Genomic DNA, 144,179 nt, shown 5'->3' with positions numbered 1-144,179 from the left:
TCTGAGGTCCTGCCTCCATGCACTTATGCAATTAATCGCTAGACGGGTGTATTTATAAATACTATTATATTAGGGAAATTTTCCCAGACATATTTTTGACCTGGGGGTAGAATTGATTGTGAAATGGAAAGGAAAAATGCTTATGAAATTGTTCTAGTGTGCGATGGCCGAACCTGTTCCTTTTCGTGGAGATCATTTCTCCTGCCTTAAGGAAAATCCCTTCACATGGCCCAGAGGAGGCTGGAGTGCAGAGAAACTGGTAGAGATGCAGTTATACAGTCTACCTGGACCCCACCAACTATCAGCTAAAGAGAATAAATAAATTCAATTGCTGCACATTTGGCAGACTAACATTTTCAGATTAATTAAACAATAAAATATATATTTTTACAACATTACATGTAAAGAGTCAAGTGGAAGTTTTTCTAAAGTTATTTAATGATATTTATATTATGGAAGCAGATTTTTAACATTTTACCTTTTTCCCGTTTTCAGATATAATAAACACGCACAAAACAAAAGTAAACGGCCAGAACACAAAGCTGGAAAACCCACCTGATTGACAAAAATCAACTCAAAATTCTCCCACGCAACAGAACCTCCTTTATTCCTCGCTGGCTCCAAATCTCTCAGTGGAATGATCAGTGGTTCGCTATCTGTCACCATCAAAACACTCCACAAATCCAGTGAATGATTCGCTTCCTTATAAACCATTGAATCAGATACTGAAGCAGTTAGGTTCTAAATGAAGCTTCGGACGTCACCGATCAAGTGACTCTGGCCAAACGAATCAAGCTTCAACACAGTGCTTCTGAAGCACTGTGTTGATTTTTTTGACACACGCACCGGAGCTTCAGCTTCAAGCGGGCCATCACTACCTGAAAGCATTATACAGTACACCAAGTGTCTATTGAGCCTAGTTATAGCTTTGCTCCAAGTGTGCTTTTGAAGGGGGAAAAGCCTCCGATTAACAATCTTGCGACCTCAGTAAAGTGCTATCATCAAAGCACATGGTTTTGGGTAAATTGTCAGTGGGAGCTAACAAATAATTGTTAATAACTTTCAGCTTCAAATATAACAACATTTTAAAATACAAACATACTAGAAACATATATGTGAGGAGTAGTCACACACAAATAAATCACTAGATACTGAGGTACAACCAGCTTGGGTGACTTTGGTATATTGTATTCTTTTGATGTTGCATTTTGAGTTTTGTATTTGCTAACTTAAAGATTTTATTACTAGTTCGTTTAATTGAATTTATATTCTCTGCACTTAGTTTTAGTTATCTGGGTTCTCTTCCTGGTCATAGTTAGTTATATTTTGTTCCTCTTTTTCACTCATCTTGCTTAAGTCTTGTTACGTCAAGTGTCAAGTTTTGATGTTTGAGCAACAAATATTTATCTGTGCCATGTAGTATTTTTGTCTTTAAGAGTTAACACTGCATATGTTACAGCTGTACTTTTCTAACCTGTATGCGTCTGCTACTGTGCATGACATTTAATTTTGAACATAAAATGTGGTATTTTTGCTTGAGAATTCTGGTCGTGGGATGAGTTTCTCTGACAAACCTGCCACGCAATGGATGACTATGTTGTTCCATTTGTCATTCTGATTTCCTAGTAGGTGAAACAACTCATATATTTCAGTATCTTAGTTGTAGTTTTTTAATGCAAAGACCTTTATTCCTCTTTCTTGCATGAAGCAACTATTTTCTAACATTTCACTCTACACTTCCTCATTTATATATATAAAAAAACACAACAGCGGACTTTTTATTCAAAACCACAGGAGTGTCAGATGCTGTAATACTTTTATAAACCCTGTTGATCTTTAACTGTATAGCATTTTTAATTGCACATCTTTCCTGAATGCATTATAAATATATAAAGAAGTTTGTTTGCATATGTATGAAGCTCAATGTCTGAGATGATGTCAAAGCCCTGATCTAGCAGCACATTGCAAGGTGTGAAAAAGAAGTTGAGCTCATCAACCACATGCTAACCGTCAGTGTCATGGTCCCCTAGTCCTCCTAAACTTCCTGCTCCAAGTTTAGTTTTTCTCCCTATCTCTCTCTCTTCTGTGCATGTGTGTCTGTCTGTGGGTGGGACCCACTACAGGTTCCTGCCTCTGGCTGAATGCAGCTGCAGCAATCAGCCACCCACATCATCTCATCAGGAAGCCACTACATAAAGCATTAGCTGAGGCTCCTTCTTTTTTCTGGGTTTTTTTTAAAGCATTATTGTTCTAACAATCTGCCCCTGAGAAAATCTACATTCAGGCTTGAATTTATTTGCTACCTCCTGTTTGAACCCCAGATTTTAAGTAGTCTAAGACATAACAATGATAAGTTGTTCCATTTTTTTTCTTTGAATTTGTTTTTAAATTAAACCGTTGGTGACATTCTGGTGATCTTAAAATCCTACGACAAATCACTTTCCCAAACATTATTATCTGAGCAGTTACAATTTAGTTTCAGAAGCAGGGATCATATATCATGTCAGCTCTGCATACTGTCCACAGTAAAACAGGAAGTGTCAACAGTTAAAAATAAGATATGTCATCAGTGCCCTCATGTAGGGCTAAAAGAGAAGTAGCAGTGAAAGGCTGAACACATAAAACGAGGTTGCAGAAAGCCTCTACTCCCATAATCAGATGAAACATTACTATTTTCTCACATTCTCTGTTTCTCACTTCTGTTTCAGTGTTTCTGTTGTCAGTAGCAGTGACAGACTTTCAGGCTCATTGTGAGGATGGGGCTCACTGTGCTCAGCGTGCTGTCCTTATTCTGTGAGTATAAGTAACTTCCTTTATTTGACCGATAAAGACTGAACTATATTGAGTGCTAAATGTTTGTCCAACTATTGATACTACTGGTAAAATTCTATTCATTAAAAAGGCTTTTATTTGCGACATGTGACCACTGATGATTGAATGATATGTTACAGTGCTGAATATTACCCTCTGCTGTGGAGACGCTCAAGGTAAGTGAACAGCTTTCTTCCTTTTTTATTTTTCTATGGATTGATGTGTGAATAACATTCTTGTTTTTTCTTCATTTTTGCAAATTATATTAAAAATACATTAATAATTGCTTGTAAAGTGAGAAATCTTCCTCTGCATTAAGACAAAATCTGGTCTGAACTTTTTCTGTGTGTTTATGTTCATGTTGGATTTTAGATGCTGAGCTGAGCCTTAAACCAAACGTGTCCCATTTATTTGCTGGAGAGTCTGTAACCTTCTTCTGTGACATGAGAGAGGGAAATGCCACTGACTGGCTTTACAAATTCAACTGGAATGATCAAGAAATGGTCCAATTCAGTAAAAGTAGCTCCTACTCACTTTACCTGACAGCAGAGCTGAGTGGGAATTATCAATGTATTGGTCGCCGCAATGGCTTAAAAGATTTTACAAAACAGAGTAATAACCTGACTCTGTCCATATCAGGTAAGCTACTGTATCATATTTATTAGACTTTCATTCAACAGTAGCACAGCTGTGTTAAATCCAGCATCAGAGTTTCAGTTTATGTTATTCCAAAGTTTCTGTTAAGTATTTTTCTTTTATTCTTGTTGATGTAATGATCTCTGCACAGCAGGGAGTGGACAGTGACATTAAGCAGACATTTCTTGCTAGGTTACAAACTCAGAGTCGACCTGTTAAGGCTGAAAATGTAGCAGGAAGTAAATAGATAAAGTAAGATGTAACTTTCAGCTGAGCGTTGTGAAAACTGGTGAAGATGACACCAAATTAGGAAGCAGTGTGAACTTTGGTGCATTACAGCATAGTGTATGTTATATATAGTATGATGTATGAGAGACGTGAGAAGAACTGGTCACATGAGATGCTGCCTTGATGAATTACTTCAGCCTTTTATTCTACATATTATGAGAAATTGTTAACGTTGAGTTTTTCCCAGAAAAAAAAAAAAGCATAAATAACAAAAACAATGTATTTTAAATCAAACAGCACTCAGACCCACGGCGACTATAACAGCAGACAGGACAACTATTCCAGTGGGGGGCTCGGTGACACTGACCTGCTCTGTTCAGGGCTCTGCTGGCTGGACATATGATTGGTTCAGACAAGTACCAGATTCTCGTGAAGTAGCAATTAATACAAACACTTTGCAGAACTTCATTAGTGTCTCAGACGAAGGCATCTATCGGTGCAGAGGAAGAAGAGGAAACCCAGTTTTCTTCACAAACCTCAGCAAAGTGTATCACATTCAGAAAACATGTGAGTTTGATAACTTTTTGTAAGAAATAAAAGGACAAAGATTTATGATGACCAACCTTTTCTGTATTAATTCATTTTCGGTATGAAAAGTGTCCAACAGGGCCTTTGTGACTCTGCAACAGAACTGGACTCAGATATTCAGCGGTGAGATGATCACCATCAAATGTGAGATCCAAGGAGGAGAAAACACTGAGTGGCAGCATGAATGGAGAACAACAAGCTCAAAAACACCTCCCACACACAGTGAATACAACATCAGCAGTGCTTCATTTTCCTACAACGGGCAATATTGGTGTAAGGGTAGAAGAGACTTGTTCTTCTCTACAGCTTGGAGTGATGCTTTTACACTAAAAGTCTGTAAGTAAAATCACCTTTGAGTTTATTATCTACTCTTATTCATCTGACCAGCTATAGAAAAACATCTCTATTTTACTCTAACAAACAGCAAACAAACCCAGACCCACAATCACTGCTGAGAGAAGAACTATACCAGCTGGAGGCAATGCAACACTCAGCTGCTCTGTGGGGAGCTACAATGAGTGGAAATACTTCTGGTTCAGACGTGCCTCAGTCTTCTCAGAAATTCAGGTGATTAGAAACGACGAACCAGATCAAATGATCACTGTCACACAGGGAGGTATCTACTACTGCAAGGGAGGGAGAGGAAACCCAGTTTTCTTCACAGAGGACAGTGATCCAATCACTATTGAAAAAAGAGGTGAGTTTAAGCGTTTTCATTTGGATTAACATGGGATGCAGAAATATTTAAAACTGGACCAATTAGATTTTTGTTTTTGTAAAGTTTCCAGCAAAGCAGTTGTGTCCCTGGATCCCAGCTGGCCTCTGATATTCAGTGGCGAGAAGATCACTGTTAGATGTCAGATTTCTTTAGGTGGAAGCACTGAGTGGGAGTATGAGTGGAGCAAACCCGACTCAAGCACAGTTATGGCAAATAATGCATACTTAAATCTTAATGCATCTGTGATCAGCAGTGGAAGCTACAGGTGTATGGGTAAAAACAAACAGGAGCTGTATTCTGTGACAGAGTGGAGTGATGTCATCACACTGACAGTCTCTGGTAAGAAAGTTTCATTTTATTATGCCTATATAAGGCACAAGCGTAACATTATATAATAACTACATAGTGTAAGGCATTAATGATCTATTGGTGCATCGTTTATTATTTATAAAAACCTTATGGCATAATAAACATTACAACTAATAATGATGAAATCATTATTCTTCATTAATGGGTCATAGCATGTTTAATGAGCATTTTTGTTGTTTATAAAGTCACTGAGTAAGTGAGGTTAAATCTTTCAACAAGATGAAGACATTAGACTCATGAATATTAAAACCACCAACAATTTAAAGTGATCATAATTCAGGGTTATTTCACCCACAAACTCTGCAAATTCCATTTAAAAATCTTAGTGGTAGATCAGAGTGCACAGCACAGTATAAATGTCGACATTGGAAACTGGATTTGAAAACAGTTGCTAACCCCCACCTCTGCCAGTAGTGCAAAGGGAGCTGAAAACAGACAAGAGAAGGTAGTTGTAAGAATAGGCTGGACTCACCAGCACTAAGACAAGCATCTGTGGGAAACATAAAATCCTGTGAGGTGAAGAATTCATTTAACAGAAAAGCCTTATTTGTTAATGATCTACCATTAATAAAAGTCAAATGAAATATCCTCTCCTCATATTGTAGTGGGGTGGCTTAGTGGGCGAAGATTCCCATAATCTTCATTTGCCTTGGAAGAAGAGTCTCCACTGACAAGTTCAGTAGAGCCGGATAGACAGGTTAGATCCATCGAAGCTCCAGTTATAACAGAGAAGATGGAGAAGACTGAAGGAATACTTTGAAGAACTCATGAATGTAGAAAATGACAGAGAAGATGGAAGGGGAAAAGTTAGGAAGTGCAGAGGATTAGTAGGGAGGAAGTGAGTGCAACTGATAAGCAGATGAAGAGTACAAAGGCAGCTGGTCCTGATGTCACATCAGTGGAGGTATGGAGATGTCCAGAAGAGAGAGCAGTGGGCCTTTTAGTCACATTGTTTAACACAAGCCTGAGGAATGGAGAACTGTATTGGTGCAGATTTTCAAGATCAAGTGTGAAACGTAGAGCTGTAGTAACAGTGATGAAACTGATGAGCCATAACATGAAAATATGGGAAACAGCTGTTGAAGCTAAGTTGAGAAGGGTGGTGATGATTAGTGAGCAAGCAGGATGGAGTGATGGCTAGAAGAGCATTGCAGATGTGATATTTGCTTTGAGAGTGTCGATGAAAAGGGTAGAGAACGTCAGAATTGAATGCAATTCAATTTAATATAAATTTGAACAATACTGGGAGATCAAAGTAATATAGTTATACAATTAAAAAGGACTTTGGGGAATTATCTGCAATATGTACCTCTTAAAAAGTGCAATGTCTTGGGGCACTCTCATATTTATTTCCTGTGAAGTGAGAGTGAACACAATGAGATGTGAAGTGAAGTTCTGACCTTCAGTTCTAAGGTCAGAACTTAGTAACCTTGGGGGATACTCCCACTGGGTTTAAATCTGGGACTCTTCGCCATTTAACCTTAGAACTGAAGAAGCTTCTCGGATGAGAGGTGAAACGTCTTCAAGGAACTTAGAGAAGTCCAGTCGCTTTTCTTTCCAAGCTCCTTAGACCACCTGCTGTTAAATTAGTTTCTTCTACCAAAATAAATAATAACAAAAGACTTTGATATTTGAATATTCCTTATTAAGACCTGAATATTCAATGTGCGGTCCTAATTTTTTCATAACAGTGCATTTGTTACCAACAGATGACTGCAAAAATAAACTGAATTTGATAAAAGCATATAACTGCAAATGTTAATATTTCATATATGTGATGCAAACATACATACTTGGTACAGGCTTAGTGCTACTGAATAAGGCTACGTTCACACTGCAGGCAAAAGCGCATCAAATCCGACTTTTTTGACCCTATGCGACCCATATCCGATCATGGTATGACAGTTTGAACAGCACAAATCCGATATTTTCAAATCCGACCTGGGTTTCTTGCGTATGTGGTACTGAATCCGATACATATCTGATGTTTTAGAAAGCGACTGCTGTTTGAACGGTCATGTCGCATTAAATCCGTCTTTTACGTCACTGACACAAGACAGACGCCAATTATCAGCGCCCGAGACGACACTCCTGGCCATCCCGTGTAGATGTCAGTGAAACTGGTGGGAAGACAACGTTGGAGAAACGTGAACATTTTATTTGTACTGTATAATCTGCAGATTCTGACAGAAATCTGCAGCTATCCTTTGAAGCACCGCTCCTCTAAAACAGCAATAAGGATCATTATTAGGCCATATGTAAATAACAAAAATTATTTTATAACTTAAAGCAAAATTGGGAAACATAAAGTCTGAAACAAGTCTTTATATTAAAGCCATCAGTCAAACAATATTGTTTGGTCTGGGTCTAAACAGAGCGCGTTGTGTGTGACGTCTTCTTTTGCGCATGCGGGCCGCATTGAGGGTTCACCGTAGAGCGCGTTTGCTATCACATTTTATCTTTAGTGTGAACAAGCAGACAAAAAAATCGGATTTGATCAAAAAATCTGAATTGAGCATTAAGACCTGCAGTGTGAACGTAACATAAGATATACTATGTATCGTTTAAGAATTGCTTGTAAAATTGTAATTGTCTCTAAAGCAAAGGGGAAGTAATTGTTTCACTGTAATTTTATTATACTTTTTTTTCTAAATTAAACAGGAAACAGACCAAAGGCCAGCATCAGTGCTGACAGTAGAGTCTTTCTAGAAGGTGATACAGTCACCCTGACTTGCTCTGTGACACCATCTACAGCTGGTTGGAGTTACTACTGGTACAGAGGCAAGAAAACCTCAGAACCACTGACGATGGCAGAAGTTGTTCTCCACTCTGATGGACAAATCGGTGTATCACAGGAAGGAGACTATTGGTGTAGAGGAGGACGAGGCAACCCAGTTTACTACACAGACTACAGTGATGTGATCAGTATTAAAAAAACTGGTGAGTCATGGTGAATTTCCCTTTATTTAATTAATGGAAGATGTTAAAAAGTAGTCATTTATTTTTATTATTATTATTTTTTTATCTGTTTAACAGTTAGAAACAGGCCTGCTGTGACTCTGCATCCAAACTGGCCTGAGGTATGCAGCGGAGAGACAATCACTTTGAAATGTGAGATCCCAGGAAGAGACACTGAGTGGGATTATGAGTGGGCAACAAGCAGCTCACATCAACCTCCAAACCAAAATGAATACAAGATTAACTCTGTTTCTGCATCACACTATGGGCACTACTGGTGTAAGGGCAGAATGAGAAGTGCACAACAGAATTCAACAATGTGGAGTGCATCCTTTGAACTAAAGATAGTTTATGGTGAGTGAATTATAAATGTAATGTGAATTGTATGCTTGCATTTATTAACAGACGATCTGCCCTTAAGGTTCTTGTTCTTGATCTCACTCTGAAAATATATTTTCCCAACAGAACGTCATCCTGTCCTCACTGTGTCTCCATCATGGCTGAGTCCTGGAGCCTCAGTAACTCTGAACTGTGAGGTTGAACATCCGTCTGCAGGATGGAGCTTCTACTGGTATAAACTTATTAAACAGGAGTCAGGCATGTATCACCCCTACCACTATGACCCCTATGACTTTTACTCCAGATACAGACACTGGATTCATGATAATAGAATTAATCGCCTCTACAAGTATGAATTATTACCTGGAAGCATCAGTGGGACTGCACAGGACTCCTACATCATTCATGGACAGACACACACAGCAGGATATGTGTGCAGAGCTGGAAGAGGAGACCCAGAGTATCACACTGATCACAGTCAACCAAAGTTTGTCTGGTCTGCAGGTCAGTATTTTTGCTCCTAATTCAAAAAGGTAAAAATAAGTGTTACTATTGCATTCACAGTCTTCAATCTATTAATCTATCAAGAAAAAAATGACAGTTCTTGTTTTTCCTCTAGATTTAAATTCAGCAGCCTCTCTCACAGTCAGTCCTAACAGAGTGCAGCACTTCATTTATGATTCAGTATCTCTGAATTGTTCTGGAAACTCTTCTCAGTGGAGAGTGATGACATTTACTCAGGACGGCTATCTGAGAGAACTCCAGGAATGTGGAAACTGGGGGATAATGACTGAATCCACATGCAACATAGATCTTCACTGGTTCCTCCGGTACCAAGATGCTGTATCCTGGTGTGAGTCTGAATCAGGACAGTTCAGCAATGGAATCAACATTACTGCACCTTGTAGGTCTTTACATCCCTAATTCTAAAGAGTTTGGATGCTGTGTAAAATATAAATTAAGAAAGAAAACAGTATCTATGTTTAAGCTTTTAAAATGAGAAACTGTATAATTGCATGAAATAAGTCATTTTAAATGTGGTGGCAGCAACGCATCACAAAAAAGGGAGAGGGCCACATTTACCACTGTGTAGCATCTCCACTTATTTTAACAGCAGTCTATAAACATCTGGGGACTGTAGAAACCGGCTGCTGGACCTTTGGGAGAGCAATATTATCCCATAGTTTTCTGATAGAGGCTTATAGCTGCTCAACAATCCTGGGTCTTCTTTGTCATTTTGTGATACACAAATTGTTTTCAAATGGTGAAAGACTGGGACTCCAGGCAGCCCAGTTCAGCTTCTGTACTCTTCAAATATGCAAGGCCTTTCATGAAAGAAGTCATGTTGATGAGAGCATATTTTGCTCTAAAATCTCTATATACTTTTCAACATTAATGGTGCCTTTTCAGATGAGCCACAAAACTCATATTCCATAGTCACTAAAGCACCTTAAACCATCAGAGATCCAAACTTTAGAACTGAGCCCTAATAACAGCGTGGATGGTCCTTCTTTTCTTTAGTCCAGTGGATGTGGCATTTATGTATTTTAAAAAGAATTTCAAATTTGTATTAATGTAAACAAGAAAACAATTTTCTGTGTTATCTTGGTTTCATTCAAATGAGTTTTGGCCAAAACAAGACACTGAATGATGTTCCCACATGGCATCGTCTTTGAATGTTAGACCTGTAGCCTGTATTTCTGAATGGCATAGTAACCTTGAAACACTGACTAATCTGCAACATAGAAGTGCAAACAATCAACAGAATACTGTATGTACCACATTAGTTTATATTGCATTAGAGGAAAAAAAATCTATCCTTGCTGCAAGTCATCTTATTACAATGTGTATACAGCAGAATAGAACATGCATTTATACAATGTTTGACATGTTTCATTATATGGTTCAATATCTACATTTTTGAAATATATTTTCCACATAATTATGACGATACCAAGAGTCATAAGTGGCACCAACAGGATTTAAATTCACAGTACAGCCATTGCACACATTGTGCTAATTTCTGAGTTATTTATTTATTTACAAATAAATCCAACACTGCAGAGGATGAAGCAGAAATGTGAGCCCATGATTATAGGTGTGGTAATAGCTTTGTGTCATGACAGTATTCATAATTATGAGAGGATGTAGCTAAAAATGCATCTGAAATCCAGCTATAGCTTAAATGATCACGCTGTGGTTAAAAGTGTGAGGAAAAATAACACTAATAAAACACAACAAAGAACAGGATTAGAGCTGTTGATGCAACCGTCTTCATTTACCAAACAAGGATGGAAACAGTAGACTGTATGTTGGCAAGTTCTCTCATATTCTAATGGCTTTTACAGATACTGATGTGATCCTGGTGAGCCCTGTCCATCCAGTCAATGAAGGGGACTCTGTTGCTCTTGGCTGCAAGTTGAGGAGAGGAAACTTCAATTCCACTGTTGCATTCTACAAAAATGGGAAACTAATTCAAAATGATGACCGAGAAAAGCTAAATATCCCTGCAGTGTCAAAGTCTGATGAAGGTTTCTACAAGTGTGACTATTCAGGGCATGAGTCACCAGAAAGTTGGATGTCAGTAAAAGGTAAGTGTGAACGATACAGTTGTAGACAGAAAAGAAATACCCTGTTGTCTCTGTTTCAAAAGATTTAAACAAAAGGCTCATAAAATAAAACCAGCCGGCCAGTAGTGACAGTCTACAAAATCGAAGTGTGAAAATGAAGAAGATTAAAAGGTTAAAAGAAGGTTAAAATGGTCCTGCCCACGTAAAGTATGCAAACCCTTATTTTGAACTAAAACTGCATTTTATAGTTTGTCTTTTTAGCCATTTTTATAGCGTTGATTGTTTAACATCCCAGTCATTACTGTGTAACCCTTTACAATATTTTTCATCTCCACAGTTTAAAGAGATGACTTTCTGATTTAACAAAACATTTACAGAAATCTTCAGACACGCCAGAAAATGCCTGTCAGGTTCAAAGTGTCCTTTGCCCATGATGTATCCCATTGATTGGGTTATATCATTATAGATGAAGCTAATTTTTATTCTTTATCATTACAGGATCCAGATCATCACTTTCTGTCTCTCTAATCACGGGGCTGGTTAGTGGTATCTCACTGATTCTTCTGCTGTCCCTGCTGCTCTGTTGTTGGCACAAAAAATCAAAGGGTGAATTTTTTATTTATTTATTTATTTTTATTTCATATATTAACTGCCAGACACTGCCATGGTATGGACAATTATTGTGTTTATTTGTAATACTCACCCATTTAATATGATTATTACTGTCTTCTCCATAGGTGCACTTTGTATCAGGTTGGTAAAACACTTTCTTGTCTTGTCTCCAGTAAATAAACACTATGTAACACATTCATTGTAATTTGAACCTGCTTAAAACCTCAGACCAGCCCAGTCTCAGGAAACCAGTCAGGCTGCTGCTACAGTTCAAACTATGAGCCAGGATGAAAATCAGCAGCAACTGTATTCCTCCCTTCTTCACGGTCAGCCACACACCTGTTACAAAATAAGAGCATTTACAGCTGAACCTTTCTATACTCATGTTCACAGTTATAATATAGCTGTAAGTTTACTGCACACAGAGTGATTATTTTGTCATTGTCTTGATTCTCACTGACCCAAAGGTGACATGAACGTCTATGAGTCATGTAGACCTTCTGAAAACACTGGTACAGTATAAGATATGTCTTTTTTATTTATTTATTAAAGATTAGATTGAAATCGTATTTCTACTGAGAAATAAAAATGTAAAATAGTACAATTGTCCTCATTTTAGGTGGACGGACAGATGACTACAGAAATATCTGTCTTCAGCTCAGAAGTGTCGAACAGAGGAGTGAGTACAAAAAATATGAAAATACAAAACAGATTTTGAATTATAAATGTAAATACATCATGCAGCCAAAAGCATGTGCACTTCTGAAATCATACCTCTAAATATATGTAACATTTAAGTTTCAGTGAATAAAATATCATTTGTATACTGTACCATTTAAATTTTAAAGGCCCTTCAGAGTCATGATACCCACATATATTTTCCGTGTTAATATACAGGAAAGCGTGATGATCCAGAGGAAACTTCTGACTACCATAATGTAGATCCAAACTCAGCTACAGGTACAAATATTAAATGTACCAAATATTTAGTTTCAGGGATGAAATATGTATCACATATGTGTGTTGGGCTACATGTGTGTTAACGTCAAGGGAGCTTTAATTAGATGTCCTAATAATAATAAGAAACTCATTTGTAGCCCTTTTAAAAACACGCCTTCAGTATCAAACCATCAAACATCAAACCTGCTCTTTAGTTAGTTTTACTTTATTCTGTTTTCATTTATTTCATTTTATTTATTTACATTTGAAGGTCCCTAAAGGGAGGCACGGCATCAATAAAACAAGAGGTCAACAGCAACATGAAAAAACAAACAAAAACATAAAAAAAATATTATGTCAGTGATATGGCAGCATATGGCTTCATGCTGAGAAAGAAATATAAGGAAGGTCAGAGGGAGCTTCACTGTGTCTTTGTGGATCTAGAGAAAGGATATGGTGCCAAGCGTGTGGGGTACTGCGTGAGGATGTCAGGAGTAGCAGAAGAGTATGTGAAGGTGGTGCAGGACATGTATGAGGACAGTGAGACAGCAGTGAGGTGTGTGGTTGTATCTTAGCAGTTCAAGCTGGGGGTGAGATTACATCAGGAATCAGCTCTGAGCCCCTTCTTGTTTGCAGTAGTGATGGACAAGATGACAGATGAGGTCATGCAGGAGTCTCTGTGGATTATGGTGTTTGCAGAAAACATTGTGATGTGTAGTGAGAGTAGGGAGTAGGTGGAAGAGAGGCTGGAGACGAGGACGCATGCACCGGAGAGAAGAGGAATGAAATTCAGTAGAAGCAAGACAGAACACATGTGTATGGATAGGAGACAGTTTAACAGTGAAGCTGCAAGGAGTAGAGGTAGTTAAGGTGGATAAGTTCAACTGAGAGCCCCAAAGAGAGTGCAGCAAGGGTGGGTAAAGAGTGGGCAGGGGTGATTTGTGACATATGGACAGCAGCGAGATTGATAGGGAAGGTTTGCAAGACTGCACGACTATTTATTTGTAAATGATCAATTAATAAATTAATTGTTATTGTAACAATTATTATTGTAATTGTATAAATGTTTACAGTATAATTCAGAGTTTGATATCAAACTAAAGGGAAATTACCAAGACACTTCCAACTCTAACAATACTAAGCTCCTAAGAATCATAATTGTACTGGTGACCATGTCACATGATCACCAGTATAAACATGCTCATGAGTATCATGATGAGTAATTCTGTGTGTAAATATATACGAAACATATAAACATGAGGAAGTTTGAATTTTGTAGAAGTGTTTTTATGATGAAAATATTGTATAAAGTATAAGTATAAAGTGTATTAAGTAGTTTTTCATATTGAACCTTATCCCATTTTCTCATTATTGTAATCGTGTTTCTACTAAAATAAAAAATATTAAATTACTTAAATGTTGTTGTAGGAAGCTCCATTTCTTGCACTAGTCGCTCTATCACAGTAACATTTTAAAAATTTCTGTATTTCCAACCATGTTTGGTTTCAGTCTTGGTGACTTAAGTACTTGAGCTTATATTTATACTTTGTGTTTGATTTGACTCATTAGATTACGACACAAGATGTGAAGTATTTTCTCAAGCCAGGTGCTCGGCTGTGTGTTGACTCACACAGGTGGTCCTCTTGGGGTACAACATATCTATCTTCCTCCATCATATCTCCTTGCTGTCTTCCTTTAAAAGTCAGAGTTCCATTTAAAGTTCCTACTTTCTTCTCCAAACTCTTGTCTTTCCTCTCTTGCTGTCCTCAACACACCACCTCTCTCTCCCCTTCCTTTGTCTATGGAAAACAGTAGCACAGTTTCTACTGGCACCTTGTTGTCTTGCAGCACCAGAGGAGGCCCCAACCTATGTAACATGGAAATCACATTATTTATGATGCATGTGTTTGATTTGGCAAATAATTTATACTAGAGCACTTAAACCCCCGCGAGCCATCATTTTAGGGATTCCTACTGTTAAGATTCTGTTAAAACCCGGAGAGCAGTCAAATGGTGGAAGTGGAAGCTAAATTGGCTAGTCATTCATATGTATATTAGGCTGTTAAGTAGGAATTCTGGAGGGAGGGGAGTGGGGGTGGGGGAGTGGAGTGTTTCAGTTTGCCAGCAAACTTGTCAGTCTTTGCTCGATCACAGCGGGTGGACTTGTCATCAAAGCGTAGGTGTTGCATGATGTTTTGGAAGCGATTTCGTGCCATAGTTCCAATTATCTGTGGGTTTCCCAGGTTTGCTGACCAGCAGTCATTTACAGATGGAAGCCTGCAAACCCCCCGCAAGATCACAATTGCAATAAATGCCATTAGTTCAAGGAGGTCCATGAACCAATGAACATGCTCCGTTTGCTGTGCATGTTGAATAGTCCATTCTTGAATGCTACGAAGCATGTCAAGAGTGATGAAACACAGGAAGCTCTGAAGGCGACTCGAGATACTTCTCCTGGCCTTAGCCGTTGGCTCTCCATCTGCAGCGTACGCTTCTATTGGGGTGAAAGGGAGACAGGTCCCCACATATTCTTCACGCCACACTGTGCCATCTTTCGCTGTCTCAGTCCCCAAACAAGGTCTCTTTTTCGGTGGAGAAGCAGTCTCCTCATCTGCAGTGAGAACAAATTCAAATTGTGAGCAAAATGGGAAGGTCAAACAAAATCACAAATGCATGCATAGATACTAATTATAATTCCAGTATCTCCTCCTCTGTATCAGAATAATGTCTGAAATATCTTACTTACTAACTACATCCACTTACTTGTTTGAAATGAAAAAGGAAATAACATGAAATGAAACTAACCGGAAGACTGATCAGACAGCTCTGAGTCCGAATCCGGCTGAACTGCTAGGTCTTCTCCATCCGAGTCACAAGGGTCGACTTCCGTCAGGATCATTTCCAAGGCCTGCTGAGTGGTGAGTCTTCTCTGCATTTTCTTTCCTTGGAGAGGAGGTCCGTACACCAGAGGATTCTTCAGGGCGATGAATTTTCTTTCCTTGGAGAGGAGGTCCGTACACCAGAGGATTCTTCAGGGCGATGAATTTTCTTTCCTTGGAGAGGAGGTCCGTACACCAGAGGATTCTTCAGGGCGATTAATTTTCTTTCCTTGGAGAGGAGGTCTTTTGCAATTTCCAGTGTGTGGGGATTATTTGTCACCAACTGCATCACGTGCTACAACCCTGGTCTACATATCACCATTGATGAACAGCTTTTCCCATCAAAGACTCGGTGCTGTTTCCTGCAGTATATTGCAAGTAAACCTGACAAGTTTGGGATCAAGTTTTGGGTGGCTTGCGACCTAAAATCCAAGTACATTTGCAATGTCTTCCCATATCTTGGCAAGGACCCCAGTCGTCCCACTGGGGAGAGACTTTCTGAAAATGTAGTAATGAGGCTGATGGAACCATTCCTAGACAAGGGCAGAAATGTTACCACGGACAATTTTTTCACATCGCTTTCACTGGCACAAAAACTTCTTAGACGGAAAACCACCATCCTCGGCACAGTCAACAGGATTCGCAGGGAAATTCCTCAATCCACTAGACAGACAGATCGCAATGTATTCACCACTCAGGTATGTTGCAGGTCTTTTGTGGTTCTATGTTTATGTGTTTCATTGTGTGTAAAAGGGCTATGAAAATAACAATTTATCTTATTTCTTAGGTGTTTTCAACCTCTGCTGCCACGCTGACGGCGTATGCGGCCAAACGGAAGAAGACAGTCTATATTCTTAGCAGCATGCACGGCGTGGTTCAGACTGATAACACTACCAAAAGGAAGCCAAACACTGTCACCCTTTATAACAAAACAAAGTGTGGCGTGGATGTGATGGACCAGATGGTTCGGGAGTACACTGTCCGCAAAGGAACACGGCGCTGGCCAGTCGCCGTGTTTTATAACATGATTGACATGGCAGCACTGAATGCACATGTGCTGTATCAAGCATGCACCAGGACGAAGGAAAGACGGGTGGACTTCCTGGTGGAGCTTGCAAGAGAGTTGGCTCACTCTCATGTAGCTGGGAAGAAGGCAAGAAAAGAACAGTTGCTTCGGGCACAACCTTCCACACCTAGCCCTGGAAAAAGAGCCACGTGTCAGGTCAAACACAAATGCAAGAGAAATCAGGCCACTGTGCGATGTGTTCACTGCAAAAGATACACATGTGGTAAATGCAGACTACAGGTACCATGGCAGTGCCAGGATTGTGAGTGATTGCTGACAATGTTGAATTATTTGTAAATATGTGTGCAAATGGTTGGTTTTTTGTACTGTTTTTATCAATAAATGTCAGCAACAAAGGACATACACCCATGTGTATGCTGGTCAGCAAACCTGGGAAACCCACAGATAATTGGAACTATGGCACGAAACCGCTTCCAAAACATCATGCAACACCTACGCTTTGATGACAAGTCCACCCGCTGTGATCGAGCAAAGACTGACAAGTTTGCTGGCAAACTGAAACACTCCACTCCCCCACCCCCACTCCCCTCCCTCCAGAATTCCTACTTAACAGCCTAATATACATATGAATGACTAGCCAATTTAGCTTCCACTTCCACCATTTGACTGCTCCACCATTTGACGGCTCTCCGGGTTTTATAGGTAGAAAGGTAGAAGCCTGGGGATGCTAGTGCTAGACCAGTAGTTCTCAAACTTTTCACACTGAGTACACCCTCATAAAATATATGGCTCTTGAAGTACCACCCTTATGACCAACATTAAAGCACAGTAGTATAGGCCTATTTAACACCATATACAGTTTACATGAGACAAATGTATTTGTTATATGAATATGTTTATTTTAACTGTCATAAACAGGATGGGAAAAGTAATAATAATAAGAAGAACTGTACTACATTAAAACATTCGCAACAGGTGGGATATCCGGTCTTTAAGTAATGACGTATGAGCCCTGCTTCCAGGTCAAAACTAATCTGCATTTATTAAGGCTTTGTGTTTTTAACATGTTTTAATGTTTTGTATCTTGTTCTATTTGATCATTGATCATTGTCGACCTCTCTCGGTTTTCATTACAGCTATTCATTTTAAAGCTGAGTTTTTAAAACCTTACGATGTAACTACAGCCCAGCCCATGCAGCAGTATATGAATGAGTAACCTTGTAATGTGGATGGATTATCTCAGTTGTTCTCCTGACTGAAGTTTTGTCCGTTTATAGCATCCTGCCATGCGATTGCATTTGTCCCTAACCTTCGGGAACCATCACGTTAACTTTCATTGAATGGAAAAATGTTAGCGTTCACCCTCCAGTTTCACTGTTTATATTATGCTAACATAGCTGTGTCGCTAGCCACCACATAGCCCAACTTCAGTAACCCTACAAACACCACTGCTGTTTAGTTTTCCGTCTTCATTTATGTTAAAAGTGATAGCAGAGCTGTATGTTTTAGATTTTGCTGTGGCAGTTAAGCCAAGAGAAGCATTGCCAGGAATTATTGAAACTCAATGTAAAAGCACAAGATGGTGATGTGGTAAAATTTGACACAGATTATGCACAGCTTTATATCAGCTGGGTAAAAAGACACAGATCTGATTAAGGTCATTAAGTCCCCAAAACAACTAACATTAAGATATAATTTAGTTTGTGACACAAGTAATTAAAACCATCTGAAAGCGTCCACAGGAAAACAAAATAAAAAGAAACTAAAAGGACCCAGCCCTGGACACTGAGAACGACCAATGCATCAGCGGGTGAGGTTCTGAGAGAGGTGGTCTAAGATCTGAGCTGACACAGACAAACAGCCACACACAGTCACAAACGTGCATTCCCACCCTCATGCACGCATATGCAAATACTCGCACACACATGGAGACACACAGAAATGAACACAGTACACACACACTCCCCATACATACTCTATACCCTCAAGCCTGTGGAACATCAGAGTCAGATGATAGATATGGACAGGCCAAGTGGAACACAGCTTGGCTGAAGCAAAACTCGGGTGTGGGAGGCACACAGTGCAGGTGGAGCGCTGATGACTTTAACTGAGGATATTGTTGGGCGGTGGATGTAATACTTCGAGGACTTCCTTAGTCCCACTAACATGTCAATGCTGTTTTCATCCCGGTCGCGGAACAGTGGATCAGCTCTTTACCCTATCAAGTTTGCCCAACCAGTCTACGTGTATTTTGTGGACTTGGAGAAGGCATTCGACCATGTTCCTCAGTGTGTTATGTGGGAGGTGCTTTGGGAGTACTGGCCCATTGCTATGAACCATTCGATCATTATACACCCATTGCAAAAGCTTTGCCTGCATAATCAGCAATAAGTCAGACTTGTTTCCATTGGGTGTTGGACTCCGCCAGGGCTGCCCTTTGTCACCGTTTCTGTTCATTATATTTTGTGGACACTTGGGCATGCTAGCCATCTTTGAAATGTTTCCTGTTCATGAATGGCAGTAAATCATTTGGAATCTTAGTACTTATTCCTTTCCTAAGGAATAAACAAGGGTAACTGGGAGCCACACAGCAAAGCTGGGTTCTCTAATGTGTTTCTATCCTTTCTTACACTTTTTCTTCTTCCTTTTCATCTGTTCATCCCACGAAGTCTACAATAAAACATTTAAAATGTGGGTACACAGTGATGTGGGGACAAACTGACTGACAAGTCTAGCTTGACACATTTACATCTCTGTCACTTTGTTGAGCAGCAGTTAAATATGTATAAAGAGATGTGAGTCAGAAAATCACAAGAAGCACAAATATAGTATTTGTACATCAGCTGTGTTTGCAGCTCTGCTCTGCAAATATCAGACTGACAGAGTCTTGTATGTGGTCAGCAAAGCAGCTGTAAAATCTGAATTTATTCCAATTGTTCTCAGTGCAAACAGTTTATAGAAGAGACACATGGTATTTTAATCAAATGGGTTTTGGATTTCAATAAAAGTGTTCTGTATTTGTAGCTCACTGTGCTTCAGTGTGCTTTATAACTAAATAATCATGTCCTGTAGTTTGAACAGCTTCCTGTTCATTTTTTTTTTTTATTTCAGCAGCATTTCCCTTTGAACCTTTTGAACTGGTGGCCCAGTGGTTACTAAGTGATAAAAAACAAAACAAAACAAATCAAAAAATCTTCAGGATTACAACAGTTACAGCTACTTTTATGGGCACAGAGATAAGCTGAGAGAGTGGGCAGGAATTCACCTCGTGTTCACTTCTGGTTAAGGACTCAATTTCTGTTTTGCTTCAGCTAATTTCCTGTGGATGAATTTATGAAAAACTAAAACTGAACTATAAAAGAGTTCATGTTTGTGGGAGACTTTACATCAATGAAGCTCAGCTTAAAATTAAAAGGGAAGTATTTTTAGTTATAGTTTTAACTCTTGCATTAAAAAGTGCAGGATTATGAACAGCTTCTGTGTTTGGTAGTGATTTTGTGTGCTGGTGATTAGAGTGCACCAGCAGTTTATGACTGCGAGGTAGCAGAGGTGGCCTACTGGTTGATCACATCGATGACAGGAGGGAAATAAAAGTATGTTGTCTTGCTTGCTAATATTTTTTATCTCTGCAGTTATACCTCTATGTCAGTTTGAAACCATCTAATATATGTATTTTTTTAGACTTCAAATGTAGAGTTACCTCAATGACCCAACAGCAAACGCTTGTGAGGGTAATTATTTTTTGGTGATAAAGCTTCTACCAAACAAAGCTAGCAGGCAAAGATGAGACACTTTTGTGATGCTAGTAATGGTTTATGACAAAGTGAATTTCACATGTCAGCATACAGTGCATTCAGTCTTTATATGGTATGTGTGCATTTACTTGGCCTTATGGTAGACACTGTGAATAATGGCTTATTTAGATTTCTCTGGTGAATCTTCGTAAAGCCTATGATGTAACCTACATAAGTTTTTGTAGGTTGTAAAACAACCATAAGCATTTATGGTTGTGTGTGGTACATTATGTGTTCCTGTCCTGGTGTTTTATATGTGGCAGCAATCATGATGGAAACAAACAATCTTTATAGGGATCTTTATTTCCCTTTTTTTGTTCATTTGAATCCTAGGATTCTACTACAAACGTGTGTTCTTCCAGTTTTTATGTAACTATTTGGTAGATTTTCCAAGAAACCCCACCTTGCTGAGGTCAGAAGTTGTTATTTCTGTGTAAAAGGAAAGAAGCAGAAAAGTCTTTGTTTCCTTCTCAGCTCTTTGGTATCTGCTGTGCTGCTGCTTCACTCTCTCTCTCTTTACAGAAAGTTGTAGAAGTTTTCAGACGTGTCACTGCTGGATGTGAGGATGGGAGCCACTTTGCTCTGTGAGCTGGGCCTATTCTGTGAGTACATCACTGACTTCTATTGTTTGATTCATACTGATCCATAAACATGTTTTAGTAAGAACAGAGCATCAGTCATTTGTACCATTTCAGGTCATGTGATCAGAGGACTCTCATGTTTTGTTATTAATGTGTTTTGATGGTTGACTCTAATCTGAGTCTGTGTGTGGAGCTGGTTTAGTTTATCTAAGAAAGATTTGTTTTCCCCAAAGCCAATAAAATGTCTTTTTATTGGAAATGGTTTTAGTGGGCGACAGAATCAAATAATGGACATGGACATGAATATTGTAAACTCAAGCTCTTTTAATTTATGGGGAAAAAAAACAAACATTTAAAGTGCATTTCGATTCAAAACAGAGAAACACAAATAATATCCCTGGCCAAACCTGGGCAGACTAAAAAATAAAGTGCTATTTACTTTGAGTACATTTTCAAAATGGTATTGTCTTTAAATAATAATAAATTTCAACATAAAGTGCAGTTTTTCTTCTTAAAAAAATAAGGCATAAACATAAAAGGTTATTAGACCAGCTTCACCTTTAAAACTCTGACTTCTATTAAAAAAAAAAAAAAAAACAGAGTAAATCTGAGTAACCTTAGCCAGCATTATTTTTACATGAGGCTAAAACAGTGTGATCGTCCAACATTTTAGTGCAAAAAATGGACTCCATGCCATCTCTTTCAGCCAGTTACTTTGACAAACTATCTTGTCCAAATTTTCAGAGCTCAGCAGCTCTCTTTTTTGTTGCTATGTGACCTTCAAGTGTAAACAGTCTCTCACATGGGACAGAAGTGGTAGGACTAATCAAATACTTGCTGGCTAGGACAGACAGCTGTGGGTGGGTCCTTGCTTGACTGGACCAGCATGCAGTGGCAGACTGTCTCGCTGATGGTGGATTCCGCTCTGTAGAAACTCAGGGCCCTGTTACACAGTGCTTGCTTATCTGAATCAGAGTCTAAAGACAATGAAGAGAGGAGGAGGAGGTTCTTTGTCTTGGTGGCTCCTTTGTGGTGGCATCTTTACACTGTTCCTGCAGCAGGGCCTGAAGGCTGAGCCAAACCTCTTTTTGTTCTCCCCTTGCAAGACACTTTAAATCCTTAAAGCGTGGAAAAAAAACCAGAAGAGAAAACAAACAAAAAAGAGCAACATAATAAATACAACACCATCACAATAAACTAGCTAACAGTAGATAACAGTAGATACTTAATATTACATGTTATTGTGCAGCACACAAGACTGACAGCGCACAATGTGCTTTGAGGCAGCAGCCAAAAAAGATGTATTTTGTGTCTGTGAACACCCGTGTGTACACCTGTGTATACCAGGAGTGAGCCGGTACATAGATGAGTGCCCAGCCCCAGACACCAAGAACCACCAACGCACCCACGTCTGAGGACATCAGCCACCAGCAGGGAGTGTGGTGAGGGGACATAGGACTCCATACATACTGAGATGTTCCCAGAGAGGTGGAGTCTAAGACCCAACCTGACATATAGACACAGACGTACAGGCACTCACAGACACAAACGTGTATTCCCACCCCCATATACACATAAGCATGCTCTCAATTTTTACAGCCCTATTAAAAAAATATCAGTCTGTACATGCTTCAGATAGCTTTTCTTCAAATTCTTTAATTCTCACTCTCTTTTGCAACTTTGTACTTTTGTGTTACTCGCAGCAACAACTCCACCTCATTGTTCGTCCATTTAAAAACTCGGTGCTTTTCCACGATATTTTGCCGCAACGTTTCAAAGAGCCAGAGAGTAAATAAACGGCAGACAGAACTGAATCGAATTGAATCGTTTTGTGTTTCACGCCAGCGCAGGACTGGAACGTAAGCGTTTTCGGCCGATTCAATGTGGACACACAACTCTGTGAAAACGACTGAAAACAATAGTGTGGACGCGGAGCGTTTTCAGATGAAAACACCGTTTTCAAATCTATCCGGGCTGGTGTGGACGTAGCCTTAAATTTCACCATGTAGTTTGAGTCATCATTGCAGACCTCCATGGTGTGATGCAGGTGTCAGAAAGCACCTGAACATGAGACACATGTCTCACCTCCAAGAAGCTCAGTCACAAACCTGTAGTAGACAGTTCAAGAAAGGAATTATTAATGTTGGAGTCAAATTGTTAAATGTTGTCATTGTGTTACTTAAATTTGTAAGTCTTAGTTTAAGCAGCATGATCAAAGACATTCCTTTGTCTCTGACCACCTCTCCAACCAGTTTGTTGGTGGGGGAGGCTGTAGTGTTTTATTATAAGGACATCTATGTGAGGGTTCTGTTTTCTTGCTTAGTGAACTTCCTGCCTTTATGACCCTTTTGGTAAGCAGGTGGTCACACAAACGCACCCCCAAACACAAGCATACACACTCACACACTCACACACACACACACACACACACACACACACACACACACACACACACACACACACACACACACACACACACACACACACACACACACGTGTGTATATGAAATATATACAAAAATATGTGCATCAGGAAACCAAGCAAGAAACACAAATATAGCATTCATACGGTGGCTCTGTTTGCAGCTTTGCTCTGCTCTCCAAACATCAGACTGACAATGTTTTGTATGTGGTCAGCTCGAACAGGTGTAAATTTTGGATTTGCTTTAATAGTTATGAGTGGAAACAGTTTATAAAAGAGTCAAACAGAGTTTTATTTAAATTTCAGTTTAAAAAAACAAAAAACAAAACATTACTCACATTTCCCAGGAACCAGCCCACTGTGTTGTCACTGACACAGCTTACATCACCATGAAAACAGCAGCACGAGTAATCTGAGAGAGAGGGCAGGACTTCCTCTTGCTTCATGCCCACTTCTGGTTAAGGACACCATTTCTGATTTGCATTAGTGTAATGAAATACTTTAAATGAATCAAGCTCAGCTTTGTCAGTTAAGAAAACCTTAATATTGTATGAATGTGTTTTCTTGGTTGTTTATAAAGTTCTGTGTCTCAGGTGGGCTGGAGCCTATCCCAGCTGATGAGAGGTGAGATACACCCTGGACAGATGACTGTATTTGTTCATAGAAATGTATTAATTGGATATTTGAAGCAATTTAATGATTTTGTGCAGCAGCCTTTAGTGCAACATTAGCATTTTGTGTCTTTTTCTGTATGTTTCTGTATGATGATGCTTCGATGCTGTGATTTGATGCTTCTAATGGTTTATGACAAACAGTATTCGGTGTGTGTGGTGTGTGAAGGTGCAGCCAGAGCTGTGTTCTTGTTGTGTTTTTGGCACGTAAGATAACCTAAAAACTTCACATTTAAAAGTTGTAATAATATTGTGATCTTATTTTGCCTTTTTAGCTGCTCAGTCACGCTGATATTTGTATAATAAAACTTACTGTTTGTCTATTTTTGTTCGGTCTAGTTTTTGTATTACAGGCCTTTTCATAAAGAAAGTACCTGATGTTTCTGCAGCAGCAGGAGAGTATAAAGATGTCACAGCATACAGTGGTCAGATCTTGTTGAGTTGCTATTTCTGTGTAAAAGGAAGGAAGCAGAGAGAATAAGAAGTTAAAAAAAGTCTCTTTGTTTCCTTCTCAGCTCTTTGGTATCTGCTGTGCTGCTGCTTCACTCTCTCTCTCTACAGAAAGTTGTAGAAGTTTTCAGACGTGTCACTGCTGGATGTGAGGATGGGAGCCACTTTGCTCTGTGAGCTGGGCCTGTTCTGTGAGTACATCACTGACTCCTATTGTTTGATTTATACTGATCCATAAACATGTTTTAGTAAGAAGAACAGAGCATCAGTCATTTGTACCATTTCAGGTCATGTGATCAGAGGACTCTCATGTTTTGTTATCAACATGTTTTGATGGTTCATTCTAATCTGAGTCTGTATGTGGAGCTGCTTTAGTTTATCCAAGAAAGGTCTGTTGTCATGGTTTGCTGTGTGGCAGGCAGGATGTTTGACTCGTAAACAGAGGAGTAAACTCAAAATGGCAGATTTAACACTGGAAAACTTCTCATCCAAATACAAAGCAAAACTAGAAACTCAAACACTAGAAAATAAACGAGGAACTGAAAACTAGGAATTGACTTGGAACAGGAAAGAAACACACAGCATTATGCGGGTACGACCTGGCAAAACAGACAGCGAGACACACAGGACTTAAACACACAGGCAGGACAACAAGATGATGGGGAACAGGTGGCAACACAGCCAGGACAAACCAGACTTAACGAGAAAAGGGAAGCAAAGAATTACCTTCATTAAAAGACTCCAGTTTGATATATTTAGTGAAATTTGGGGTAAATGGAAACACTACATCCGGTTAAGGAGACCCGATCTTGTTTGAATCTCTGTAACTATATATGCCACATTTCTGAATCGTTATGTGTTTATATGTATATGTTAGTATGTATGAGACTACAAGTGAACACATATGTAAGTAGGTATGTGTATGTATGCTTAAGAATATGGGTGTGTGAGTGAATATGTGTGTGCGAGTACATACACACTAGAGGGTACACCCGTCTGTTTTTCTTATTTTTATTTATTTTATTTTTTTTTTATTTACGTCTGTTCTTGATTATATGTTTATTTTGGATTATTTGTGTTTATATAGGTTGTTTAATAAAAAGAGAAAGAGAATAACAAAAAAAAAGAAAAGGGAAGCAAAACAGGAAACACACGACAGGCACAGAGGCACGACGTTGACACTGATCAGAGGGAACACAGAGCACAGGGACAGGAGTGACAAACTGCGACATGAGACACGACTGACTGGGGAAATAAACAAGAAGACAGAACTGAACCTACACTAAACATGAGGGGCACAGGAACAAAACCCAAGAACTAGAAATCACAAAACAAACAGCAACTAAAGCCAGAAATACAGATCCACAAACAATAAGACTAGTAATAATAAACCAGGGGGAGGTACCTGGTTGCCTTTGGTTGCGTTTAGTTTAGTTTAGTTATGTTTCACTTAGGTCTTCTGTGTTAGTCTGTCATGTTTCCTGTCTTCTGGTTCATGTTGTCAAACTTGTGTTGTCATGTCTGCTTTCCACTCTGTTTCCTGTTTTATGATGATTGACAACCTACAGAGACATATTTGAGTGTCGCTACTTTGATAATGTCTGAAGTTTCTGTCTTTGTTTTAGTGCTCTGTACGCTTCTCTGCACTGGACACGCTCAAGGTGACAAAACACTTTTCACTTTTTTGTTTTTCTTTTTCATTTATCTTACTTCTGTTTGCATACTACTGTTTCAGTCTTAAGCACTTTACATTTTTCTTTTTATTTATTTATTTATATATCTATCACTATCTTTATAATTTTGTGAATATAAAGTAAGGTTGTGCCTTCAATAGTACATGAAGTGTGTCAGATTGTTAACTGTGTGGTTGTGTTGGATTCTAGATGCTGTGCTAACTATTGAACCCAGCTGGTCCAGTTTTTTCACCGGAGAGTTTGCTACATTCAAATGTGACATGAAAGAAGGAAAAGACACTGACTGGTATTACCAAATCAACGCGGATGGTCGAGAAGTTTTCTCCTACAGGCCAAACAAAGACTCCAAATTAGAAATTACATCTACAGGTTACAGTGGTGAATATCAGTGCATTGGTGACAGGAAGAGCTCACATGATAAAAAGACCAGTAATACTGTCTCTATAACAGTATTAGGTAAGTCTTCAGTGACTGACAGCATAAATGTATGATCCCTGTTCAAATACTCAACTGAACAACATTTAATTAAATTATGTCATTGAAACTTGAACTTTAACCAGGACCAGTGTAAAGTCAGTGCGTCAATACTCACAAGTTGTCATTAACAAAATTAACAAATTGAGTTTTAACAACAGAGTCAATCGTGGATGAAATTAAATTTAACTACATTTCTAAAGGAAAAGAAGAAACATGAAAAGCTTCATGAAGTTTAAAGTGATGATGTTTCTGTTATCTAAACCAACTAGTCAGCATTAGTTTACATTCAGGGCTATAGAATGGACAAACATTTAGACTACGGTTATTTAAAGATCAGCAAATATTAATGTAAATATAAACTGTGTTTTTTTAATGTTCTTATGTTGTTATAATGAAAACACATATTTATTTTTCTTCCTCTTTCATAACAGCAGATAAACCCAGGGCCACACTGACAGCAGGAACAAAAATCACACCAGTAGGGGGCAGTGTGACACTGACCTGCTCTGTGCAGAGCTCTGATGGATGGATATTTGAGTGGTTCAGACAAACCCAAACAACCTCTGAAGTTCAAATCAGAGATCAACAAAACAGAGATATCAGAGTATCTCAAGGAGGAATCTACAGCTGCAGAGGAACAAGAGGAAACCCAGTTTACTACACTGATAGAAGTGATGATGTCACCATTGAGATAACCTGTGAGTTCAGTAATTTAGTTTGAAATATACATTCACTCATGATTATCAGACACACAATTTTAAGTTTTCTGTGTTGATTTCATGTTTATGTTTGTATCTCAACTGTTAATATGTGTAAACAGTTTCCAATAAAGTTGTTGTAAAACAACAACCCAACTGGCCTCAGATATTCAGAGGTGAGACGATCACTCTGACATGTGAGGTGCAGGAAGGAGGTGAAACCACTGAGTGGGAGTATGAATGGAGAGGACCCAGGACACCCACACAGTGGACACACAATAATGATGTGACATTCAGAGTTTCTGAGTCCAGCAGTGGAGACTACATGTGTAAGAGTCGACGCAGAGATGACTCATATTCTTCAACAGAGTGGAGTGAAGCCTTCACATTGTCAGCATCAAGTAAGTCATGTTTGTTGTGTGATCTCTATTTGACAAATGTCATAATGGTTGATAGGTTTGTAGCTTGAACCCATCCGCTGGAACGTTGAAGACAATATAATTACACTGCAAAGCAAGACACAAGTAGGCAAGCTTCTTCATGTTTCTCGTGCACGGGAGAGAACCGGACAGGCACCGTTCCTTCGCTTGACACCAGTTGCTCTCGTCCGTTCTCCCGTACCACTGTTCTTTTATTGAGGTTACATGAATATGCATAAGTTCATTAACATATGACGTCTACATACACACAAAGAGTACCTTGCCTGTGTGTGTGTGTGTGTGTGTGTGTGTGTGTGTGTGTGTGTGTGTGTGTGTGTGTGTGTGTGTGTGGACTGCTGATCAAAGGGTCAAACATCCTTGGTCAGGAAGAGGGTAGCCTCCCCCTCACCCTAGATGGTTCATCCTAGATAACACGGTGAGGAAGTCCTGCAGTTCATCTAAACAAAGAGCACTTAGACTAGAACAGACGCAACTACGTTAATCCTACCATAAAACAATAAGACACGGTATGACCTCTCATGCTCCCAAAGTGCTGTCTAATACACACAAATTTTGCAGACTATCAAGGATCAAAACCTCTACCAATCTACAACTAATTACAAAACTCTAAGCATATATAAGTAAATATTTCTAAGCATAAATGACAATCAACAATACAAATCTAACAATGGTCAGCACAGGATGAATTCAATGGTCTACAAAGCATGTTACATTGTTAGTCAGACAAAGAGCTGCAGCTGATAGTAGCCTCATTGTAGACAGTTTGTCACCACTTTGTGTCATGAACCTTCAGCTGGTATAGAGACGCCAATGCTGACCTGCTGCTCCATCATCTGAGGACAATAATGACAGAAATAAATAGGATCGGAGATGTATTATTTTTCAACTCCTTCAACAAATAACCACAAATCTACAATTTCTATTAAAAAAAACAAGGTCATCTTGGCCTAGCATCTTATGCAAATACTGCAATCTCTTACAGTACAGAAAAAAGTCCACTGTTTAATTCACCATGACAAATACAAGCTCCATGGTGGCTCAGTGGTTAGCACTGGTTTCAAATCCACCATCTGGCCGAGATCTTTTTATGTGGAGTTTGAATGCTCTCCCTGCTTCTGCATGGATTGTCTCCGGGTTCTCCAAGTTCCTCCCACAGGGTACTGCACCACTGTCTGGCATAGGGTCCAATATCTTGTGACCCTGAACTGGATCATCAGAAGAGATGAAAACAAAAACGTAAAGATGAAGAATAATATTTGGAGCTTCAGTGAGAATATTGAGAGCTGCAGATGGAGGAAAATTGAGTAAGGGAAGCTAAAATAATGTTATGGTTGTTATTACCACAAACTTCACTACCTCCAGACAGCTGCAGACAGTGTGTGAATGTGTGTGTGAATGGGTGGATGACTGGATATGTAAAGCGCTTTGGGGTCCTTAGGGACTAATAAAGCGCTATATAAACACAGGCCATTTTACCATTTAGCTGTAACAGGAGACTATTGAGATTACACTAGTTCTGCAAAAAAAAAAAAGTAGGCATTATTCATTATTTTTAGATTGCAGTATTTATGCTTCTCTTTGATTATTTGTTTTGGTTACTGATAGAGCTACAAGAAGTGATTTAATGTTGTCTTTGTTCAGCTGGATTATTGGATTATTGGATTATCGGGCATCCTAGAAAGAGAAATAGTGACTCGATGACGTCTGCAAATGGTCTACAGGGTTTATTTTGTATGAATTTTGAACATATTTCTTATGTGAAACAAGCATTTTAAAACCCACTGCAATTTACTTACTTTTTTCCGAAGAGCTAAAATGTGTAAAAAAAAAAAAAATTTCCCCACTCGCCTCTGTGGGCAGTCCATCCTTCAAGCTCAGGTCCTCTACCAGAGGCCTGGGAGCTTGAGGGTCCTGCGCAGTATCTTAGCTGTTCCTAGGACTGCGCTCTTCTGGACAGAGATCTCTGATGTTGTTCTCGGGATCTGCTGGAGCCACTCGCCTAGCTTGGGGGTCAGTGCACCGAATGGTCCGAATACCTCGGGGACCACTGTTACCTTCACCCTCCACATCTTCTCCAGCTCTTCTTTGTATTTCTCCAGCTTCTCGTGTTCCTTCTTCCTGTTGCCTTTTGGTATCAATACATCTATCACTATGGCCATCTACCTCTGCTTCTCTATCACTACTGTGTCCGGTTGGTTCACTATTTTTTCCTCTGTATTTGGAAGATCTTAGCTCAGTCATTCTCGACCACCCTAGTGGTCGTCTGCAATTTTGACCTCGGGACTTCCAGGCCATACTCTGCACAGATGTTTCTGTATACTATGCCAGCCACGTGGTTGTGGCGTTCCATGTATGCCCCGCCTGCTACCATCTTGCACCGTGCTGTTATGTGCTGGATTGTCTCAGGGGCATTTTTACACAGCCTGCACCTGCAGTCTTGCCTGGTGTGATAGAGCCCAGCCTCTATGGCTCTTGTGCCCAGAGCTTGTTCTTGTACTGCTATGGTTAGTGCTTCCGTGCTGTCTTTCATTCCGGCTTTGTCCAGCCACTGGTAGGATTTCTGGAAGTCAGCCACTTCTTCTATCTGCCAGTGGTACATACCGTGCAGGGGCCTTTGGCCAGCTTATTATCCTGGCAGGTTACCTGATCACAGGCAGGGCTTAGATGATGACAGCCCGGATTATGTTCTTATCGTTCAGCTGATTCCACAGGACTTGCCTGACGCACTGCAGGTACTTGGTGGTTGCAACTTTCCTAGATGCCTCTTCATGGTTCTGTTTTGCCTGTGGGATTCCCAGGTGCTTGTAGCTTTTGATGCGATCCCCACAGTTCTGACTACCTTCCCTCTCTTTGTTATCATCCAACTACACTTCTCCAGTCCGAATGGCATTCCAATGTTGTTGCTGTATATCCTGTTGGTGTAGATCAATGAATCACTCTTGGCATACAGCTTGATGTCATCCATGTAGAGGAAGTGGCTGACAATTGCTACATTCCATAGTCAGTCTCCCGCTGTGTGTCAGTGTTTATTTAATTGTGAGTTCTTGTGCCTTGTTGCCCCTCGTCTTTTATTCCATCGTGTTTATTCATGTTTCCCCAGCCCATCGTGTCTGTACTCTCCTTCATGTTCCCTCGCTCCATCTCGTCTGCCTCTCTTCCACTCCCTCATCATGTTTCTTGTTTTACTGTGAAGGTCCCATATTTTTACGTTCATTCTATTCAGTCTAGCTTCCCCTGTCTCGTTATGATTATTCATTATTATTCATGCTCTCCCACAAGGTAAGAACTGAACTTTAGTTCAGTTCACCTGACACTCGTACCGGTGGCCGCCTCGGGTTTCTCCTCTAGCCTCCCCTTTCTCTCATCCACCTGCTGGCCTCTGTGTGCTCCCACATCCCATGTTCCATTTTGTGAGGTATTGATATTTGTTGCTGTGTTTTTAAGAGGAGTTTTAGGGAGGGATACGGAGGGTATCGGAGAGCAATGCTGATATGCTGCTCCCTCACGTAGTACAATATTGAAATAAATAAACTAGCCATTTGTAATTTCAAACGCCCTGTAACTATGAAAACAATTATGATTTTGCTCAAAAAAGAATAAAAGTCATCCTGCCTTATCATCTCATACAAAATAAATAAAACACACAGAAACACACTGTCTGTTTCACTATGACTTTAAGTGTTTAACACAAAACACATAAATGATGAAGAAAAACATCAAAAATATTGTTCCTGTGTTACTTTGGTTATTACTACCATCCTCAGCACCCCCAATCACCTCCAGACAGCTCAAGCAGGAGGCTTGCATCTTAAGATGATAATACACCCTAAAAAGAGCCAGTTTATTACAGACTGACCGACCAATTTGGTCTGATACTAAATATTACTCTAAGCAGAATCTGAGCTCATTTATATGGGAAGAAAATCAGAATGCAAAGAATGTATGTGTGTGCGCGTGTGTGTGTGGAGATGCAAAAACCTGATGATTAAGTTTGTTTTATTGATGATGTGATTTATGAGATTTTCAATTTGTCAGCTTATGTGCATCTCCTCCTGTGAGGTCTGGCATCTGAACTTTACATTAATAAGAAGTCTTGTGTTTTCTGGTAAATCTGTTGTTATGATCAGTATGTCTGAGAGAAGCATCATCCAGATCACAGGAAAAGAATAATTTATGAACTGACAAAAGTGTGATAGTTAAATGGACTAAGAAAAAATAAACTATATCATATTCACACTGTAATATGTTTTCATAATGGGAAATGTCTTTCAAGCAGATAAACCCCGTCCTGTCCTCACTGTGTCTCCATCATGGCTGAGTCCTAGAGCCTCAGTAACTCTGAACTGTGAGGTTGAACATCCGTCTGCAGGATGGAGCTTCTACTGGTATAAAGCTGTTCCTGATCTATCAGAGAAATCCTCCAGTTATGAGCTGCTACCTGATGGCAGTGGGACTGCACAGGACTCCTACATCATTCATGGACAGACACACACAGCAGGATATGTGTGCAGAGCTGGAAGAGGAGACCCAGAGTATCACACCGATCACAGTCAACCAAAGTTTGTCTGGTCTGCAGGTCAGTTTGTTTCTGTTTATTCCAATGAGCTGAAGTTATGTCATTTCTGACTATGATCAAGCCAGACTGAATTTATTTGTTCCTTGTTTTGTAACTCTTTCCTTCATCAATTACAGTGATAGCAAAAAAGAGAAAATTAATATACAGCAATGTGCAAAAGTTATGAGCCGCTCCTCATTTTCAGTCAGACTTTTTTGTCATTTTTAACTCTCATGTTGCATTCTGGTCAAATTCACAGATTTAAAAGTTGGACAGACACACGCATACATGCGCATATATACACACACATACAGTGGGGCAAAAAAGTATTTAGTCAGCCACCGATTGTGCAAGTTCCCCCACCTAAAATGATGACAGAGGTCAGTAATTTGCACCAGAGGTACACTTCAACTGTGAGAGACAGAATGTGAAAAAAAAAAAATCCATGAATCCACATGGTAGGATTTGTAAAGAATTTATTCGTAAATTAGGGTGGAAAATAAGTATTTGGTCAATAACAAAAATACAACTCAATACTTTGTAACATAACCTTTGTTGGCAATAACAGAGGTCAAACGTTTACTATAGGTCTTTACCAGGTTTGCACACACAGTAGCTGGTATTTTGGCCCATTCCTCCATGCAGATCTTCTCGAGAGCAGTGATGTTTTGGGGCTGTCACTGAGCAACATGGACTTTCAACTCCCGCCACAGATTTTCTATGGGGTTGAGGTCTGGAGACTGGCTAGGCCACTCCAGGACTTTCAAATGCTTCTTACGGAGCCACTCCTTTGTTGCCCGGGCGGTGTGTTTTGGGTCATTGTCATGTTGGAAGACCCAGCCTCGTTTCATCTTCAAAGTTCTCACTGATGGAAGGAGGTTTTGGCTCAAAATCTCACGATACATGGCCCCATTCATTCTGTCCTTAACACGGATCAGTCGTCCTGTCCCCTTGGCAGAAAAACAGCCCCATAGCATGATGTTTCCACCCCCATGCTTCACAGTAGGTATGGTGTTCTTGGGATGCAACTCAGTATTCTTCTTCCTCCAAACACGACGAGTTGAGTTTATACCAGAAAGTTCTACTTTGGTTTCATCTGACCACATGACATTCTCCCAATCCTCTGCTGTATCATCCATGTGCTCTCTGGCAAACTTCAGACGGGCCTGGACATGCACTGGCTTCAGCAGCGGAACACGTCTGGCACTGCGGGATTTGATTCCCTGCCGTTGTAGTGTGTTACTGATGGTGACCTTTGTTACTTTGGTCCCAGCTCTCTGCAGGTCATTCACCAGGTCCCCCCGTGTGGTTCTGGGATCTTTGCTCACCGTTCTCATGATCATTTTGACCCCACGGGATGAGATCTTGCGTGGAGCCCCAGATCGAGGAAGATTATCAGTGGTCTTGTATGTCTTCCATTTTCTGATGATTGCTCCCACAGTTGATTTTTTCACACCAAGCTGCTTGCCTATTGTAGATTCACTCTTCCCAGTCTGGTGCAGGTCTACAATATTTTTCCTTGTCCTTCGAAAGCTCTTTGGTCTTGGCCATGGCGGAGTTTGGAGTCTGACTGTTTGAGGCTGTGGACAGGTGTCTTTTATACAGATGATGAGTTCAAACATGTCACGGAGGAGCAGGGAGGACTCGGCGCAGACTGAAATCTCAGAAAAACAGGTTTATTTACACACTCCAGGTGCACTATATACAGGTGAAGGAGAAGGGGGCCAGGGTTCCCAGGGGTGCAGAGAGGGGTCGGGAAAAGCGTCCAGAGTCCCCAAACCAAGCACGAGAAATCTGCATACAGAGAACAAGAGTTAGCACGGAACTTTCACGGACAGAGCTCAAAACTGGCCGAGGCTAAAGTAGCACTGACGAGCGTTACTCAATAGTCCAGCGGCGAGGTGCTCTCAGTCACTGCCTTAAGTAGCGGGAGCAAACAAGGTGAGGAGCCACAGGTGATTGCCTACAGGTGGTGGAGGCCGGGAGCTCACAATGAGCTCCGCCCAGGCAGCGAGCAGAGAGAGAGGAGAGAGAGAATAGACAAAACATAACATGTAGCCACACAGGGCCAGCCGAGCAGGCACGGGAACCATGACAAAACAGGTGCCATTCATACAGGTAACGAGTGGGGGACAGAAAAGCTTCTTACAGAGGACGTTACAGGTCTGTGAGAGCCAGGGATTTTCCTTGTTTGAGGTGACCAAATACTTATTTTCCACCCTAATTTACGAATAAATTCTTTACAAATCCTACCATGTGAATTCATGGATTTTTTTTTTAACATTCTGTCTCTCACAGTTGAAGTGTACCTCTGGTGCAAATTACTGACCTCTGTCATCATTTTAAGTGGGGGAACTTGCACAATCGGTGGCTGACTAAATACTTTTTTGCCCCACTGTACAAGCACCTTGGGTTCTCTGGTAGCCACTTTGGTAATTGCTGTCCACTAGAGCCTCTCTTCCATGGAAACAACTCCTGTGTTGGCATTTCTCACAGACAGCTGCAACATTGTTTCAACAGCACTGAACTGTTCTTGTAGCTTTGATGTATAATGCTTTTTTGAGGTCTTACTCAAAGGTCACTGTTTGGCAACATCATGGCAGGTTGATATACCCTATGTGAGGCTACTTGATCACCACATTAGTGAGGACAAATGTGGCCAGGAAATTGACAGTGAGGATGGATTAGATAAGGAAGTGTCAGAAGCTGAAGACGGCAGGGAACATAATCTGTGCAATCCAGACCAAGAAATGACTGATCGGGAGGAATCCAGTGATGAAGAGTTTGCTGTCAGATTCAAGTAAAAGAATGGGAACTTATCCCCACCTGAGAATTAAGTTAGTTTTCAGCTGAAAATATCATCAGGATGACCATAGCACCTACAAAATGTATTGTGTCCTGTATTGATGACATCAAATCCTGCTTTGAACTATTCTGGACTGGGTCCATCAAACCCAGTGGTAAACATGACCAACTTGGAGGGGAAACAGATTTACAAAAAGAATTGGAAGGAGGTAACCCAAAAAGAAACCAAAGCATATATGGGTGATGTGTATAGATCCAGAAATGAATTTACCAGCAGTTTCTGGGATGCAGAAACTAGTCAGACAAGGGTCAGATGTACACAAATGAAATATTCCCAGTCACTTTTGACTGGAAACATAACAAATGTTACTTTATGTGACTGTATAAAAATTTTAAACGGTTTCAAAAAATGTCCTTGGTGTGTTTAACCCAAAGTAGACGGTGATAAATAGTACAGTATGTTTCGTCTGATTATTTCTTTCATTCAGAATCATCCAGAAATTCAGGTTTTTTTTTAGAATTTAAGGCATTTAAGCTCAGATTAATAAGACATACAGGCCATAAATAACAAACAGTCCAAAATCTAACAAACGAGTAGTGATAATATATTTATTATTTTAGTTTTTATGATGAGTCTTAATGGAAAATTCACAAACTTGTTTAACATGAAATGTGCACCACAGAATAAATTCTTAAAATAACAAATGAAATAAACATAATGCAAAAACACAAGAAAATTGAGAACGCTGGGTCATAATGACCCAGGACCATGACAAGTTGCCCCCCCATCAATTGTCCTCATTCTTAGATACACATAGTATTCTGGATAAATATCAGTCTAGTTTCTGAGCCTTCCATAGCACAGAGTCTGCTCTACTGAAGGTGTTCAATGATATGCTGGTGACTCTAGAAAAAGTACAGTTTTAATTCTTCTAGGCCTGAGTGCAGAATTTGACATGGTTGACCACACAATCCTATTAAACTGTTTGAAGACATGCGTTGATATTCAAGGTTGTGCTCTAAAATGGTTTGCCTCTTCCTTAGAGAGCAGAGCATACTCCGTGATGCAGGGAAAGAAATACTCTTGCCCTGCTTACACTTGCTTGTGGAATGCCTCAGGGCTCTATTCTGGGCCCTGTCTTATTCTCCCTATACATGCTCCCATTAGGCTCTATTTTTCAGAAACACCAAATTTCCTATCACTCTAATGCAGATGATACACATCTCTCTTTAAAACCAGGCATTGATAGCACATTGCAGAAAGTTTCAGATTGTCTTAGTGACATAAATTGCTGGATGTCTTTGAACTTTCTCAAATTAAACCATGACAAAAGTGACATTAGAATTTTTGGCAAACAAGACTCTGTTAGTCTCATAAGAAATGACTTGGGCCCACGATCAGCTAATCTACATCCCCATGTTAAAAATCTTGTTTTCATTTTTGATTCTACAGTTGTTTGTGGCAGTTTCTTCCAGCTCAGGAGCATTTCTAAACTCAAAACTATCTTGTCATCTAAAGATCTGGAAACCATTATCCATGCCTTCATTTCATCACATCGTGAATAGTGTAACTCTCTTTATTTACGCGTCTGTCAATCAAGCCTGTTCCGCCTGCAACTTGTTCAAAATGCGACCGCAAGGCTCCTGACGGACACCAGAAAGAGAGACAGTATTACTCCGATACTCACAGCTTTACATTGGCTGCCAGTTATATACCAAATTGATTTCAAGGTTTTATTATTTGTTTTTAAAGCCCTCCATGGCTTGGCTCCAGCTTACATTTCAGATCTCCTTAGCCTGCACCTACCCACTCGAACTCTGCGTTCCTCCAGTCAGATGCTTTTATTGATGATGTATGCATGTGTATATGTATACATGTATTTGTGTCCACGTGCGTACCTGTGTGTGTGTTGGTGTGTGTATATACATATATGCATGTTAGATAATAATGGAGATGCACTTGTTTATTCTTCATACAATAAACAATTTGATAGGGTTCCCAACAGAGACCGCTGTGTGTTTTTCAATCCAGATATTCTTTTACGACACTGGTAGTCTGTTTGGCATCATTTTAACTTCTTTAAGTACTATTCCGGAGGACTAGTTAAATAAATTACAAGACATTTTGCCTACGAGAGTTCAGCTTATGTTAAAAAATAAAGGTGGTAATACCAAAGTTTTACTTTATTTATGCACACAATCCTTGTCTTATATATGATACATTCATTTATGTTTGCATGTTTCCATTTCCCGTTTTCCTTACAAACTATTAAGAAATGAGGCATGGCTTAAGGTTTTGAATAGTGTTGTTTGAGATTTATTTATTTGTACACATAACAATGCTGCCATTCTTATCCAGGGTACAATTTTTAGGTTGACCAAAACGAACATCTTGTTAACTTATAACTTATTAGCACATAGTAAAAAAAATATACCAGATAAATTAAAATAATATTTAACATCTCTGAGCTTTGACTCTTCGCTGCATGTTGTTTTCAGATGTTCATTCAGCAGCGTCTCTCACAGTGAGTCCTGACAGAGTGCAACACTTCACCTCTGACTCTGTCTCACTGACCTGTGAGGGAAACTCTGCCAAGTGGAGAGTGGGGAAGTTTTCTGATAATGGCCAACTGAACTCTTCTAACTGGAGCAGAATGACTGGATCTACATACAACATCAACACATCAAAGTCAGATACTGCAGTGTACTGGTGTGAATCTGAATCAGGAGACTTCAGCAATGCAGTCAACATCACTGTACACGGTATGTAAATGATTACCCCAATAACCTGGTGTAAGTCATTGTATGTGGCAAAGAAGACCTAAATATTTTCCTCAATGGTTCAGAAATTTCCCCTCTGTGAATCTCCACTTTATCACAGTGGAGGGGTTTGTGGATTCCAGTGATCCTAGGAGCTATGTTGTCAGGGGCAATTTTGCTTGATGGATTTAGAGAATGCATTTGATCACATCTCTTGGGGTACCCTGCCTGTTGTCACAGCGTATTCAGTCCCTGTACAACAACAGTGAGCCCATAGAAGAGTGGCCAGGGGAAGGAAGTCTGCACTTCTCTGCCTAGACTCCTTCCTACAGAAAACCCCAAAGTTAAAAAATCTGGTACACTAAATTTATATTGCAGACTCACAGGCAGGACACAGGAAACATGCGGATAACACAGTGATTTTTCATTAAAAAAAATGCTGATTATTCTTGGGATTTCCAACATTCAAAATCCGAAGTAAATAAAGAAATGATGCAATCCAAATATCAGAAATAATGTGGAGCACTCATGAAGTACACGGAAAACAGACCTAGGTAACACACACCTCCACGGACGAAACAAGAAAAGATAAAAATAAAAAACTATATACAAGAGATAGTGAGGGGAAATGAAACAAGCAGGGAACCAGACACAACTGAAAACAATCAAGAAATTCCTGAGAATAAGGACAGGAAATAAAACTAGACAAGATAAACAAGATCAAACTGTAACTAAAAAAAAGGAAAGAAGACAACTAGATAGAGAAAGAAGACTAATTTAACACAAGGAGGAGAGAGGAAGGTATGGGAATACTGAAAGACAGAAACACAGACAACACGGAGACCATAAAGTGATCAGTGACTAAAGCTGAGAACATAAAAAAGTAATGATCACCTCTCTCATTGAATTTTGAGTGTTTTAATCAACCTTGTTAAACCTGTGGTGTTCCCCATCAAAAATGACCACCATAGGAAATGAATGGGAATCCACTCACTCGCTCACTCACTGAATGACCCCCTGAATGGCCCAGCGAATGACCACTAAAAGGTCCACTGAAAGATCCACAGGAACTGAGTTTGGTTTTCAAAAATGTCTTTTGTGCTAATTTAAGAGCAGTTAAAACGGACCGAAAAACACTAAAGTAAGGGACGAGAGGTAAACACGACAGGAGGGTTTTAAAAACTCTAACTTTGTGCAATTCAGTTTGTTGTTGTTGTTGTTAAGGCTCTTTCCATCCCTGAAAGTGTGACCAGAACTAATGTGATTTGCCTGTTTTGCAGATTATGATCCTATCCTGGTGAGTCCTGTTTATCCTGTGACTGAAGAAACGTCTGTGAGTCTGAGCTGCAGTTCAAGAGAGAAAATACTTTCCAATGTGATTTTTTATCACAATGACGAAATTATTCAAAATGATACCCGAGGGGAGCTGAAGATCTCTGCAGTGTCAAAGTCTGATGAAGGTTTCTACAAGTGTCAGTACTCAGGAAGAGAGTCAGCACAGAGCTGGATGTCAGTTAAAGGTGAGCAGGATCAAAACACTTTATTTTTCATGACCTACTGTAGGTGGCTTATCCAAAAAACATTTACAGTAGATACCTTGTCTACTGCACTATAATATGATCTTAAAACAGGCATGTATTTTTTTTTTTCAACAATACTGTGGTTAACACAAATGCCTAACATGTATACAATTCCCTGGTTTGAGAGTGATATCAGATATAAATCCCTGAGAATTTAAACAGCAAGTTCAGTTCAGTTTATTGAAGTTAACAGTTCATTCTTCTTATTTGCAGTAGCTGTGTCCAGTTCTTCATTTCTTCTTCTGATGATCACTGGACTCATTTTTGGAGTCATATTTATTTTCCTCCTGTTCCTGTTCAAAAACCTCTACAGAAAGAAAGGTGAGGCTCTTTTCACTCTTTAAAGTGTTTGAATGGGCAACGTTCCTAAACTGGAAACCGTTTGCAAAAATGTATAATACATAACCATGTAAATGCAATATTTTCATTTTAAATTGTTAATAAAGGTTCTGCCGATGAGCAGAGGGTGAGTCAGGATGAAAATCAACAAGTCTACTCCTCTCTTCTTCATGGTTAGTTTTTCATCTAGTTTAAAATATCCTGATGCTTTTCTCTTCTGCAGCTTTAACACTGTTGAATTAAAGAAAACTAAGACAATAATGAAATTTAATCATGTACAGCATTTATAAGTAATAAAACATTTTCTAATTTCAGGGTATGTTTGTGCTTACACTGACAACAAAGCTTATCTCATTGTATTTTAATATAAATGTTACTGACAAGAATACTTGTGTTCACATTAGTATCACAGACATGTGGTGACTCATTTTCTCTGACTTGTAGGTGATCGTTGTGTCTATGAGACAATCAGAGGCTCTGGAAATACTGAAAACGGTACAGTGTCAACTTTAATATATAGTTTGTGAAAGCTATGTGATTATAAAATAACAGTGATTATTGCTAAAAACAACACTAACATTATTATTTTAGTTTGGGCAGAAATTGATTACACCCACAATTTTAATGTAGTGCACAGCTGTTTCAGACTGAGAGTATATTATACAGATGTTCAGTGTTGGTCATTAACGCCCTGAAAGAGAGCATTCACCTAATGTGCTCATTATTGCAATTCTGCTCATTTAAGCTGAAGATATTTGAAATTGTAAATTTATCTTTAATTTATTTGTGCTTTGCTCTTTAGGAAACTGGGTGACCCGTGTGATGTAGGTCCAGAGAGCAGCACGATCCTGAGCTGTTTATATAGCGCTTTAATAGTCCCTAAGGACCCCAAAGCGCTTTACATATCAGTCATCCACCCATTCACACACACATTCACACACTGGTGATGGCAAGCTACATTGTAGCCACAGCCACCCTGGGACGCACTGATTATTACATCATTTATGATTAGCTGTTAATAGCAAGTGGTGGAGGAATTTTTTAAACCATTCCTTCAGGAAAAGAAGTACTCAAATACTATGAAAATATCCCACTGGACTCAAGACTCAAGAAGTTTACTGTCATTTCGTATGGTGTTACCCAGCCTGAAACGAAATACTGTTTCTCACCAGCCTCTACAGTGCAATAAGCAATTGTGGAGATCAGGGAAATATTTTACTGCTACTATTCATAACCATCATTACCATTACATTAATTATCATTTCATCAAAGCATTTATTCAATAGATTACACATGTTCTGAGTTAAGATTATTACACCTATCACAGAGAGCTTCTGTCTGGTAAAAGGTCAGAAGCGTCAACGGGCGGGGTGAGGCTGAGTGCATTTTGAGGTCGAGACACACACACACACACACACACACACACACACACACACACACACACACACACACACACACACACACACACACAAACAGTAGTTAGACTCATGTTTAGGTAAGAGTTCAAATAATAGTTTGCAAAAGCTTGTGACTGCAAAATTGTGTCTGCCTAAGGGACAGTTTGTTCCAGGAGATAAGCAAGAGTTAGAAGATTAATAGGAAGCACCTGGCCTCGAGACGGAGAAGATGTCCTTTTAAATGTGTCAAAAGTCATCAACAGAACATTTGTGGTTTTGAAACTTATGCATGTATTGTATCTGCTTTGATGCATGAGGCGGCGTCCTAAATGATACACTGATGTTATAAAAACAACTGCTTGTGTATTATTGGGCGGAGATTGATGCTGTCTGTGTGCAGTGTTCATCTCCCCATGCGTGTGTTCATTAAAATCATTGTTTGACCGACTCTCCTGGACCAATTGTTGTTTTTTGTGCTCACCCTCAATATTTGAACCCGTAACACAACACAGTTTAAAAAGAATACATTTTAAAAAGAGCAGCAAAAAAGGCATAAATAGCATAAAATCTAAGTTCTAAAACAAACTCCAGTCACATTTGTTCAGGTAGATAGCAGCAGTCCTTTCACAGAAGGAATACTTTCACTACACACACATCAACATTACTGCTTCATATATTTACATTTGAGCTCATTTTAAATACTTCATATTCTATTTCTTTCATCATTATTTTTTTTTAAATATTTGATTATAAAAAATATGAATCAAAAAGCTTAAACAGTGTGTGAGAGGGGCACGCCCATTAAAAGAGAGAGAGAGAGAGAGCTATCCTATGAGCATGAAAAGAAGTGGAGGTTTCAGTGACAGTAACCGACTGTGGGACACAAGATGGCAGTAATGTAAAGGATCACTTTACTGGGACCAAACAGCAAAGCAGGCTTCTTCATCGTATTTCTACCTTTTCTCGTATATCTTCTTCTTCTTATCCCTGCGAAGTGTATAATAAAATAATAATAATAAAATGTCTTAAACACCAATATGAGGACAAGCTATCAAGTGTAGTATCACTCAGTTACATCTCTTTTGCTTTGTTAGGCTGCAGTTTAACATCTATAAAAAATATGTGCATCAGGAAACCTAACAAGAAACACAAATGTGCTTACAATATTCATACAGTGTTTGAAGACTGTCCCATTTTAACATCAGTTCAAGTTAGATTTCTGAAATATTTCCCCCTTTGGAAGAGGCTCACTGTGTGGTTTTATTAAATTATAAATAATCAGTTCCACAAGTACAGTAATGTTGGAAACTTCTCCGCCTTTGACAGACTACAACGTAACAAAACAACAAGTTATTAAAAAACAACAACAACAAACCCCCCCCACTCATTCTGCAATAATGCAGCAGCTACTTGTCAAGAAAGAGAGACAAACAGAGAGAGGGGGCAGGACTTCATTTTTGTTTGAGGACTCTATTTCTATTTGTTTTAGCTCATTCACTTCCTGTGGCTGAATTTGTGACCAAAGCACAATTTCACCTGAATGGAAAGATTTGTATCACCGTGCATTAGTGTAATGCAATAACTTACATTAGTAAAGCTCAGCTTTGTCAGTTGAGATAAAAATTAAATAAAGGTTATGTGTAAATTCAATGAAGAAGCTCTATAATCACACACACCCACATTGTCAAGCTGATTGCGACATCACTGGTCTTGTCCAATCATCTTTCTGCCACCCTTCTTAAGACAAATCAGCCTTCAGTCCACGTACTTTAAATGTCACTGCACATCTATCATTCTCACTTGCAGATGCCTTCATAATGATCGTCTGAATATATGGACAATAAAGAACTGTGGCCTGACCTGACTGTTGAGCAGGCCAGAGAGAGTCGAGCTGTACATAGTTCTATGTACAGCTCGACCTGAAACTGCAATAAATTGTTTCAGAATCCCATTTGGACCTTAAATTTTGCATTTCACTTAGTGAGTCATTCAAAACTACATTGTTAAGTTTAGAAAAGGGAAAGAAAATTCTAATTTAATTCCATATTCCTCCTTTAGTGCTGTGAAATGGTCAGCATATAACTAGCTAAATTTCATCATCTGTAATATAACAGAACCCTGTTATTAGTGTTGGTTTATACAGTACAAGAATTTCCCACCCAATTATGTCTTCATTACTTAGGAATTCTGCTTTCCTGCTGACTTGCTCTAAAATTACACATCTAAAACACAAGATGGTGCCGAGGCTCTTCAACTTCAGTTTTTAGTGGGCAAGAGAATCAAATAATAGACATGGACATGAATATTGTAAACTAAAGCTCGTTTAACTTATGGAAAAAAAGCATTGAAACTACATTTCAATTCAAAACAGAGAAACAAAAATAATATCCCTGGCCAAAATTGGGCAGACTTAAAAATAAAGTGCTATTTTAAGTACTTTAAGTACATTTTCAAATGGTATTGTCTTTAAATAATAACACTAAAAATTTCAGCATAAATGCAGTTTTTCCTTCTTAAAAGAATAAGGCAGTGTTGTGGAAGTTTTCCATTTAATAAAGCCTGCAGACAAGCTAAACCAAGCTTAGTGAGAGAATGCATCATCGCGGGACAGACGATCAGCAGAGTCTGTAAGGCTACGTCCACACTAGCCCCGATAGATTTGAAAACGGCGTTGTCATCTGAAAACGCTCCACGTCCACACTAGCATTTTCAGTTGTTTTCACAGAGTTGTGCGTCCACATTGAAACGGACGAAAACGCTTACGTTCCAGTCCTGGGGATTAAAGAATTTGAAGAAAAGCTATACGGAGCATGAATAAACAGATATTAATCTTTAACAGCGCTGTCAAAATTGAAAGCAATCAAAACAACTGCTGTATAAAGCACTCCGCTATCTTTGTTTAATTGGTCACATGACTGTATCACATGACTAAAATGCATCATCGATTTAGAAAGTCTGCGTTTTGGAGTGTCCACACTGTGACCGGACAGCTCTGTTTTGAAATGTTTGTGTTTTTGAGAGCGTTTCCAGGACAGACAGCTGTGGGTGGGTCCCTTCTCAACTGGCCCACCACTGCAGCGGGCAGTCTGTCTCGCTGATGGCAGTTTCTGCTCTGTACAAACTCAGGGCCGTTTTACACTGGGCTTCCTCATCTGAATCAGAGTCTGAAGACAGAGGAGGAGGCTCTTTGTCTTTGTTGGCTCCTTTGTGGTGGCATCTTTACACTGTTCCTGCAGCAGGGCCTCAAGGCTGGGCCAAACCTCTTCTCGCTCTCGCTCTCTAGTGAAGACTGCCTAAACCAAGACCAAGACAATACCAAGACCAGAGGGTTACAGACCGAGTCAAGACCAAGACAAAGTTGAGACAAGACCAAGACAACAAAGTCTTTAAACCGCAGCCAGATGCTGCTTCGTTTACGGGTGTCGGGCATATTTATGTGTTTTTGCAATGCACTCGCACAGCCCTCCTCACTGCTGTCCACTGTCTCACTCAGAAGAGGATAGACCCATGCTCTACTTGACTGTCGCGTCTCTCACCCTCTCTGTTTTTCACATAATGATATTATCCTATATCCTCATATGTGATTGGCCACAATATGGAGGGATTGGAGCATAGCTGAGCCACTGTGTGAGAGCTGAGCAGCGAAAGGAAATTAAGTGAGGAGCCGGCTCTCGCTCAATGGAAGTCGACTCTGATTCACTACAAAGCACTCTCTAAGCACGGGTCTTAGAGCTAATGCTTTTACGCATGACACATTATTGTATGTTACGTTGTGTGTGTCATGGATACTGTTGACTCCAAATCTCCCGACCACTATGTCGATCTGAGACAGCAAGACCGAGACAGTGAGACCAAAACAAGACCAAAGTCCATCGAGACCAAGACAAGACCAAGACCATGTAAAAGTGGAGTCTCGAGACCAAGACCGGTCTCGAGACATCCAACTCTAATAGCTACATGGTTGGGATAGGTCCTTTGTGAAGGCAGTCTTAGGGTAAGTCCACACTAATACGTTTTCGTTTGAAAGCGCATCTTTTTCTCTCTGTTTTGGCCTCCCGTCAACAGTGAAGGAAAAAAGCAACGTTTTGTAAATGCATACATTTGAAGACGGTGCTTTCGCGTCGCAGTGTGGACAGCAAAAATGGAAACTTTTTGAAAACAATGACACATTTTAGTCATGTGATGCAGTCAAGTGACCAATTAAACTGAGATAGCGGAGGGCATTATACAGCAGTTGTTTTGTTTGCTCTCAATTTTGACAGCCCTATTAAAGATTAATATTGGTTTGTAGATGGTTCAGATAGCTTTTGTTCCTAATCCTTTAATTCTTACTCGCAGCAACAACTCCACCTCCTTCTTAGTCCATTTAAAAAACTCGGTGCTTTTCCTCGACATTTTGCTGCGATGTTTCAAAGAGCCGGAAAGTAAATAAGCAGCAGACAGAAATGAGGCAGGTCGAATCTTCTTGTGTTTCACACATGCGCAGGACTGGAACGTTAGCGTTTTCGGCTGATTCAATGTGGACGCACAACTCTGTGAAAATGACTGAAAAAGATAAAATGGACGCGGAGGGTTTTCAGACGACAATGCCGTTTTCAAATCTATCCGGGCTTGTGTGGATGTAGCCTTAAATTTCACTATGTAGTTTGATCGTTGCAGACCTCCATGGTGTGATGTGGGTGGCAGAAAACAGGTAAAACCACTGAACATGAGACATATGTCTCACATCCAAGAAGCTCAGGCCCAAACCTGTAGTAGTTCAAGAAAGTAATTATTAATCTACACACTAACTGTCAACTATAGAACTTTTTGAAGAAACAGTAAGAATAAGTTAAAAAATAGTTTTATTTGCCTGCATGGCTCCAGGACAGTCACCAGCTTTTGGAGAAGCAGCCTCTTGATTCTTTAGTGGACGAGAAACCATATCCAGTGTTGAAAACTGGTTGTGGATGTGAGGTTTTTAACCCTTTACAGCCGATCGGAGCGGGCACGCTCTGTTTTGCGTAACTATTTTTAAATCCCGGTAGCTCTGAAACCAAGTAAGCTAGCGCAATAATTTTTTTTGCATATGAAACTGGAGGAGTTGTACTTACATCTTATGCCATCAGCTTGTCCTAGGTCACAGTTTCCTTCCACATATATGTAGCCAAGTGAACTAATACTACGCATGGAAAGGGTTTAAAAAGAGGGAATTGTGTTTTTGACTGGTTGCCTGTCTACCGGAGGTCTGTTGTAGGGTTGTCATGGTGATGACTAGACCTCGCGTTTTGGGGGTATACTGTCCCTTTAAGAGCCGCCGTAAGCCAGAGCACGCATGCACTCAAGTTTGTGTCACACTGAGCGCTGTGAGCGGGAGCACTGGAGAGTTAGAGACTGCAAAAGATTCTGTGGCTAGCTACACACGAGGTAAATGTGCTAAAAAGTGTAGCATACTGCAAAATATTGTCACCAGTGTTGTAGTAGACTGTAATTAGCTAAGTTTCTTTAGCAATGACTCCATGTTTGTGACCATTTCTGTACAGTTCTTAACGCGCGACGGGTGCATGTTTAATGGTCACGTGCTGTGAAAGGGACTGAAGAGCGGGTTGGCGTGAGTAGTTACAGTGTCCTAACAGATTTCAAAGTTGTTAAGTTTACTTTTACTCACTTTGCATAACTCTGTATGTTTCTGTTTGATTCAGAGGGGAGATCACTTGCTGTGTGATTCCTGCGTGTGTACTTGTCCTAGCACAGTAGCTGTGTGGAGAAACCGAAGTGAGTTCATGATGTTCTCCCATAGAAATGTATGTTTAAAAGAGAGTTTACAGTGCACTTTATTGCCAGTTGACCTGCGAAGTTGTGGGATGTAAACAATGTGTTTATTTGTTTTGTTTTCTCTTTTTTTGTTGTATTTGTTTCTTGACAGGTCACTACTGTTGTCTATACTGTTTGGATTTAACATGTACATATGATAGTTACTGTTGTCTCAGACCCTGAAAGGCAGTTTAGGCTGAGCCAGTGGAATAGTTAAATTTTGCCGTTTCACTCAAAACTACAGAATTAAAACTGTGCTCCTCCGAGTACAGTCGGAGAATAAAAAAGCCCACAAAAGAGTATTTCCTGTGTCCTGTCTCATTCCCCATGACCGGGCCACATATAGCTTTGCAAAAACTGCATAAAAATCACTTGCAGCAACAAAAACATGATATTCCAGAAACACGCTTCGCCGATCCATCAGCTGTTTGTAACACTTCCTACGTCCATCAGCGCGAACTATCACATGACCGCATGACCTGCCCGAAACCGGAAGTGACGTCATTTTGCGGAAATGTAGTTTTTTACGATCGGGGCCTTATGAGCTTGTGTTTTACTTTGTTATGTGTTTTAAAAAGTTATGTTTGACTTTATGACTTTCTGTGTCGTTTCTGGGATGCTTAAGACTCATATTGCACTGCTGGAAATAGTTTATTTTGATGCACATGCTGTTATTTTGCAAATTTGCACTATAATATTTATTTTCGTTTTTCCTGCAGTATATAAAAATTGGTGTATCTCAAAAATAAAACTATGAAGACACTCAAAATAAATTTCCTGTGGTGGGAAACTAGTTTGTGTAACTTTTTTGTATTTACAGTTTTGAGGGATAAGCCTCTTAAATTTCTCTAACTAGAAATATATGTTAAAAAAACAAAAACGATTTTCAATTTTTTTGTAGTTTATTGCACTTTTTTGCAATTTATGTAATTACTATGCACCTAATGCAGACATATTATTAAAGTTTGGGCTATAATGGTTGTATTGATGTATAGCAACTTGAAATGCTCCCAAAAATGGCTCCACAGCATGTAAAAATATAATATAAGCTCTGGCGAACTTGGTTCTATGGTAGGTCTTGAAGGGTTAAAGTATTTAAAGTGTACAAAATAAAATGTTTTATAAATGTGGCTTGCACTATTAGTGTTTAATAGTCATTAAAACTAGAAAAGTGCTGCATAAACCCCACTCTGTGGTATTTCTTCTGAAACTGAGATGTTATTTGATCCTGAGCTTCTGTCTCTTGGCAGAAAAGGGGAAACACCTGTTAGGTTTTGTATTGTTGATTGTCATTTATGCTTAGAAATATTTAACCATATATGCTTAGAGGTGTATAATCATTTGTAGATTGAAAGAATGTCTCATTCTAGGAGGTCTGTAACAACTCTGTGTAGCATGAAGAGGGGGGTGCGTTCACTCCTCTACAGAGTGTTCTGGCATAGATCACACACCTCCTAGGAGAGGTCGTATCTTCTCTTGCTGATATATGGTTTAGCAAACACACGTATATCTCTTTAAGTATAAGAGCCTTTTGTTCAGATGGACCCGCTAGACTCCTGGCACCAGCTTTGGGGAGTCTTCACAGGGTCACATCTTGACCTCACACAAATCACACGCACTCACGCACACACACGCACACACATACACACACACACACACACACACAGGCAAGGTACTCTTTGTGTGTATGTAGACGTCATATGTTAATGAACCTATGCATATTCATGTAACCTCAATAAAAGAGTAGTGTTACGGGAGAACGGACGAGAGCAACTGGGGTCAAGCGAAGGAACAGCGTTTGTCCGGTTCTCTCCCGTGCACGAGAAACATGAAGAACTTTGCCTACTTTGTGTCTTGCTTGCTGTGTAATTATATTGTCCTCAACGTTCCAGCGAATAGGTTCAAGCTACAAACCTATCAACCCACTGCCCATGAGTTATGCTGTTTGTACTAAATGGGTGTGCTCTGTTATATATATATATATAAAATACATACAATAATATGTGCATCAGGAAACCAAACAAGAAACAAATATAGCATTCATACGGTGGCTCTGTTTGCAGCTTTGCTCTGCTCTCCAAACATCAGACTGACAATGTTTTGTATACAAAACCACATATATGTGGTCAGCTCAAACAGGTGTACATTTTGGATTTGCTTTAATAGTTCTCAGTGGAAACAGTTTATAAAAGAGTCAGACAGTGTTTTATTTTACATTTCAGTTTTGATTTTAAAAACATTACTCACATTCTCCAGGAACCAGCCCACTGTGTTGTCACTGACACAGCTTACATCACCATGAAAACAGCAGCACGAGTAATCTGAGAGAGAGGGCAGGACTTCCTCTTGCTTCATGCCCACTTCTGGTTAAGGACACTATTTCTGTTTTGCATTAGTGTAATGAAATACTTTAAATGAATCAAGCTCAGCTTTGTCAGTTAAGAAAACCTTAATATTGTATGAATCTGTTTTCTTGGTTGTTTATAAAGTTCTGTACATAACATAACCTAAAAACTTCACATTTAAAAGTTATCCTGAAATTGTGATCTTATTTTGCCTTTTTAGCTGCTCAGTCACGCTGATATTTGTATAATAAATCTTACTGTTTGTCTATTTTTGTTCGGTTTAGTTTTTATATTACAGGCCTTTTCATAAAGAAAGTACCTGATGTTTCTGCAGCAGCAGGAGAGTATAAAGATGTCACACCATACAGTGGTCAGATCTTGTTGAGTTGCTATTTCAGTGTAAAAGGAAGGAAGCTGAGAGAATAAGTTAAAAAAAGTCTCTTTGTTTCCTTCACAGCCTTTGGTATCTGCTGTGCTGCTGCTTCACTCTCTCTCTTTACAGAAAGTTGTAGAAGTTTTCAGTCGTGTCACTGCTGGATGTGAGGATGGGAGCCACTTTGCTCTGTGAGCTGGGCCTATTCTGTGAGTACATCACATCTATTACATCTATTGTTTGATTAATACTGATCCATAAACATGTTTTAGTAAGAAGAACAGAGCATCAGTCATTTGTACCATTGCAGGTCATGTGATCAGAAGACTCATGTTTTGTTATAAACATGTTGTTTGATGGTTCACTCTAATCTGAGTCAGTGTGTGGAGCTGGTTTAGTTTATCTAAGATTTATTGTCATGGTTTGCTGTGTGGCAGGCAGGATGTTGGACCCAAGTGTAGGACTCGTAAACAGAGGAGTAAACTCAAAACGATAGCTTTAACGCTGGAAAACTTCTCATCCATGTACAAAGCAAAACTAGAAACTCAAACACTAGAAAATAAACCAGAAACTGAAAACTAGGAATTGACTTGGAACAGGAAAGAAACACACAGCATTATGAGTGTGCGACATGACAAATGACAGAAAGAAACACAGGACTTAACCCTCTGGGGTCCTGGTATAATTGGCTGTTGTTGACTACTTTTGATTTTACTTCTATATTTCACCTTTAAAAGCTGTTTATCTTGCTTCGATTGGTATCATTATTTTCAGCACAACCTTAAATATCTGAAATTTGAGGGTTTTTTTCATTTTGGTATACTATATTAGCACAATTGATCTAAATCCAGACAAAACATTCAAAATCCGAGTAGAAAAAAGTTATATTTTTTACTGTAAAACCCACAAACATGTTTAACGAATCATTTTCATAACTTGAAATGCAAATAGAAATTCTACATTTCTAGAAAATTATGCACAAGTTTTGCAAACAAAGTTCTTTAATACCATTTACCTAAAAATGCAGCCAAGGCCTCAGGCGTTTTTTATATAACCATTTAAATCTATTTACAGAACAATCAGGTGTGCTGCATCAAATAAGAAGGCACACAAATTACTTGTGCCACTTCAAAAAAAATCGTTTATGTTCAGTATGAGACAGAGGAGAACACCACAGGCCTAAACCCTGCAGGTCTGACAGCAGGAGGTGCATCAGTCCAGTTGTCCATGTGGAGACAGCGTTTACACTGGAATCTGCCTTTGGTGACTTTTTTGGAGCAACTGTAACATTCAGCAGTATAAGTGACACACAGGACAATGAGAGGATGGGGAACAGGTGGCAACACAGGCGGGAAAAATCAGACCTAACAACACAAGGGAAGCAATACCAGACACACTGCACACAGGACAGGGGATATCAAAATAAAACAGGAAACATACGACAGGCACAGAGGCACGACGTTGACACTGAACAGAGAGAACACGAAGCACAGGCACAGGAGTGACAAACTGCGACATGAGACACGACTGACTGGGGAACATGAAAATAAACATGAAGAGCACACACATTCTGTAGACATAGATAAATACATGTCTCTTGTTATTTCAATTATATTTGCATGTTTGAAATAAAATTGTCTGTCTGTCTGTAAACATGAGGGGCACAGGAACAAAACCCAAGAACTAGAAATCACAAAACAAACAACAACTAAAGCCAGAACTACAGATCCACAAACAATAAGACTAGTAATAATAAACCAGGGGGAGGTACCTGGTTGCCTTTGGTTGCGTTTAGTTTAGTTTAGTTATGTTTCACTTAGGTCTTCTGTGTTAGTCTGTCATGTTTCCTGTCTTCTGGTTCATGTTGTCAAACTTGTCATGTCTGCTTTCCACTCTGTTTCCTGTTTTATGATGATTGACAACCTACAGAGACATATTTGAGTGTCGCTACTTTGATAATGTCTGAAGTTTCTGTCTTTATTTTAGTGCTCTGCACGCTTCTCTGCACTGGACACGCTCAAGGTGACAAAACACTTTTCACTTTTTTTGTGTTTGTTTTTCATTTATCTTACTTCTGTTTACGTACTACTGTTTCAGTCTTAAGCACTTTACATTTTTCTTTTTATTTATTTATTTATATATCTATCACTATCTTTATAATTTTGTGAATATAAACTAAGGTTGTGGCTTCAATAGTACATGAAGTGTTTCAGATTGTTAACTGTGTGGTTGTGTTGGATTCTAGATGCTGTGCTAACTATTGAACCCAAATCGTCCAGTTTTTTCATCAGAGAGTTTGTTACCTTCAAATGTGACATGAATGAAGGAGAAGACACTGACTGGTTTTACAAAATCAACAAGGATGGTCAAGAAGTTTTCTCCTACAGGACAAACAAAGACTCCAAATTAGAAATTACATCTACAGGTTACAGTGGTGAATATCAGTGCATTGGTGACAGGAAGAGCTCACATGATAAAAAGATCAGTAATACTGTCTCTATAACAGTATTAGGTAAGTCTTCAGTGACCGACAGCATAAATGTATGATCCCTGTTCAAATACTCAACTGAACAACATTTAATTAAATTTGTCATTGAAACTTGAACTTTAACCAGGACCAGTGTAAAGTCAGTGCGTCAATACTCACAAGTTGTCATTAACAAAATTAACAAATTGAGTTTTAACAACAGAGTCAATCGTGGATGAAATTAAATTTAACTACATTTCTAAAGGAAAAGAAGAAACATGAAAAGCTTCATGAAGTTTAAAGTGATGATGTTTCTGTTATCTAAACCAACTAGTCAGCATTAGTTTACATTCAGGGCTATAGAATGGACAAACATTTAGACAGTGGTTCTTTAGAGATCAGAAAATATTAATGTAAATATAAACTGTGTTTTTTTTAATGTTCTTAATGATGTTATAATGAAAAACACATATTTATTTTTCATATCATATCCTCTTTCATAACATCAGATAAACCCAGGGCCACACTGACAGCAGGAACAACAATCATACCAGTAGGGGGCAGTGTGACACTGACCTGCTCTGTGCAGAGCTCTGATGGATCGAAATATGAGTGGTTCAGACGAACCCAAACAACCTCTGAAGTTCAAATCAGAGATCAACAAAACAGAGATATCAGAGTATCTGAAGGAGGAATCTACAGCTGCAGAGGAACAAGAGGAAACCCAGTTTACTACACTGATAGAAGTGATGATGTCACCATTGAGAAAACCTGTGAGTTCAGTATTTCTTTTTAAAAATGTATTTTTTTGATTTCATGTTTCTGTTTGTATCTCAACTGTTAATATGTGTAAACAGTTTCCAATAAAGTTGTTGTAAAACAACAACCCAACTGGCCTCAGATATTCAGAGGTGAGACGATCACTCTGACATGTGAGGTGCAGGAAGGAGGTGAAACCACTGAGTGGGAGTATGAATGGAGAGGACCCAGGACACCCACACAGTGGACACACAATAATGATGTGACATTCAGAGTTTCTGAGTCCAGCAGTGGCCGGCATCACCACTGTTTTATTCAGAAAAAAACCATTGCATGTAGTTTTTATCATAACTCTGGTTTTACGTGGCCTATCAACACAATTTAAAAACTGGTATATAGTTTGAAGTCCGCACGTTCGACCCAAGTTGAAATGGAGACTCTGGGCCCGTCAACCACAGAGGGTTAATCAAAAAGCCTTAAGTTGGCTAGTTATGTAATGGGCTAATGTTTAAAGCTTTGACTTGAGTAAAGTAACTCATATTACTGCTACTGCTAAGTAATGTTAGCAAAGTTCACAGGATATTCCATAAATCTCCATGCCGTAACTAACTGTATAATAGCGCTGCCGTATTGTATCACACTCAGTGCATTTCAATCACTTCTTCAGTGTGATAGCTAGCAAAATAATAATCATAATTTTTAAAAATAGCATGTGTAAGGTACACTTACTGGAAAATGATTTACTAGGACTCACCTATCATGCGACTGGAGAGCGCAAACTACGCCATTGTTGTTTTCCATCAAATACTCATTAAAACAGCAACCTACAGGTATGTTAGCGCACTCATTCCTGACTGTTAGGGGGAGGGGCGGGGTCACATGTTGAAACAGACAGAGGTGCAAGGCAGCACATTTTGCAACTCATTTTATTTTTCTATCTGATAAGAAAACTATTCAATCAGATAGTTATTTGTGGTGAAAGAAATACAGTTACACTTCCAAGCACTTTTAAGCACCACATCTGAAATTCAAACTGTTGAGTCTGTGTTTCCACAGGCCCCACTAGTTTAGAGACTTATTCCTCATGAAGAACGGAAAACAAGACCGTTCTTCATGAACATCTTCAACCAGTCTTTAACTCGCTAACGAGGGAGAGCTTTGGTCAGAACCAGGCAGTGGAGCAATGCTCCTCACCTGTCTCTAGCCCAAATCCTTCAAAGAGCAGCTCTCCTCGCAGCTATTTATTCCCATGACAGTTACAGTTTACACAATACAACACAACACCTCCTACCGTAAAACGGGGAGTTTTACGGTAGGAGGTGGGGAGAAGGTGGGGAAATGGTTCTAAGACAAGGCATTGTGTGTGTGTGTGTGTGTGTGTGTGTGTGTGTGTGTGTGTGTGTGTGTGTGTGTGTGTAAGCACCTGTATGCATGTGTATGCATGTGCAAAAAGAGTTGAAGTGAACAACATGCTTATTAACACCTCTTTTATCATTCTGATTTTAAAAAAATTAAAATAATTGCTCTCATACCATTTCAATTTGGCCTCATTCTTTCCTATGTGTTGTTGGAAACTGGAAATTTAAGAGGTAGTATACAAGATGTAAAATGAAGGCATACAACATCAGGGCAGTGTGATATTGACCTTTGTGTTGGGTTTAATATATATTTTCTTTCTGTCTTTGTCTAAACTCAACAGCAGATCAACCAAAGGCCCAAATAATGTCTGATATGAGAGACATCCCAGTAGGGGGCAGTGTGACCCTGACCTGCTCTGTGAGCGCATCATCATCATCTGGATGGAAATACTACTGGTACAGAGATGAGAAATCCTCTGAAGCCCTGACCACACAAGATGCAGTTTTCCACTCAAATGGACAAATCAGTGTCTCACAGGAAGGACTCTACAGGTGCAGAGGAGGAAGAGGAAACCCAGTTTACTACACAGAGGACAGCCAGTCAGTCAGCATTGGGAAAACAGGTGAGTTTTTTCTGAACATGAATAAACAAACATGACTTTTATAAATCTACAACATATCTGGCTTCAGATATACAGAGCAGAGGCAGTAAGAAGTATATGAAAAATACACAGAGTGGGAAGTATAAATAAAAAACTACAAAACATTGAAGGAAAAGTGTATTGAGGAAGCTAAAAATTTCACTGCATGATAGAGACTACAGGTGTAAAGAAAAACTGAAAAGTGCACAGCAGTTTTCTGCAGACTGGAGTAATTACTTCATTTTGACAGTATTAATTTTGTTCTCTAGACAATATTTAGATGCCAATATGATTCTACATATTGTCTGGCTCCATATCTATACATTACTATACATATCCATATGTATAGTTATTATTGTTAAAAATTTACACTGGGTGCAGAAAAATGCAAGAGCTCTTCTGAATTTAAACATTTTCAAAGTTTTACACCAGCACAGTGTCATGTTTACTGTGTAAATACAACATGATAAAGTAGCAGTATAGTTTGTTTGTTTTTTTTCTCTGCAGAACTGACATTAACTGTATTTGAATTACCAAGAGTGAATCAAAATATTGTGTCGGTTTAAAGAAAATCTTTGCTCTAGTTACTATAGCAACAGGAAACAATATGAATTACATAGACAAAAGGTAGGTTTTACTAGTCTTAGACTTCATGGCTCAGTTGCCATGCAGTAAAAGTAATTGTATATTGCACTGCACTAGCTGGAACCTATCCTGGTCCTTTCTGTTACAGTGCGTTCACACCGAATGCGATAGACGTGACCAAAAAGCGCCAGACACCCCTAGCTGATCTCGTGCACATTCGCACCTCGAAGCGCGTCCAAAGCGAACTGGTCGCACGTGAAGCGGAAATGTGGGAGGAAGTAGTGTCAGACACAGTAGCGGTTTTTGATACGAGCAATACGGGCGGTTGCCCGGGGCGGCATCGTGGTGGGGGCCGGCATCACGGGCATCGGCAAAAAATAAATAAATTTGCTCGTACTCATGCTGCCCTGATGTCATGTTAGCGCATATAGAGATTGACAGACCACGTGACTTTCGCGCATTGCCTTGTGGGTACGAGTGGCAACAAAATCAAAACACTGCATCAAGCGCTAGCATTTCCAGCACCGGTAATTATTAATTCTATGGTTTTAATCCCTACTTGCATTTTATTTGCCCCAAAAACAGTTATGTACAAAATGAGGTCCGTACAAAGACAGACTTGACGAAAAGGCAAAAAAAAAGTACGAGGAAAAAATCAAAGGAGTGAAAGGGTTAGACCCATACGAGCATACAGAGTGGAGTAAGAACGTTAGTGTGCTGCCCAAGTTTCATCACACACATATTTATTATTATATGGTCCAAAGTGTGAGTGCATACACTCACAAAATGTTTGGTAACTTAAGATCCCAGCCCAGGTCCAGTTTACTTTGGTGATTTGGACTATTCCATTTCACAGCTGTTGTTAATTTTTTTTCCTTTATCTCCTGTACAGGCCAACACAATCTATGTGTCGTTTCAGGTTGTAGTATTACACAACATTTTCAGATCTAATAGAAATAAAATATGTGTTTTGTAATTCATTCATTTTATTGTCTTTATTTATAACTGGCATTATTGTTTCATTCTATTATACAGTCTTACAGGAAAGAGGCAAAATTGTAAAAATCCATTATGCTTTATTAGCTGCTTCGGTGAAAAACAAATCAACAATGCAAAAAAAAAAAAACAATATCAAAACAACATACTGGAAAACAGTTATTCATCACTTGATTGCTTCAATACAACACTTGGGCACATATATGCAGGATGTTTCGTGGCTGTTTTGATATCGCTCTCTCTCTTAACCGATCAAATCTCGCTGTGGTAGCAGCTTTAAACTCGGTATGACCCCGGTTGATAGAGGGTGCCCAGTCTGGATCGCATTCCAGCATTTTGTAGGCTGGTTTTCCTACAAAACACTAGTGGTATGCGATACTGCATATTTTGGTATCGATCCGATACCCATTAAATACGGGCCAGTATCGTATTGGTATTGGTAAATATTAATACCAATACCAATACTTTTTAATAAATAAGGTGGATGTGTCATTGAATTGCTTAATCTTAATTAATTTTCATGACCTTAAGTGTTTTTGTGTCTTTATTATTAAATAGCTGAAACCCAGGACATAATTAGGACAAAGTTTATAATTAAATAGAAAATGCTTTTTTAATGTAGCTGGTCTGCGATGCCACTGCAAGTGAGATGGACTCACCTGCACTGCATCTAAAGTCACGCCTCGCCAGCTTAAAATCTGTGCTCTGCTTGTGTTGTTGTTGTTGGTGATGTGTACGGCCGGCAGCGGGAGCGCTGCAGCCGTTGAATGTACTGTTACAGCAACCATTGCATTTTTGTAAGGGTGGAAAACCCTGGGGAAGGACTGGCTCAGGGTGAACCAGAGGTTGGTGCGCCAGCGGGACCTGCCAAGCTGCAGACCGAGGTGCGCGGGGGTACTTCCACGCCCGAGGGTGGCATGCTCTCCTCCAACAGAGGCCAGCACGCAGCGTTGTCCTGCATGCCAGCCGCCTGCCCAGCTGCCTGTGAGCCCCCGCTCACTTCAACGCCTGCTGCGCCGCAGCTGTTTGTTGAGCTAAGTCACTGGCAGTGTTGGTCAAGTTACTTGAAAAAAGTAATCAGTAACTAATTACTGATTACTTCCCCAAAAAAGTAATCCCGTTACTTTACTGATTACTTATTTTCAAAAGTAATTAATTACTTAGTTACTTTTTAAAAACACGATTTACAACCTGAAGAGGTGATAAAGCGATAGATCTTTCAGCCCAATTCTACTTTTTCTGCATAATCCATCATACAAAATGTAATCAAATGGAAGTCTCTTTTTTTTTAACTTGTTTTATCAGTTTTAATCTTTTAACTTTATGCATCAAGCAAAAATTTAATTATATGCAACATTCTCTGACTTGAATAAATTAGTTTAACATTTAAACCTATTTTCTACACATTCCAGCACATAAAATAAAATATTTTTTGTGTTTACACTCACTCTTTCAAATAGATGCAAGTAAAACACAGCAGAAAATAAATAAAGTCAAAGACTCAGCGGTCCTGTTGCTCTATTTTCACCTGTAAAGCAGGACTACAGTAGGCGGAGGTTTACCCTGGTGCAGGTGTGCCACGGTCAGTTGAAGAATCCGCGAGTTTCTCTGTGAGTTTCCCATTACATCGTTGCGCTCTTGGTGCTTCCTTGGAAGTTTAGGGGTTTTTTCCACTGTAAAAAGAAGTTTTCTTCCCACGCACGATGGACGCTAATGTTTTTGTCACTTTTTATGGAATCAAACTCAAAGTAAGGTCAGTACTTCCACGCTTTAAACGCTGCACGCTCATACTCTCTCCCACAATCGATATGTGATCCATTGTTGATCTGCACACAGCTGTTGTCACTAACGGCGCACTCGCTTACGTCACTGTCATGAGACATTCTCGCAAAAATCACGGTTTTAGTAACGCAGTAATGCAGCGTTCCTACGGGAAAGTAACGGTAATCTAATTACCTTTTTTGCAATAGTAATCCCTTACTTTACGCGTTACTTGAAAAAAGTAATCAGATTACAGTAACTGCCCATCTCTGGTCACTGGTCCAGCTCCGGGGCTGCCGCTGGAGGCGCGGGTGGCCCCCAGAACCACCTCGTCACCGGTGCTGGTGGATGTGCAGGCGACCGCCAGAGTGGACACTTCCCCGTGGCTGGGCAGGGGGCTGGGGCGCCAATTCCCCCGCCTGCTCGCCTCAGTCGGGTGAAGGGGGTATGTGGCAGGTTGGGTTCTGTGATGCTGCTGAAGGTGAGATGGACTCACCTGCACAGCATCTACAATCACGCCTCGCCGGCTTAAAACCTGTGCTCTGCTTTTGTTTTGTTTTTTGGTGGTGATGTGCATGACTGGCAGCGGGAGAGTGGCAGCTGTTGAATGTACTGTTACACACAGCAAAATATCCAGTGTTAAATTAACACTGGAGATTTTGCTGTGCAGCAACGATGTAATTATTGCAAGAATAAATGATGCTGCAAAGCATGAAAATGCCATCGGGTCTGCCGTGGTGGTTTAGTTATCAAGTTGTTTTTGTTGGGGTTTTTTAAAAGAAAAATCTTAAATAAAAAGTGCACACAAATAAGTAAATAAGTTAAAAAGGGGGAGAGGGAGCAAAGTGTGCCTGCTCTGCGCTGACACAGGAGCAGCGAGTCTGGCGACCTTGCTGTTTTGTCTTTGCCGAAAGCACAGCATCGCAAACAACAGCAGAACTTAAAGAATCGATCTCACCAGGCTAGTATCGATCCGATACCGATGCCGACTTGTTATCGATACAATCGATATTTGGATCGAGCCGCCCACCACTACAAAACACAAAAAACATTAGCCCGCAAAGCCGCATTGAACAAAGCAGCATAGTGCAACGAATTCAATTCAAATCAATATAAGACTTATTTGTAACCTACAAATAAGTCTTATTGCAAGAATAAATGATGCTGCAAAGCATGAAAATGCCATCGGGTCTGCCGTGGTGGTTTAGTTATCAAGTTGATCGATTCCTACAAATAAGTCTTATTTGTAGGTCAACAATTATGTTATGATAAATTACTTAATAACTACAACAAAAGACTTACCATTGTTGAAATGCTTGGAGCAGACTAACATGTGAGCTGGAGTGTTTTGGAAAATTATATTTGGTCTGCAATCCAGGCCATCTGTTGGCTCTTTGTTACTTCGGAAACGTGACTCGAACAATTTCTCTACCACGACATAATCCGATAAAAACCGATCACTTTACCCGTCGGCTTCCCGTGGCTGTCATGCGACCAGTGTTGTGCCAAAAAGTGATTGTGTCTGTGTATTTTTTATGTGTAATATCTTTACGTATGTTCGTAAATAGACTTCGGTGAACAGGTTTTACAAAGGGGTTATATAGAGAATTTAAAAAATATCTGTTTTTAAAGTATCTTTACAACTCTCTGCTATTGTACTTACATTATAACCAATCCGGTCCTTTATCCCCACTTAAAATATTTTTACAGAACTATTGTAATATTTGCTGCCATTTCTGCTGTCCTCTTGGCCAACTTACTCTTACAAAAGACATTTTTAATGTTAATGAGATTTTTTTAACTGCATAAATAAAGGTTATATAAAAGTCACTGCCAAAAACTGATTGTGGCTTCTACCTTGTTACACGGATGTTGTTTGTGGCTCAAGATGACTTTATGTCATCCATGAGGGATGCATTTGACATATGTTTCACATATTATAGCCCAACAAGTTACTTATAGCAGTTTAAATACGAGGAATCAGTTTTTGGCAGGCAATTACTTTTTGGCAAAACACCGGCTATAGCAGTTAATAATACAACAGCTTCTTGCCATTCTTTGAGTTTCTTTTTATCGCTGTTCGACTGTTTTCATGTAAAAGCTAGTGGTGGGCGGATCGATCCAAATATCGATAGTATTGATCCCAAGTCGGCATCGGTATGGGATTGATACTAGCCTGGTGAGATTGATTCTTTACTTTGAGTTCTGCTTGTTTGCCATGCTGTGCTTTCGGCAAAAACGAAACAACCAGATCGCTGGACTCACCGCTCCTGTGTCAGCGGAGAGCACTTTGCTCCCTCTCCCCCACTTTTATGTTTCGGTGTTGCACTGACACGTCACGTGACTTAGACACTTTGGGGGTTGTTAAGTTATTTACATATTAATTATATATATTTTTTGTTTTTGTTGTTGAGAATTTTAATGGTGATTTTTTTGTATTATAGTTTATCAACAGTATTTGTTTTAATTTGTTTACTGGTTTGCGTGCACTTAAGATAAAAAAAAAAGAGTGCCACCACGGCAGACCCAATGGCATTTTCATGCTTTGCAGCATCATTTATTCTTACAATAATCACACGGTTGCTGTAACAGTACATTCAACTGCTGCAGCTCTCCCGCTGGCAGCCGTACACATCACCACCACCAAACCTGCAGGCTGCATGGTCCTGCGTTTCGGCACGCATGACCATGCAGGACCCCCGCGCACCTCGACCTCCGTCTCCAGCTTGGCAGGTCCCGCTGGCGTGCCAGCCTCCGGCTCACCCTGAGCCGCGCGCTGTCCACCCTTACAGTGATCACCCGGTTGCTGTAACAGTAGCCTACAATCAACGGCTGCAGCCTTCCTGCTGCCAGCTGTACACATCAACACCAAAAACAACAACAGCACAAGCAGCGCACAGGTTTTAAGCCGGCGAGACATCATTGTAGATGCAGTGAAGGTGAGTCCATCTCACCTGCAGCAGCATCGCAGACCACGGCCCGCCACAATAATAAAACATTTTTTTATTTAATTATAAATAAATTATTTCTCCTAATTATGTCCTGGGTTTTAACTAATTAATGATACCAAAGGAAACATCACAAAAAACACTTAAGGTCATGAAAATTAATTGCGATTTAGCAATTCAATGAGGCATCCACCTTATTTATTGAAAGGTATCGTATCGGTATTGGTATCGGCGATACTGGCCCGAATTTACTTGGTATCGGATCGATACGAAAATATGCAGTATCGCACACCACTAGTAAAAGCCTGTGTGCGCTAGTACCGCTTGCCACTTGTACCTATAATCCTTTGCGGTTTTACCCCAAAATGACGTCATATTTTCAATCTCTATTGGGAATGGTACAGGCACCGATTGGTTTTCTATCGCCCATTTGCTGCGAGGCGTCCTCCGTTTGCGAGGTGCGCCTGCTGCTTAGCGGCACAGGGAGGAGAGGGCGAGGCGGCGGGGGATTCTCTGACTGGCTGGAGCAGCATCTAATAACCAACTCGCAAAATAAAACAAAATAAAAACAAACCAACAAAATGATAGAGACTTATAATTTGCACCGATGTTTTTTCTATACACGAAAGGCGAGTGCGAAGGCCCTCGGTGTGCCTGCTGAAGTCAAAGTAAACTTTATTGTCATCTCCACTACATACAGTCCAGTATATAGAGAGACGAGACGACGAGGCAAGCAAACAAACAATAAATATAAGAAGAGTTAAAAAATATATACACACTTTAGGACTCGGGGTAAAGGGATCAATAACAATGTAAAATTTATAATTTACAGTTTGAGGATTTAAAGTCTCACACAACCTGTTGACAGAGGAGGGGCCAGCTGCTTCCAAATAGAGCACATTTCATTCATAATGTTGTAAATCCAAGCCCATTATGTATTCATGATTTGAATCCTGGGTTGTGTGAAATCAGTCACCAGGGCCCTATTTCAGGAAGCCGGTTTAGAAAACTCAGAGTGAAAAACGATACGCAGGGTTGAGTAACCCCGAACTGTCCAACTCGGAATATTCGGTTTCAGAAAGGCTGATAACAATTAGTTCAGTCAACGCGGAGTTGCTTTAACCCCAAGTTAAGCGCGCGCACGAGGATACATAAAGCCCTGATTAGTGGAGCACAGATTAAGCGAGTCACCATGGAGACGGAGGGAAAGAAGGCGCGGTCAATGTATTTCACAGCGCTTGAGGCCGAAATTCTGATGATGGCAGCATATGCCGATAACATGCAAATTATGCGGAAAAAAAGTAACACAGCCTCAGCTGCAAAAGACAGGGAGCATGCATGGCAAAACATAGCCGACAGAGTCAATGCGTGAGTGTTAATTTAAACATTGATCTAGGGATTTCCACCCATTTGACATGTTATTTTATTTTATTTTATTTTTTATTTTATACATTTTATTTTGTGATGTGATTTGAGCGCAGGTGCAACCCAACAGGCCCCAAACGTTCCTGGCAGCAAGTAAAAATGAAATATAAAAATATAATCCAAACAGGTAAGGTGTAATTGTATTATGAGCCATAGTGCTTGGTCTGTTTGTCCCATGTAAATCAATTGCAGTTAGAGGCTACATTAATTTTCTTTCTGTAAGCACTTATTGAAATTATCTGAGCACATTACAAGTACATATTTGCTTACTCTGTATGCTCAAATGCGACCCGTTATAGCCAACAGAAAAAAAGCGGAGGCCCGAAAAACAGGTGGGGGTCCTCCACCACCACCACTCACAGAGGCTGAGCAGTTGGCTTCCACATTTGTGATAATGTTGGCAGCATCACAGATGATCTTCACAGTGCAGAGAACACAAATTAGCATCCATTACTATAATGAAATAATGTGTTAGTTTGAAATGCTACAGGGAACTATGTACCTGTACATTAATGCTGTGGAAAGACTTCCTGTTCACATAGTCTCCTTCATTTACTGAAGGAGCAATGATTGGAATGTGAGTGCCATCTGTACAGCCAATCACGACTGGGAACCGTGAGAATAAATGTAACATTTAAGTAGTAGTTCAAGTATCACCACATCATGAATTAAGTTTTGTTCATCCTGATACCTGCAATTTTGTGGAATCCCTCTTTGATAAATCTTGTGGGTCTATGACCGGGGAACACCACAAACGAGTACAGGAGACGTTTCAGTGCAACTGTAACATTCCTGACTGCCCGACAGACGGTAGCCTTGGAAACATGCTCAGCGTCACCAATATTATACAGAAAGCTCCCGTTTGCAAAAAACCGAAGTGCAATACAAATAATATGTACAGAACTGAGAGGATGTCCGCGATGTGTCACATGAGCAATATTAGGCCTGAGGATGTTATTCAAATAAATTATAGATTGTGCTGAAAAACGGTGACGTTCACACAGGAAATCATCAGGAAATGATAAAATGTCCAAACGCGCTCTAATCACTCTCTCCCGGCGGAGAGCTCTGCGGAGGATTTGGGCTTCAACATCTACTGGCTCTTCAAGGAAGGAGCACGCCATGTCTGACACTTCCTACAGTCAGGTTTCCGACAAAGAGGCGGAGAAAGTCAGGGTTAGTTGAAGTAAACCTGCTAGGGGGCAGGTTAGCTTCACGGAGTGTGTCGTCATAGTAACTCACTCAGAATTAATCTAAACTCGCTTTGTGAAACCGAAAACCCAGAGTTTTCGTTAACTCAGGGTATACTTACTCAGAGTTTGCACTAAACCGGCTTCCTGAAATAGGGCCCAGGTCCTCAGTTTAGAAAAAAGAGAAAAGAAGAGGAGGAGAAATGAGCAAAAGATACCGGAAAGCTGATGTGTCATTGGATAATAGCAGGTCATTTATCCTGACAGTCAGACTCATAATCAGACTTACACTTTACTCATTAGAAAAATTTATTTGAAATAATATTAAGATGCTCAAACAGAAAAACATTAAACATAAATATAACTATTTACAGAGAGGTGGGAATAAAAAGGACCCAGCTTAAAGTGGAAGAGCCTCAGGGAGAAGGAGGAGAAAAATAAGAACATTGTTTCTGCCGTGGAAAGCCTGCTGCCTCATCAGAAAACTACTGATTGCTAGAATGAATGGCTTTGGCTGGACCTGCCCCTTTGAACTAGGTCAGAGCATCACATCACCAGGCCCCTGATTGGTTGTCGCGGTGCGACTTGACGCTGGAGTTCAGATTTTTCCAACTCGAGCGGTAGATGAGATAAGCGTGAATGCACAAAATGCACCACACAAATTGTAGCGTGGATTTTACTTTGTGCTTCAAACGTGTCAGTCGTGCTACTTGGCTCCGCGAATCAGGCAGAAAAGCGCTTTCGCGACGCAAATCTGCTTCTGAAGTTTCGCGTGACCCCCAGTCGTGCTTCATCGCGCTCCTCCATTGACTTTACATGTAAACCTGAAGCTCTGGTCGCGTCTATCGCGTTCGGTGTGAACGCACCATTACTGAAGGATATCCTGTCACTCTGGGCTCCAGGCTGGGCTGGACTGGGACAAAAAAATCAACCTTGGCATTTTTGGTCCATGGAGCCTACCATGATTGCTAACTAAACGTACACTTTAGCTATCAGCAGTGACTTGTGGTCAAAGTAGCCATTCATTTTTACCTGAATCTTTGAGTGTCTCCCTTCCTAATTATGCTTTTTTTGCTTTTATTAATGTTTTTATCATTTAACCTTCAGCCTTTGGGCTCGTGCCTACTATGCCTGGTATATCATTGGTTAGTTATATCTCCCACCTGTCAGTATATTTTATTTGTATTTATTTTATTTTATTAGTTTATTTACTTGTATTTATTATTGCTCTTAATTGGTTTCCATGAAGCACTTTGGCATACATCTGGTTTTTAAATGTGCTATATAAGAAAACTTGTATTGTAATTGTATTGTATGTCCCTCCAGGCCTGGAGCCAGAAACATCCAGTAACCAGGTCTCATAGACTCAGGAGGCTGTTCTTGCTAGCACCAGCCATAAAAAAGTAGATGGAGTGATATAATTAGGAAGCGAGATTCAAGGATTCCAGTTAAATGAATGCCTACTTTGACCATCAGCCACTGTTAATAGTGAACTGTCACATATATAAGTATGTATGATACGTATATCACGCAGGGCCACCTGGGCCAAAAGTGCCAGGGCCAATTTCTTGTCCAATCCAGCCCTACTAAAGGTTGAGAAGATAATTTTTTCTTTCTCATGTGATTTTCCATAGAAATGACAAACTAATCAAAATGATATGAGATAGGAGTGTTGAACAGGTGATGTGACATTCAGATCAAAGTTTCTTTTGTATCGCTATTCAGGTAAATAATCACCAGAGAGCAGGATGGTGTAAAACAAGTGCAATCTTTCACTTTTTATTAGGAATAGTGATATTGTAAATAGTACTATATTTTTATGTTTTAAAATGTTCCTAAATTATGTGGATGAATCTGTATAAATACGTCTAATTAAAGCCTGGTATTATTACAGCAGCACCTGAAAGCTCTTCATTTCTCACTCCTTTGATTGTTGGACTTGTTTGTGGAATTTTACTGATTCTTCTTCTGCTGCTGTTGTGTCGCTTCAAAAAGGGTGAGACCATTTTCTGAACTGAATATAAAGTAAATAATAAAATTCACATATGTAACTTCAACACTCCATGTACCAGAACAATTTACTATATAACACTGAAATTTTCTTTTCTTCCAGATTCATTCTTTACCAGGTTGGTTAAAATCTCCCCTCTCCTGTACTAGAAGTATATCCTGTGTTTCTTATTAAATCTACAGGTTTACTACTTTTTCTTTTTGTTCCACCAGAACTCGGAGCACAAATCAGAGCTCTGCAATGAACCACGTGATCAAGGATGAAGCTCAACACAGTCGACATAATTCTACTTTTCAAGGTCAGCCTGATCCATGACAAGTTTTGTTGTTGTTGCTTTTTTTATTTACTGACAGATTTTAAACTCCAAGTCCAATTTATCTGTTTCGAGTTTGCTGATTTAGAAGATGATTCATACATAAGAATTTCATTTTTTAATCTATCATTGGCTTGTTTTTGTAGGTGATGCTTGTGTTTATGAATCAATCAAAGACCACGATGACACACAAAATGGTAAAGTAGATACAGTAGCATTGACATATGAAGACTATGTGATTATTTATGTTTAAACATGGAAGTTTTAGAAATATGCAGCACACAGATAAGAAGAAAAAGAAGTTGGACACTTGGTCCTTCCGCTGTAACACAGGGTCAGTTCAACTTTAAGACCAGTCTGTCCTACAACCACTGTGAATCTGTTTTATGAATCCATCTCATTCCTCCTGACTGATTGTTTTCTAGTTTTGCTTTTTGCTGGTGTTACTGTCACTACTGGTAGCATGAGATGGTACACCACCTGCAGTCCATTCAGGTAGACCAGCTCGTTCAGGGCGACACATTTAGCGCACTCTCAGGAAAGTGCTGTGACATACTAGGAGATGATCTGTAACACAAGCAGAGCTGAGCATCAGGGCCATAAGGGCTTTAACCAAGCAGCATGTGCATGTTTCTGGTCAACTATAAGAAACAGACTCCCTGTTTATAACCTGAGAGACTAACATCTTTAACTAATACCACAGCCCAGCAACGTGCCACTCAGGTGGACAGTAGCACAAAGGAAAACTAGAGAAAAATAAGCCAGGAGGGATAAGGAGAGAGTGATGACCTGTGGCCACCACCTGTACAAACACTTATTTTTTGGCAGTTGCCTTGTTGTTGCATCTCCAGTGCACCTCTTGTCACTTTGATTTGCACCAAAGCAGCTAAAACGGATTCAGATGGGTTTACACTTCCTAAATAGACAAATTGTTGTTCTTGATGTTTATCTCACTCTGTGTTATGTCGGTTTGGTAGATTTTGGTATAGTTCAATAAAATTCCTTTTTTTTTTTTTTACCTCTGTTCTATCTAGCATGTAGGTATGTAGATATGTAATAAACATTATTATTATATTAGTGTGAATGTATTATTTTCACCTATAAGCATTGCATGTAATTAATTTCAACCCTGTTCTTATCAGAAATAAGAGAATAGAAGAAACATGTGAGGAGGCTGTTGATTAGACCAGATTATTGTTTTCAAAGGACATAAATGGTATGAGCTACATTCCCTCACTGGAATTTAGGTTCTGACAGAGATGGAGGAAAAGTGAAGAGTGATCCTTAAGGTTTGGATTTGAGCTTAGTGAAAGGGTCGTGCTGAGCAGGGATGAAGGGGGGTTGAGCTGATGTGAAACTGAATTGAGGGCTAACAGGTTTTCATAGAAATGTTTTTAAACATGACAGAAACATCTCATCTTTAATAGACCTTCAATAGGTTTAGATGATCAGTGTGGTGTCGACTGACAGAGATATGAATGTAATGAAAAATTAACACACTTCACCCTTTTTTTTTTTATCCTGATCATCTGTCCATCCTCTTTCAGATGGCAGTGTGTTGTATGCACAGGTCTCCCACGATAGAGCTAAAACCAAGAAAGCCAACGGTGAGTGAAGTAATAAGATTTTTTTTCTTTTTTCTTGTTTTTTATGCATCAAGCAATCCTCATTGACTACACCATTACTTCATCATTTTAAGAGGTTAGTGATGATAACAGTTACATAATTACATAAATTTCCCTCACTGGATTGTAGAGTCACTGACTTTAATGACCAGGGGTGGAGGAGGGTTGAACTGAGGCTTTTTATCCTGATCATCTGTCCATCTTCTTTTAGATGACAGCCTGTTGTATGCACAGGTCAATTACAATAAAGCGAAACCGAAGAGACACAAAGGTAAGTAAAGTAATCAAATAAGTACCTAATTTCATGCTTGCTTTGAGTTTTAATTATTTTTACACAAGAAGAAAAAGTTGTAAAAATAAATCAAGTTGTCACTTTGAACAAAGAGGCGCTTGCAATGACATTTGACAAATCATTTCTTTGCAGGGAAACCAGCTCCTGCAGCAGCTGATGACACAGTTTATTCTGAAGTTAAATCACAAACAGCTCTGGGTAACTGTGCAGAAATAAAAAAGCTTACATGTTGTGATTTGTTGCTGTAACGATGAACTCAAGTACTCAAGTTTTTAGGGAGTAAATTTAGTTCCAAATCACCTTTAATGACTGAATTATGCTGCATCATTTCTTTCAGATTAATAACAAGATCTGCAAAACCAACTGGATCAGTGACAAAACTGAGTTTCATTTGAATTTAAGAGAGCTTTAGAGAAATTGAGATTATGCACTGTTTTATAAGATAAAGTAAAAATAAGTAAAATCTTTCATCATAATAGCCCAAGTGATAATCTGGCTTTGAGACCAGGATGCTTCGCACACATGAACATTCACTGAACTGCAAGTGTTGTTACATGTTCACTGCTAAATAAATAAAATAAATAATAAATAAATAAATAAATACAAATACAAATAAACAACATCTTGAAATCAAAATAATCAACCTACAGGGGGCTGAATTTTGATACACATCAAAGTGAAAAAAAAAATGATGCAGACCATTTTGTTGAAATTTCATTGCACCGACTCAAAATTATACTGAGTAGTCAGTTTGTCTTCCATGGACTTGTATGCTTTCCTGACAATTTTGGAGCATACTCCACAAGAGATGATGGTGTCCTGAGGATCTCCTCCCAGATCTGGACAAGGGCATCTGAGCTCCTGGACAGTCTGAGCTGCAGCATGGCAGCTTCAGATGGAGAGGAGCATAATGTCCCAGTTGGATTTTGGTCAGGCGAGTGTGGGAACCAGTCAGTGGTATCAATTCCTTAATCCTCCAGGAACTGCCTGCATACTCTCGCCACATGAAGCTCGGCATTGTCATACCAGGAGAAACCCAGGACCCACAGGCACCAGCGTAGGATCTGACAATGGGTGACAAACTCTTGAGACTGTGCTAGCAAACCTGACAATTGCACGCATTGAACTGGCAACCTAGAGAAGCTAGACTGCCTGTACAACCTCTGTAGCATCCAGGGATTGTCTCATCTCATCCTACCAGTAACGATGATCACTCTAGCCAAAAGTAAAACTAGTGAAAAAGACAGAAAATATGAGAAAGGAAAAAATGCCAGTAACCTCTAGTTGTAAAATGATTCCTGATTTGGGATGCACCTTTTGTTAACTGCATGTTTTGCTACTTCACAGAGCAGAGATGTCTAAGTGGTGTGATGCTTTACTTGAATTAAAAGTAATTCTTAAATTTTTTTTTGAGCAGTGCATATTTACAGATGTTTTCTGTGTCTTGTCTAAAATCATTTGATGTCTATGATAAGCATACACATGTTTACATGTTTATTTTCTCCTGGATGAATTAAGCATCACTTGACATATTTCTATAAAATTGTTTTTCTTCTTTTAACAGTTTTAGGAAAAGATCAACTTTTTGTTCTTTTTATTTTAGGTAAGCTGCCTGCAGAGGCAGTTTTATTTTCTGTCAGTGTCAGACTTAGTTCTTCCTCTCAGCTGTTACCAGGTGCTTGTTGTTTATTGCAGGGTGTTTAACTTACAAAATCAAGGCATATTAAGGTGACTGTTATTGTGAATTGTTGTTAAATAAACAAAACTGATTTAAATTGACTCAAATGCTTGTGTTCTAAACCAGCAAAGGAAGTAAAGTGGTATCAGATCATACATATCTTAGGGTGGGGATATTCATAAACCCCACAACTGTACATGGAAAGAAAAGGACAGAAATCATAACTTTATGTACAGTCTGACTATAGGATTTACTCTGTTAAAAATAGGAGCCTATATACCTCTGATATCAATTTTCAGAGGTAACCAACAAATAATTGTATTTTTGATCAGAAGGTTGGTGGTTTGATCTCTGCCTCCCCCAATCTGCATGCTAAATATCCGAGGGTAAGATGCTAATCCCAAGTTGCAAGTCCCACAGTCTTGCAACTATTGATACCTTAATGTTGATCAAGGTACTTGTTCTTTAGACGCACTCAGTGATACAGTATTTATTTATTTATTTATTTGTTTATTTGTTCAGTTTCAGAAAAAATACATTATCTGGTATTTTCCTGTAAATATAAAAAGATTGTCTCATTCTTGGATTTAAAACAAGGAGCAGGATTGTCAAAGCGTTTAGACAGCAGATATGATGAATCAAAGGTAATATATAAAAACACTAATAATTGCGGTACATCAATCTAAAATCATAATAATAAATGAAGTTTTGACTTTCTTCTCAGCTTACAAATAAACACCCAATAAGTTAGTCTCACCTCTAACTGAAGTAGAGGCGTGACTTCTGTTTTCAATCATTTTCATGTAAAAGCCCTTTATTATTTTATCATTTCTTATTTGGCTTCTCTGTGAAATCCTGTTCTGTTTGTGCAACCACAAAATGCTCAGTGTGAGTCTTCTACTCATTCATCCATTTTCTGTGGGTCAGAATTTCCCAGTTCTTGGGTCACAGAGGGGCTAGAACCTCTTCCACGTGCCATCTTTCAAGATGCAACACCGCACCTTTTCTTAACTTTAACTTTTTTTAGACTAGGCTTTCAAACTTTATTTCACCTTCCTCTAGTTTCTCTACTTATACCTCTTAGATATAGCGATACAAGATACTTGAAATGTGCAATTCACTTGTATTTTTATTTTTATTCCTATTTATTCTATTTATCCCCTTCGTATATTTTATTTATATATGTCTCTGTATTTATATATGTGTGTGTATATATATATATATATATATATATATATATATATATATATATATATATATATATATATATATATATAATATTCTGTAACTCTGTAACTTCTGTCGGTGCTGTGCTTTTGGAAATAGAATTTCCCAGAGGAACCCACCCGAGGGATTAATAAAGTTTTATCTTATCTTATCTTATCTTATCTTATAAGTTCAGGACATGGTGTACCCTGATCTGGTCACCAGTCTATCACAGGGACAACAGAGAAAGAAGGAGACACCTCTTACTGTTGTTCTCTGACATGAAGACCTTGTCTTCTGTGTAGTTCCATGGTAACATAGTTCTGCCAGAAACCAAACAGTCTCCCTGTCACGGTCCCTGAGTTTCTCTCACGATGGCCTTTGGCCTCTTTCTCTCTCTCTCCTGTTGGTGCTTGTCTGTGTTTGTTCGTGGAGGTGTGTTACCTTTGTACAGAGGTAGCTCCGCTCATTGTCTCTGCCTCCTCACTGGCTGCTAACCTGTAGAAGATCAGCTGATCATACTGATGTACAGCTCGTTGCTCATCAAGCTGACTATTTCAGACTGACAGAAGCAGACACTCAGTTGTTGCCATATTATTGTGTGAGTGAGGTACGTGCTCATCCTCTGTCTTGCATGATTTTCTGTTTCTCTTTACGTTGGAATAATCAGTCTGTCTGTGCAAATCTCTCTGTGTGTATCGAGCCCTGTGAGATTAAAACAACAGTGTGTATTTACTCTTGGAACACCGCCTCTCCCAAATCTTTAATGCATTCACCTGCTGCTTTGCCTCTGTTTTATTGACTTAGCTGTAAATAACCCTGTTACATATTCCCCAGTGCTCTGTGAGTGGGTTTATCATTCTGCTTTTCCCCTTTTTTTCCGTATTTAGCAAAGTGAAAATAAAATAAAATAAACAATAAAAGGTGAATCAAATGGACCATTACGGCAAGGCTGAGATGGTCCATTTGGTAAAGTAAATCCGTTGGGCATCTTTCTTCGCCTTTAGGCAATAATTCTGATGGCAAAAGAGCCAAACGGGACAGGCAAAAAATAAATAAATAAATAAATCATGAATTAACTTACATTTTTTGGAAAGCTGGGTTCAAAAAGTAACACATCCTTCATTGATCTATCAGTCTGGAAAGGGTTACAAAGCCATTTTTAAGGCTGGGAAAAAAATGGGAAAAATTTAGAAACTTGGAAGAGTGGCAAACCGTCCTAGAAGTGGGCGGCCTACCAAAATTACTCCAAGAGCGCATCAATCCCTCACTTAGGAGGCAACAAAAGACGACTGAACAGCATCCAAAGAACTGTAGATCTCACTTTCCTAAGTTAAGTTCAGAGTTCATGATTCAACAATAAGAAAGGGACTAGCAAAGAACACAAAATGTCTCATAATTATCAGAAAGGAGAAGAAAAAAAATAAAAAATAAAGGAGTTTGGATTTGTGGGACACTTTACATTCATAAAGCTCAGCTTAAAATTTAAAGGGAGGTATTTTTACTTATAGATTTAACTCTTGCATGAAAAAGTGCAGGATTACCAACAGCTGCTGTGTTTGGTAATGATTTTGTGTGCTGGTGATTAGTGTGCACCAGCAGTTTATGACTGCAATGTACCAGTGGTGGCCTACTGGATGATCATATCGATGACAGGAGGGAAATAACAGTCTATTGTCTGGTTTGCTAATATTTTTTTTTATCTCTGCAGTTATACCTCTATGTCAGTTTGAACCCATCTAATATATGTGTTTTGTAGACTTCAAATGTTACCTTAATGACCCAACAACAAATGTGTGTAAGGGTAGTTTTTTTTTTTTTTTTTTGGTGATAAAGCTCCTATCAAACAAAGCAAGCAGACAAGTAGGAGGCAAAGATGAGACACTTGTGTGATGCTAGTAATGGTTTATGAAAAAGTCAATTTAACACATCAGCATACAGTGCATTCAGCCTTGTTATGGTATATAAGCATTTAATTTGCCTTATGGTAGACACTGTGAATAATGGCTGATTTAGATTTCTCTGCTGAATCTTCATAAAGGCTATGATGTCACCTACATAAGTTGCCAGCAGTTATGGTTGTGTGTGGTACATTATGTGTTCCTGTCCTGGTGTTGTATATGTGGCGCCAACCATAATGGAAACAAACAAAATGCCAGAATTGTTATTTTTCCTTCTTTTTTTTGTTTTGTTAATTGAAATCCTGGGATTAAACTGTTTGCTTGTTTTTTAAAGTTTGCTTTTCCAAAGAAAAACATGTGCTCTCCCAGTTTTTCCACTTGTTTGTATATTACCCTTGTACTGTGTACCTGTTTGATAGATTTTCCAAGTAACCCCACCTTGCTGAGTTGTAATTTCTGTGTAAAAAGGAAGGAAGAGAGGGAAGAAGTTAAAAAAAAAACCTATTGTTTCCTTCACAGCTCTTTGGTATCTGCTGTGCTGCTGCTTCACTCTCTCTCTTTACAGAAAGTTGTAGAAGTTTTCAGACGTGTCACTGCTGGATGTGAGGATGGGAGCCACTTTGCTCTGTGAGCTGGGCCTATTCTGTGAGTACATCACTGACTCCTATTGTTTGATTCATACTGATCCATAAACATGTTTTAGTAAGAAGAACAGAGCATCAGTCATTTGTACCATTTCAGGTCATGTGATCAGAGGACTCTCATGTTTTATTTATTTCATATTTGAGTGTCTTTAGTTTGATAATGTCTGAAGTTTCTGTCTTTATTGTAGTGCTCTGTACACTCCTCAGTGGGGATTCTTTCCAGCTACTCTATACAGGGAGTGCAGAATTATTAGGCAAATGAGTATTTTGTCCACATCATCCTCTTCATGCATGTTGTCTGACTCCAAGCTGTATAGGCTCGAAAGCCTACAACCAATTAAGCATATTAGGTGATGTGCATCTCTGTAATGAGAAGGGGTGTGGTCTAATGACATCAACACCCTATATCAGGTGTGCATAATTATTAGGCAACTTCCTTTCCTTTGGCAAAATGGGTCAAAAGAAGGACTTGACAGGCTCAGAAAAGTCAAAAATAGTGAGATATCTTGCAGAGGGATGCAGCAGTCTCAAAATTGCAAAGCTTCTGAAGCGTGATCATCGAACAATCAAGCGTTTCATTCAAAATAGTCAACAGGGTCGCAAGAAGCGTGTGGAAAAACCAAGGAGCAAAATAACTGCCCATGAACTGAGAAAAGTCAAGCGTGCAGCTGCCAAGATGCCACTTGCCACCAGTTTGGCCATATTTCAGAGCTGCAACATCACTGGAGTGCCCAAAAGCACAAGGTGTGCAATACTCAGAGACATGGCCAAGGTAAGAAAGGCTGAAAGACGACCACCACTGAACAAGACACACAAGCTGAAACGTCAAGACTGGGCCAAGAAATATCTCAAGACTGATTTTTCTAAGGTTTTATGGACTGATGAAATGAGAGTGAGTCTTGATGGGCCAGATGGATGGGCCCGTGGCTGGATTGGTAAAGGGCAGAGAGCTCCAGTCCGACTCAGACGCCAGCAAGGTGGAGGTGGAGTACTGGTTTGGACTGGTATCATGAAAGATGAGCTTGTGGGGCCTTTTCGGGTTGAGGATGGAGTCAAGCTCAACTCCCAGTCCTACTGCCAGTTCCTGGAAGACACCTTCTTCAAGCAGTGGTACAGGAAGAAGTCTGCATCCTTCAAGAAAAACATGATTTTCATGCAGGACAATGCTCCATCACACGCGTCCAAGTACTCCACAGCGTGGCTGGCAAGAAAGGGTATAAAAGAAGAAAAACTAATGACATGGCCTCCTTGTTCACCTGATCTGAACCCCATTGAGAACCTGTGGTCCATCATCAAATGTGAGATTTACAAGGAGGGAAAACAGTACACCTCTCTGAACAGTGTCTGGGAGGCTGTGGTTGCTGCTGCACGCAATGTTGATGGTGAACAGATCAAAACACTGACAGAATCCATGGATGGCAGGCTTTTGAGTGTCCTTGCAAAGAAAGGTGGCTATATTGGTCGCTGATTTGTTTTTGTTTTGTTTTTGAAGGTCAGAAATGTATATTTGTGAGTGTGGAGATGTTATATTGGTTTCACTGGTAAAAATAAATAATTGAAATGGGTATATATTTGTTTTTTGTTAAGTTGCCTAATAATTATGCACAGTAATAGTCACCTGCACACACAGATATCCCCCTAAAATAGCTAAAACTAAAAACAAACTAAAAACGACTTCCAAAAACATTCAGCTTTGATATTAATGAGTTTTTTGGGTTCATTGAGAACATGGTTGTTGTTCAATAATAAAATTATTCCTCAAAAATACAACTTGCCTAATAATTCTGCACTCCCTGTATACTTCCCACAGTCAAGAGAGTTAGTGGGAATAGGTTAATTGGCAAATGTAAATTGTAGGTACATACGCAGGTACGCTTGTAGGTACATGTGAATGGGTAACAGACCTGCCTAGAATGTGGTCCAATACCTTGTGACCCTGAATTGGATCAGCAGAAGAGATGAAAACAAAAATGTAAAGATAAAGAATTATATTTGGAGCTTTAGTGAGAATATTCAGGGCTGAAGCCACACAAAAAAAATAAAGTATATCATATTCACGCTGTAACATGTTGTCATTATGTGAAAAGGTCTTTCCAGTTGATAAACCCCGTCCTGTCCTCACTGTGTCTGCATCATGGCTGAGTCCTGGAGCCTCAGTAACTCTGAACTGTGAGGTTGAACATCCGTCTGCAGGATGGAGCTTCTACTGGTATAAAGCTGTTCCTGATCTATCAGAGAAATCCTCCAGTTATGAGCTGCTACCTGATGGCAGTGGGACTGCACAGGACTCCTACATCATTCATGGACAGACACACACAGCAGGATACGTGTGCAGAGCTGGAAGAGGAGACCCAGAGTATCACACTGATCACAGTCAACCAAAGTTTGTCTGGTCTGCAGGTCAGCTTGTTTATTCATCCTGTCATTTCAATGAGCTGGTGTTATGTGATTACTTTGATTCAACAATATCTCTTTTTCACTCAGATGCACCCCTTTAAAAACTTATTCATATGAAAAGGCAAAACAATCTTTTCATTTCTGACTGTGATCCAGCTAATCTGAGTTTACTTGTTTCTTTTTCTTAACCTTTTCCCTTTTCACTTACAGTGATAGCACAAAAGACTAAAGGTATAAACAACAATCAGAATCAGAAAGACTTTATTTATCCCCGAGGGGCAATCAAGATACAACAGAGCAGCATGACATTGAAAATGAGTACAGAGCATAAACAGGTAATAACAGAGAGATAAAAAAAAATACACAGAATATACAGTATATACACAGTTTTAAGATTGCACAGTTTTATCCTTTAAGTGACTTAAAGGGGAATAAATAACTGTAAGTGAGTAAAAGTGTCAGTAGTATAAAAAGAGTGTAGAGTAGTTTATGTTTATGGGTGTGGGAAATGTTCTTATCGAGTTAAAAAGCAGAGTGGCTTTGGGGACAAGGGTGGCTCTCCTCCTCTCAGTCCTGCAGGAAATGCAGCAGAGGCGTCGCCCAGAGGGGAGCCATTGAAATGCGGGGTGAAGAATGTGGGAGGGGTCATTGATGATTTTGGCTGCCTGTTGGCTGAAAACCTGGTACAGGTTTTCAGCCAACAGGCCCTTAGACAGTAGCAATCTACTCCTCTTGTATTTGTTAAAATAGTCTCGAGAAAAAATTCTCTGGTCTTTCTGGAGGTCTTTCAAAGTTCTTCTTTGGATGTTGTTAAGCCTTTTATTCCATTCTGTCAAGATGATGCCACACTGCTCCAGTAGTCTTGAGTTTTGGGTTCTGAGTTGACTTTTCTAGACTAAATTCAAAGTCTAGAATTTAAACGAGTTATTTGAGGCAGAAACAACATGAACTCAGTTTCCTGTTAGAAAACGATGGAGATGGGATGTTCATTAAATTGTTTGTTCTTCAATTAACCTATTATTACTTTGATTCATAAACACATAGAAGGTGTAGACTATAAACTTGTAGACTAAATTTCCATTTATATTTATACATGTTATGTCATTTCACCAATTTTACATTTTCCTTAAAACTATAAAGAAATGGAACATGGCTTAAGATTCTGGATAGTGTTGTTTGAGATTTTTGTTATTTATTCGATCCATCCATCCATTCACTTCTGCTTATCCTTTTCAGGGTCACGGGGGGCGCTGGGGCCTATCCCAGCTGTCATAGGGCGAGAGGCAGGGTACACCCTGGACAGGTCGCCAGTCTGTCACAGGGCCAACACACAGAGACAGACAACCATTCGCGCCCACATTCACTCACAGATTCACACCTATGGGCAATTTGGTTTAACCAATTAACCTATCCCCACAAACTGCATGTCTTTGGACGGTGGGAAGAAGCCGGAGTACCCAGAGGGAACCCACTTAAACACGGGGAGAACATGCAAACTCCACACAGAAAGACCCTGGCCTGATGGTGGAATTGAACTCGGGACCTTCTTGTTCAAGTTAAAAAAAATAAGTTCACTAAAAAAAAAAAAAAAAAAAAAAAAAAACACAAATTGTTAAGTTATCAGCACTGACCATCAAAAAATACCAGAAACATTTAACATTTCTGAGCTTTGTGTCTTCACTGCATGTTGTTTCCAGATGTTCATTCAGCAGCGTCTCTCACAGTGAGTCCTGACAGAGTGCAACACTTCACCTCTGACTCTGTCTCACTGACCTGTGAGGGAAACTTCACTGAGTGGAGAGTGAGGAAGTTCTCTGAGGACGGCCGACTGTACTCTGACTGTAGCAGAATGACTGGATCCACATGTGACATCAACACATCAAAGTCAGATAGTGCAGTGTACTGGTGTGAGTCTGGATCAGATTTCAGCAACGCAGTCAACATCACTGTACACTGTATGTAAATGATTGCCCCAATTACCTGCTGTAAGTCATTGTATGTGAAAACAAAGACCTACATATTTTTCTCAGTAGTTCAGACATGCCCCCTCTGTGAATCACCACTGTATCACAGTACAGGGGTTACATTCTGCTGGTAGACTCTCAAGGAAAATTGGTCCTGGGTGGGGTTCCAGATGTAGAATAATTCTGAAAACTCTTATGATGCCCACCTACCAGAAATCAACAGTCAATTTTATCATTTAAATTTTTTGTATATTCTGGACAATTGGGTAAAGAAATGAGCTGAACTGTCAACTGATTACCACTTTTGAGTTGGTGAAACCATAAGATGCTGGACACCTGTCAAAGAGTCCTGCATCCTATCCCTTGAGGGTAAGTGGGAATTTGCCCAACCAATCTGCATTTGCCTTGTGGAATTAGAGAAAGCACTGTTTGCATCTCTCGGGGTATCCTGCATGGGATACCTGGCTCATTGTCACAGCCTATTCAGTCCCTGTATAACCACAGTGAGACCATGGAAGAGTGGCCAGGGGAAGCAAGTCTGGACTTCTGTCTAGACTCTTGCCTACAAAAAAAAAAAACAAAACAAAAACAAAACACCAAACCTCAGATCTGGTTCTTTGTCATATTCAGCTGAATGTAGAGTAAATTTAAATTCCAGACTTGATATTGTGCAATATCCCATATATTAATATATGGGATATTGCACAGTGGCAGGAATGAGCAGCAGTACAAACTGAACAGTGCAAAAGTTCTTTTTTTTTTTTTTTTTGGGGGGGGGGGGGGGGGCAGTTGTTACAGTATTGCACTTTTATAAATATAAATACCAATAAAGTGGAGTGACCAGCGCAGATTATACAGAGTACTTGTGAAGCTGCAGGGCAGCTTCTGAGTGCGTCCTGTGGACTGTGCTGTGTGTGTTTAAGTGTTGTGGTTGAGGTGTCGTATGGCTTGGTGGTAAAAACAGTTTTTAAGTCTTGTAGTCCGAGCAGACAGACTCCTGTAACGTCTGTCAGATGGTAACAAGGAGAAGAGCTGATGTGCTGGGTGGCTGTGGTCCTTGATGATGCTGTGTGCTTTACGGAGGCATCGCTGAAGAAATGTCCTGAATGGCAGGAAGCCTCATGTCAGTGATGTGCTCTGCTGTCTTCACCACCCTCTGTAGTGATTTACGGCTGCTGGCAGAGCAGCTTCCGTACCAAACTGTAATGCAGCTCGTCAGCAAGCTCTCGATTGCTCACCTGTAGAAATTTGAGGTGATGTTGGCATTCATGCCAAACTTCCTCAGCCTCCTCAGGAAGTAGAGTCGCTGGCGAGCTTTCCTGATAGCAGTGTGTGTAAGGGTCCAGGAGAAGTCCTCGGTGATGTTGACTCCAAGGAATTTGAAGCTGCTGACCCTTTCAACCTTGGTACTGTTTATGTGGATGGGCTGGTGTTCCATGACTGGCCGTTTCCGGTAGTCCACTATCATTTCTCTAGTTATGCTGATGTTGAGAGTCAGGTTATTTTCCAGACTCCACTCGTACAGTGCCATCGTCTCCTTTCTATAGGCCGTCTCACTTCTTATCGCTAACTTTGTGCAATTGATTTTGTTGTTGTTGTTGTTGTTAAGGCTCTTTCCATCCCTAATAGTGTGACCAGAACTAATGTGATTTGACTGTTTTGCAGATTATGATCCTATCCTGATGAATCCTGTTCATCCTGTGACTGAAGGAAGTTCTGTTAGTCTGAGCTGCAGTTCAAGAGAAAAAAAAAAATACTTTCCAATGTGTTTTTCTATTGTAGCGAGTAAACGCCACCGAATAACTGCTAAGGGCCTCTATACTACTTGTGCAACCTTTCAGGCCCAAAGCTCTCACAGGAACGAGCCCAGAACAAACAGGACAAGAGGGTCAATATCGGTCAGATATGTTAAAATTTATTATTTTAAAAGAACACAAAGGGTTTGCAAAAGGCCTAAAACATCAAAATGGAAAAAGTCACTAACGATCACAAGATAGTGTTATTGGTGCAACCTGCCAGCAATGCAACTATCACCTGAGGGCTTGCTCTCCCTCGGCGGTCCCAGATGCTCGTTGCTTTAAAAGAAACAAATCCACCCCAAATAAATACGAGCCCAACAGAACACTTATCGCATGCACTAAGTGTTTTAGTTCAGGCAATAATGGGTGGCACTAAAAATCACTCTTAATAAAACATATTCACTGCAAATCCACACGGAGCACCTCTAAAAGACCTAACTCCCCTAAGGTAAGAGCCCAGCTCAGGGATTGCACATTGCCCGACTAATATTGCACCAGCCCAGTAGAAAATAAAAACAAACCTGGCATAAAAACAGTTTTAAAAGGTGACCCTACTAAAACCAAAAACGCAACAAAAAGGAGAAGGAGAAAAAAAAAAGTGACAAATTCACATGTGCAGCCTGCCCTGCAGGAGGCAATACAATATAAAATAGATTATAGTGCATAAATATACTTTTTTAAATGTCCAAATATATTAAGTTAACATACCTCCAGCAGAGGTATGCTGCACATGTGGCTTATCTTGGCTTATCTTCTGAAATCACTACTAAAAACAAAATAAAATAAACATTAGTGATGGGACGTTCTGTATCGAGGCTTCGGAGTGTGTGTCGAGTAATGGAGGGGGCGTTTCCGCGAAGCGCGTATCGAGGCTTGCTTCATTTATGGGAGGAGCTGAAAATGATGACGTCCGAAGCCTCGCTGCCCGGCTGTACCACGTGACTGGTTCATGAAGCGGTTCGAACTTTGCCGCAAATAATCATTTTCCATACTGCCAGCATAAATATACACAGTATACTGCCATCACTACAATATACATGTTTTACACACTCCTTTTGTTGTTGACATTTACAGGCTGTGTGCAAAATGCCACACTCTTCAAATTCATGCCAGCTATTATTTTTACGTCCAGTAGGTGTCCTGCTAGAGCAAATGAAGCTTCATGAAGCTTCGCGTTGGGGTGAACCAATTGGATGAAAAGCTCCAGTGCTTCATGGGGCTTCATCTGCCCATCACTAATAAACATCAAATACATTTCAACAAATTAAAAAAAAAAGCACTAAAAGAAAAACAGCCTGTACCTCGAACCTCTGCTGTAGAGGTTTAAAACAACGGTTTGTGTAGCAGACAATGAAAACTTCTCAGGCTCTTCACCTACTCACAAAACCATTGTTCACAGCCGCTCATCAGTGGAAATGAAGAGCAGCTGCTGCTACTTCCTCTTTTATACCCTCCATTGGGTCCCCTGGGTCCTAAAGCCTTCCCATTACACTATCACAATGACATACTTATTCAAAATGATACCCGAGGGGAGCTGAAAATCTCTGCAGTGTCAGATTCTGATGAAGGTTTCTACAAGTGTCAGTACTCAGGAAGAGAGTCAGCACAGAGCTGGATGTCAGTTAAAGGTGAGCAGGATCAAAACATTTTATTTTTCATGACATATTGTAGGTGGCTTATTCAAATATATTTACAGTAGATACCTTGTCTACTGCACTATAATATGATCTTAAAACAGGCATGTATTTTTTTTCAACAATACTGTGGTTAACACAAATGCCTAACATGTATAAAATTTTGCAGAAAGACTGGATTTTCTCTTCAGTGGGAGAAACCCAACACTTACAGTTTTTTCTGATTGCTTAAGCACATTTTTTGTAACTATTGGCTAATTTTGCAAAACTCTTCACACAAATAAATAAAACCTGTCACCCAATTATCAAAACATTTTAGTTCTCTTGCAAAAGCGAACACAGCTAGATTAACCCTTCACACCTTTGTAAAAATGGTGTTTCCGTATCAAACAGTACACACAAGCCATCATCTACTAAGCACACAATGCGCCAACTGCACACTTATGGTATGAATACAAAACAAATCTGGCTTTTGCTTTCTCTGTGCACAAGGTAGGCTATGTCAGTTTGAGCTCATACTTCTGTCATAGATCCATAAGCATAGAGGGATCCAAACTTCAAGTACTGGTGTTTATTCAAACAAATCAAAACAAACACAAGTGTTTATTTCCAAGTATAGGATTATTTGCAATCTCCATAATGACTATATGGGTTACTTGGTCTGCAGTGAACATGCTTCCTCTGCCCCCAGCATCTGGTCATCTCGCTATTCTGTAAAGTAACAATTTCAGTATTTTTACATCAATGGTATTGGTGTGTTTCTCATTGGCATATGGCAGTGCCACAAATCTTTGTGCGAAGTGACTGTACTAACCGATTCTCATTTCAAGATGTCCTTATGGTACTTGCTACAGTGTAGCGGCTCGAGTTGGGCTGGACCCGTTGGCCAGTTACCCTCAGGGTCATTCCACGGTTGATTACATGGTCCACTATTGTAGCTCTGATGTCATCAGCAATTCGATTTCTTACTCTTCCTACCCTTCCTCTCCCCCCTCCTCGTCTTCCTCTTGCTCCTCCTTGTCCTTGTCGTCCTCTTCATCCTACTTCTTGACCTCCACGTCCTCTTCCTCGGCCTCCTCTACTTCTCACTCTTTCTGCTCCCTCCATTGTACTCCGCACACACAGCTTACCTGTATTATAGTGCTTAGGCTGATTGCAAAGTGAACTAATTATCTAAAAAAGATTTCACATGTGAAAGTGTGCCAGACAGTTGGCAAGTTAGTGTTAATGATAGCCATACATGTGTATACTGTTGCTAGGAGTGTGTTGGAAATTTGGTAATTGAGTGTTGTGCAGTGAATTGTGCCTACAGTTTTGCAAAGTGTCTGTTACAAAATTGCAAACTGAGTGCAAAGCAGTTTTTGTGCTTTTAGTTTTGCAAACACAGTGAGTGGTTTTGCTATAAGTCTGAATAGTTTTAGAGGTTGTGCTACAGGAATCACAGTTAGGGTTTAAGCATTCAGAAAAAACTGTAAGTGATTAAGGGGTATTGCAAGCTTGGAATAGTCTTTTATAAACCTCCTGTAATATCCAGTGAACCCAAGGAAAGACTTAAGCTACTTGATCTTAGCTGGTCTTGGCCAAGTAGTGAGGGCAGCTGGATCTGTTTTGACCCCTTCTGATGATACAACATAGCCGAGATATTGGACAGATGTCCTGAAGAACTGACATTTCTCTGGCGACAGCTTTAAAGTAAATTCTTTCATCCTATGGAGGACCTTCAGCGATCGTTCCTCATGGTTCTCAAGTGTAGCTGAGAAAGGAGTGACATCATCAAGAAAAACCGAGACCTGACTCAAATTCCTGCTGCCTATACACTTTTCCATAACATAAGAGGAAACAAGAAGACTAGAACACCTCCTTATGCTGTTTTTAATAGAGAACACTTGGGCATTTATTTTAACACAACACCTAACAGTCTTACCTTCTCTTATCACTAACTCGAATGATTTGCAGAATGTTGACATTACTTTTGGGACGAAAGCTCAATATAACCCTGCCTCACCCAGTTTCTATACTGGTCCATTTATGTCTGTTGTTACAGTTGCGCAGTTTCATGTTTGAGTACACTTTCAGTTTTGATTGTTTTTCATCTGCATGTGGTGCACAGCTGCTGGGGTGTCCTTTGCTAAATCTTTAGTGCCTCCAAACTTGAGATTCAACACCTTACTTTCTTTTATTTTGACATTGAGGAAAAGTTGCCTCTTATTTTGAAACAGCTCAACAGGCACTGCTGGGATTTGAACCCAGGATCTCCTGTTTACAAGACAGGTGCTTTGACCGGCTAAGCTACAGTGCCTCCTTCAGGGAAGGGAAAAACCAAGTAACCTCTGCAGACACAGGTTTGAATCGGTTCGTCACATTTTTCCCCACCAGCTGTTGGGCAGTAGCCAGAGGTACACAGCTCAAGGCGCTGTGGCTTAGCTGGCCAAAGCGCCTGTCTCGTAAACAGGAGATCCTGGGTTCAAATCCCGGCAGTGCCTTACCTCCCTACCAATGCCATTACATTTCATTAACGAGTGCTGATGGCGGGAAGCATTGGGAGTTATGCTTTCTCTCCTTCGTTTCCAAGAAGAGGACACAATGAAGATTTAGACACGCCCAAGACATCAATATTGGGTGAACAACCCTCAGAAGCTCCACTAGCGGTTTAATGCCTGGGACACCTCCAGCATTTGTTCTAGAACTGAAGAAGCTTCTTGGATCAGGATGTGAAAAGAAGTTTTTAAAGCTCTCAAGAGTACCGTGAGGTGGATAACTGAGGACATACACAGACTTTGAAAGATTTCCCAACTCCAAGATTAACAATGCAATCAACACTGTGAAGAAGATGGTTTCAAATGGTAATAGCAAGGCACTGCTGGGATTTGAACCCAGGGTCTCCTGCTTACTAGACAGGCGCTTTGACCAGCTAAGCCACAGTGCCTCCTGCGGTGAGGCAAACCGGTGATACCTGGTATTACCTGGTACTGCAGAAGGAGACGAGTTCAATCTTTTTAACCTTTGTGCACTATAAATGTAGGATATGGTCAAATAGTCCAACAAGTAACTTCCTGTTCTTCACTTCTTCAATGACCTCAGTGGAAACATCATAAGGTGAAGGAGAATCTTTTGAGACTGATTCAACAGGGTGAGTCTGAACAAGTCCTCAAAACAACTCTATTTCCCTTGGCAAGGGTGGATTCCCGCACTTGACTGTCAAACCTTTGTTTGTTTCGCAAAGCACTCTTTTGACTGTGCTCAATGGCTAACTGGTAGCTTTCTGCAAGACTCTCTCAGCTCTCCAGATCTAATTTCTGTTCACGTAGCCAATCGGAAAGAGACATCTGCTTCAGGGGGCATGGCCCAGCTACATCAGTTTGACAGAAATCTGCTGGTATTGCAGAGGCTCCAATAGCCAAACATTGTACTCGTGCAGACGATGATACTGCTGCCTCCTCCTCAAGAGTTGAGGAATACTCATGTCTCTTGCATACTGCCTTTACTGCCTCGGTTGGAAAATCAGGCTCTTTGTTGCGGCGCAAGAGCTGTGCAGTAAAGCCTTCAATGGCATTTTCCTCATCATTAGAACTCTGATCAGATATATCACAGGCATGCCGATACGGACGTCTCAACAGCCCATCTGCATCTTGGTTGTTCTTCCCAGCGCTATACTCAATGTCAAAATCAAAACTGGAAAGTACGGCCAACCAGCAATGCCCTACTGCATCCAAGTTTGCAGATGTTAAAACATATGTGAGTGGATTATTGTCTGTCATCACTGTAAATTTTGCTCCATAGAGATAGCGGAAAACGTTCTGGGTGACAGCCCACTTCACAGACAGCAAGTCAAGCTTGTGTGCAGGGTACCTTTGCTCGGACTTGGAGAGACCCCTACTGGCACAGGCAGTGACTCTTAACTTGTTCTCCTGTTCTTGATATAAGGCTGCACCGAGAACATGGGCGCTTGCATCGGTGTGCACAATATAATGTCTCTTTGGATCTGCAAACCCAAGAACAGGAGCTGTTGTGAGCTTGAGAGTCAATGTCTTCAAAGTATCTTCAGCGGTTGGGGTCCATTTTTCGTGAAAAGGTTTTTTGAGATCCGCACTGGTAGAAACCTTGTGGTTTCTGCCAGACAGACTGGATATTCTCTTCAGTGGGAGGCAACCAGCACTTAAGTGATTAAGGGGTATTGCAAGCTTGGAATAGTCTTTTATAAACCTCCTGTAATATCCAGTGAACCCAAGGAAAGACTTAAGCTACTTGATCTTAGCTGGTCTTGGCCAAGTAGTGAGGGCAGCTGGATCTGTTTTGACCCCTTCTGATGATACAACATAGCCGAGATATTGGACAGATGTCCTGAAGAACTGACATTTCTCTGGCGACAGCTTTAAAGTAAATTCTTTCATCCTATGGAGGACCTTCAGCGATCGTTCCTCATGGTTCTCAAGTGTAGCTGAGAAAGGAGTGACATCATCAAGAAAAACCGAGACCTGACTCAAATTCCTGCTGCCTATACACTTTTCCATAACATAAGAGGAAACAAGAAGACTAGAACACCTCCTTATGCTGTTTTTAATAGAGAACACTTGGGCATTTATTTTAACACAACACCTAACAGTCTTACCTTCTCTTATCACTAACTCGAATGATTTGCAGAATGTTGACATTACTTTTGGGACGAAAGCTCAATATAACCCTGCCTCACCCAGTTTCTATACTGGTCCATTTATGTCTGTTGTTACAGTTGCGCAGTTTCATGTTTGAGTACACTTTCAGTTTTGATTGTTTTTCATCTGCATGTGGTGCACAGCTGCTGGGGTGTCCTTTGCTAAATCTTTAGTGCCTCCAAACTTGAGATTCAACACCTTACTTTCTTTTATTTTGACATTGAGGAAAAGTTGCCTCTTATTTTGAAACAGCTCAACAGGCACTGCTGGGATTTGAACCCAGGATCTCCTGTTTACAAGACAGGTGCTTTGACCGGCTAAGCTACAGTGCCTCCTTCAGGGAAGGGAAAAACCAAGTAACCTCTGCAGACACAGGTTTGAATCGGTTCGTCACATTTTTCCCCACCAGCTGTTGGGCAGTAGCCAGAGGTACACAGCTCAAGGCGCTGTGGCTTAGCTGGCCAAAGCGCCTGTCTCGTAAACAGGAGATCCTGGGTTCAAATCCCGGCAGTGCCTTACCTCCCTACCAATGCCATTACATTTCATTAACGAGTGCTGATGGCGGGAAGCATTGGGAGTTATGCTTTCTCTCCTTCGTTTCCAAGAAGAGGACACAATGAAGATTTAGACACGCCCAAGACATCAATATTGGGTGAACAACCCTCAGAAGCTCCACTAGCGGTTTAATGCCTGGGACACCTCCAGCATTTGTTCTAGAACTGAAGAAGCTTCTTGGATCAGGATGTGAAAAGAAGTTTTTAAAGCTCTCAAGAGTACCGTGAGGTGGATAACTGAGGACATACACAGACTTTGAAAGATTTCCCAACTCCAAGATTAACAATGCAATCAACACTGTGAAGAAGATGGTTTCAAATGGTAATAGCAAGGCACTGCTGGGATTTGAACCCAGGGTCTCCTGCTTACTAGACAGGCGCTTTGACCAGCTAAGCCACAGTGCCTCCTGCGGTGAGGCAAACCGGTGATACCTGGTATTACCTGGTACTGCAGAAGGAGACGAGTTCAATCTTTTTAACCTTTGTGCACTATAAATGTAGGATATGGTCAAATAGTCCAACAAGTAACTTCCTGTTCTTCACTTCTTCAATGACCTCAGTGGAAACATCATAAGGTGAAGGAGAATCTTTTGAGACTGATTCAACAGGGTGAGTCTGAACAAGTCCTCAAAACAACTCTATTTCCCTTGGCAAGGGTGGATTCCCGCACTTGACTGTCAAACCTTTGTTTGTTTCGCAAAGCACTCTTTTGACTGTGCTCAATGGCTAACTGGTAGCTTTCTGCAAGACTCTCTCAGCTCTCCAGATCTAATTTCTGTTCACGTAGCCAATCGGAAAGAGACATCTGCTTCAGGGGGCATGGCCCAGCTACATCAGTTTGACAGAAATCTGCTGGTATTGCAGAGGCTCCAATAGCCAAACATTGTACTCGTGCAGACGATGATACTGCTGCCTCCTCCTCAAGAGTTGAGGAATACTCATGTCTCTTGCATACTGCCTTTACTGCCTCGGTTGGAAAATCAGGCTCTTTGTTGCGGCGCAAGAGCTGTGCAGTAAAGCCTTCAATGGCATTTTCCTCATCATTAGAACTCTGATCAGATATATCACAGGCATGCCGATACGGACGTCTCAACAGCCCATCTGCATCTTGGTTGTTCTTCCCAGCGCTATACTCAATGTCAAAATCAAAACTGGAAAGTACGGCCAACCAGCAATGCCCTACTGCATCCAAGTTTGCAGATGTTAAAACATATGTGAGTGGATTATTGTCTGTCATCACTGTAAATTTTGCTCCATAGAGATGGCGGAAAACGTTCTGGGTGACAGCCCACTTCACAGACAGCAAGTCAAGCTTGTGTGCAGGGTACCTTTGCTCGGACTTGGAGAGACCCCTACTGGCACAGGCAGTGACTCTTAACTTGTTCTCCTGTTCTTGATATAAGGCTGCACCGAGAACATGGGCGCTTGCATCGGTGTGCACAATATAATGTCTCTTTGGATCTGCAAACCCAAGAACAGGAGCTGTTGTGAGCTTGAGAGTCAATGTCTTCAAAGTATCTTCAGCGGTTGGGGTCCATTTTTCGTGAAAAGGTTTTTTGAGATCCGCACTGGTAGAAACCTTGTGGTTTCTGCCAGACAGACTGGATATTCTCTTCAGTGGGAGGCAACCAGCACTTAAGTGATTAAGGGGTATTGCAAGCTTGGAATAGTCTTTTATAAACCTCCTGTAATATCCAGTGAACCCAAGGAAAGACTTAAGCTACTTGATCTTAGCTGGTCTTGGCCAAGTAGTGAGGGCAGCTGGATCTGTTTTGACCCCTTCTGATGATACAACATAGCCGAGATATTGGACAGATGTCCTGAAGAACTGACATTTCTCTGGCGACAGCTTTAAAGTAAATTCTTTCATCCTATGGAGGACCTTCAGCGATCGTTCCTCATGGTTCTCAAGTGTAGCTGAGAAAGGAGTGACATCATCAAGAAAAACCGAGACCTGACTCAAATTCCTGCTGCCTATACACTTTTCCATAACATAAGAGGAAACAAGAAGACTAGAACACCTCCTTATGCTGTTTTTAATAGAGAACACTTGGGCATTTATTTTAACACAACACCTAACAGTCTTACCTTCTCTTATCACTAACTCGAATGATTTGCAGAATGTTGACATTACTTTTGGGACGAAAGCTCAATATAACCCTGCCTCACCCAGTTTCTATACTGGTCCATTTATGTCTGTTGTTACAGTTGCGCAGTTTCATGTTTGAGTACACTTTCAGTTTTGATTGTTTTTCATCTGCATGTGGTGCACAGCTGCTGGGGTGTCCTTTGCTAAATCTTTAGTGCCTCCAAACTTGAGATTCAACACCTTACTTTCTTTTATTTTGACATTGAGGAAAAGTTGCCTCTTATTTTGAAACAGCTCAACAGGCACTGCTGGGATTTGAACCCAGGATCTCCTGTTTACAAGACAGGTGCTTTGACCGGCTGAGCTACAGTGCCTCCTTCAGGGAAGGGAAAAACCAAGTAACCTCTGCAGACACAGGTTTGAATCGGTTCGTCACATTTTTCCCCACCAGCTGTTGGACAGTAGCCAGAGGTACACAGCTCAAGGCGCTGTGGCTTAGCTGGCCAAAGCCCCTGTCTCGTAAACAGGAGATCCTGGGTTCAAATCCCGGCAGTGCCTTACCTCCCTACCAATGCCATTACATTTCATTAACGGGTGCTGATGGCGGGAAGCATTGGGAGTTATGCTTTCTCTCCTTCGTTTCCAAGAAGAGGACACAATGAAGATTTAGACACGCCCAAGACATCAATATTGGGTGAACAACCCTCAGAAGCTCCACTAGCGGTTTAATGCCTGGGACCCTCCAGCATTTGTTCTAGAACTGAAGAAGCTTCTTGGATCAGGATGTGAAAAGAAGTTTTTAAAGCTCTCAAGAGTACCGTGAGGTGGATAACTGATGACCAATGTTCTCTCTAAGCTGCGCACGTGCACAATTGCGCACTGCTGGCACGGTCTCTGCGCACAGAAAATCTGCGTTGCGCACAAAAAAAATCTAACCTGAATTGAATTTAAAACTTCTGTTTTGCAGTGTTAGTCAGTGAGTGACTAGCTGCTCCCGTATGGGATTAGAACGATGCCACCTTATCCCATAGTCCAGCCAATAATGCGATTCACATTACACATCTAATCAACGTCATTGACAGGCTATGACAGTGTCTTTATGTGCCGACACTGGTGTTTTAGCTAGCAAAGCGGCGTGGCTGATGTGGAGTGAAGCCACGTTAATGACAACGTGTACAACCATTGGAGATGTGAGCAGGACAGACGGAACAATTGACGGAAAAAGTGTAAAAGTGTTGACTTTATACCAGTTTTTAAATTGTGTTGATTGGCCACGTAAAACCAGAGTTATGATAAAAATATCTGCAATGTTTGTTTTTCTTCCTGAATACTATCGTTATTTACTGCGGGAAGAAACGGGAAGAAACGGTAAAAACGGCGTTTCATAAGAAAAAAGGCTTGAAAGCCTGTGAGCAAAGACAAACTCCACCCCCCTCTCCCTTTCCTATTCGTCCAAAAAAGTACCATTCGACCAATCAAAAAATGATATGGCAACGTGGCATCTAGTTGTTAAGGGAGGGGGAAGTTTTAGGAGTGACGGCGGTGTTTTGAGATGTGAGAGATTTGCGATGTTTAGCCAAAATCTTGTGTAGTTAGTGTGTAGTGTAGTCAATAGTTTTGTTGTGTGTGTCAGAACAATGAGGCGACTGCTGAATGTTACAGGTGTTACAGCAGTGATACAGCTCCTGTTGTCAGGCCTGCAGGGATCAGGCTGTTGTTCTCCTTCATCTCATAGTGGACAGAAATTATTTTTTGGAGCGGCACAAATAATTTGTGTGGCATCAGATTTGATGCAGAACAGCTGATTGTTCTGTAAATAGTTTAAAATGTTTATTTAAAAAAACGCCTTGGCTGCGTTTAAAAAAATAGCTGCAAAAAACTTTGTTTATTTGCATAACTCAGTTACTTTTTTGAAGAAGTAACTATATAATTAATTGCCCAACATTGGTCATTATTTACTGTATTTTGCAGACAGAGAGTTACAGGACTCTCTCCCAGACCACAGACTTATAATACAAGTCAGAGCTTTATAAAATTTTTAAAAAAGAATTAAGTTGTGTTTTCAAAATTGGAGTTCAAGTTATTTTTACTTCCAATAGTGTTAACATACTACACAGGTCAATGACTAGAATTTTTTAAGTTTTCATTGTAAGAGGGTTAAAGCAGTTAATTAAAAGTAGTCTAACATAAATGTAAATGCTATAATTTGATTATTTTAATAAACCATGTAACTTGGATGGATTAGATGCTGGTGTGACCACAGTGCACAAGTCTGATGTCGCTCACAGTGGTCAAAGGGATCGCTCAGGGAGTTTGTGTGTTCGCTCAGACACATGAAAAATTAGAGGCAACATTGCTGAGGACATACACAGACTTTGAAAGATTTCCCGAATGCAATCAACACTGTGAAGAAGATGGTTTCAAATGGTAACAGGAAGGCACTGCTGGGATTTGAACCCAGGATCTCCTGTTTACTAGACAGGCGCTTTGACCAGCTAAGCCACAGTGCCTCCTGCTGTCAGGCAACCCGATATTACCTGGTTTTACCTGGTACTGCAGAAGGAGACAAGTTCAATTTTTGGGCACTATTGTTGGCATTCAGAAAATAGTGCTTGAAAATTAAAGCGGCTTCTTAGCTTGCCTCCTGGTTACTCACCAAACCCTTTAAATACTGTCAGAACCATGTAACTTGATTCTTATCTGTGTAATTATTAAAATAAGTAACTCTTTGACCCTCGTGTTTTACCTTCTTACAGGCTGTTTCTTTTTGTTAAGGTCAAAAGATTAAAGCATATTTCTGATAAACTCTTAATTTAAAACCAAACAGAGATGACAAAGCTTTTTATTCTCTCGCTTTACATTTGCAGGATAATAAATAACATCCAGGGTCAAATTTCAGTGAATAAATTTTAATTTTGGAGACTTTGCTAAACATGACAGGCTGTTAGTGAAGAGCAGTAGGACCACCACCACCGTCGAATGATGCACAGAAGACAAACGGTGTGCTCGTCCGTGTGAACTTCAGATGTCATGAGAAGCTGTTTAATGTTCAGGTTGCAGATTTTCATCGCTCCACACAAACACGTTTTTAAAATGTTTGTTTTTACACTTAGAGCCTAGCATGAAGCTTCTCAAGATCCTCGGCGGCAGACGGCCGTATCCTGCTCTCAGCCCGACCAGGACCGCCCTCGCGTCGCTTTTAAACCAGGCCCGGGTGTCCGTTTTACTCGAAGCACTTAAAGATTGGCTCGTGTCCCGTCTCCTTGAGGAAGCACAGCAGGTCGTCCGGTCTGAGCCCCATGATGGCAGCGTTGGTCATCGGGTGGAAGTAGACCATCTTGTGGCCTCCTTCCACCAGGTCCCGGTCCAAGACTAACTTCACGCTGTGACCCTGATTGAAGAGCAGTGCAAGAGCCGTCGCACAGCCCTGACCCACCTGAAGGAGAGGGGAGGAGGAGTCTAAAGCTGTGACCTGTGAATCCAGCTCAATAATTGGCCCTCCCCGTTTTGATCCTCCCTACCTTCAGCTTTTCCAACATGGCTGCCTCATCTGCGAAGCACAGATTTCCACTCTCAACACCAAGCTTCTTGGCGAGGTCATTAAGGTTCACCTGCAGATGGAACGAGAGGAAGTGAGGTGTTAGTCTTTAGTTTTTAAGTCAGAGGTCATGTGGAGGAGCTGACCTGGCGGTCATGGCGGGCCGACACCAGCCACAGCCCCTTCTTCTTCTTGTCCTTTAGGAACAGGTTCTTGGTGACGGCGCCATTCACGCCCTGCAGGTGAGGCATCATCTCCTCCACCGTGAACACCTGCAGGAGGAGGAAAGTGGGTGAGAGCGGGTTCTTTGTGGAAGCTGGGCATGTAGTACCTCACTGTATTACTAACATCAAAGCCTCCTGCAACTCTTCCTGGTTTCCTACATTAAAACAGCTTCTAAGTTCAGTTCAGTTTATTAAAGTTAACAGTTCTTTTTCCTTATTTGCAGTAGCTGTATCCAGTTCTTCATTTCTTGTTCTGATGATCACTGGACTCATTTTTGGAGTTGTTAGGTTTATCTATTCACAAGGAATATGACCCTGTGAATGATTCCCAAGATAGCTGGGCCAGAGAGTGCAGCAGTTCCCCTAAACAAAAGCCTCTTTTACTTAAACAGATACAGATGTGTTTGCCATAGCATATATCCAGAGATGGGCAGTTACGCGTTAACGCATTACTGTAATCCGATTACTTTTTTCAAGTAACGCGTAAAGTAAGGGATTACTATTGCAAAAACGGTAATTAGATTACCGTTACTTTCCCGTAGGAACTCTGCGTTACTAAAACCGTGATTTTTTGCGAGAAGGTCTTATGACAGTGAAGTAAGCGAGTGTAAAAAAGTAAAAAAAAAAGTAACTAAGTAACTAAGCAATTAATTACTTTTGAAAATAAGTAATCAGTAAAGTAACGGGATTACTTTTTTGGGGAAGTAATCAGTAATTAGTTACTGATTACTTTTTTCAAGTAACTTGACCAACACTGTATATATCAGAGAGAGAAGATACAATCTCTCTTATGACCTTAGGATGTGTGTGAGGTATGCCAGAACACTCAGGAAAAGAAGTGTACGTCCTACCATCTCATGGTACACAGAGTCTTAAAGACCTACTAAGGATGAGACATTCTATCAATATGGAAACGATTATATACCTCTAAGCATATATGATTATATGTTTCTAAGTGCAAATGACGATTTTTCGGTTTCAATCCATTTTTCAGTTTCAATCTGCTGGCACTGTTTTGGCGTCCGGGGGCGCGCTGGGGGGGGGGTTTGCATAAATTATAGAGGCCACTAGTGCTGACCAAGCTGCCATCTTTCTCTCTTCCCGTCTTTCAATGGCTGCTTCAATTTCAGCTTGAACCTCCAAACCGCAAGTAAGTAATCATTTTTTGTCATCTTTTCTTGCTGTCCCACTGGGCTGGACATTAGTTTAGTTTTTTTAGCTACATCTGGTGAAGTTGTGGTAAAATGCTGGTATTAGCCTATTCGTCGTAGCAAGCTAGCCTGAAGCTAATATTTGCTCAATTTAGGGACACCCGTGTCTCTTCAGGAGTTGGAGGCCGGTGTTCTAGGAGCGGATCTCAGGATCTCAACAGGCAGTGTTGGGCAGTAACATAATACATGCACCGGCGTTACGTATTTAAAATACAAAATATGAGAATGTATCCGTTACAATTACTGTTCAATAGGTGATATTGAGAATACAGTTAGTTTGTTGAAATAAATGGATTACATGGCGGTATTTACCTGTTTCATATGTTAGGCTATGGTCTCTCTATTTTTGGTAATTCCACACCGGTGGAAACCCAAACAAAACACGCAATAAGAGGCTCTAAAAATTATTATACAAAAATGATTTAATATGAAGGCAATAGCAGAGTGTTACAGGCATCGCCCTAAACAATGTAGCCTCATGGGCAGTGTAGTCCGTGCTGCAGGGAGAATGGACTGCCATACCCGTTATGTGTCTGTGAGCGAGGGAGGGAGAAAAAGGAAAAGTACGAGCTGTTACGGAGCAGAAACGGGAGCTGGAAGCATGTAAATATAATAATAACCACTAAAGCCAAAAAGAGTGTCTGACGAGCCCAGCTGTAAGTAAGCTGTTAAGACTCGACTGTACACCGTGTTCGTGTTTTCCTCCGAAACAATAAGCAGCCTTTCAACGCCTCTCTCTGTCTCTCGCTAGCAAACTTGACCCAGACAACAAAGTAAAGCTAGTTTTCAGCTACGAGCCTGACACGAACCGGAGGTATTAGCCAGAGGTCCCTTTACTACGGTTCGGAGCCGCTGACCTGTTTTATATACGCGCGGAATAGTTTTATATATGAGATCGCTGCAGCCTTACCTAATGTCCACCTACTGTTACTCATTTATATTAAGATTTTAACATCTAGTTGGTGTTGGTATGGCGAGTAGCCTTCAGTAATAGTAATAAATCACACAGCAATAGCACATTCATGTAGTTGTAAAGTATTCAGAATACATTACTTCTATAATCTTTGGTGAAATACATTTCAAAATTAACCTTCCCAACACTGTCAACAGGTTAGCACCTCATACCACAGTGCAGCAAAGCAGTCTCATGAGCGCTGGGAAGGACAAGCCCAGAGCCCAAAACAGACAGTGCAGGAGATGACAAGGTTAGTAATTGTATGGTGAAAATTATACTTTGTTATCTTGATTGGCAAAAGAAAAGTAAATACAAAATCTGCTTCTCACATTTAGGGCATTTCCAAGATTTTTTTTTTTTTCCAAAACTTCAATTTCTTTCATTACAGCTGTCCTGTGCCAGAAGTTCTGTTGACCCACAGTGGGAGGCATCATTTCAGAAACACCAGGAAGATTGAAACTCGTCGCCAGGATCAAGCAGGGCTCGTGATCTTCACCAGCAGCTCCCTCACAAGAAGGATAAACCCAGCATTTCATGAACACTGATGGAGACCTTTGCTTTGTGTAATGTTAGAAGTACTCAGATAATCCTCAGAGGGTCTGGACTTTTACATAATATAATAGAATAGAATTCAACTTTGTTGTCATTGCACATGCACAGGTACAGGGCAACGAAATGCAGTTTGCATCCATCCAGAAGTGCTTTAGCCATGATATAGATATATTACAATATATATTAGCAATAGTATAGATATGTAAGTATATTACAGAAATGGGTCTATTATGGTACGTTACAATGTACACGGTATGAAGTATGTTGTGAATATTCTATAACTATAAGTATGTACAGGCTGTAGTGAGCACAAACTATGTACAGGATATAAATATGAAAAACTACAGAAATCTGAGATATACAGTTATACAGAAATGTGAACTATACAAATTATAAACAGTTGTAGGATTAAAAATCATATGTACAGAATGATTATTTACACAGAACTATACAGTAGTGCAGTTAAGTAATAGCTATAAGCTATAGTAATAGCTTTAAGTCCTGTAGAAAGTTAAATATGTTGTGCTCACTTGTTACTCTGGTATGAATGTCTCTGAATTACTTTATGATAAATAACACACTATTGTCAAAAAACAGTGAAAGAATTCCAGATCACAAGTTTTTAGTTCAAATACAAGTAACAACCTTTGACTTTAATCAGGTTTTATTTAATTGTGTCAGAGAAAACATCATGTGCTCTTCATGTAGCTGAGTACATTCAGTGTTTAAAACAGAAGTTGTGCAGGTCTGAGATCAGCAGTTTTCTGAAACACCAAACTGAGGTACTGTTAATGCTGATGTATAGTGACACAGTTACAGGGGTGATTGATCCTTGTGACTTTTTGTCTTTAAATTGATCAATAAAACAGCTGCAGCTTTCACTGACAGCACATGTGGTACTTTAACCTTTGTACTGTTTTCTTCAGTTAATTTTGGAGTTACTACAAAGATTGAAGATATAGGATGATCTGTCTGCTGTCACTGGGTGGTGCTGAGGTCTGAATCTGAGGACAGCTCCTGTAACCACAAACAGAACGAACAGAATCATCACAAACTGAAATATAAAGTTTATCTCTCAAATCTGAAATACAGCTGATCCTACTCGGGATCTGAAGTTGTTCAGTCCTACAGTTCTGCCGACAGCTGTTTATTTTTTTATTTGTTTTAAAGGCTTTACTAACACATTTTCTAATATCATGTTTACCTTTGAGTTGTTGATGCTTTATAAATGGACATCTGCAAAGATGAGATGATGGAGCAGGGTTCAGTCGAGGTTCAGTCTGCTGCTGCATCCTGGTCACAACATACAGAGGTGTTATCAGCTCAGTATTGAACAAGAAATATTAATATGTTTCAAATTATTTGTCCTAAAGGATGCAAGCTGTACAGAGTACTGCACATGTGACTTTGTGAACATAATTCATTAAAAATAATTTGGACAGTTTTTTAACCTGAATATTTGTAACAAACTCAAAAAAAAAAAAAAAAAAAAAAGCTAAAAAAAATAATCAGGGGAAAAATGTTACATTTTAACTTAAGCTGACAAGCGGAAGTAGTTGGTTTCAGTACATAAGTATCGGGCTTTGCTATTTAATCTGTAGCTATTGACTAATGAGGGGAATTTAAAAGTTGGCTTTAATGTCCTTCCACATGTGGAAAGCGACAGAAAACAAGCAGAGTGAAGCTGACCCCCCACCCACTTGAAACGTAAAGGCAAACAGGCGGAGCGGTTAGTGCTACGTTTGTGCAGATTTGTGCAGGTAAAATTAGCGTTTGTGCTGCTACGGTTTCCGAGATATTAAACTTTATTTTATAGGTCATTCAAAGGTCACCATCCCCCCAGACTGCTCCAAAACGGGCCAAAATGGTCTACTTTTTTAGTGCTACGTTTGTGCAGATTTGTGCAGGTAAAATTAGCGTTTGTGCTGCTTCTGTTTCCGAGATATTAATGAAAATGAAAAGGTCAACCAGCCCCCCCACATTACCCAAATCCAACAAAAGTGGTATCAAACGTTTGTGCTGGTTTGTGCTGCAGAAATTTTCGTTTGTGCTGCTATCATTTTAAAGATATTAATAAAAATTTCTAGAGGTCATCAGAGGTCAACCAGCCCCCCCCACATTAATTAAATCAAACAAAATGGGTGTCAATCAACTGTGCCACGTTTGTGCTGGTTTGTGCTGCTAAAATTTTCGTTTGTGCTGCTTCTGTTTTAAAGATATTAATGAAAATGTAAAGGTCAAAAGGTCAACCAGCCCCCCCACATTACCCAAATCCAACAAAAGTGGTATCAAACGTTTGTGCTACGTTTGTGCTGGTTTGTGCTGCAGAAATTTGTTTGTGCCGTTATTATTTTAAAGATATTAACAAAAATTTCTAGAGGTCATCAGAGGTCAACCAGCCCCCCCACATTAATTAAATCAAACAAAATGGGTGTCAATCAACTGTGCTACGTTTGTGCTGATTTGTGCAGGTAAAATTAGCGTTTGTAATGTAAAGGTCAAAAGGTCAACCAGCCCCCCCACATTACCCAAATCCAACAAAAGTGGTATCAAACGTTTGTGCTGGTTTGTGCTGCAGAAATTTGTTTGTGCCGTTATTATTTTAAAGATATTAACAAAAATTTCTAGAGGTCAACCAGCCCCCCCATATTAATGGAATCAAACAAAATTGATGTCAAACGTTTGTGCTGGTTTGTGCTGCAAAAATGCTTGTTTGTGCTGCTAACATTTTAAAATGTTTAATAAAATAACGTCTTGATGCGTGCTTAATCATCCAGGTAAGTAAATCCCAAAAGGTTGATTCTGTTCATCTGGACATTTTCAGTTGGAGAAACGTTTCGTCACTCATCCAAGTGACTTCTTCAGTCTCAGCTGACTGCAGGTTTCCCCAACCTTATAAACAGTACATTTGCATAGTGAAGGAAACTAGCGCCACTGAATGAACAATGTGCCGGGGGGTTAATTCCATGATTGTTAGTATGCAAATTCTTATGACCATTGATCAATGACAACTAATCAAAGCCTATTGATCAATGGCCATGAGTACCATTCACAGAAAGTGGGGAATGGCTACAATCACAGCATTTTAGGATGGCGAAAGATGTACCCTTGGGCCCCCCTTCTCGATTCAGAGATGGTCAGCATCCTGACAGCCCAATGGACGAAGCCGTCTCTCAGTCTGCTGGTTCTGGCCCGGAGGCTCTTCAGTATCCTTCCTGATGGCAGCAAACTGAAGACGCTGTTGAAGGGATGAGTGGAGTCACCTGTAATGGAGAGGACCTTCCAGATGAGGCAGGTGCAGTAGATCTCCTGGGGAGGGAGGCAAGAGAGGTCCCCACAATGCTCTCAGCTGCTCTCACTACCCGTTGTCATTTTTTCCTGCAGAACCCAATGCAGGAGTCATACCACACAGTGATGCAGCTGGTGAGGATACTCTCAACTGTGCCTCTGTAAAAGGTGCTCATAATGGGGGTTGGATCTCTTGTGCTTCTCAGTTTGCAGAGGAAGTAGAGTCGCTGTTGGTCTTCTCCACATTCAGGGACAGGTTGTTGTTGCTGTACCACTCTGGCAGATGGTTAACTTCACCCCTATAGTAGATCTCGTCGTGGGTCAGCAGAGTGAAGAGAAGGGAGCTCAACACACATCCTTGGGGAGCCCCCGTATTCCGTGTTCTTGGGCTGGAGGTGTTGCTGTTGACCCGTACTGTCTGCTGTCTTCCTGTCAAGAAATCTAGCAGCCCGTTATACAGCAAGGTGCTGATCCCCAGCAGATCCAGTTTGTGAATGAGTTGCTGGGGAATGATGGTGTTGAATGCTGAACTGAAGTCTATGAACAGCACTCTGACATATGAGTCTCTAGTGTTCAGATGTGTGAGGGCTGAGTGAGGGGCAGTTGAAATTCCATCATCGGTTGAGCGTTTTGACCGGTATGCGAACTGAAATGGATCCAGGTTGGGGGAAAGTGATAATTTGATTTGATGCATGACTAACCGTTCAAAGCACTTAACTTAATAATGATGGAGGTGAGTTTGACAGGACGGTAGTCCTTAAAGCAGGAGATAGATGACTTCTTGGGTTCAGTAATGATGGTGGAGGGATCTCCACACACTGTCTGGGGATTGTGTCACCACGGTCTGTAGAGTGGGCTTGTAGTCTGTGATGGTTTGTATTCCTTGCCACTGCCTCCAAGTATCTCTGCTGTCGCTGAAGCTTTGCTGTAACTGATGCCACGTGACAGGTTTGCCCTTGCTGTTCTTAGACTCACCTAATTCCGGCTCTGAAGGCTTGCATTTTTCAACTTTAGGAGCATTTAAACCTGACCTGTGAGCCATGGTTTCTGATTGGCCCAGACAGTGATAGTCCTGGTCTCTGTGACATCATCGATGCATTTTGGGATGTAGGCAGTGACAGTTTCTGTATATTCCTGAAAGTCTGTGGTGTTGTCGTGTGTGGCGGCCTGTGGTGGAAAAGCAGTCCCTCTGAGGACCCTTCTGGCCACACCTGTACCTGCTTACGAACTGGTTTGTTGACTTTGAGCAGGGGCCTGTGGGAACCCATGGCACACCTAGATTTCTGCCTGTACTGACCCTTATGCAAAATAGGTGGAATTAAGACACAGTTCCAAATGCAAACACAACTGATCAGTGCTGAGAGTGGTCCTGTTGCTGAGGTTGGGATGATCCTGTAATCTCTTAAGAACGACCTCCAACGCTTCTATGACTGGGATGCAAGTGAAGACAGATGTAACATCTCTCTCTCACTGTACATGTACTGTTTATAAAATTAGGGAAAAATAACCTGCACAAACAAAATAATTTGCAGGACAAATGTTTGACATCAATTTTGTTCGATTTGAAGAAGGTAGGGGGGGCAACTTCACTCACGGGTGTTTATAAGGTTGGGGAAACCTGCAGTCAGCTGAGACTGAAGTCGTCACTTGGATGAGTGACGAAACGTTTCTCCAACTGAAAATGTCCAGATGAACAGAATCAACCTTTTGGGATTTACTTACCTGGATGATTAAGCACGCATCAAGACGTTATTTTATTAAACATTTTAAAATGTTAGCAGCACAAACAAGCATTTTTGCAGCACAAACCAGCACAAACGTTTGACATCAATTTTGTTTGATTCCATTAATATGGGGCTGGTTGACCTCTAGAAATTTTTGTTAATATCTTTAAAATAATAACGGCACAAACAAAAATTTCTGCAGCACAAACCAGCACAAACGTAGCACAAACGTTTGATACCACTTTTGTTGGATTTGGGTAATGTGGGGGGGCTGGTTGACCTTTTGACCTTTACATTACAAACGCTAATTTTACCTGCACAAATCAGCACAAACGTAGCACTAAAAAAGTAGACCATTTTGGTTTGTTTTGGAGCAGTCTGGGGGGATGGTGACCTTTGAATGACCTATAAAATAAAGTTTAATATCTCGGAAACCGTAGCAGCACAAACGCTAATTTTACCTGCACAAATCTGCACAAACGTAGCACTAACCGCTCCGCCTGTTTGCCTTTACGTTTCAAGTGGGTGGGGGGTCAGCTTCACTCTGCTCAGAAAACATGCTGCTGTTTGCACATATTTAATAATCAGCTCTGCACAGGAGCAGAAGCAGAGTCCAGCCCGTTGCTCTTACAGTATAATACTCATAATAAAAGTACAGTAACCGTGGTTAGTCACCAAGCAGCCCGGTGCGTTTCTCTTGATTTCTTTAGTCAGGGTAAATTCATTCACCTGCACGGGTTAGCTAAACGAACTTTACAAAACATGTTTCCCCGACAGCCGAGTGCTCATTTTAGCTAGCTAGGTCCTTAGGTAGCTAGCTAAGGACCTAAATTACGGATTAGCTTACAAACACATTTAACTTACCAAAAATAATGCGGTGGGGCCTCAGGTCCTCCTGTCCGGTAGTCCAATTTACTGAAGAACACCTCAGGCTGTCACTTTGAAATAGTCGGTAATGTAAACGCTGGACCTCTCAGCATCTGCCATTCCCGAACAGACACGTGCGAGTTTGTCCGTGACCGCAGCCGCGTCGTCAGTGTTTTCTCCAGTCATTGGTCAGCATTATAATATATGCAAATACATGCGGGTCGGAATCCCCGCCCCCCAGCGCGCCCCCGTACGCCAAAACAGTGCCACCAGAGTGAAACTGAAAAATGGTTTGAAACCGAAAAAAAAAATTGTAAGCGAAAACAAAAAAATTACAGTTTCAATTAATTGTTTTTCACTATCAATTTTTTTTCGGTTTCAATACAAGATTTTTCAGTACATTTATTTCAGTTACAATATTTTTTTTCGGTTTCAATCCATTTTTCGGTTTCGTTTCAAGGTGGCATCGTTCTGATTCCACAGACCTCAAGCCTCACTGACAGCAGATAAAGAGTTGCACCAGCAGGGGGCAGCATGATCCTAAGCTGTTCTTAGCTCTGAAGGCTGGAGGTTCAGAGATAACTCCAAATATTTATTCCTCATAAACTTGCACAAAATGGGAAAACCTACAGAACTTCTTTTTTCTTTTCATTAAGGTGTGTTAGGTGTGCACTCGCAGGCCTCACTGGTTCAGAGACTTATCACCGTGAACGAAGCAAGATAGTTAAAGGTCAGCCTATTTTTAATTGCAAGCTGCAAGCTCTGCACCCAACCTCAGATGACTCCAGCTCTGGCCTCTGCTTACAGTCTTTTTATTGAAATGCATACATTTACACAGTTTTAACTTTTAACAGTCATTAAAACTAGAAAAGTGCTGTGTAAGGCTACGTCCACATTGTTTTCTCTCCGTTTTGGCCTCCCGTCCACATTGGGATGGCGTTTTCCCCAAGGAAAAAAACAGCATTTTGAAAATGCTCTCAAAAACGAATAAATTTGAAGACGGTGCATTTGCGTCACAGTGTGGACAGTGAAAACGGAGACTTTCGAAAACAATGACACATTTTAGTCATGTGATGCAGTCATGTGACCAATTTAACAAAGATAGCGGAGGGCATTATACAGCAGTTGTTTTGTCTGCTCTCAATTTTCACATCCCTATTAAAGATTAATATCAGTTTGCACATGCTCCAGATAGCTTTTCTTCAAACCTTTTACTGTTGTGTTACTCGCAGCAGCAACTCCACCTCATTGTTAGTCCATTTAAAAAATGTGTTGCTTTTCCTCAACATTTTGCCGCAATGTTTCAATGAGCCGGTGTTGTGCCAAAAAGTGATTGTCTGCCAAAAACTGATTTCCGGTATTTGCCAAAAACTGATTGCTCGTATTTAAACTGCTATAAGTAACTTGTTGGGCTATAATATGTGAAACATATGTCAAATGCATCCCTCATGGATGACATAAAGTCATCTTGAGCCACAAACAACATTCGTGTAACAAGGTAGAAGCCGCAATCAGTTTTTGGCAGTGACTTTATACAGTTAAAAAAATCTCATTAACATTAAAAATGTCTTTTGTAAGAGTAAGTTGGCCAAGAGGACAGCAGACATGGCAGCAAATATTACAATATTTCTGTAAAAATATTTTAAGTGGGGATAAAGGACCGGATTGGTTATAATGTAAGTACAATAGCAGAGAGTTGTAAAGATACTTGAAAAACAGATATTGTTTTAATTCTCTATATAACCCCTTTGTAAACCCTGTTCACCGAAGTCTCTTTACGAACATACGTAAAGATATTACACATAAAAAATACACAGAAACATTGGAAATCAGTTTTTGGCAGACAATCACTTTTTGGCACAACACCGGAAAGTAAATAAACAGCAGACAGAAATTAGGCCGAATCTTCTTGCATTTCACGCATGCACACTACTGGAACGTAAGCGTTTTAGGCCGTTTCAATGTGGACGCACAACTCTGTGAAAACGACTGAAAACGATAGTGTAAACGCGGAGCGTTTTCAGACAAAAACGCCGTTTTCAAATCTATCCAGGCTAGTTTGGACATAGCTTAAATCTCACTCTGTGGTATCTCTTGTGAAATGGAGGTGTTATTTGAAGACAACATGAGCTTCTGTCTCTTTAAGGGTTTCCAGAGTGTGAAAAGGGAAAACACCCACTGCTAAGTGGCTGTGATCTGTGTATAGTAGTTACCCATTAAAAAATAATAGTAATAAATAAATACAAATAAACAGGTGTAAATGCGGCTGAAGCAACATTGCGCTTTTACTTTTTTTTTGCATTTTCTTCCTCTTCTTCTGTAAAGTATAAAGTACAAACTACAAACAGAGATATAATCTGAGAGAGGGGGAAAGACTTCCTCTTGCCTCACGCCCACTTCTGGTTAACGACACTATTTCTGTTTAGCTTGAGCTTGCTCACGTCATGTGGGTGTATTTATCAGCAAACCACAATTTCATGTTAAAAAAAATCTGCATTAGTGTAATGAAATACTTTATTTTAAATATTTTCTTAATTGTTTATAAAGTTGAGCGTCTCAGATGATTCGGAGCCGATCAAAGCTGTTTTAGGATGAGACGTGGGATACACCCTGGAGAGATGAAAATTGAAATAAATGTAAAAAAGTATAAACATGTCATGCGGTGGTCAGAGCTTGTTAAAGAGTGTTAGTTCTGTTGAAAAGGAAGGAAGCAGAGAGAAGTAGTAAAAAAAACACCTCTTTGTTTCCTTCACAGCTCTTTGGTATCTGCTGTGCTGCTGCTTCACTCTCTCTCTTTACAGAAAGTTGTAGAAGTTTTCAGACGTGTCACTGCTGGATGTGAGGATGGGAGCCACTTTGCTCTGTGAGCTGGGCCTATTCTGTGAGTACATCACTGACTCCTATTGTTTGATTCATACTGATCCATAAACATGTTTTAGTAAGAAGAACAGAGCATCAGTCATTTGTACCATTTCAGGTCATGTGATCAGACGACTCTCATGTTTGTTACCAACATGTTTGTTTGTAGACTGGATTAGATTTTAGTGCACTGACTCAGATCAGAGTGGAGCTGCTTTAGTTTATCTAAGAAAGGTTTGTTTCTCCATCAGCGAATTGAATTGAATATTAATTTTACATCTTAATACAAAATGTCACAAATCATAGTAGACACCAGTAAAACTCCAAGTGTTTTATTTATGATTCAATAAAAGGACTAGAAGTTACAATCCCTGATTATGCATTCATTCAAATGGAGAAAGTCTTGAGGGATGGCAGCCTGGAAACTTTACCAGAGAGACACAACATTGTATGCCTCAACTTAACAGGGTGTTTCAGTCTTTTATCAAAAGCTATTTTGCCAGTTTTTAGATTATTTTTACCTTCCTTGGTTAGGGTTAGGGATTAGAGATCTGAGCTAGATTATAAAATAAAATTTTGTGACATCAGTAGTGGACCTTGGATTCATCGGGTGTTTCGGCCATTATCACTAGACACCCTCATCCAAGGAAGGCCTGCCAGGGTTGATCAGGCCCTGGGGTGTGTTACTGGTTTATGTTATATTGTTGTTTCTCTTCTATTTTCTTCTGTTTATTTTTCTACATTTTATTTTCTTCCATCAATTCACTGTAAAACAAGAAGTAATACTTACCTCTTTAATATTTATGGAGCCTCACTTCTTCAAAGGGATAGAAAAAGTGATAGAGAGAAGTAAGACTAAAGAGAAAAGATAGGAGAGAGGAGAGACAGAAGGGAGGCACCTGATCTGGCATCCCACACCTCCCCGCCGGATAGGGCTGTACACTCTTACCTCCCCACTGCCTCTCAGAAAATGAAAAAAGAAAAAGAACAGAGGGGAGAAGAGTGGCATTTTTTTTCTTTTTCTTTTCTTTTGTCGTTCTTTGGTTAGGTTTCACTACCATGAGGTTAACTTCACAGCTGGGTTGGTTGGTGTTGGGTTTTCTACCCTTTTGATGCTCTCTCTGCTCTCCGCCATGGGTTGATCAGTTCTGGGCATGTGTCTACGATATTTGAGTTTCTACAGAGCTTGGAAAGAAGACAACTTGAAGTTTTGTGGAGATGTTTCACCTCTCAACCGAGAAGTTTTTACAGTTCTAAAACCAAAACATGGGGAATGCAGCTATTTAAACTCTAGTCATGGCATCCCTTACAGTCTGCCACCTACAATGCATTTTTGAGATCCCTTCCGAGGAGCCTGAATCCCTACTCCCATCTAGCATCAGGTGTTGTCAGAAGGCCACATAATAGGGTGAAGCAAGGCCTCAAAATAATTTTGAACCCTCTCAGGTCTTCGGTAGTCTTGAGGGCTGAAAATAGACCAGTTCTCCCATCTCTGTCTGCGTGTTATTGTGACTTCCTACCCTCATTATCAAGTACATTTCTTGACACAGAAACATACACACCAGACTTGTCAGCCTCTCACTCTCACTCACACACACACACAGAACACACACACACCACAGTAATATATAGATAGATAGATAGATACATAGAATGTTATAGCTGAAATAAAACTAATAAGTATGAAGAAAATATAAACAAATAAACATGAACCAGGGGAGCTTGGAGAAAATTTATAGCTGTGTTTGACAGAAAATTATTCAGATCGTATTTCACATTACAAAGACTTGTCAGATAGGACAAGATTTTTAAAAAAAGAAAGAAAAGTCAAAACCTCCAGTGACAATGACCCACACTGTTATTCACACCTTGGCTCATTTGATGAGGCACAGGATCAATATTGAGTTAACGGCCTTCTTAAGGGATTCCACCACTAGGGTTTAAATACCTGGGATTCTCCACCATTTGGTTTTAGAACTGAAGAAGCTTCTTGGAAAAGATATGAAACACCTTCAGGAATCCTAAAGAAGTCCAGTCACTTTCTCACCGAGCTCCTTAGACACTCAAGTATGACATAAACACACTAACATGATCTGTATGATTGACAACCTACACACACATTTTGGTTGTCTTTTATTTGATAATGTCTGACTCTTTTTTTCTTTATTGTAGTGCTCTGTACGCTACTCTGCACTGGACATGCTCAAGGTGACTGAAAAGTTTTACTTTTCTTGTTTCTTTCTTTTTTATTTATTCAGTAAAGATTCATCTTAACTGCGTTATGAGTCTTAAGCACTTCACATTGTTGTTTTCATTTCATTGTTCATCACTAATTTATAATTTTATGAATATAAACACAGTTTGTGTTTTGAATAATAAAATATATATATGAACAATATATGAACAGTGTCTGTGTATGCATCTGTGACAGTATGTCACAGATGCATAAAAGTGTTTGTTAACTTTGTGGTTGTGTTGGATTCTAGATGCTGTGTTAACTATTGAACCCAGCTGGTCCAGTTTTTTCATTGGAGAGTTTGTTACCTTCAAATGTGACATGAATGAAGGAGAAGACACTGACTGGTATTACGAAATCAAGAAGGACGGTCGAAAATTTGTGCCCTACAACACAGACAAAGACTTTAGATTAGAAATTACATCTACACGTGACAGTGGTGAATATCAGTGCTCTGGTAGCTGGGTGAGCTCACATCATATAAAGAACAGTAGTACTGTCTCTATAACTGTATTAGGTAAGTCTTCAGTGACCGACAGCACAAATATATGATCCCTGTTCAAATACTCAACTGAATTATAAAATAGAGAACATTTAATTAAATTTGTCACTGAAATTTGAACTTTAACCAAGATCACTGTACCTGTTACTTCGTTCACAGTAAAGTCAGTGCTACAATACTGACAGACCCTGAAATTTATCATTAGCAGGTGTGTGAGTTTTAACAACAGCAATTATGGATGAAATTCAATTTAATTACATTTCTAAAGGAAAATAAGAAACATCAAAAGCTTCATGAAGTTTGAAGTGAAGATGTTTCTGTTATCTAAACCAAAACATGAGGAAGAGACATTTAAAGCATCATTATGTTTCCTTCAACAGAGAATAGACAAACATTTATGCTGTGGCTATTTAGAGATCAACTAATAAAAATATAAACTTTATTGTTTTTCAGTGTTCATATGTTGTTATAACGAATCACAGATATTTATTTATTTTTCTTCCTCTATCATAACAGCAGATAAACCCAGGGCCACACTGACAACAGGAACAACAATCATACCAGTAGGGGGCAGTGTGACACTGACCTGCTCTGTGCAGAGCTCTGATGGATGGAAATATGAGTGGTTCAGACGAACCCAAACAACCTCTGAAGTTCAAATCAGAGATCAACAAAACAGAGATATCAGAGTATCTGAAGGAGGAAACTACAGCTGCAGAGGAACAAGAGGATACCCAGTTTACTACACTGATAGAAGTGATGATGCCACCATTGAGAAAACCAGTGAGTTCAGTCATTTAGTTTGAAATATATATTCATTGTGTGTGTGTGTATGTATGTATGTATCTATCTATCTATCTATCTATCTATCTATCTATCTATCTATCTATCTATCTATCTATCTATCTATCTATCTATCTATCTATCTATCTATCTATCTATCTATCTATCTATCTATCTATCTATCTATCTATCTATCTATCTATCTATCTATCTATCTATATTTAACAAGAAGCAATGATCAAGAAAAAACATCAAAAATAATGCTACTCTGTGACTGTGATTATTGCTACCATCCTCAGCACCCCCAGTCACCTGCAGACAGCTACAACAGGAGGCTAGCATATTAAGATAATAAAACACCCTAAAGAGTGGCCAGTTTATTAAGGACTCACAGACAAATCAGTTTCAGTTTGGGATGGGGATAAAGTGGCAGGAGTGAAACTGAGCAGTACAACATTTTTGAGTGGCAGTTAGTACAGTATTGCATGGAATAAGGGTTTTTATTTTTATGAAAATACTAATAAAAATGAGGTGACCAGTGCAGAGTGTAGTATGTACCTGTGAAATTGTAGGACAGTTTCTCTCTCCTGTTGAGTGTGTTGTGTGTGTTTAAGTGTTGTGGTTGAGGTGTCGAATGGCTTGGTGGTAAAAACTGTTTTTAAGTCTTGTAGTCTGAGCAGACAGACTCCTGTAACACCTGTCAGATGGTAACAAGGAACAGCTTTGTGAGGATTGACCATCTCACATCTTCTGTTTTGAGTGTTAGAGTTACAGCCTCACTGTCTTCCTGAGGGAAGAGGATCTGCTTTTTGTTGTCTGCATCAAAACGAGCGTAGAAGTTGTTAAGCTCGTCTGTGAGAGATGCGGTGAGCTGAACACTGCCTGTGTTTTCGTTCTTGTTGTCAGTGATGCAGCGCAGTCCATTCCACAGTCGCCTGGCGTCAAATCTAGTGTGATATTCGATTATTACTGTACACAGAAGCTGAGCTCATTTACAGTGGCTTGCAAAAGTATTCGGCTGAACTTTTCCACATTTTTGTCACATTACAGCCACAAACATGAATCAATTTTATTGGAATTCCACATGAAAGACCAATACAAAGTGGTGTACACGTGAGAAGTGGAACCAAAATCATACATGATTCCAAACATTTTTTACAAATAAATACCTGAAAAGTGGGGTGTGCGTAATTATTCAGCCCCTGAGTCAATACTTTGTAGAACCACCTTTTGCTGCAATTACAGCTGCCAGTCTTTTACGGTATGTCTCTACCAGCTTTGCACATCTAGAGACTGAAATTCCTGCCCATTCTTTGAAAAACAGCTCCAGCTCAGTCAGATTAGATGGACAGCGTTTGTGAACAGCAGTTTTCAGATCTTGCCACAGATTCTCGATTGGATTTAGATCTGGACTTTGACTGGGCCATTCTAACACATGGATATGTTTTGTTTTAAACCGTTCCATTGTTGCCCTGGCTTTATGTTTAGGGTCGTTGTGCTGCTGGAAGGTGAACCTCCGCCCCAGTCTCAAGTCTTTTGCAGACTCCAAGAGGTTTTCTTCCAAGATTGCCCTGTATTTGGCTCCATCCATCTTCCCATCAACTCTGACCAGCTTCCCTGTCCCTGCTGAAGAGAAGCACCCCCAGAGAATGATGCTGCCACCACCATATTTGACAGAGGGGATGGTGTGTTCAGAGTGATGTGCAGTGTTAGTTTTCCGCCACACATAGCGTTTTGCATTTTGGCCAAAAAGTTCAATTTTGGTCTCATCTGACCAGAGCACCTTCTTCCACATGTTTGCTGTGTGGCTCGTGGCAAACTGCAAATGGGACTTCTTATGGTTTTCTGTTAGCAATGGCTTTCTTCTTGCCACTCTTCCATAAAGGCCAACTTTGTGCAGTGGACGACTAATAGTTGTCCTATGGACAGATTCCCCCACCTGAGCTGTAGATCTCTGCTGCTCGCCCAGAGTCACCATGAGTGTTGCTAGCTGTCACTAATTGGTCATGATAATGTAATTGTAACCTATGCTGTTGGACAGAGAAATAACATCGTGGAAGAGAGATAAAGTCAGTAAAAAACGTCTTAGATGCATTTATAATTAATTTCTTTTGGCAATTATTGTTTTTTTAATGTCACAATTCCAACCCTGCTCCTTTATCCTTTATCCCGTCTCGTTTGCAGTTTGCCACAAGCCACAAGCCACACAGCAAACATGTGGAAGAAGGTGCTCTGGTCAGATGAGACCAAAATTGAACTTTTTGGCCAAAATGCAAAACGCTATGTGTGGCGGAAAACTAACACTGCACATCACTCTGAACACACCATCCCCACTGTCAAATATGGTGGTGGCAGCATCATGCTCTGGGGGTGCTTCTCTTCAGCAGGGACAGGAAGCTGGTCAGAGTTGATGGGAAGATGGATGGAGCCAAATACAGGGTAATCTTGGAAGAAAACCTCTTGGAGTCTGCAAAAGACTTGAGACTGGGGCGGAGGTTCACCTTCCAGCAGGACAATGACCCTAAACATAAAGCCAGGGCAACAAAACAGGGCAGGGCAATCTGAAAACTGCTGTTCACAAACGCTGTCCATCTAATCTGACTGAGCTGGAGCTGTTTTGCAAAGAAGAATGGGCAAGGATTTCAGTCGCTAGATGTGGAAAGCTGGTAGAGACATACCCTAAAAGACTGGCAGCTGTAATTGCAGCAAAAGGTGGTTCTACAAAGTGTTGACTCAGGGGACTGAATAATTACGCACACCCAACTTTGCAGTTATTTATTTGTAAAACTTTGTATTGGTCTTTCACGCGGAATTCCAATAAAATTGATTCCTGTTTGTGGCTGTAATGTGACAAAATGTGGAAAAGTTCAAAGGGGGCGAATACTTTTGCAAGCCACTATATGTCCCATTTCCCATCCCAAAATAAATTATAAAGAAGCCATATAAGGTATCAGACCTGAAATACAAGATAAATATACAAAAGTGACACTGGGCAGGTAAAATAATAATGCAAAAATACTAAAAACAGAGAACACAACACAAACATAAATCACTTGACAAACCTAAAAGGAACCATGACTGTTATTTACAGCAAGTGGTGCCAGTGTTTAAAAGGTTGTCAAGTGTGCCAAATTCAGTGAAGAGGTTATATAATATTGTTATATATTTAAATTGGAGTTTACTTTTAAGACTTAACTCTGACTTTGTGCAATTCGGTTACGTTTAATAACATAACAGTTCATTTTCCTTATTTGCAATAGCTGTGTCCAGTTCTTCATTTCCTCTTCTGATGATCACTGGACTCATTCCTGGAATCATATTTATTTTGCTCCTGTTCCTGTTCCTGTACAAAAAGGTCTACAAAAAGAAAGGTGAGACTTTTTTTTCTTCTGATATTACATATTTTACTCTTTAAAATATTTAAATATGGAGATGCAACATTCCAAAACTGAAAACTGTTCACAATATTGTATAATACATAATAAACTATGTGAACGTTAGTGTCTTATTTTGAATTTTTAATAAAGGTTCTGCCGATGACCAGAGGGTGAGTCAGAATGAAAATCAACAACAAGTCTACTCCTCTCTCCTCCATGGTTAGTTTTCTTTTTACCTAGTTTAAAATATCCTGATGCTTTTCTCTTCTGCAGCTTTAACACTGTTGAATTAAAGAAAACTAAGACAATAATGAAATTTAATCATGTACAGCATTTATGAGTAATAAAACATTTTCTAATTTCACTGTATGTTTGTGCTTACACTGACATTAAAGCTTATCTTATCTCATCTCGTCTTAGTATAAATGTTACTGACAAGAATACTTGTGTTTACATTATGTGGTGACTCATTTTCTCTGACTTGTAGGTGATCGTTCTGTCTATGAAACAATCAGAGGCTCTGGAAAAACTCAAAACGGTACAGTATCAACTTGAATATATAGTTTGTGGAAGCCGGGATTAGAACGTAACAGTGATTATTATTAATGTCAATACTAATATTATTATTTTAATCTAATGTTTTTTTTTTATTTAATTAATATTGTAATCACAAGAATGTGATCACACCTATAATAATAATAATGAACTGCAGAGCTGTTTCAGACTGAGAGTATATTTGAATATATTTTACAGAAGTTCAGTGTTGTTCATGAATCCACTGGAAGAGAGCATTCATCTAATGTGCTCATTTAAAGCAGAATGTATTTGGAATTGTGAATTTATTAATTTATCTGTGCTTTACCACCCTTGCTCTATATGAAGCTGGGTGACCTGTGTGCTGTAGGTCCAGTGGCTCCTTCTTGTGGAAAGTCAGCGATTCTTTCTATCGAAAGTGGGTGAGCTATGAGAAGTGACAGTAGTTTGAGCATCTCCTTTCCTATAACTCAGTGGTTCCCAAGCTTTTTTTTCTAGACCCCCTTTTTGTTTTACAAGAAAATCTTCGTTGTCCAGGTGAAGCCAAAGACAAGATATGCTTCATCATATTTTCTATGGCTTGGAAGGAAGTTGGGTGTGATGTGGGTGCAGTGGGTCCGATTCTTTCTACCCAAACTGGGTGAGCTATGAGAAGTGACAATAGTTTGAGTGTCTCCTTTCCTCATAACTGAAGACTAATTCTCATTCTCAACCATCAGAGCTTTGCCAGGTCCTATTCCCACATATTTCCCACCATTCACAGACCATCAAGTTACAATCTATGGGCACAAATATACATTAACGTTTCCTAGTAAAGTGTTTAGGTTTAACATTATAACTAAACATCTGAAATATGTTTTAAAAATGATTCGCTGATTTTTTGTTTTTATATTATATATGTTTTAACTTCTCTTTGATGTAAAAAAAAAATAATTGAAATATCAGTAGGAATGTTTTGATGACGCAAACATTATTAAATCACGTTCTAAGGGAGGCAAATTTCTAAAAGGTTCATTAATGAGATTTTCATGCAATTACTGTTTCAGTGTTTTCATTTTTAATGGTTGTGATTTTCTCCTTAACATTGTACAATAAGTTGGTTAGTGTCATCATAAGGCGTGGCAGGCAGGCAGGACCCAGTATGCAGACTCGTAGAGGCAGAACTTAAACTCAAGGTCCACTGCTTTATTGCAGGCATAAGTCAAAAACAGAACAAACATAAGAACAAACCTGATAAACCCGATAAACATAATGGCACAAAACACAAGGGCAAGCATGGCACAAGAACTCACACAACGATAGACACACAGGGCAAAAAACTGGGACTCGCAGAACCAAAACCTAAGAACTAGAACTCAGAAAAAACTAAAGAACTAAGGAGCCAGGAATACTTAAGACAGAAACCAAAACCAAGAGACCCGCAACAACACATGAAATCAAGGAATAATAATACAAACAGAAAACACTGGGTCACTGACCCAGGACCGTAACAGTTAGAAATCATGTTAAACAATACAATATAGAGTTAATGTTTTCTTTTACTACATTAAGTATTCATGTTCTTTACAATCGAATATTTTTTTTATTAAAGCTTTTTTATAACATTTCATGTCACAACAGAAAGTTTGGAAGGTGTTATATGTAGTGTATGTAGTGAAATGTGGCTTTAAATTCAGCTGTTGCTGTGTTACAGTAGATATAATGAGAATATTTTTACACATTAGATCTTCTACATTATCCCCAAAGTAATGAAGAGTACATACAGTATTCACAAATAGTGTATGGATTTGAATGTATCGTGTATTTCATGTCTATTTTTTTTTCATTCAAATTTACAATGCATTTGCAAATAAAGTGGTAATAAGTATATTGAATTGTTCTGTGCTTCTGGCTCTTTCATGAGGGATGAGTGTGGTTTTACAGTTTATTAGTCAGTGTCAATCTTTGATCATACATGTGCAGCAGCAGTGAACAAAGACATGGTTGCTCAATTTTCTAAGACCACTGATGACTAATTCACTGGTACATCAGATGGAAAAGACGATCAGCCACACTAAATATGTACTTCATTCATGTTTATATCTTTCTGATATCATAGCAGTGTGACAAGGTTAAAATGATGCAGGGGCTTCAGTTAAGTGGCCCCAACACTCAGTGCGGGTCATGCACCATAATATAACTATTTATTAATAACCTTACTAAACTTGTATCAAAAGGGAACAAAGAGTAAGAGAATCATACTAGCTTTAGCTGTAGTAAGAGTGCCCTTACATATGTTTTACACTGCAACCTGAACAGTATATAGACCTTAGGCCTCACTGATAGCAGATAAGAGAGCAGGGAGCATCATGATCCTGATCTGTTCTGTGGACAGCTCTGCAGGCTGTTCAGAGATAACTCCCGATATTTATTCCTCATAATCTTGCACAACATGGGAAAACCTTCAGAATTTCTCTTTCCTTTTTATTTAAGTTGTAATTGATGCTGGTGACAAGCGCATTTAATAGTATTCTATTTTACAGTGCAGTTTTTCAAAAACCTTCCTTCACTGTTTACCAATTTTCAAGTTAAATTTGATCTAATAAAAACACATAATTTTTGCTGTCTGGCTACACTCAACATGGAAATCTTCACCTTCGGCAGTACTAAGTGGCTGAAGAATTGTAAAATATTATTCTGTAGTTAGACAAATATCTACTATGTTACCACCAATTATTTACTATCAGCTAGTAATGGCAAGTGGTGTAGGAATTTTTCAAACTATTCCTTTTTAAAAAAAATGCAATCAAACACTGTGAAAACACGTCACTACACATGATGCATTAATATTACTGCTGTATATGTTTACATTTGAGCTCAGATTAAATACTTTATACTTTATATTCTGTTTAATGTCCAGCATTATATTCTTTAAATCATATGTTTATTGTGTCTGTCCTGTAAGCAGTGTTGGGCAAGTTACTTTGAAAAAGTAATCAGTTATAGTTACTAGTTACTTCTTCAAAAAAGTAACTAAGTTAGTAACTGAGTCACAATATTATCACAATATATCTAATTACCAGGAAAAGTAACTATCGCGTTACTTTTAAAAATGTTTAAATATGTTGGGTCCCCTCTTAATGGAACTTACTAAATTACTAAAATATAAATTACTAAACATACTTGAACACATTAAAATATAAATGCAACTCTTTATTATAAAACTTAATGTATAATTGAAATAAATGGGCACTTACAGCAAACACTGTACACTAATCTGAACTATTGATTTGAAAATTGTTTCACACACACACGGCTCCATAATATAACTGGCAAATATACAAGAATTTCATGCATTGGCCTACAGTAGCAAAAAGGTTCAATCTGGTGGAATATAGTGAAAAAAAAATCAAATGCTTTTCTTCAAAATGAAAAGCTGACAATACAGAATGCATTGTTTTATACCGTGTTGGCGGAGAGATAAAAAAAAGTGGTTTCAGTGGACATGAACAGGGCATTATTCTCCATTGCACTTCACAAAACAATGACATTACAATTAAGTCAGTTTTGCTGCTGATCTTTGACATGTCCAAGACTCTAATCACCACGAGTGTCCCTTCCCCTTATTAGATATTATATGCAAAATAAACATTTCAACAAACAACAAATAATTTAAATGTTTAAACTGTCATTTTAAAATATCTTAAATCATCTGAAAATTGCTGTAAATCTCTTAATGTGTGATCATTTTGAAAAGACCTCAAGTTGATTAAGAACTTAATGAAAAAAAGACAAAAATATATTCTTTTCTGCCAATTTTACGGCAGATTTTGTGCATTTTCAGTTTTTGTCCATGAAGGTGACGAAAGGGTATAAAATATAACCTCTTAAGCCCCAAGGGGGTTTCTGAGTTTCCTGCTCGAAAATGTAATGCCCAAATTTAATTGATTATGTCTCTGCAATTACAAACTCTGTCCTTACAATCTTGGTATCAAAATAAAGCTAACACTTGTGAAATTTCATCAGAGGTGTAAATATTGAAGCAGACATTACTGTGTCAAAGTACTGAGAAAGTTACTGAGACTGTAATTTTTTTTTTTTTTAATTTTTAGCATATAACCCTTTTAAAAATATGACTCGGTTCACATTTCATTTCAGAAATTCAGTAACCAACATATAAACATCATCTGTGCAAAGATTTATGTTTCTAAAGTGAAACAGTGAAAAATTACAGCACTGTCAATACATGAATATCCACACCTTGTACAAAAATGTCCATGCCAGTTGATTTTTTTAGGTATTAAAGAGCAGAAATTAATACATTTTATTAACAGGCCTAAAAATGCTTTTTTTTTTAAATATATATTTGAAGAATTTACCACACATTTACATGGCAATGGCCCTTTACTGCCTAGCGCATGGAGCGTTTAATTGGTCTCTGGCCCTTTAAATTCTGAGGGGCTGTAACTTTGGTTACTTTTGGTCAATTTGCATGATTGACACATCTTTTTAATCGTTTGAGCCAATAGAATGACAGTAATGATGCCACGTTCACATCACTTCAACCAATCGGACGTTGCAATGCCAAAACCCATGTGGGCCCAAATTTACTGCATGTGGCGTCTGTCCAGTCACGTGTCTGTAGGTGTGTCTAAAATGGAGGTTGTTGACTGAAAACGGCTCTCATGCGGCTAGGTAGGCATGGTAACTACTGATAATCATGTGGTTACCAGCTGCTGGCGAAAATAACGGAGGAAATCGGGATGGTAAGCCAATTTCTGTCTTAGCGCATTTGCGCCGCTATGTGTTTTTGTGGTCTTCTTTTGCGGCTCATTCAGTGAATTTTGGTCAGAGCGTGGTGAAACTTGGTGTGTGGGGTCAGTGATAGCTCTGGAAGCTAACTAACCTTTCTTTAGCCGGTTACATTAAGTTTGAAGAATTTCTTGTTCGGTTTTGTTTGTTTAGCGGACTTACATTTACGTAACTGCTCCTTTAATCATGGCTTGTTTTCGGTGTGTTTGGTGGTTGTAGAAATGGTTTATATGAGATTTTAGCTGAGATTCAGAGGTTTCTCTGGATACCACACGTCTGGACTTATATTTCTCACCCTGTGTTATAATCGATTAAACGTGGTCGCCTCCTTTTTGCCCCCGATACCGGGGGCGATAATCTGGACTCCACTCACCCGACTTTTCAGCAATATGCAGACTTTAACGGTGTGTTCACACTGAAGGCGATAGATGCGATCAGAGCGTCAGATTTACATGTAAAGTCAATGTAGAAGCGCGATAATAATAATAATGGATTGATATAGCGCTTTTCAAGGCACCCAAAGTGCTTTACAATGCCACTATTCATTCACTCTCGCATTCACACACTGGTGGAGGCAACTATGTTTGTAGCCACAGCTGCCCTGGGGCAGACTGACAGAGGGGAGGCTGCCATATCGTGCCATCGGCCCCTCTGGCCAACACCAGTAGGCGGTAGGATAAAGTGTCTTGCCCAAGGACACAACGACCAGGACAGAGAGCCCAGGGTTCGAACCGGCGACCTTTCGGTTACAGATACGCTTCCCAACCCCCTGAGCCACGGTCGCCCCAATGTCGCGATGACACGCAATTGCGGGTCCCGTGAAAATTCAGAAGCAGATTTTCCTCGCAAAAACGCGTCAAAGCAGCGCGTCTGGCGCGTTTGACTCGTGAATAAAACCACGCGGGTCAGTTTTTGTGTTGCATTTTGTGCATACGCGCGTTTCACGTCTACCGCTCAAGTTGGAAAAATCTGAACTCCAGCGTCAATTCGCGCAGCGACAACCAATCAGGAGCCTGGTGACGTGGCCTTGACCTAGGTCAAAGGGGCAGATCCAGCCGCTATTTTGCCACTGATGTACAAATACCTTTCTGCTTTTGCATAAAAGCAGAAAGATGTTGTCATGTAGGAATATATGTTATTGTTTATTAATAAACAGCACACAGTGGTCCCGCTGTTCATCCGTCACTGCTTTGCTTTTTCGCTGATTTTTTTATTGCACAATACAGCATTGCATTCTGCAGCCTGGTTGACAAACCTCCTCCGTGTCATGTTTCCTGCGCTTGCCAAATTTATCATGTTTGGTTTTGACAACCATCACGTCCAATAGAAAAAACAGCACAAAAACATCCATAACTAATACCTTCATTTGGAAATACACACCTGCACCAGGAGGGAAGAAAGCGCACGAAAGTGGCAGGCATGTGAAGACAAAACGCTGCATAATAATACTTTTACGTTTTGCAATCTACAAAGGTTTGCACTTTGAGAATCAACTTGTGAGAACTGTGACTAATCTTCATGTGTGTATTGCATATTTTGATGCGCGATTGATTCGCATTGGACACGCGTCGAAGTGCGAATGTGCACGCGTCAAATTAAGGGTGTCTAGCGCGTTTTGTTCGTGTCTATTGCATTCGGTGTGAACACATGAAGACATGGGACAGTACAACTCGGGCCCTTCTATGTATGCATCCCAAGTGTTTGCATAGATTCTATGCAAACACTTGGGATGCATACATAGTCACTGCATACTGTCCCCAGTAGCTAGATTAGACAAACTTGTCCTGTTAATACTCAGTATACTCCTGCATGTCAAAGACTTTCTGTTCTGCTAAAAGCAAAAAAAAAAAAAAAAAAAAACAGCAAAGGATTTATCTGCTGCAAAACTATAAATGTAGCACTTATCTATCATATATGACTGATCCAGGCAGTTTGAGATAAAATATCAACTGTGTTTAAGCCTCTGCTTCACTAATTTATAAAAGGCCTTCATTTAGCTCCTCAACAGAAGCTTTTTAGCTCATCTGCATCAAATGTTTGTACTGCATAAAAATAGGAAGGTGCATCTCAGGGTATCTTGTGATTGTAGAATTGCTGTGAAATTTAAAATACCTAAATTGTACAATATAAACTGCTTTTTAAATGTGGCTTGTAGTTTTAACTTTTAACAGTCATTAAAACTAGAAAAGTGCTGCATAAATCTCACTCTGTGGTATCTCTTGTGAAATGGAGGTGTTATTTGAAGACAACATGAGCTTCTGTCTCTTTAAGGGTTTCATGAGAGTGAACAGGGGAAACACCCACTGCTAAGTGGCTGTGCTCTGTGTATAGTAGTTGCCGATTTAAAAATAATAGTAATAAAGAAATAGAAATACAAGTAAATGGGTGTAACTACAGGTGAAGCGACATTGTACCTCTATTTTTTTTGTTTTTTTGTTTGCATTTTCTTTCTCTTCTTCTGTAAAGTATAAAGCACAAAGTGTGAAACTGTGGCACTGATGTGGCATTGAAGTTTAGCATGCCACACTTACACCTATGTCACATGTTTAAAGTTTATTTGATTTTAAAACCATGACCCATGAGCCTCATGAACTCAGCCCAGCTGACATCACCATAAACACAGCAGCACTTTTAAAGTAACAGAGATACAATCTGAGAGAGGGGGAAGGACTTCCTCTTGCCTCACGCCCACTTCTGGTTAACAACACTATTTCTGTTTAGCTTGACCTTGCTCACAACATGTGGGTGAATTTATCAGCAAACCACAATTTCATGTTAAAAAAAAATCTGCATTAGTATAATGAAATACTTTAAATGAGTCAAGCTCAGCTTTGTCAGTTCAGATGTATTTTTAGTTATATAATGACATCTCTGTTTATCAGCATCAGTTAAAACTTTATTCTTCTATGAATCTATTTTCTTAATTGTTTATAAAGTTGAGCGTCTCAGATGATTTGGAGCCGATCAAAGCTGTTTTAGGATGAGACGTGGGATACACCCTGGAGAGATGAAAATTGAAATAAATATAAAAGAGTATAAACACGTCATGCTGTGGTCAGATTTTGTTAAAGAGTGTTAGTTCTGTTGAAAAGGAAGGAAGCAGAGAGAAGAAGTAAAAAGAAACAAAACTCTTTGTTTCCTTCTCAGCTCTTTGGTATCTGCTGTGCTGCTGCTTCACTCTCTCTCTTTACAGAAAGTTGTAGAAGTTTTCAGACGTGTCACTGCTGGATGTGAGGATGGGAGCCACTTTGCTCTGTGAGCTGGGCCTATTCTGTGAGTACATCACTGACTCCTATTGTTTGATTCATACTGATCCATAAACATGTTTTAGTAAGAAGAACAGAGCATCAGTCGTTTGTACCATTGCAGGTCATGTGATCAGAGGACTCTCATGTTTGTTACCAACATGTTTGTTTGTAGACTGGATTAGATTTTAGTGCACTGACTCAGATCAGAGTGGAGCTGCTTTAGTTTATCTAAGAAAGGTTTGTTTCTCCATCAGTGATAATTTGATGAATTTATCCATCTCTGTCTGCCTGTTATTGCCGCTTCCCACCTTCATTATCAAGTACATTTCTTGACTAAGACTCAGACTCGACACTCATATTAAGATTTTTTATCAATGTATCTGTGCATTGTCATATTTTTATGTTCCAGGTGCTGCTACATATAATGTTATTGCTGAAATAACAGAAATAGATATGAAGAAAAAAACAGATAAACATATGAACCAGAGGAGCTCGTAGAAAATGTATTTGTATTGTATGTGTTTATTCAGATTGTATTTCTGATTGCAAAGACTTTCAGAAAGGACATGATTAACAAACACTAGGTTTACTAAACCTGCGCAAATTTGCGTAACTTCCCTAAACCCAACACCCCCTAGCAGGGCCGTGCAGAGAGGTTTAAAGGGGCGGGTGCTCAAAGTTAAAAAGGGGCACATTGAACCAGGCTGAATAACAACAACACACATTCATCAAGAATCTAATATGGGCAACAAGGCAAAGCAAACGTAGCAGATGTTTTACCTGATGGGTACAATGTTGCTGTTGAGGGGTTGCTGTGGATAGTGCTGGAGGGCAGGGCTGTGTTGATCTGAGACTGTAGACATTAAAAAGTCCATAGGAGAGATGGTAGGTAGCTGATTAAACAAGTGTCATGAGATAATAACAAAATGCAAAGATTGGTGACAGCACTTGGAACCATAAGGACACAAAAAACTGAGAAATAATTTAGGCTCTGCCTGTGAATCACTCTTTGCTTCTCTTCTTCCTTCCATCCCATCATTTCATATATATCTCTCCACTTGCTGTCCATCTGAGAACAAGGCACAACTTGCTATTGCAATAAACTATAATTTAATTGTCCACACCTAACAACTCTTGCACTTAATTTATAATAAAATGATGACAGAAAAATGTTATAGCACTGCCTTTAGTAGCCTCACACAGCTCCTACTGTTTCCTCCTCATGTCCTATAAGATACAATAAGATAAGATAAGATAAGAGATAAGATAAAACTTTATTAATCCCTCGGGTGGGTTCCTCTGGGAAATTCGGTTTCCAAAAGCACAGCACCGACAGAGCGTGAGCAGAATATTATATATATATACACACACACACATATATAAATACAGAGACATATATAAATAAAATATACAAAGGGGATAAATAGAATAAATAGGAATAAAAATAAAAATACAAGTGAATTGCACATTTAAAGTATTGAGGTGTATTGCACCATTGACTATTAACAAAAGTATTGCACAGTGAGGTGAAGAGGCACTACAGCTTAGTCGTTCCCCCCTCCTTTGTCCTCCTGTTTCCCCTTCCTCTCCCCTCCAGAGAGGCGTTAAACAGTCTGATGGCGTGTGGGACAAAGGAGCTTTTAAGTCTGTTAGTTCTTGTGTTGGGGAGAAGCAACCTGTCACTGAACAGACTCTTCTGGTTGTTAATGGCCGTGTGCAGAGGATGCCCAGCATTGTTCATAATGTCCAGCAGTTTTTTTTTAGTGTCCTTTTCTCTGCCACTGACACCAGTGTCCAGCTTCATGCCGACCACAGAGCTAGCCTTCCTGATCAGTTTCTCCAGCCTGGATGAGTCCTTCTTTGCTGTGCTGCTCCCCCAGCACGCCACAGCATAGAAAAGTACTCCAGCAACCACTGACTGGTAAAACATCCTCAGGAGCTTCCTGCAGATGTTAAAAGACCTCAGCCTCCTGAGGAAGTACAGTCGGCTTTGGGCTTTTTTATACAGGTGCTCTGTGTTGCATGACCAGTTCAGTTTATTGTCCACCCACAGCCCGAGGTACTTGTATGTGTTGACCACCTCCACCTCCAATGTTATATCATGAGTAATATTTTTTTTTTAAAAATCCATCTAAATAAAACACACACATGCACGCACACACAGTGACATTTTAGTCCTTCTTCAGAATACTGTATATACTATGGGCATCATGGTGCTGATCCAGAATCCTTACATTATTATTTATTACTAGAGCTACAATAATAAAGCAATGAGGAGGGGGAAGTAATAAATATGAAATAATATCACTAATATTATCATTATTTAAGCAGAGGAGGCATGTGTTCCGTTTGTTTCACTATCCACTCTGTGCAGGGGCAAAGCTTATTTTTACTGCTGTAAAATCCAAATTTTGTCTTGTTTAAAATATAAATCTAATATAATCTGCTTCTTAATGTATGTTCTTTAAAATACAGCGTGTGTTTTTTAATATATTATAATTATAATAATTATTATGTGGACATGCATATTAGATCGTTTTTTAGTGAAATATAATCCTTCCAGAAAGGCAGGAAAAGCCCGGAAACTTACCTTAAAACTAAATATGTTCCCTAAAACGGTGACAGAGCTACAGACCCATGACAGCCTTACACAGGTAGCCAGCAGCTATGACCAGCACTACTTGTGCAGTTAATAAAAGGACAGGTAATGTTTGTCACGCTGTTGCACACGCAGCATGCTCGTTTGTTTCAACATACCAACATGTACATAATAAGCTAATACTCCTGGGTGCTACACACTACAGTGTGCGCTGTACACCTACTTACTGGTTTTGTTGCATCAGTCTGTGTCTCTGAGTTAACTTGTGTTTCTCCTGCAGCTCCGGACCGCTAAAAATGCGCGTATCCTTTGTGAGCTCGTTCCCGGCTCGTAACCAGCGCGTTCTGCTGTCAAGGGCGATCGTTGGTTAAATGTGATCATGTGACTGATGCAAGCCAGATCCTTTTATTTAGCAAAACTGTGATTAATAGTTAAATATTATTGTTGAGGGGCACAGACAGGACTCCGCATGCACACACACATTAAAAAAAATAATAATAATAATTTTTTTTTAAAAAGCTGCCTCAACAAAAGGGCACTTTGGGCACTCATCAGGAAACGGGTGGGCGCTCGAGCCCCTGTAGTCCCCCCCCCCCCCCCCCCCCCCCGCATGTGCCTGCCCCCTAGAATTACTGGCTTTTTTATTTTCTGGTGCAAGTCCCGAGGTGTTAATCACCCCTGCTGAGATTTTCACAGGCCGTCAGCTCGTTTCTCCTCCAGCTTTTGTTGTGCAAACCACCCATTATCCTTGAGGCCTGGCACATTTGCATATACTCACTCAGAGTTGCTCAGATCCAAGTCAGGCCAAACCTCTGTGTTACAACTTTCAGAAATTGCTGCCGTATCTATACAAAATATCCCACACAAATATAACTGACTGACTTGCAAATATAAAAGACACTGTGGCGGAGGCGTGGCCCCGGGCGCAGCTGCAGGGGAGGAGTGCAGCAGAAGGCTCAACAGGGCGGCGCTGCGAGGCCGGTAAGAACAGCTGATGGTGTTTATGTACTGATGATGGTCTCCCTCCGCTGTGTTTATAGTGAGACGGGGAGGGGCGGCCAGAGGAGAGATCAGCTGGGCTCGTGAGCTGTCAGACTGTAAACGACCACGGCCGACCCAATGGCATTTTGATGCTTTTATTAATCCCTACACGGTTGCTGTACATTCGCACTCAGAGCTGCAGCTCTCCCGCTTCCAGCTCAACATAACACCAACAACCCAACCACAGGACCCAGTACAATATTTAATTCGGCGGGGCGTGATTGCGGATGCCGTGCAGGTGCGTCCGCCTCCTCTGCACGGCACCGCAGGCCACGCCCCGCCACAGACACACATTCACACCTCCCTTGACTCTCAGCACAGATCTTCCATTGTTCCATTGTCACTGTGTATGTGAGGGAGTGGCATTGCTTGACTACAGCACAGTGCTGTGCATAAAAGTAAACCGACCCAGGCGGGAGAATCATTTCTTGTTCGCATTTCTGAGAATACACATCAGGATGGCCACCATATCACTGCCACGCAGGAAGAACCTCTCTGCGCCACAGGCTTTGGCCTTGCTTCAGGAAATGGACGAAGCAGATTCTGATGGCGGAGAGGTTTCATTTGTCCAGCAGGCCACTGATACCTCCTCAGAAGAATCTGAAAAGGAGACGGAACAAGAACCCAACATGCCTCCACGGAAGAGGCCCCGTGGTACTGGGAAGCCAAGGCAGAGCCACACAGCGAAAGACGGCAATGTGTGGGTTGAGGAGGACATTGGAATGCCCAATGCAGTAGCAAATCATTTGTGCTTCACTGAGCAAGCTGGACCCAAAGAGTCTGCTAAAGTTTGTCAATGCCACAGTAGATATGATATTTATATAAACCCATTCAGAGTGAGGTTCATGTAAATTTACCATTCTCTAATTGTTTATCTTCCAACAGCGTAAGATTACAAGTGTGTTCCAAAGCTTCCTTTGCCTGTTAGACGTGGGAATGCTGCAGACCATCAGAGAGTGCAAGGTACATCAAGCCCACAGAACAGAGCCGGACTGGAATTTGTCAGTTCATGAACTGATGGCATTCATTTCAATCCTGTTTGTAAGAGCAAGCATGTGTGCTGTTGGTGCCATTGTGGATTGCTGGTCAGAAAGATTTCTGGTGCCAGTAATCAAAGAGACAATGCCCCGAGATAGATTCATTTCAATTATACAACACCTTCGATTTGATGACAGGGACACACGGGCAGAACGGGTGAAGACAGACAAATTTGCGGCGATCTCCGACATCTGGACATGCTTCAATGAGAACTGTGCTAAGAGTTTCACTCCAGGAGAACACATGACCATAGATGAACAGCTGTCCCCTACCAAGGTTCGCTGTCCATTCACACAGTATAATGCAACCAAGCCAGACAAATTTGGGATCAAGTTCTGGATGGCCACAGACTTGGAGACCAAATATGTCTGCAGTGCATCTCCTTACTTGGGAAAGGACCCCAGTCATCAGAAGGGAGAGAAGCTGGCAGAGAACGTGGTCATGAAACTGATGGAGCCGTTTTTGGATGTTGGGAGAAATGTCACAACGGACAATTTCTTTACTTCACTGTCACTGTCGCACAGACTGCTGCAGCGCAAAACAACGTTACTGGGCAAAAGAAGATTGTTTCTGAGTTTTCTAGCTCAGCAACTTCGTTGCCGATTCATGCAGCACAAGGAAATATTAGCACAGAGGCAGGCTGCTGAAGCTGCTGCAGCTGCTGTGCCAGGGACTGTAAAGACAACACAGTGCCAGGTGCAAGAGAGCTGCAACAGGAATCGCAGCAGGTTTACCTGTGCAACATGTCAGAAATTCACCTGTGCTAAATGCAGGGGTGATGGACACTGGGTCTGCAAATGCTGTAAAGTTTGAAACACCTTGAAATAAAACAGACTTGTGTACCCATATATTGTGAACATGTGTCTTTTGTATGTAGGTTGTAACACAGAGGTTTGGCCTGCCTTGGATCTGATTAAACAAATGCCAATGTTACACACACACACACACACACACACACACACACACACACACACACACACACACACACACACACACACACACACACACACACACACACACGTGGAAAATCTGAATTTATTTGTCCCACAAGTGGAAAATCTGCATTGTCATTGCAAAAAAGTGGACAGTGCCAGACAAAAGCAGCTAAATAAAAATGTACACACATATACATGTATATGTATATACAGTGGGGCAAAAAAGTATTTAGTCAGCCACCGATTGTGCAAGTTCTGTCACGGTTTGCCGGGGCAAGCCGTGTGAATAATAATGGATCCAACTGCAGGCTGCTGAAGTGGAGGGTGAGTTTATGTGCAACTAAAAGGTACAACAGACAGGGTGGCGAGGAACAAAACGGTGAAAACTCTAAACTGGGAAAACTAAATAAAACACTAACCGGAATACAAACGTGACATGCAGGGAGAATGACCAGAGAATCAACACAGAAGGGTGGAAGGGAAATAACACAGACGAACCAGCAACTACCATGACAGAAGACACAACTTAAATACACCCAGAGAACACAGGGAGATTACACGCAGGTGGGGAACACAGCTGGGAGTGATTATCGTGACAAGACTAGGGAGGCAAACTGAAAACACTCACATAAGACGCAGACCTTCACAATAAAACAGGAAACACATACACGCAATGACATAACACACCAACTAAACACAGACTGGGGGACACAGAACATAGGAACATGAACAGAAGAATACAAACACCCAAGGTAACCAAAACCACAGAATACTAATAGACTAAACATAAACACGGAGTCGCAGACTCCGGACCATGACAGGACCCCCCCTCAAAGGCTGGCTCCAGACAGCCCAACAAAAAACAGCCAGAAAAACAGAAAACAACCCGACCAGGGCGGGCGGCGGGGGTCCAGGACGGAGGGCCCGGGGCAAAACAAAACAGGAGCACCAGAAGGTCAAAGACAAAAAGAAAAACAAAAACACGAGTCCTAAACAAAAAGAAAGGCACACCAGAGCACAGGAAAACAGAGTCCAAAGCAGAAGAGTTCAGGGGGCCGGCCAGGAGGCCGACAGCACAGGAGTCCAAGACAAAAAGAGTTCAGGGGGTCGACCGTGCGGACGGCAACGGCGACGTGGATACAGTTCGGGAGGCCGGCCGTGCGGACGGCAACGGCGGCGACGACAGCACTGGTCCGGGGGCCGGCCGTGCGGAAGGCAACGGCGGCCACTCAGGCGATGGCGGTCCGGGGGCCGGCCGTGCGGAAGGCAACGGCGGCCACTCAGGCGATGGCGATCCGGACCAGGCGAGGATGAAGACTCGGATGAAGCTGGACCAGGCAAGGATGAAGACTCGGATGAAGCTGGACCAGGCGAGGCTGAAGACTCGGATGAAGCTGGACCAGGCGAGGCTGAAGGCTCTGAAGCTGGACCAGACGAGGATGAAGACTCGGATGAAGCTGGACCAGACGAGGCTGAAGGCTCTGAAGCTGGACCAGACGAGGCTGATGATGATGATGAGGCTGCAGCTGGCGATGAGGCTGCAGCTGGCGATGAGGCTGCAGCTGTTGCTGGCTGGACGGGCTCCTCGGGCCCTCCAGCTGACGAAGCAGGAGGCTGGACGGGCTCCTCGGGCCCTCCAGCTGACGAAGCAGGAGGCTGGACGGGCTCCTCGGGCCCTCCAGCTGAAACAGGAGACAAAGGCCGGAGCGGTCCCTCGGACCCTTCAGCTGAAACAGGAGACAAAGGCCGGAGCGGTCCCTTGGACCCTCCAGCGGAGACACGAGACAAAGGCCGGAGCGGTCCCTCAGACCCTCCAGCAGAAGCCATCACAAAGCCAGCAGGCATGGAGTCCTCTGGCAGACACGAAGGCAATGGATGCTGTGCTGAGCACTGGCCCTGCTCCGACAGCACTGACACGGAGTTGTTCTCTGAGGGCTGCTCAACCTTCAGGGGTCCAGAATCAGCTGGGGACTGAGACCTAGCCTCTGGGGAAGCCCTGGATTGCAGAACGGTGCCTGAAGCAGCTAAAGCGCGAGAAACTCCCTGACTGGACCTTAAATTTTCTCCCTGCATGGAGTGAATGAGTGGAACCGGTAATGCTGGAGCCAGGGCTACGGGTAGCGGGAGCACTGGAGCTACTGGGACCTGCACGACAGGCGACACTGGAGCTACTGGGGCCTGCGCTACAGGCGGCACTGGAGCTACTGGGGCCTGCGCTACAGGCGGCACTGGAGCTACTGGGGCCTGCGCTACAGGCGGCACTGGAGCTACTGGGGCCTGAGCTGAGGGGGACACTGGAGCTACTGGGGCCTGAGCTGAGGGGGACACTGGAAACTGAGCTGAGGGGGGCACTGGAAACTGAGCTGAGGGGGACACTGGAAACTGAGCTGAGGGTGGCTGCGAGGGAGCTAACTGAACTGAGGGTGGCTGCGAGGGAGCTAACTGAACTGAGGGTGGCTGCGAGGGAGCTAACTGAACTGAGGGTGGCTGCGCAGGCGATACGCAGCTCGCGTTGACATCCGCCACACAAAACACAGCCCCTGAATGAACAGTCACGTTGTCTGGAAAAGACACAGAGTCCTCACTCACCACAGCCGGCGAATTAGAAGTCCGAACGTCCGGCTATGGGGTGGCGCGACCGCGGCGCGATCGGCGTTTCCTCCCCGCAGAGGGCTCCGACGGGCCTGGAAAAACCGCATCCGATAGGCGAGGCAGACGCGGCTGCTCCGGGGTGGCTGTAGTTTGTTGCTGCAGGACCCAGTCCGACAGTTCCCGAGCTTGCGCCGCCTCCCGGGCTTCATACAAGTTGGCCAATAAGTCCAAACATCCTCTGACCTGGCGGAGATAGGGATTTCTGTTGAGGATCGCCTCGATACCATTTATCCCGACGATCCTTGCTCTCGTATTTGAGGTGTGGGTTATCCAGTCGACCAGGCGTTGGACTTGCATCAGATCCCTCTCCCCGGGCAAGTCTGCTGGATCCATGTTGTGGCTGGTTCGTACTGTCACGGTTTGCCGGGGCAAGCCGTGTGAATAATAATGGATCCAACTGCAGGCTGCTGAAGTGGAGGGTGAGTTTATTTGCAACTAAAAGGTACAACAGACAGGGTGGCGAGGAACAAAACGGTGAAAACTCTAAACTGGGAAAACTAAATAAAACACTAACCGGAATACAAACGTGACATGCAGGGAGAATGACCAGAGAATCAACACAGAAGGGTGGAAGGGAAATAACACAGACGAACCAGCAACTACCATGACAGAAGACACAACTTAAATACACCCAGAGAACACAGGGAGATTACACGCAGGTGGGGAACACAGCTGGGAGTGATTATCGTGACAAGACTAGGGAGGCAAACTGAAAACACTCACATAAGATGCAGACCTTCACAATAAAACAGGAAACACATACACGCAATGACATAACACACCAACTAAACACAGACTGGGGGACACAGAACATAGGAACATGAACAGAGGAATACAAACACCCAAGGTAACCAAAACCACAGAATACTAATAGACTAAACATAAACACGGAGTCGCAGACTCCGGACCATGACAAGTCCCCCCACTTAAAATGATGACAGAGGTCAGTAATTTGCACCAGAGGTACACTTCAACTGTGAGAGACAGAATGTGAAAAAAAAATCCATGAATCCACATGGTAGGATTTGTAAAGAATTTATTCGTAAATCAGGGTGGAAAATAAGTATTTGGTCAATAACAAAAATACAACTCAATACTTTGTAACATAACCTTTGTTGGCAATAAGAAAGGTAAGAGTTCAAGTTAATTCAGTTCAATTCAATTTTATTTATATAGGGCTAAATCACAACAACATTTGACTCATTGACCCTACAGTAATACAGAGAAAACCCCAACAATCAGATGATCTGAAAGCCGAAGGCTCTGTCTTCCGTTCTACTTCTAAATATCGTAGGAGCGACAAGTAAGCCTGTTTTCACAGTTAACTGAGGACTCAACTGCAGGACTCCAATGCTTGGAAGAATACAGAGAATTTATTTATAATGTTCCAAGTGTATGCACAATAGTGCAAGGGTAGGTGTTTTATACAGGAGTGCATGGGTAGGGACTCTAAGAAATCCAAGGGAGGAAGAAAACAGTGAAATCACTCTTGCTCCTCTTCAGCCACACAACATAGACTGCCAGCCACTCTCCACTCGGTCATGAAAATCCACTCTTGGGAAAACAGGGACAAGTCCAGATAATCTATAAGAATATGCAGTGGGGCAAAAAAGTATTTAGTCAGCCACCGATTGTGCAAGTTCCCCCACTTAAAATGATGACAGAGGTCAGTAATTTGCACCAGAGGTACACTTCAACTGTGAGAGACAGAATGTGAAAAAAAAAATCCATGAATCCACATGGTAGGATTTGTAAAGAATTTATTGGTAAATCAGGGTGGAAAATAAGTATTTGGTCAATAACAAAAATACAACTCAATACTTTGTAACATAACCTTTGTTGGCAATAACAGAGGTCAAACGTTTACTATAGGTCTTTACCAGGTTTGCACACACAGTAGCTGGTATTTTGGCCCATTCCTCCATGCAGATCTTCTCGAGAGCAGTGATGTTTTGGGGCTGTCGCCGAGCAACACGGACTTTCAACTCCCGCCACAGATTTTCTATGGGGTTGAGGTCTGGAGACTGACTAGGCCACTCCAGGATTTTCAAATGCTTCTTACGGAGCCACTCCTTTGTTGCCCGGGCGGTGTGTTTTGGATCATTGTCATGTTGGAAGACCCAGCCTCGTTTCATCTTCAAAGTTCTCACTGATGGAAGGAGGTTTTGGCTCAAAATCTCACGATACATGGCCCCATTCATTCTGTCCTTAACACGGATCAGTCGTCCTGTCCCCTTGGCAGAAAAACAGCCCCATAGCATGATGTTTCCACCCCCATGCTTCACAGTAGGTATGGTGTTCTTGGGATGCAACTCAGTATTTTTCTTCCTCCAAACACGACGAGTTGAGTTTATACCAAAAAGTTCTACTTTGGTTTCATCTGACCACATGACATTCTCCCAATCCTCTGCTGTATCATCCATGTGCTCTCTGGCAAACTTCAGACGGGCCTGGACATGCACTGGCTTCAGCAGCGGAACACGTCTGGCACTGCGGGATTTGATTCCCTGCCGTTGTAGTGTGTTACTGATGGTGACCTTTGTTACTTTGGTCCCAGCTCTCTGCAGGTCATTCACCAGGTCCCCCCGTGTGGTTCTGGGATCTTTGCTCACCGTTCTCATGATCATTTTGACCCCACGGGATGAGATCTTGCGTGGAGCCCCAGATCGAGGGAGATTATCAGTGGTCTTGTATGTCTTCCATTTTCTGATGATTGCTCCCACAGTTGATTTTTTCACACCAAGCTGCTTGCCTATTGTAGATTCACTCTTCCCAGTCTGGTGCAGGTCTACAATACTTTTCCTGGTGTCCTTCGAAAGCTCTTTGGTCTTGGCCATGACGGCGTTTGGAGTCTGACTGTTTGAGGCTGTGGACAGGTGTCTTTTATACAGATGATGAGTTCAAACAGGTGCCATTCATACAGGTAACGAGTGGGGGACAGAAAAGCTTCTTACAGAAGACGTTAAAGGTCTGTGAGAGCCAGAGATTTTCCTTGTTTGAGGTGACCAAATACTTATTTTCCTCCCTAATTTACGAATAAATTCTTTACGAATCCTACCATGTGAATTCATAGATTTTTTTTTCACATTCTGTCTCTCACAGTTGAAGTGTACCTCTGGTGCAAATTACTGACCTCTGTCATCATTTTAAGTGGGGGAACTTGCACAATCGGTGGCTGACTAAATACTTTTTTGCCCCACTGTACATATATATATATATATATATATATATATATATATATATGTGTGTGTGTGTATATATGTAGATATAGATGTGCGTGTGTACGCTGCAGGTAAGGGACAAAAGTAGCCTTGCAGGGAAGGAAAGACCTGAATCTCTCATGGTTGGGGGAGGGTGTGTTTGCACAACAAAAGCAGGAGAACAATGGAGCTGAAGACCTGTGAAAATCTCAGCGGGGTTCCAAGAGGTGTTAGGGTCGGGGGAATTTACGCAAATCTGCGCAGGGCTAGTAAATCTAGTAGTAGGGACATGCACCAGGGAAAAAAAGGCTCAGTAATTCTAGTGTTAACAAAAAAAAGTCAAACCTCCAGTGACAATGACCCACACTGTTGTTCACACCTTGGCTCATGTGATGAGGCACAGGATCAATATTGAGTTAACGGCCTTCTTAAGGGATTCCACCACTAGGGTTTAAATACCTGGGATTCTCCATTATTTGGTTTTAGAACTGAAGAAGCTTCTCAGAAAAGATATGAAACACCTTCAGGAAACCTAAAGAAGTCCAGTCACTTTCTCACCTAGCTGCTTAGACACTCAAGTATGCAGGGCTGGACTGGGACAAAAAATCGGCCCGGGCATTTTGACTAGAGACCGGCCCACCAGGATAAAGATTGAAAATGTGACGTCATTCAGGGGTAAAACCACAAAGGATTCTGGGAACTTGTGGCAAGAGGTACTAGCGATAAAAAGAAACCCAAAAAATGCCAAGAAGCTGTTGTATTATTAACTGCAATAGCTGGTCGCATGACAGCCACGGGAAGCCGACGGGTAAAGAGATCTTTTTTTTTTTTATCAGATTACGTCGTTGAAGAGAAATTTTTAAGCCATGTTTCCGAAGTAAGAGCCGACGGATGGTCTGGATATACCAAATATAACGTCTCAGAACACTCCAGCTCACATGTTAGTCTGCTCCAAGCATTCCCACAAAGGTCAGAGTTTTGTAGTTAATACGTCATTTTTCTTAACATAATTGGTGATATAGGTTACAAGCAAGTCTGGCGCTGAACAGAAATTGTGGCGCTATGCTCCTTTATTTATTGTGTTTATTGTGCATAAATAGTAAATTGTCCTGACACAATATTGCGTTTCGCTTCTGTTATTACCATGGTACATGACAAAAACATATACTTTTATTCACAGGGTAAAACAGTTGTTTTGTATCACTAATTGTCCATTGCGATTACAACATGTTTTAAATATTTTTATTACTTTTTCAACAACATTCAAAGGTAGTTTCCCATAATATGCTGTTGTAATAGAAACCCTTTTCCCCCACCCTCACCTCCCGCTCTGCTCTCTTCCGACCAAAGGAAAAAAAAAAAAAAACAAGCTCAAATGAAATATATATACAATTGTACCATATGTGGCATTTATACATAATTCAAGAGAAAAAGAAAAAAAAAGGGAAAGAAGAAAATATATTCAATAGGAACAAACAAAAATAGCATGCACAATGCTAACAATTTCCTCCTACTCCACTCTCCTACATAAGTTGTTCTATATTTACTACTTTTAAAAAATGTTTAAATGGCTTCCAAATTTCATCAAAATATATTAACTTATTTTTCAGAAAGTACGTAATCCTTTCCATTTCCATACACTGTGTCAAGGAGTTTATCCAAGCGCCAATAGCAGGAGGAACTGATGTTTTCCAATTTATTGCAATCATACGTTTTGCCTGTAATGTACAGTAATCCATAAACTTAATTTGATAGGTTGTTAATTTAATATTTTTAGGATACACTTGTAGTAGCATCATTTCTACGTCTAAAGTGATCTTTTTATTTAAAATTTGGTTTATTTTGTTCATCACCTCCTGCCAAAAGGCACAAACAATTCTACATTCCCATATACAATGAAAAAATGTTCCACGGGCTTCTCCACATTTAAAACATGTATCTGGTATTCTATTATTATATTTATTCAGTTTCACCGGTGTTACATATGTTTGCATAATCCAATTGTATTGTAATAATTTTAAATTACTATTAATCGATTGTTTTTGTGCTTTTAAGCAAATTAACTTCCATGTCTCCTCAGAAATATTGATATTTAGGTCCTTTCTCCAAGCTTCCAACTTAGAAACTGATGTTTCTGAAGAGGCAGAAACAATCCAATTATAAAATGTTGAAATTAAGCCTTTATTACCACCTTTTTTCACCATAAACTCCTCTAGCTTACTTAATTGGGGAAAATTAAGGGATTTATTTTGCATAGATGAAATAAAACTTCTAATTTGTAAATACTTAAAAAAGTGTTTTTGGGGGATTTGAAATTTTGAGACTAAATCCTCAAATGAGACCATTACTCCATCACAAAACAGATCACCCACTTTCTTAACACCTTTTACTGCCCAATCCTGAAACCCTGCATCCAACTTTCCTGGTACAAATAAGGCATTTCCCCAGATGGGGCTAAACTGAGAGAGATTGTTCTTAATATTCATCATTTCTTTTATTGTAAACCAGACTTCAATCATGTTTTGAACTATAGGATTATTTGTTTCTTTCTTTAACTGTTTGGATTTCGCAGAATATAAGTACAAATTTAATGGCATTTTAAGAGCATTTGCTTCCATCCCCACCCATGACGGGGTATTTTGGGATGAAAAATAAAATCTTATTGTCCTTAATTGAATAGCCAAATAGTACCAGTAAAAGTTGGGGCATTTCAACCCCCCTGTATCAAAGGGAAGGTACAACAAAGACAAACGAATACGTGGCTGCTTCTTGTTCCAGATAAACTCTCTGATTAGTGATGTTAATTTAGTAAATAATCCAGCAGGAGGAGCCAGTGGGACATTTTGAAACATATACAACAGTCTAGGTAATACATTCATTTTAATAACGCTTATCCTTCCAATAATAGATAGTGGTAGACTTATCCAACGCTCCAAATCTTTGGAAATTTTCTGTAGTATTATATTATAGTTAAGTACCACCACATCTTTTAATGAAGGAACTATTTTAATACCTAGATAGATGAATTCAGAGTTAACAGTAAAGCCAGATATATTCTGACTTACGTTTTGATTATACCCTTGATTAAGTAACATTAATGACGATTTTGTTACATTAACTTTATACCCTGAGAAAACCCCAAACTGATCTAATAAATCCTTTACAGCGGGCACAGAATTTTTTAATTGCTTTAAAAATATTATGATATCATCAGCAAATAAAGCAATTCTATGTTCCTTTCTACCAATCCTAACACCTTGTATCTGTCCGCTGTTTCTAACAGCTATTGCCAGAGGTTCAATAGCTAAAAGAAATAAGAGTGGAGATAAAGGTGAACCCTGCGGGCACCCTCTTTTAATATCAAATTGTTCAGAGATTATCTCATTTGTCTTAACCTGAGCCACAGAATGACAATGTAATAGCTTGATCCAATGCAGAAATACCTTTCCAAACCCAAATCTAACAATGACATCAAAAAGATATGACCGTTCAATTCTATCAAAAGCCTTCTCCGCGTCAAGCGAGAGAATGGCTGTATCGTCCTGCTCACTTTGATTATGAAGAATGTTTAAAACTCGTCTTACATTATGAAAACCCTGTCTATGTTTAACAAATCCATTTTGATCATCCCCTATAATAACTGGAAGAATACTTTCTAATCTTTTAGCAAAAATTTTACAAATAATTTTAGTGTCTGTATTGATTAAGCTTATAGGACGCATATTTTCACACTTATTATTTAGTTTTCCAGGTTTAGGAAGCAGTATTATCAGGGACTTCCTTAATGAGTCAGTAAGATTGCCATTATTAAAACATTCTATATACATATCTAAGAGGGGCTGTGCTAATTTATCTTTAAAATATTTGTAAAGGTCAATTGGCAATCCATCTGGACCAGCTGTTTTGCCAGCATTTAAGGAGTTTATTGCATCTATAATTTCATGTATACTAATTTGCCTATCAACATTTACTTTGTCTTTTTCTGAAATTTTTGGTATTTCAAGTTTATCTAGAAATAAAGATTGCATTCTAGTTACATTATTGAGTTCAGAGTTATATAGCGTTTCATAAAATCTTTTAAATGCATTATTTATCTCTAATGGGTCTACTATAGTATTACCATTTGAATTTTCTAATTTTGTAATTGCCCTTTCAGATTCCATCTTTTTTATACGCCATGCCAGGAGTTTGCTGGGTTTTTCACCTTGGTCATAGAATTGTTGCTTTAATCTCAATAAATTAACAGCTGCTTTTTCACTTGTCATTTCATTATATTGCGTTCTCAACAGTAATAGTTCTTTTACAATATACTCATTGTTTTGACCTGATTGAAAGCTAATCTCTTCTAACTTTTTTATTCTTACTTCCAGATATTTTATCCTTTGATTTCTTTCTCTTGTTTTATTACTAGTATAGCTTATAATTTGCCCTCTTAAGTATGCTTTAAAGGCTTCCCATCTTACACTTGCCGATGTTTGATCTGAGTTATATTCAAAGTATTCATTAATTTGCTTACCTAAATAATCAAGAAACTGTTTATCCTGCATCCACTTCAGTTGAAACCTCCATTCAAATCGAGTCTTGATCAGTTTTGGTTCTATGAAAGTCAAAGTAACGGCTGCATGGTCCGAAATTACTATTTCCTTATACTGGCAATCTTTTATAAAATGAACCAACTCAGTTGATACCAAGAAGTAATCTATTCTAGAGTACGCTTTATGTGTACCTGACCAGCAAGAATATTGCAACTTGGTTGGATTTTGCTCTCGCCATATATCACTTAAATTTAACTCCTTCATGAATTGTTTGATCACCTTTCGTGTTCTATTGTGAGTATTATCCATGCCTGAGGATTTATCCTTCTGTGGATTCAGAGCACAATTTAAGTCCCCAGCAATTATACATTTACCTTGTAAGTCTGAGATTTTAAGAAATAAATTGCTATAAAAGTTTGGATTATCTTCATTTGGGCCATAAATATTAATTAAATTTAGTCTAGTGGAGAGTAGATTACCTTGTATTATTAGAAAACGTCCATTGCTATCCTTAATCACGTGCTCAACGTGAAAAGGTATAGATTTATGAATCATTATCATGACGCCCCTGGAATTGGAGGAGTAGGGCGCTGAAAATATTTGACCTGGTCATCTACGTTTCATTCTATTTGTCTCACTATCTAGCATATGAGTTTCTTGTAGAAACACTATTTTGGCCTTTAAATTCTTAATCCTACTAGTGACTTGTTTTATTTTTACTAACGTGCGCAAACCTCTACAATTCCAAGAAGCACAGTCAATCAAGACTTCTGTCATGTATATTTACTTATATTAACCTATACTATTAACTAAATACACACATATATATACACAGAGAAAAAAAAAAAAGGAAAGATATTATACCATGTTGAGCATTTATTGATTTGAGAGAGCAACCCTTCCCACCCCCCAGCCTGAATACGAACATACAGGTATCCCTTAACCCCAAAAATACTTCCGTTCTCTTCTTGAAACATGACCACTCTAGGCCGAGGAACTAATTACCCGCGTTTAGCAACAGTTGTTACATAAAAAAAAGAAAAAGAGAAAAAAAAAAAGAAAAAAATATATATACATATTGACAATAGAAATAAATCCACCTTATCAAGTTTTAACTCTCCCACATTTAACACAATAAGTGAAATTACTAGTAACTCTTATTAAGAAAACAAAATAGCCAATGTCTAGCCCAGCATTATGTAGTAATCCTTTGGCAATATAGTAAATTGTTCTTTCCATTAGAGTGCGTAAATACACTTAGAGCAAAGTTGTTGATCTACCATCATATGCCTTATCAGGCATTTTGTGCTTGTTCAAGGCTCTTAATGTAGACGTCCACGTCCGCTGGAGTATCGAATACCTGCGTACGTTCCTCGTTAGTCAAAAGCAACCTCGCCGGGTAAATGATCCTGTGTTTCCATAATCCAATCTCTCGCAGCTTCTTCCTCACACCATCATACTGGCGCTGTTGTCTATATGTCTCTGCAGGTAGGTCCGCCAGAAAGGCTATCTTGTTGTCCTTATACGACAATTCCTTTATTGTCCTAGCGGCTTTCATAATGCCTTCTCGATCTCTGTAGCTTAAGCACTTAATTATAAAGGCTCTCGATCGGTTTGCAAAGGAGCTTTGCCTTGTATTTATCCTATGCGCTCTCTCCAAGACAGGAGGGGGAAATTTCAAAGTATCCGATATAAACTTCTCCATGAAAGATCGTGGATCTGTACCTTCTTCTTTTTCAGGAATGCCGAGGATCCGAATATTATTACGCCGACTTCTTCCTTCCAAGTCCTCCACCTTTTTGGAAAGAAATTTAGCCTGTCTTTCAAGACTTTCCATATCATTTTTCAATAAGGTGATTTCGTCCTCCGCGTTAGAGATTCTTTTTTCAGCCTCGTCAATTCGCCCTCCACATTTTTGTATATCAACTTGAACAGCTCCTATTGCTGACATAATTCCGCCCATTTCAGTATGGAACTCTTGCTTGAACAAATGAATAGCGTTTAATAAGTCCAAGGTAGAAGGCATATCTGAATTTGCCGGTTGTTTTTCTTGTTCGTGTTCATGCATAGCGTCCATCTGCCCTTCCTCCACCCCGCTTTCATCCTGTGCCTCAAACGTAGTTTTTTGTTTGTCTTTGTTCAATTTTTTAGGCATGATAGCGTTCTCTTATGATCCCAAGCTAGCTATATTAAACGTAAGTTCTATTTGGACTTATAGAGAGTATTTAAAGAAGAAAAAACAACTGAGCACGCGAAGCACGGGTCTCCTCACTTTGCCGCCATTACCGGAACTGCGATTACAACATACAATATTATTGCCACTGCTACATTTCTGTAATGCTGCCAGAAATTATTTCCACTACTAATTAATTACCATTGAGCTCAAAGGTTATATTAATAAACGGTTAATGAATGTGTATTTATGACGACGATTTGTGAGACTGGTAAACTTACCTTTGTTCGTACGATGGTCTTTCGTTCTACACGGTGCGTTTCAAGGTCCTGTACCCATCCGTCGGTAAACTGTTCCTGGGCTTGTTGCAGTGACCTGAAGTTACTAAACTTCATGAGTGCATGCACTCACTGCAAGAACCGTATAATTATAAATCTCAGCGTGGTGAAGTTGGGCAGCACGCTGACGTCTTTTGTCCACTCTGTGTGCTCCTAAGGGTCTGACCCTTTCACTCCTTTGATTTTTTCCTCGTATTTTTCTTTGTCTTTTCGACGAGTCTGTCTTTGTACGGACAGGCATTGTTCTCCTTTTGTTTTGTACATAACTTTTTTGTGCGGCAAAGAAAAAACAAGAAGGTATTGGAACCGGAGAATGAACGTTTTGCGGTGCTGCAAACGCTTGCATTTGATGCGGTACTTGGATTGTTTTGCCACGAGTTCCCGGCATGCAATGCGCGAAAATCACGTGATTGCTAAACAAGGGGGAGGGTGCATCCGGCCTCCTCGGCTGTAATTGGTCCAGCCCAGAGTCGATCATGACCAATTGGCCAATCCAACACCTTTCATTATATATACCCTTCCTAAAAAAAAAAAATCCATCGGCCCAAAAAAAACAAAAAATCGCCAGCGGCCCACCGGGCAAATGCCCGGTACGCCCGATGGCCAGTCCAGCTATGCAAGTATGACATAAACACTCTAACAGGGCGACTGTGGCTCAGGGGGTTGGGAAGCGTATCTGTAACCGGAAGGTCGCCGATTCGATCCCCGGGCTCTCTGTCCTGGTCGTTGTGTCCTTGGGCAAGACACTTTACCCTACCGCCTACTGGTGTTGGCCAGAGGGGCCGATGGCGCGATATGGCAGCCTCGCTTCTGTCAGTCTGCCCCAGGGCAGCTGTGGCTACAACTGTAACTTGCCTCCACCAGTGTTTGAACGTGAGAGTGAATGGATAGTGGCATTGTAAAGCGCTTTGGGTGCCTTGAAAAGCGCTATATAGATCCAATCCATTATTATTATTAACATGATCTGTATGATTGACAACCTACACACACATATTTGAGTGTCTTTTATTTGATAATGTCTGACATTTTTTTCTTTATTGTAGTGCTCTGTACGCTACTCTGCACTGGACATGTTCAAGGTGACTGAAAAGTTTTACTTTTTCTTGTTTCTTTCTTTTTTATTTATTCAGTAAAGATTCATCTTACCTGCTTTATCAGTCTTAAGCACTTCACATTGTTGTTTTTATTTCATTGTTCATCACTAATTTATAATTTTATGAATATAAACACAGTTTGTGCCTTGAATAGTACAATATATATATATGGACATTAAATGAACAGTGTATGAACGTACTGTCACAGATTGTTTTGTGCATAAAAGTGTTTCAGATTGTAAACTGTGTGGTTGTGTTGGATTCTAGATGCTGTGCTAACTATTGAACCCAGCTCGTCCAGTTTTTTCATTGGAGAGTTTGTTACCTTCAAATGTGACATGAATGAAGGAGAAGACACTGACTGGTATTACGAAATCAGGAAGGACGGTCGAGAATTTGTGCCCTACAACACAGACAAATACTTCAGATTAGAAATTATATCTACACGTGACAGTGGTGAATATCAGTGCTCTGGTAGCTTGGTGAGCTCACGTCATATAAAGAACAGTAATACTGTCTCTATAACTGTATTAGGTAAGTCTTCAGTGACCGACAGCACAAATATATGATCCCTGTTCAAATACTCAACTGAATTATAAAATAGAGAACATTTAATTAAATTTGTCACTGAAACTTGAACTTGAACCAAGATCACTGTACCTGTTACTTCGTTCACAGTAAAGTCAGTGCTACAATACTCACAGACTCTGTAATCTATCATTAGCAGGTGTGTGAGTTTTAACAACAGCAATTATGGATGAAATTCAATTTAATTACATTTCTAAAGGAAAAGAAGAAACATCAAAAGCTTCATGAAGTTTGAAGTGAAGATGTTTCTGTTATCTAAACCAAAACATGAGGAAGAGACATTTAAAGCATCATTATGTTTCCTTCAACAGAGAATAGACAAACATTTATGCTGTGGCTATTTAGAGATCAACTAATAAAAATATAAACTTTATTGTTTTTCAGTGTTCATATGTTGTTATAACGAATCACAGATATTTATTTATTTTTCTTCATCTATCATAACAGCAGATAAACCCAGGGCCACACTGACAGCAGCAACAACAATCATACCAGTAGGGGGCAGTGTGACACTGACCTGCTCTGTGCAGAGCTCTGATGGATGGAAATATGAGTGGTTCAGACGAACCCAAACAACCTCTGAAGGTAAAATCAGAGATCAACAAAACAGAGATATCAGAGTATCTGAAGGAGGAATCTACAGCTGCAGAGGAACAAGAGGAAACCCAGATTACTACACTGATATAAGTGATGTTGTCACCATTGAGATAACCTGTGAGTTCAGTCATTTAGTTTGAAATATACATTCACTCATGATTATCAATATACTGTGTTAAGTTTTCTCTGTTGATTTTATGTTTCTATTTGTATCTATTATGAGAAGTCTTCTGTCTTCTTGTGAATCTGTTGTTGTGGTCAGAGCAAGGAGACATCACAACAAATAATGGAAAGGAGTAATTTAAAAATAAAATAAAGCATCATAATGAAATAGAGCAAAAAAAAATTTATGCACTGAAAGGATAATATTCATTATGGACCTGTGTAAGAGGACAGAGTGGAGGAAAGTGAATTACATCAGTATTAATACGGCTTGGACCCTTTTCCCGTCCTGTGCTTAGCAAAAAGAAGGATGTACTCATACCATGGCAGTTTGGTCTTATTGCTTCTTACGTGTTGTTGGAAATCTAGATAGAGGTATAGTGATGTTGAATTCTGACAACATCAGGGCAGTGCAATCCTATGGTGACCACACTGTTTTGAAGCCCTTGGTTTACACCAGCTATAGATGGTGTAGCGGCAATCTTTGGTCCTTCTTTGCCACTTCTGCAGGACGTAAAGTTTCTGACTTGTGCTTTTGTTAGATTACCGTAAATCCCGGACTACAGAGCGCACCTGATTAAAAGCCGCATGCTCTAATTATAGAAAGAAAATCTATTTTGTACCTGTACAGGCCGCACCGGATTTTAAGCCGTATGCATTTCACTTGTAATATGAGATATTTACACAGAAATATTACACGTGAGGATTTTTAACGTTTAATTCCATCCATAAGGTAACATCAACATGGTAACATAAACGTTATGGTAACATACAAAAATACATACTGCAAATGCTTTTTTTCCTCGAACGGCGCCTGTAACACGACTACCTTTAAGTATACATACATATCGGTAACACACAAATTACGTTGCTTATGGTTTTTTTATGTAACAGTGCACAAACAACATTACAACATTTCTTAACAACCGATAAAATATATAGCGTATATATACTACTTATCATTTTGATTGGTCTACTGTTACCAGGCAAAATGTTTTTGGCAGCATGAAAAAAATATGCATTAGCCACACGTCAGTATAAGCCGCAGTGTTCACAGTGTGGGGAAAAAGTAGCAGCTTACCTAAAACTATGGTACTTGTATGCCTTTCAGTAGCAAAAAATGAGAAAAATGTAAAAAAAGGAAAAACATTTATTTATTCTACACAAACTCGAAAAGTACAAAAAAAAATGTCTCAAGTAGGAGCTCCATTTACATTTCTATGATATTATATCTGAAATAACTATCACAGCAATGATCAGAAAACTGTTCCTCCATGCCCTGCGTACTAGCCTCGCCTTTCATCACCACATGGTGGCCCACTACACACCGCCTTTACGACACCTACCAACACTTTAAAACAACACAACAAAACAGGACAAATTCATGGAGCATAATATATTACATTACAACATAAAACAATCCAGATTATAACTAGAATTTACGCAAGTTTTACGTCATAACAAAATGCTTAAATATGACCCGATATAGTTGAGTAAATATTGGCCTGAATTGTCTATGCTCCAATAGAATGGGTCCAAAAATCACAACACGAACAACATAATAGAAATAAAAGGAACTAATTCTCCTTAGAGCGCTTACAGAAACCCTCCTTTAAAACCCAAGGGTTTCCAGATTACATCAATTCACTGTCCCCTCTAGAATGATTAACACTGTATCACCAACATAACACAATTTACAATGTTCATAAGGAATAGTCAGTCCCAACAAAAATGTCCTTTGGATATGAAACCATATACAGTGTCTTCTTTGAAGGTGTAACTGTAGTGAACAGGAGACGACAGTGGGATCCTAGTCTGTTAAGCTGACCAAAGATACAGCAGCCGGAGTGAGCAATAAAGTTTGGGGTCCACAAAAGCAAAGAAAATAGAAACCATACCTTTGTCTCTGGGTGACACTGCGTGGGAAAATCACCAGGCTACGCAACGGCAACGCTTTCACACACAGCTGAACGAAACACATACCCTATTCACCGCTGACTCACATTGTTCTTGTGTTTGTTTCTTAGAAAGAGCCCAAACTCAGGCCAGTAACTGGCAACATTAAGTGAGGTCGCTAAAGCCCTCGCAGAGACTCGTTAGCTCCGAACATTCACTTAACGGCCGAACTCGGCCTAATCCAACTGGAAACGGAGGTAGGTCTTAAAGAAAAGTGCAGCTAAGGTTAACTTTCGCTCCGACTTCCCACCACCACGCTGTCGGCGATGGCCTGCAGCACCACATGTTGTGGCTAGCGGCTAGAAAAAGCCAAGCTTCGCACAAGCAACTTAATTTTGACTGACCTCTCGGATCCCCCGTTTGGGCTCAGCCGAAACGTGAGGCTTCCTTAATGTGGCTGACCGTGACAACATGCGCGAGACGGCTACTTCTCCTCTCCTTGGCTCCACACGCACAAACGAGCGCGTGCGGGTTCTCTGTCTTCTCTTTGATTTTCTCTTGCCTTTCTCAGACAAGCCATTCAAGGCACTATATGGCAACCCCCACAATCTACATGCCTTTACATTTGCCCACAACCGTTTCTCCACCAAGTATTTAGTCACAGTTTGCTTAGGGATCAAATACATGTTTCACTGAGTAGCATGCAAAGTCAATCAATAACATTTATGTAATGTGGCAGGAGTTATGGATTTTTGGGTGATATTGTGTCTCTCTCCACAAGTTTCTATCCACTATCTTCAGAACAGAAAATATGAAGTAATTCAGAACATACAAGATGCAAACAGAACTAACTTAACATTAGGAGAATAGTGAAATATATGTCCGATCAGAGTCTAAGTTTGTAGGAGAGATTAAGATTGACAGTGAAATACTGAGCAGCTGAAGTCACAGGGTACTTTAACTTAAAGCTGAACCTTCTTCATTCAAAATAAGCATGGATAAAGTTATCACAAAGCGCCAGGTCAGATTTCAGGGCTTCACAAACATGGATATTGTGGCATAAACACTACAAAGTATCCATCATATTAAACTGACTCTTCAAAAAATTCTGCAATATCAGGCGAGTCTTTGACAAGGGAGCAGCCTAAAGAAACTTTTAACACTTACATATGCATACTTTGTGATTATTCCACTTGTTTGTGAGGCTCTATTTTACAATATTATAAGAGGCATTATGCTTTAGTCCATCTGACGCTACCTGGTTGCACCTCACCTCATAATTAATGTTATTCTTTCTTACAGCACAGTCCAGGACTGAAATGTTTCCTACTCTGTTGATCGCTGGACTTCTTTGTGGAATTTTACTGATTCTTCTTCTGCTGCTGTGTTACATAAAGCTGTTAAAAGGTGAGACTTTTTCTTTCCGATACGAGATTGATTACGATCCCATTATTATCTAATTATTCAGAATCACAGATGTATCCTGAACACTTCATGTAATGTCACAGCACCAGAAAAAGTAAAAGAAAAACATGTACTTGTCTTTTTTACAGATAAATCTTTTATCAGGTTGGTTCAAATCTCCCACTTCACATTTTCAACAAACCAGAATTACAACCTGTGTTTCTTATCAAATTGAATGTTTTACTATATTTTATTACAATATTAGGACTCAGAGCACAAACCAGAGCTCTGCTATGAAACACAGGATCAACCAGGGTGAAGCTCAAAACAGCCAAAACACTTCTCTCCAAGGTCAGCTTTAACCATAACAATTTTGCTATTGTTACTTTATTTATTCATTTATTTATTGTCAAATTGTGAACTTTGACTCTGATATTTGCAGTTTTTTTATTTAAAAGATGATCAAAATCATATATAGAAATGTTAATGATTAATCTATCA

The 144,179-nt window shown here is 40.1% G+C and overlaps 3 protein-coding genes, 5 long non-coding RNA genes and 9 other non-coding genes across 17 annotated transcripts; 9 read left to right on the top strand and 8 right to left on the bottom strand.

The window, feature by feature from the left end:
- The first annotated feature begins 2,756 nt into the window (after nucleotides 1-2,756).
- On the top strand, nucleotides 2,757-13,007 carry LOC113014184 (Fc receptor-like protein 5). The gene is made up of 18 exons (XM_026155553.1): nucleotides 2,757-2,793; nucleotides 2,952-2,987; nucleotides 3,184-3,450; nucleotides 3,973-4,242; nucleotides 4,333-4,599; nucleotides 4,688-4,960; nucleotides 5,045-5,320; nucleotides 8,012-8,290; nucleotides 8,387-8,662; nucleotides 8,774-9,151; nucleotides 9,267-9,551; nucleotides 10,996-11,238; nucleotides 11,716-11,823; nucleotides 11,955-11,970; nucleotides 12,058-12,155; nucleotides 12,297-12,341; nucleotides 12,449-12,508; nucleotides 12,727-13,007. The coding sequence occupies exons 1-18, from the start codon at nucleotides 2,757-2,759 to the stop codon at nucleotides 12,870-12,872; spliced, it is 3,360 nt and encodes a 1,119-aa protein (XP_026011338.1). The 3' UTR covers nucleotides 12,873-13,007.
- Nucleotides 13,008-27,262: 14,255 nt separating this feature from the next.
- On the top strand, nucleotides 27,263-69,633 carry LOC113019210 (uncharacterized). The gene is made up of 11 exons (XM_026162769.1): nucleotides 27,263-27,461; nucleotides 27,584-27,862; nucleotides 54,774-55,055; nucleotides 65,873-65,974; nucleotides 66,092-66,107; nucleotides 66,202-66,287; nucleotides 66,449-66,499; nucleotides 67,850-67,909; nucleotides 68,139-68,198; nucleotides 68,352-68,417; nucleotides 68,557-69,633. Exons 2-11 carry the CDS (start codon nucleotides 27,787-27,789, stop codon nucleotides 68,559-68,561), a joined length of 804 nt encoding a protein of 267 aa, XP_026018554.1. The 5' UTR covers nucleotides 27,263-27,461; nucleotides 27,584-27,786; the 3' UTR covers nucleotides 68,562-69,633.
- Nucleotides 39,731-40,801, top strand: LOC113019218 (uncharacterized). The gene is made up of 4 exons (XR_003271989.1): nucleotides 39,731-39,922; nucleotides 40,048-40,113; nucleotides 40,385-40,435; nucleotides 40,743-40,801. It is a non-coding gene; the product is annotated as an uncharacterized LOC113019218 (long non-coding RNA).
- On the top strand, nucleotides 46,484-47,432 carry LOC113019212 (uncharacterized). Its single transcript, XR_003271984.1, has 2 exons — nucleotides 46,484-46,927; nucleotides 47,019-47,432. It is a non-coding gene; the product is annotated as an uncharacterized LOC113019212 (long non-coding RNA).
- A 14,034-nt stretch (nucleotides 69,634-83,667) lies between the features above and the next one.
- trnat-ugu (transfer RNA threonine (anticodon UGU)) lies at nucleotides 83,668-83,741 on the bottom strand. The gene has a single exon. It is a non-coding gene; the product is annotated as a tRNA-Thr (tRNA).
- Nucleotides 83,742-83,851: 110 nt separating this feature from the next.
- Nucleotides 83,852-83,925, top strand: trnat-cgu (transfer RNA threonine (anticodon CGU)). Its single transcript has one exon. It is a non-coding gene; the product is annotated as a tRNA-Thr (tRNA).
- Nucleotides 83,926-84,294: 369 nt separating this feature from the next.
- Nucleotides 84,295-84,368, bottom strand: trnat-agu (transfer RNA threonine (anticodon AGU)). The gene has a single exon. It is a non-coding gene; the product is annotated as a tRNA-Thr (tRNA).
- A 1,984-nt stretch (nucleotides 84,369-86,352) lies between these two features.
- Nucleotides 86,353-86,426, bottom strand: trnat-ugu (transfer RNA threonine (anticodon UGU)). Its single transcript has one exon. It is a non-coding gene; the product is annotated as a tRNA-Thr (tRNA).
- Nucleotides 86,427-86,536: 110 nt separating this feature from the next.
- On the top strand, nucleotides 86,537-86,610 carry trnat-cgu (transfer RNA threonine (anticodon CGU)). The gene has a single exon. It is a non-coding gene; the product is annotated as a tRNA-Thr (tRNA).
- A 369-nt stretch (nucleotides 86,611-86,979) lies between these two features.
- trnat-agu (transfer RNA threonine (anticodon AGU)) lies at nucleotides 86,980-87,053 on the bottom strand. Its single transcript has one exon. It is a non-coding gene; the product is annotated as a tRNA-Thr (tRNA).
- Nucleotides 87,054-89,037: 1,984 nt separating this feature from the next.
- On the bottom strand, nucleotides 89,038-89,111 carry trnat-ugu (transfer RNA threonine (anticodon UGU)). The gene has a single exon. It is a non-coding gene; the product is annotated as a tRNA-Thr (tRNA).
- A 110-nt stretch (nucleotides 89,112-89,221) lies between these two features.
- trnat-cgu (transfer RNA threonine (anticodon CGU)) lies at nucleotides 89,222-89,295 on the top strand. The gene has a single exon. It is a non-coding gene; the product is annotated as a tRNA-Thr (tRNA).
- Nucleotides 89,296-91,173: 1,878 nt separating this feature from the next.
- trnat-agu (transfer RNA threonine (anticodon AGU)) lies at nucleotides 91,174-91,247 on the bottom strand. The gene has a single exon. It is a non-coding gene; the product is annotated as a tRNA-Thr (tRNA).
- A 316-nt stretch (nucleotides 91,248-91,563) lies between these two features.
- LOC113014179 (prolyl-tRNA synthetase associated domain-containing protein 1-like) lies at nucleotides 91,564-93,353 on the bottom strand. The gene is made up of 4 exons (XM_026155541.1): nucleotides 93,344-93,353; nucleotides 92,422-92,591; nucleotides 92,259-92,348; nucleotides 91,564-92,173 (listed from the first exon to the last, which is right to left on the bottom strand). The coding sequence occupies exons 1-4, from the start codon at nucleotides 93,351-93,353 to the stop codon at nucleotides 91,961-91,963; spliced, it is 483 nt and encodes a 160-aa protein (XP_026011326.1). The 3' UTR covers nucleotides 91,564-91,960.
- Nucleotides 93,354-93,567: 214 nt separating this feature from the next.
- Nucleotides 93,568-95,329, top strand: LOC113019217 (uncharacterized). The gene is made up of 3 exons (XR_003271988.1): nucleotides 93,568-93,649; nucleotides 94,821-94,915; nucleotides 95,054-95,329. It is a non-coding gene; the product is annotated as an uncharacterized LOC113019217 (long non-coding RNA).
- A 768-nt stretch (nucleotides 95,330-96,097) lies between these two features.
- LOC113019213 (uncharacterized) lies at nucleotides 96,098-101,410 on the bottom strand. Its single transcript, XR_003271985.1, has 3 exons — nucleotides 101,094-101,410; nucleotides 96,422-96,510; nucleotides 96,098-96,234 (listed from the first exon to the last, which is right to left on the bottom strand). It is a non-coding gene; the product is annotated as an uncharacterized LOC113019213 (long non-coding RNA).
- A 9,924-nt stretch (nucleotides 101,411-111,334) lies between these two features.
- On the top strand, nucleotides 111,335-112,144 carry LOC113019216 (uncharacterized). Its single transcript, XR_003271987.1, has 3 exons — nucleotides 111,335-111,391; nucleotides 111,736-111,805; nucleotides 111,925-112,144. It is a non-coding gene; the product is annotated as an uncharacterized LOC113019216 (long non-coding RNA).
- The last annotated feature ends 32,035 nt before the right edge of the window (nucleotides 112,145-144,179 follow it).

Source organism: Astatotilapia calliptera, chromosome 3 (genome assembly GCF_900246225.1).
Source record: "Astatotilapia calliptera chromosome 3, fAstCal1.2, whole genome shotgun sequence".
Classification (NCBI taxonomy): Eukaryota; Metazoa; Chordata; class Actinopteri; order Cichliformes; family Cichlidae; genus Astatotilapia; species Astatotilapia calliptera.
The sequence above is the reverse complement of the archived record's forward strand: the minus strand, read 5'-3'. Positions and strand labels throughout refer to the sequence as shown.

Bases quoted from the DNA above. Each gene is read 5' to 3' on its own strand.
- LOC113019210 (XM_026162769.1), top strand. From the start codon at position 27,787: ATGTGTAAGAGTCGACGCAGAGATGACTCATATTCTTCAACAGAGTGG. The intron at 27,863-54,773 runs GTAAGTCATGTT...TAAACTCAACAG, and splicing joins CTTCACATTGTCAGCATCAA to CAGATCAACCAAAGGCCCAA. The intron at 66,288-66,448 runs GTCAGCCTGATC...TTGTTTTTGTAG, and splicing joins ACATAATTCTACTTTTCAAG to GTGATGCTTGTGTTTATGAA.
- LOC113014179 (XM_026155541.1), bottom strand. The intron at 92,349-92,421 runs GTCAGCTCCTCC...TTCCATCTGCAG, and splicing joins CGGCCCGCCATGACCGCCAG to GTGAACCTTAATGACCTCGC. The intron at 92,174-92,258 runs GTAGGGAGGATC...CCTCTCCTTCAG, and splicing joins CCATGTTGGAAAAGCTGAAG to GTGGGTCAGGGCTGTGCGAC.
- LOC113014184 (XM_026155553.1), top strand. From the start codon at position 2,757: ATGGGGCTCACTGTGCTCAGCGTGCTGTCCTTATTCT. The intron at 2,988-3,183 runs GTAAGTGAACAG...GTTGGATTTTAG, and splicing joins CTGCTGTGGAGACGCTCAAG to ATGCTGAGCTGAGCCTTAAA. The intron at 9,552-10,995 runs GTAGGTCTTTAC...TGGCTTTTACAG, and splicing joins AATCAACATTACTGCACCTT to ATACTGATGTGATCCTGGTG.